The 143225-nt window shown below is 48.0% G+C and overlaps 4 protein-coding genes across 9 annotated transcripts; 2 read left to right on the top strand and 2 right to left on the bottom strand.

Moving 5' to 3' along the window:
- Positions 1-24042: 24042 nt before the first annotated feature.
- On the bottom strand, positions 24043-62407 carry xirp2a (xin actin binding repeat containing 2a). Its single transcript, XM_084668756.1, is given in 11 exon segments — positions 24043-24181; positions 24502-24635; positions 25144-28965; positions 28968-34845; positions 35275-35381; positions 35712-35781; positions 36444-36536; positions 37636-37767; positions 39924-40087; positions 47840-47951; positions 61898-62407. Coding segments are annotated over 10 exon segments (10677 nt in total). The 5' UTR covers positions 62102-62407; the 3' UTR covers positions 24043-24181; positions 24502-24540.
- An 11461-nt stretch (positions 62408-73868) lies between these two features.
- LOC146260637 (cysteine/serine-rich nuclear protein 3-like) lies at positions 73869-78627 on the top strand. The gene is made up of 4 exons (XM_084668200.1): positions 73869-74019; positions 74188-74447; positions 75633-75944; positions 76568-78627. Exons 1-4 carry the CDS (start codon positions 73869-73871, stop codon positions 77648-77650), a joined length of 1806 nt encoding a protein of 601 aa, XP_084524326.1. The 3' UTR covers positions 77651-78627.
- A 3488-nt stretch (positions 78628-82115) lies between these two features.
- On the bottom strand, positions 82116-109594 carry scn1lab (sodium channel, voltage-gated, type I like, alpha b). Of its 6 annotated transcripts, XM_084667926.1 has the most exons (27): positions 109282-109594; positions 108369-108487; positions 108050-108139; positions 107307-107435; positions 106618-106709; positions 104163-104423; positions 101394-101457; positions 100960-101101; positions 100343-100549; positions 99399-99671; positions 98526-98867; positions 97734-97860; positions 97272-97510; positions 96733-96906; positions 96089-96445; positions 95225-95755; positions 90906-91038; positions 90034-90188; positions 89683-89856; positions 89236-89363; positions 88764-88797; positions 87996-88271; positions 87448-87501; positions 87147-87284; positions 86059-86163; positions 85312-85582; positions 82116-85130 (listed from the first exon to the last, which is right to left on the bottom strand). In XM_084667926.1, the coding sequence occupies exons 1-27, from the start codon at positions 109546-109548 to the stop codon at positions 83941-83943; spliced, it is 6072 nt and encodes a 2023-aa protein (XP_084524052.1). In that variant the 5' UTR covers positions 109549-109594; the 3' UTR covers positions 82116-83940. The 6 variants fall into 6 exon arrangements, with proteins under 6 accessions (XP_084524052.1, XP_084524051.1, XP_084524050.1 ...); XM_084667925.1 differs by lacking the exons at positions 88764-88797; positions 106618-106709 and adding an exon at positions 106933-107024 and having other exon boundaries at positions 89241-89363; XM_084667924.1 differs by lacking the exon at positions 88764-88797 and having other exon boundaries at positions 89241-89363; positions 90906-91026; positions 97734-97889; positions 98519-98867.
- Positions 109595-117322: 7728 nt separating this feature from the next.
- cobll1a (cordon-bleu WH2 repeat protein-like 1a) lies at positions 117323-124370 on the top strand. Its single transcript, XM_084668564.1, has 11 exons — positions 117323-117503; positions 117665-117866; positions 118290-118515; positions 118792-118833; positions 118926-119035; positions 119186-119389; positions 119580-119682; positions 122254-122586; positions 122715-122935; positions 123011-123307; positions 123880-124370. Exons 1-11 carry the CDS (start codon positions 117412-117414, stop codon positions 123931-123933), a joined length of 1884 nt encoding a protein of 627 aa, XP_084524690.1. The 5' UTR covers positions 117323-117411; the 3' UTR covers positions 123934-124370.
- The last annotated feature ends 18855 nt before the right edge of the window (positions 124371-143225 follow it).

Here is a 143225-nt window from a genome sequence, read left to right as displayed (position 1 = left end):
AAACACCTATTTATACATTATTGGGCTTTTAATTAGCTTGAGCAAGAACAATAGTCATTTTATTGGTGCTTAAAATTGGATATTCTTTGCTGTGTGACTTAAGACCTCAACCCTCTGTTTAACCTGAAAAAAACAATCTTTACTTTCAGAGAAACGGTACGCTCAATTAATCATTGTTCCCTTTGCTTATTGCTCATATGAATATGCAAAAGATTCATTATCCGTGCCGGGTGTAGTGAACAGAGAAGATAGAGGTTGACCAGAACGTGAGAGTTGATTGGATTACAGCTGCCGCACCAGGCTGGAGGGCATGCTTGTTAGGATAATAAGGAAAGGACAAACATTGGGGAAGTTAGTTCAGCGCTCGTCAAAGCAAGGGGTGCAGAGGTGCATTATGGGTGATGGGAAAACGGCACGTTGCTGTAATGAAGCGTCAACAATGACACACATTTACATAAGGCCACCCAGAAGGGGCACTAATCAGATAAAACATGGGAAGAAATTACAAGACAGGCGTATTTGTAATTATCAATAATAATAGGTAAGATAAAAAATAAATAAAAATCCTTTAATGAAACCAAAACATTGCCTTATTTCAAATATTGAATACCCATCCCTCAAGTCCTAATGACAGTTATGTTTTCTCCAGGTACACAAGAGGTACAAACAACACACAATTACGCTTCAAACAGAGACACATAATGGCAGCACTGGAGGGGGTACAAAATCTCAAATTTCTTTAAACGCAATATACTCTCGCTGTTTCACCAAGGCTGTGCAAAGCTGGTCTCCCTGTTTCACCAAGGCTGTGCAAAGCTGGTCTCCCTGTTTCACCAAGGCTGTGCAAAGCTGGTCTCCCTGTTTCACCAAGGCTGTGCAAAGCTGGTCTCCCTGTTTCACCAAGGCTGTGCAAAGCTGGTCTCCCTGTTTCACCAAGGCTGTGCAAAGCTGGTCTCCCTGTTTCACCAAGGCTGTGCAAAGCTGGTCTCCCTGTTTCACCAAGGCTGTGCAAAGCTGGTCTCCCTGTTTCACCAAGGCTGTGCAAAGCTGGTCTCCCTGTTTACATTTACATGTAGTCATTTAGCAGATGCTCTCATCCAGAGAGACTCACAGTAAGTACAGGGACATTCCCCCCGAGACAAGTAGGGTGAAGGGTGTGAAGTAGGGGTCTTCATTTCATGCAGCTGTGCATTCCAGAAATCTCTGGGAAACTTACGCTAACTCTGACACCATAAGTCCCCTGACAGAACTGTTAAAAAAAGCAAAGACAAACTAATCAACAAAAAGGCGAGGTTGAATGTTTTAATAGAGGCTAATTGATGTTTTTCCGTGGGAAACTCTTGCTTTTCTCCCCCCTGAAGTTACTTAACTTAACGAAACCAAAAAAGACAGTCGATAGTGATTTGACAAAACCTTGAATGTTTTATTAACTCAGAGAGAGTTGGCTGGAAGGCTGGACTTACAGGAAACTGGGAAAGAGCGTGAGAGAGAAAAGGAAAGAGAAAAAGCTGAGTGAGAGAAAAATGTGTAAAGAGAAAAGATCTGGTAAGAAGATCCTGTCTTCAACCTGGGTGTGCATCTAGAAGGGCCCTTGAGAGAGAAGGAAGCAGAATTCACACCTGAGGTTGGAGTCTTGCGATACTTAAAGGTGAATATCCACCAAAGAGAAGACTGAACCCCTGCTAGTTCTACAGGAGCTCCTAACCCAGGACTGCAACCCAAGCAGAAAAAAACGGTATTTCAAAACAAAACACATAAAGTTACTGTGGGAACACCAGAAAGTGCTCGATAGCTTGCGGTTGCAACAAATCATTTAGCAGGAAATGACATCTACCCTTCGTCCTGCTGAGAAATTGTCAACATTAGACATTTGTCAAAAGCACTCGACCGGAGGCGGTTGGGAATGCAGCTCATCCCCGCTTGCCTGCCTCCTCTTCATCGACAGACACCGTCCGTATTAGCGCTAGTGAATCTGCTGCCATGCTAGTGAATCTGCTGGTGAATCTGCTACCATGCTAGTGAATCTGCTGCCATACTAGTGAATCTGCTGCCATGCTAGTGAATCTGCTAGTGAATCTGCTACCATGCTAGTGAATCTGCTGCCATGCTAGTGAATCTGCTAGTGAATCTGCTACCATGCTAGTGAATCTGCTGCCATACTAGTGAATCTGCTACCATGCTAGTGAATCTGCTGCCATGCTAGTGAATCTGCTAGTGAATCTGCTGCCTTGCTAGTGAATCTGCTAGTGAATCTGCTGCCATGGTAGTGAATTTGCTAGTGAATCTTCTGCCATGCTAGTGAATCTGCTAGTGAATCTGCTGCCATGCTAGTGAATCTGCTCCCATGCTAGTGAATCTTCTAGTAAATCTTATAGTAAATCTGCTGCCACAGACCTGCCCTGCCACAGTCAAACAGGACGGGGGGAGGGAGAGATGGTAGAGAGAGAGAGAGATCATAAAGTTTAGCTGCAGAAGACAAAAGATGGAAAGTTCTGTGGAGTGCAACGACTGCAGGTGTGTGACAAAGGAACGAGGGATGAGGAAGAGAGAAGAACAGGAGCGTGGTGAAGAAGAAGAAGAAGAGAGTGACTCATTAGGGCGGTTGTGTCCCAGCACTTGCAACACCTCCAGCAGTTTAGCTCTTTGTCTGAGAGTCACAACCAGCTTAGCGATGGAGCTGTGGCTCTGCATTCCATCTTCCTAATGTTTCTAAAACAGGCCACTCAGTGAGCAATCAGACACGCGCCACAACAACCGACGTGGCGAGGAATAAATAAATCGTTTTCCCACCAAAATCCACCTGTGCTGAAGTATTGACGTGTACACTCACCGCCCCCCCACTTTCCCTCCCATTCAACCACTGATTTTCCTACAATGGGATTACAGAGAAGGTTCAGTCGTTGTCGATCAATAGGATTATTCCAGCTTTTAACCCCTTTGTTGAGACTTAATCATGGGCCAGGCAGGGTGGGTGCTTGGGGATACAATGGAAGGCAACGAGTTGAGCTTTAAGCACCGCTCTCACCCCACCTTCAGATCTACCAGCCTCAGACAGCAGCTCTCTACCAGCCTCAGAGAGCAGCTCTCTACCAGCCTCAGAGAGCAGCTTTTCTACCAGCCTCAGAGAGCAGCTCTCTACCAGCTTCAGAGAGCAGCTTTTCGACCAGCCTCAGAGAGCAGCTCTCTACCAGCCTCAGAGAGCAGCTTTTCGACCAGCCTCAGACAGCAGCTCTCTACCAGCCTCAGAGAGCAGCTTTTCGACCAGCCTCAGAGAGCAGCTCTCTACCAGCCTCAGAGAGCAGCTTTTCGACCAGCCTCAGAGAGCAGCTCTCTACCAGCCTCAGAGAGCAGCTTTTCGACCAGCCTCAGAGAGCAGCTCTCTACCAGCCTCAGAGAGCAGCTCTCTACAAGCCTCAGAGAGCAGCTTTCTACCAGACTCAGAGAGCAGCTCTCTACCAGCCTCAGAGAGCAGCTCTCTACCAGCCTCAGAGAGCAGCTTTTCGACCAGCCTCAGAGAGCAGCTCTCTACCAGCCTCAGAGAGCAGCTTTTCGACCAGCCTCAGAGAGCAGCTCTCTACCAGCCTCAGAGAGCAGCTTTTCGACCAGCCTCAGAGAGCAGCTCTCTACCAGCCTCAGAGAGCAGCTTTTCTACCAGCCTCAGAGAGCAGCTCTCTACCAGCCTCAGAGAGCAGCTTTTCTACCAGCCTCAGAGAGCAGCTCTCTACCAGCCTCAGAGAGCAGCTCTCGACCAGCCTCAGAGAGCAGCTCTCTACCAGCCTCAGAGAGCAGCTTTCTACCAGCCTCAGAGAGCAGCTCTCTACCAGCCTCAGAGAGCAGCTCTCTACCAGCCTCAGAGAGCAGCTTTTTCTACCAGCCTCAGAGAGCAGCTCTCTACCAGCCTCAGAGAGCAGCTTTTCGACCAGCCTCTTCCTGCTCAGAGATACACACAGATGCCTCGGGCTATATACCAACAGCAAACACACAGTCCTTCGACAAGCTAAATGAAACATGAACATGATGGAAAGACGTTTCCTTGAACAGGGGTGCTTGTTGTGTCTGTGGAGTCCAGACAGATCTGGTCACATTACCACTGGATTCAAAACACAGAAATGTTGCTCTGGGCTACTGGAATCCACGGAGTGTGAGGCTTTGCCAAAACATTGTCTGAGTGAGTATATATCCCCAAGCTAAAAACCTGCATGCACATGCACACACACACTATTGAAAAGCAGTTAAGGTTTTTACATTAATATGAAAAACAGAGCCAGTTGTTTACAGAGACAGGTCAGCTGTCTTCTTACCCGGTTGTGTTCAGAACTGCAGAACTGAGTCTCATGGCCAAGTGCCTTGAAATAAGGTAGCTATTACCACTCCCTTCAAAGTAAAAAATAACCGAAAGGATGACAGTAAAGTGGGAAGGAAGGGAGGAAGCCTATATATAGTTCATCATTCCTCATCACTCCCGTCCCATGGGTCAGACAGCCCCTGACAGCACAGCAGATGGAGAGAAGCAGAAACAAAACAAAACAGAAAAAAATAAAATAATAACAGCTGTCAAACAGATGACAGAAAATAAAATGAACCATGGAACACCCATCACACTGGACAAACCTGGAATGGATTATTAGCCAGTCTCTGTTGTGAAGTGATTAGCTAAAACCTGTCCAAGGCTAACAGCGTGTCGGAAGGTCATCTCTCTTCCGAGAGCTCTCAGTCCAGGTGGGCCTTGGTGAGTCAGCGTGAAACACAAACACTGTGTTCAGGAGACTGACGGCTGGGGAGGGAATACATCATGACTGGAGCACAGGTGGAGCCGAAACACACACTTCAATAAGCATCTCACTCACACTCATACACACACTCACTCTCACTCACTCCCTCACTCCCTCACTCCCTCACTCCCTCCCTCCCTCACTCACTCACTCACTCACTCACTCACTCACTCACTCACTCACTTACTCACTCCCTCACTCACTCTCACAAACACTGCAACTTAAGCACACAACATTTGGGTGAATTCAGGAGCACACTCACTAACACACACACACTCACAGTGTGTGGGCAGCACTGTGGATAGAGGAGGATGATGCGTACAGTAACCTGTATGCATCATCCTTGAGGGTTTAGCTTGGTTGAGGGGCAGTTCTATGGGCGTATCTGAAGCCCCTCTGTGACATGCTTGCGTATAAAAAGGGCTACACAAATAAATTTGATTTGATTTGATTAACCAATGTAAAAGCCCTCATAAAAGATTTCACTTGGACTGGGAAATTGAGTGTTTATGGCCGTCTGGATCTGCTGGTACACAACGTGCTTTAAAAGTGGTTGGCCGGAATCACCAAATGGACAGAAGCCAACAAACTACCTGTATTCAAGTACACACAGGTGGTAAATATGAACAAAGGGGAAGAAAAAAAACGATGAATTAAAACAAATTCATGTGGCCGAGAAAAAAAGAGACAGAAAAGAAGCAATAATAATAAAAGTGTTTGGATGAAATACACCCGGCCCTGCACTGTCTTATCACACTGGCTCATTCTGGAGAGTGTGAGTTCACTGATTACAAATATCAGCCATGTGTCTAGATAGTTCTAAGCAGTACAGCTTTCAACAAGCTATTTATATTCATTTATGCATAGGCCCGAGATGGCAGTGAACTGAGCAGAATATTTTCCTTGATACCGTCTCTCTGCCTGCCTCTCTCTCTCTGTCTGTATCTCTCTCTCTTTTCCTCTCTCTCCCCCCCCCCTCTCTCTCGCCTCACAATTCATACCTCTTTCAACAGTCAGACCATACTGTGTGAGTATACACAGCCATCCTGCATGGGATGCACTGTGGCTCACAGCTGTGAGACACACCTTTCTACCGCCTGGATTCATCCCTCTTCCCTCAGAACAGGAGATAGTCCGGCCTGTCAAACATAGAGGGCTTCAGAAGAACCAGCACCAGAAAAACCACAATCAGCAGAACCAAAACCAGCAAAAACAGCAGAACCACAATAAGCAGAACCAGAAGAACCCACAACAGCAGAACCAGAACCAGCTAAATCAGTTCCATCAGAACCTGTTAGACAAGAACCAGCAGAACCAGCCCCACCAGAACTAGAACCAGCAGAACCAACCCCACCAGAACTAGAACCAGCAGAACCAGCCCCACCAGAACTAGAACCAGCAGAACCATCCCCAGCAGAACTAGAACAAGCAGAACCATCCCCACCAGAACTAGAACAAGCAGGACCATCCCCAGCAGAACTAGAACTAGCAGGACCATCCCCAGCAGAACTAGAACTAGCAGGACCAGCCCCAGCAGAACTAGAACTAGTAGGACCATCCCCAGCAGAACTAGAACTAGCAGGACCAGCCCCAGCAGAACTAGAACTAGCAGGACCAGCCCCAGCAGATGATCCCCTGAGCTCCAGACAAGAGGTGGAGGAGAGCGAGCCCTGAGTGTTTGAGATCGGAGGGGGAGCTGGAGGCAAGCTAGCTACAGGACTACTCCAGGTACAGCAGTCATCTGGTCACATTACAGTGAATTATCAAAGTGCGCCCACCTGCTGACTCACATCCTGACGTCCCTCGCTCGTCACTTCCTTCTTCACCTCCACTCTCCTCCCCCTCCTGTGCTACACTAACCCTGCCTGGTACTACACTGTGTGAACCCTGCCAGGCGTGGCAACGCTGATTCATCTCAGGTCACTGATCAAAAGAACAGAAGCACCACCAAGAGCTACAGGCGCCCAACATCAAACCCAGACGGGACCATACGACACAAGAACACACTGTGGGGGGATCTGCACCATCCTCCCTCCTCCAGTCTCATGACGTGGTTCATCGTGGAGAGGGAGGCGGAGAGGGAGAGGGAGGCGGAGAGGGAGGCGGAGAGGGAGAGTCGGGGGGAGGGAGAGGGAGGCGGAGAGGGAGGCGGAGAGGGAGAGGGAGGCGGAGAGGGAGGCGGAGAGGGAGAGGGAGGCGGAGAGGGAGAGTCGGGGGGAGGGAGAGTCGGGGGGAGGGAGAGGGAGAGGAGAGGAGAGGAGAGGGGGAGGTAGAGGAGAGGAGAGGAGAGGAGAGGAGAGGAGAGGGGAGGGAGAGGGAGAGGGAGAGGGAGAGGGAGGGAGAGGGAGAGGGAGGGAGAGGGAGGGAGAGGGAGGCGGAGAGGGAGGCGGAGAGGGAGGCGGAGAGGGAGGCGGAGAGGGAGGCGGAGAGGGAGGCGGAGAGGGAGGCGGAGAGGGAGAGGGAGAGTCGGGGAGAGGGAGAGTCGGGGGGAGGGAGAGTCGGGGGGAGGGAGAGGAGAGGAGAGGGGAGGGGGAGGGAGAGGTAGAGGAGAGGAGAGGGGAGGGAGAGGAGAGGGAGGCAAAGAGGGAGGCGGAGAGGGAGGCGGAGAGTCGGGGGGAGGGAGAAGGAGAGGAGAGGAGAGGGGAGGGAGAGGTAGAGGAGAGGGAGAGGGAGGGAGAGGGAGAGGGAGAGGGAGAGGGAGAGGGAGGGAGAGGGAGAGGGAGAGGGAGGGGGAGGGGGAGAGGGAGGGGGAGGGGGAGGGGGAGGGGGAGGGGGAGGGGGAGGGGGAGGGGGAGGGGGAGGGGGAGGGAGAGAGAGTCGGGGGGAGCAGAGGCAGGGGGATGCTCCCCTTCTCCCTGGGGACACCTTGCAATAAAATGAACTGCCTGGTTGTTTTTTCAGGAATCTGTACAAATTGCTTCATGAAAGGCCGCAACGTTCCCTCCTGCTATTAATCAAACAAGGAGGGAGAGAAAAGGAGAGAGAGCGAGAGTGAAGAGAGAGAGAGGGAGGATGAGAAATGGTGGGAGAGAGAGAAAGAAGCTGGCAAAGAGGGAGAGAGAGAATCGGGAAGGAGAGAGAGTGGGAGAAAGGGAGGGGAGGAGAGAGAGAGAACATGAAGAGAGTGAGCTAGGCTAACTGAGGAGTGTGTTAGTGACTGACAGGGATGGCTGTTCAAACCAGAGAACACAGAGTATCACAAGATGAAACAGCTTGTGGCTCCCAGAATGGGTGGAAACGTTCATATATGAATCATGGGAACGTTTCACATTTGTTTGTTGATATTATTGCAAATAATTGTTTGATCAATGTGGCCATTGCAGTGTTTCCCACGTAATTTGATTATATTTGTGGTAGTAGGCAGGGGCGGAGCCAGACTTTGTAAACATTTTGGGCTCAGCCCAATCCTATGTCCTCGTATTGGTTAGATGTGAGTGTAGACAGGGACTTGCAAGTGCGTCTTGCGTGCGAGAAATTTATTTGCGTTAATTTGAGCGCTAAATAGTTTTTAGAACAAATTTGTCTTAACATTTTCTGTCTCAAATTTTCTAATATCAACATTTTTGACAAATGTATTCTGATTGCAACATCCGGGACACCATAGTACTCCTCCTCAGACCGGACCTCTAATAAATTTGTCAAAAACATTTCCGTCTCAAATTTTTTTGTCTCAAATATTTCATCTTGAAAATTCTGGTTCAAATTTTTCCGGCTCAAATTTTTCACAATGCATTTTTTCCCACTCAAATCTTTTTTAATTTCACCATTCAAATTTGAGCAGCTTGCATTTAGTTCTATTTGAATTTCTGAAGCTTAACATTTTTTCAAGAAGGGGTTGAGCAAATCAATGAGTTGCGGCAGCTCTACAATCAAAAGTTTATTTCCCCATGTTAAACAGTGAAAAAACTAAACAATGGGTTTGGTTTAAAATACATTTGTGGCGGTCAATTGTTTGTTGTGGCGGGCCGCCACAAATAAATCAATGTATGGGAAACACTGCATTTTCTCTGTGGTATCCTGACTAAACTAGCCAGAGTTTCAGCGGGTAATGTAGGTGGTAGGATACTGTAGCTTCCAGTGACTTTTAACACAGAAACTCCACTCATCAGCCTTCACCTTGAACATGGCATGGAGCCATAAACGAATTACAGCACTTTGGGAATAAATTACAGCACCTCCTTCCTGAATTCTAATGTCCATTTTGACCTTTGATATGGAGTGTTCTTTTGGCATTCGTTTTTTTTTTTCCCCCTGTAATTTGCCTTCCGCTTCCACTCAGCGTTTCATCACCTTCATCACCCTCGTTTGCCCGGCTTGGCCAACCTAACTGGGGAGAAGGCATCTGGAGAACGAGGTGATTGAATATCAGATAAAAGAAGAAGGATGGAACTCATATCACAGAGCCTCAGTGTCACCCCCAAGGCTGGGGAGGGAGAAAGACAAGCCAGCTGGAACTCTAATTGTGTGTGTGGGTCTAATTTAGGTGAGTGTGTGTGCGAGAGTGTGTGTGTGTGTGTGTGGGGGGGTCTAATTTAGGTGAGTGTGTGTGTGTGTGAGAGAGAGGCAGACGGAGAGAGACAGTGTGTGCGCGTCACAGTCAGTGATAATACGAAGAAGACAGTCGATAATACCCCAAAGAATCTCCACATTAAAGCGGTGGTTCGTGATTCAACTTACAAGCAACTGGATCAAAGTGTTACCAGCAGTTCTAACACAACTAGCATGTTTATACTAGACTGTCCGTATAGCCATGTAGTTACATTGTAGTTGATCTAAACCTTCATGTAAAGCAGGGGTGTCAAACTCCGGTCCTCGAGGGCCGCTGTCCTGCATGTTTTAGATGTTTCCCTGATCCAGCTCACCTGATTCTTATGAATGGTTGTTATAACAACCCATTTAATTGAATCAGGTGTGTTTGAGCAGGGAAACATCTAAAACATGCAGGACAGCGGCCCTCGAGGACCGGAGTTTGACACATGTGATGTAAAGTGTTTACCGTTTTAACAGTAGCGTAGCCATAAGCAGACCAGAGGAAAGCCTTTGCTGGGTAAACTACAGGAGAGTTAACAAAAGAGAGAGATCCACTGAAGACTCAAAGTGTGGAGGACTCTGACAAGCCAGACGCCATGATGCTATCGGCAGATTGACAACCAAGTCAGCATGGCTGAGAAACACTGATGAATATGAAACTGTCATTGGCGAGGCAGGTTCAGGGTTGAGGACACATTTTTCCCAGTGAGGTTCGGTAGACCAACACAAATAGAAATCCCATGAATCCTAGACATTCATGCACTACAGTAAGGGGAAGTCAGATGGCTGAGCGGTGATCAGATTTATTGCAACTGCCCCTATGTGTCGCAGTTCCTGTGTGTGAGCCCAAACCCAGGATTTGGCTCACTTATCCTTTATCTGGGGGGAAAAGAACAAGCAATTTGAGGATGAGGAAATGGACAGGGGGGAGTGCATGCTGTGGCTGTCTCTCTGTCTCAGGGTAGGAGCTTATCTGTTCTTAGATAAGAGAAAAACAAGTGAGGTATCTCCCCCGAGGAGATGGACTGTGTGGGGTGGTTGACCCCCACGGCAGAGCGTGCCAACCACACCAGATGACGACTACAGATGACGACTGAGATCTGGCTTGAACACCAACCAGGGCTACTAATCTTGCCTTTCACACTTGTACACCACAAACGGCTATTTCATAACACCACGGGGTACTGAAGAAATAATGTGACAGAAAATGTGTTACTTCAATTCCAAGAGCACAAGATGAACAGCATGTTTATTTTGTACGCTGGTACAGCATTCTAGTTGAATCCCTACTGCAGTTTTCCACATGCGGTAAGAGTGGATGGTTAACCATAGACGATAGAGTCAGGTACGTAGAGAAAACTGTCTGGTCAGAAGAGAAGATCAAAGCAGCTTCAACAAAAGATCTTCTGTGAGAAAGAACAGCAGAAAATGTCTAGCGTTGTTTTCTTTTCCTGTCCTCTGAACAGGATATGTGAGATTTCTTATCAGAACTGGGGAGGAAATAGAGTTACCTAAAAATATGCTTTTATGAATTCCACTCGATGAGCTACAAAATAAATGTGTGAAACGGTGTTCACTTTAACACAAACCATTAAAACAAAAACCTCAGATCAAAACCTCTGGTGTTAAATCCTGCCAGCCAGTCAACCAGCCAGTCAACCAGCCAGCCAGCCCACACTCCTCCGTTCTTTGGGGGATATTTACATAAGAGAGCTGTTTATTTCACACCCCGCTAAACATGAACTGCTATACATGCATCCATCTTCTGAGAAGCATGGTTTGATGTACCTCCTCTGCTTGCTCCGCGCTCATCATTACCCTGTTGAAGGCCCCCCTGCTCCCCCGGCCTGCGAGGAGCCAAGACCAGCCCTCTGTCCACACCAGAGACATGACATCAGTTAACCAGCAAAACAGGCCAATCACAGCCCCAACGCCACACCAACTCCTGTCCCCACCAATTAGAGACGCGTGGAGATCAATTCTTCTTCCTGCTTTGATGGCAGCTGCTTAGCTCCAGCATGGGCACTGTGATGTGGGTGATGCCGGAGGAACAGAGCTGGTCTCTGTGTGTAGGAGGGTTCCTGGTCCTCACTCTCTGCCCACCTTATCAGTCACAGTTACATCTGTGTTGAGAAAAGATGCCATCATCTCCGCAGTCGTGTAATCAAACTGCAACGAAGCAGAACGTCTGTGCTAATAAATTATTCACAATACCAGGGGAGAGTCTGGCCCATTAGGGACTCCGACATGACTTGGAGCTAGCGGTTGTTTTGACTTTTGTATTTAAGCATACTAGAAGGATTACAAGACTCAATTAAGTCATAACAGGATCATCACTAAGTAGGAAGGCATCAATACCATCCTTCTGGGTCTTAGATCACACATGACATCTTACGATGCAACCTTGTAAATTATAAAAACTTGCATACTTGTGAAATGGAAACAGATAATAACGCTCTGCCAAAAAAGACCTATTAGTCTTTCACGTCTGTAAACCTCAGAAGTTAATGTGCCCTGCTTTCATTCAACTTGTATGAGACAGCTGTATTTATATCACAAATACAATTTGTCACCGTGAGATCTTTCCTCCAAATCTCGTCTTAGCGCTTGACAAAGTGGTGACCTGTGTTTGACTGTTCATACATTTCCAGAAGATTACAGTAACCCCAAATGATTCAACCATGAGAACACAACAGAAAGCGAAACCCTCAATCTGTGTTTTGTTATCAGCTCCTCCATGACACAGAAGTAAATCCCAGCTCACCGGAATGCTTGTTTCTGTCTGTATACAAAGCACCCCGTATACAAAGCAAGGGTTTGGAAAAAACCCCACACAACATAAACACGAAACCCACTGAGTGGAAAGGCTTTTCTCCTGGTGCACAACGAGGACTGGAACACCACACAGAGAGAAAGCGAGATCTCAAGACGCTTTATGTGAGATATTTCTGCCGTTTCAATTTCACCCGGGCTCGTGTGGGGGTAATGAAACAGTCCCTCTTTCATGGCCACGGAGGGCGATGACACTTTGTGTCTCTTACCGAAGGCCAGCCAATCCCCTGAGGTGCTGTGTATTCATCTAGCTCGTGTCCTTCCCTGCCGTTATCTGAGGTCACCGTCACCAACGAGGAGAGGACTCATACGTTCAGACATCAGCCGCACCCCCAGCCAGGGAATCCAAATGAAACGTGTCAAATCCAAGTCAGTCTAAAAGGGAACAGTTATCATCAGTAGAGACAGAGCCCTCGCTGGCTGTCTCTCTCCTCTCCAGAGGGCGTATGACTCCTCCGCATCTGTTTCAAGTTTATTTGTAATTTGCACCAAGTACAGGTAGAGGTACACTAGGAGTCTTTGGTGCTGTTCAGTCCAGGTTAACAGAGCCACCTGTTATTACAGGCTGGTGGATGCTCATCAGCATTCACCATGAACAGCTGCCGGGGGAAGGATTCTCCGGCGTTATTGGATCTGTAATCCGTTCCTGTGAGGCCTTTCAACCGGGCGATCGAGGGAGGAAGAGGTAATAAGCCATCTACAGCGACTGGTAATGATAAACTTGAGCACTGAGTAAGAGAGAAAAGGAGAGAGAGCGACAGAGAGAGGAGAGAAACAGAGAAAAGGGGAGAGAGAGAGAGAGAGAGAGAGAGGGGAAAGAAAGATAAAGAGAGTAAGGCTGAGAGAAAGAGAGGAGGCAGAAAGAGGAGAGAAACAGAGAGAGGGAGGAAGAAAAGAGAGTTTTGGTGTACCGGATGTGGGCCTTGCCTGTCCTGCTTCGTAGCAGCTAAAAAGAATTACTGCTTTTATTTGAAGACCTGCCCAGCTTTCTATCCCAATAAATTGCAGCAGTCAATAAAGTGGCGGCGCTGTGAGGAGCCAAACTCAGCCTGCCATCTGGACCGCGGGACCTCCACACTACGCTGGTCCTCAGTAGCATTGATTGCACTCTTAATGGTGATGAATTCACAGTAAATAGCAGACCCATAGCTACACAAATCAGACTTCAACCCCGATACACAGGGTTCTGATTACAGCTCATCAGTCGTGTATATGTTTGTGTGTGTGTGTGTGTGCCCACAAGTCACTTTGTTCATAACTCGCTTGGATTTCAAAAAAATGAAAACGCTAGTATATTTATGAGACCACCGAGCACTTTGAAAAGCACGGCCGCGGGCTTCTGTCTATAAGTCCTCTTTGTCTCAACCAAACTAGATAAGCAGTAAATATATTGCATTTTGCAAAATAATGATCCTACAGGATAGAGAGTATTGAGTTGAGATGGAAACGAGAGAAACATTATTCAAGATTTTGTATTAAAGCTTCGGGAGGAGAGATAAAACCAGAGCCTTTATGGAGTTGTAACGAGTCGTGTTGTTGCTCCCTAAGGTATCTCTGTCATACTGTAGTTAACAGTCGAATGTAGGGATACCTCTAACTCTCTGGCATCTATCTCTGTGGCTACCTGCTCGCTAGGTCTAAAACTGTACCAGTGTTAAGCTCACTATAGGTGCTGTTTGTATGTCGATTTGAGATTTTTTTTAAACCTCGGCTAAATGAAGTAAAATTACAAAGAAGTAGCTGGGGATGACTTTCAAATCTGTTTTTCCAACATCTAATGAGGGAGCAGAGCAGAACAGAAGCCATATAACAGACGTTATGGACACACCTTGATATCGAGTTTCAGAATACACAACACTGCTCTTGGATATAGAATACACTCATTAAAAAAGACACAAAACTCTAACTAGATCACCCTCACTGCACCACAGTTTGATTTTTTTTTTAAGTGTCAAGACAAGGTCAGAATACTGTGTGAATGGATTTCTTGTCGAATCATGATTGATGATAATATGCCTTAGTTAATGAAAGATTGCCATTTCAAGACACACACGTGGAAAAAAATGGAACCAGCTGTAATAAATGTCCTTAATTCAAGTGTCAACCGGTTCTAGTCTTCACTACAAATGTGAGTTGATGAATAAAGGCATGTGATTACATCTGAGACGTTTTGATGTTGGTAATAATATAGGAATGCAGTTAAAGCCAGCCAGGATCTTAGCTCGGTCGGGCTTCTTCTCCATCAGGTGCGGTTATCAGATCACTCATCATTATCAGTCCATCTCTTCACAATTTTCTGGGTCGCTGGCAGACACTCCTTTACACAATGAGATTAAATCTGTATTATATTAAGATAAAGGAGTTTGCCATCTGAGATTTAATCAAAAGTTGGGCTGCAGGCGACCAACATCACAGTGTTGGCAGAATCTGTTGCTATGATGCAGAGACTGAATTCCAGATCAACTGGAATGAGGACAACAGGAGAAATTGTATTTATGGTACTGAACACACGCCAAGTTCCCCTGAGCTCACTGTCTCTTACCTCCTAACATGAGTGAATTTGCGCTTGCGTCAAGGTAATTGATAGCAGATGTAATTTACATCAACGCAAAGAAGCAACAGAATTACAGAATCGCTGTAATTACGATCTTAAATATGCACTCTTTTCTCTGATATGCTTTGCTGTACAGGCACATTCCCTTTGTGTCAAGATGTTCTGTGCTTATTAAATATGAACATAAATCTAGAAAATGTAATCAACTGGATCATGAAATATGCATGGGCCCTACAAATGAAGGATGACACCATGAACACAACGCATCAGAGAGTGGTATTATCATAAATCTGTATCGTTTTTGCATGTGGTGGGGAGGCAGAGGGTATGCTAGTGCTGTTAATCAACGTAACTACATGGTGGTTAGAGCATAGGTCAGGTCTCAATCGTTCCCTTGAAACACAACGGGTCACTGCCTCAACTTCTCCAAACCGTCCATTTTACTAACTCTGTATGATGTAGATTCAGTGACAAAAATCTGCTATCCATTTTGGGAGGGACAATAATATGACATTTTGTCAAGAGCAATTCCTGAGGGGGACACCAACATTACTGCTGTAACACACAACCTACATAGTAATATGTTAAATGTATATTATTCATATTATTGAAATGTCCTTATGCTTACAGTGATTTATAGGGGGGGACAGATCATATTTTCCCCAGGATGGGGGGGTCGTGTTCCCCCTGTCCTCCCCAGGTGTGTAGATGACATGACTACGCTTTCATGCCAACAAAGAATGTGGGTGTAGTGGGTAACAAAGTGTATATCTTTGTATCATGGGCGTCGCCGCAATGTAACTTGGGGGGGGGGGTCACGTCCCCCTCACTTAAAAAAAAAGAAGTCGTTTGGACCCCTCTACATTAATTTTGTGTCAATAGTCCGTGGTTATGTCATTAGAATGTTCGTTGTCCAGCCCTTCGATTATTCAGCAAAATGGAATTTATTGGCTAAAGGGTATCACACACGTGGCTGGTTAGACTGCCGTTGGTCTATGAATGCGAAGCCTGACATTATCAACATTCATTCAACATTCAACACCCATTCAAAAGTATAAACTATTGACTGTAAAAACAAGGTACATACACACAGGGACATCATGAACATTCAGTGGTCTGATTAGATTCAGTTATCCTGGCAAAATGTAATGTTCTTCATTTAATTTTAGGACATGGCCTCAGTAGCACTATAAACATTTGTCTCATTTTTTATTTTTTTCATGAGAAGCTTCTCAATAGTACCACAAATTGAATATGGTCAGAAGAGTTCACAACTGATTTCCAACAGCCCTCAGGTACAGTGACTAAACAAAGTTTTCAGCTTTTAATGTAACAAGCCTCTCATTCAACTCCCAGGGCAACCGAACAGAATGTTTTCTGGAGCAATTCAGGAGAGCTAAAAATATTAACTTGGTCACCTTGCCTCCTACCCCCTGCCTGTCCTGCTAACCCAGGCTTCCTTTTAGTGTTTCTGGGCTGAAAGCCTGGGAGTCTTATACTGTTCCAATGACCCACTCTGGAACAACGACATCACGCTGTGCTCACAGGACCAGCTGTGGAACTTCAGCAGCTTATTCATTGAAAACACAACAGAGAACAGACGGTTCAGCACAAAGAGAGACATTTGAGAACTGCATCTGCAGTATCTTCTTCTCGACTAATTTATCTGGGTCGTAGGACACACCAGTTTGGTGGTGAGGACGAGATAATGCCTTTTTTTTTTCAAGAATGGTTTTCAATCGGCTTAATTCATAGGGTTTTGAAAGAGTGCTTCTGATTCACTGTGTCAAAAGCCCTGAGTATAGGCGGGTAATGAACAACTGGATCCGATTGCTCTACATTAAATCAGCCAGCCTTCAAAATCAATTTCCGAGAGATAATGTTGAGAGGCAAATGTCACGTCTGCATTCACACCTCTAAAGGGCGGTGAGGCTCAAAACAAGCTTCATCAACAGTCTAATGGACATGAGCAGACTCCACAAAGGGATATTATGTTTTAGCATCACTACGTGAGAGGTTTTTACTCAGTCTGACATACAGCAACAGGGGGAGATCTGAACCTGTGACCTTTTGATCTGCAAACGCTCAAGCCACTGAGCTATATAGCCACCTATCCTCAGCATTACAGAAGTACAGTAATCACCAGCTGGGTCCAAATCTGAACTGGGCTGCCCTTTGACATGCCTGGATATGGTGCTCTTCAGAGCATGAGTGGAGGAACTGTGCTTCAGAAGAACAGCGTTTTTGAAAACACCACTATCCCCAACCTCTTCATCCTGTGTCCCCTATCGTACATCTTTACGACTTCCCAACCATGGATGAAGAGGTTTACGAAGAGCCTCCGTAACAGTTACAATAGAGTGTCTTTCCCAGACGGGTGATATCTGGCTCAACGGCTCAGACAAACTCAAACTTGTCACCGGATCGTGTGTGTGTGTCTCCAAAGGAGTCCCACATTGTGTTGACACAAGGCCACAAGAGAAGGCTGCTTTATGCTTGTTGTTTGCCGACTGCTGAACCAATCCAATCATCTATTTGACCAGGGGAGCTGGGAGGCATCCATCGCCACAGTGGCCTGCTTGGCAGAGCGCAGGAGCCGACGGCACAACCCAATTATACCCACAGACCCGGGAGACTGAGTTCATCCAGAGCCGACGCCGGTGGTTTTTTGAGAGCTCAGTGCCTGGGACTTGGCTCCTCTCAAGCTGTATATCCACTCACCGTAGGCTCCCTGGACCGTAGACTCCCTGGACCGTAGGCTCCCTGGACCGTAAGTAACATGGACCGTAGGCAGCAGCTGGAGGTAGAGGCAGAGATAACACACAGCTTGTGTGCGCTGAGGAAGGGGGATGGGGTGATGGACAGCAGCCGTTCCCTGAGCTGAGACCACAGCTCTGTGGTGGTGTTTACGCTCACCTTGTCCCTCCAGGGGAATATGCCATCCTGAGCATTCAGGGACAGAGTCTGCAACTCTGCACTTCTGGCGGCCATACATAATCAGCCAATCATAATCAGCCGTGTGATCCAATAGGGACACTTTAACGGGCTGCGTCTAGTTCCTGCATCTCACACGGTCATCAGTCCTTATCAGCCTCGCGTTATGGGGCCGGTTGACTGTTTTGCATGAGCCCTATCATTTCACGCATATTCTACCTGATCTTGTGCAAATGAATATGATTGGACCATCTGTCGGCCAAACACTCAGCGTAATAGCTTATCTCGATCTATCTGGCATTCAATCGTTCATTGTTGTTTGCTATTATTGTCAACAAATACCGGGGACCAAATGTCAACACATGTTGCTTGTTTTGTTTCCAGCTCAGCTTCTCTGCTACGATGAGCAATGTTTTCAAACAATGTTCACAACTGAAAAATTATTAACGTGTAAATTGTGTAAACTCACTGTTATTGTATTGGTACAGGGTGAAGTCCCAAACGTGAGGGATATCTGTGTGTTCGCAGAGGTTCTGGTGTGACTGCTCTGGGTGGCTCATGTCAGACACAAGCCTTGGAAAAGAGAGCATCAGACTTGGACCAAATCTGACTCATGACTAACAGGATTATCGGGTGATCCAATTCAACTTTGGCTGGTGATGACAAGAGATGATGGAAGCCATGTTATTCACGAGCGAGATGGATGAAGCCCAATGTATTTGCTCCCAGCCCTGTCTCTGAATAGGCATCCAGGACTGAGGTCTTGTAGCAGGGATTTTAATCCTGTGGTAGGGTCTCTGCTGAAAGACAGACCCACCTTTGGCACCCACCTCTGGAACTGAAGTGTGCACTTTCTGTCCATGGTTGTCTGCTGCTCTTACTATGCACCAATGGAACGTCTCGTTTGGTGCTGCTCTTACTATGCACCAATGGAACGTCTCGTTTGGTGCTGCTCTTACTATGCGCCAATGGAATGTCTCGTTTGGATTAGAGAATCTGTTTAGTAACTCGATGTGTATGTGAAGAAGTTAAAGATTTGACATGTTATTCTACAGCTGTGTCTGTGTGAACAGAGGGATGTGAATCGGTTTTAAACGTTTGTTCCAAACCTCCTTTATAATTGTGTACTTGTGTACAAGTGTACTTGTATGTTGTTCAAAAATACAGACACTTCACTGAAGAGTACACAGTGAAATGACGTCCTTCAATAAGAACAAATCCAGGCTTTTCATTCTCAAAGGTAAAAGACAGACACAAACACTTTAGTCCAACCCTACCTCCCGAGGCTGAAAAACAAACCGCACAAAAAACAAACATCTAGTATTTTTCTCTAAAGATGCAGCTGCTGAAATGAATTCAGTTTGGCCAACAACAAAACGAAAAGAAAAAAAAACGTTTTTGACATTTTGACAAGCTCATGTGTGTCAAGACTTGTTAAAAATTGACATATTTCCTGAGGGGAAAAACAGACATTTACTACAGTCTTTACTACACACAAGCCGGTACTTAAGGTGATGGATTTTCAAATAGTATTACAAGAATAATGATAGACGCTAGGGAACATGTGAACACAGAACAGCCCTAATAAGATGGTTTGAAAACACCTCTGTTCTGCAACCGGGCCATTTATCAATGTCACATTCAGCTTATCGGATGAAGGAAACGTACATCCATACGGATCAAAACTAATGTCCACACACATCTATACAAATAATGTAATTAGGAACACAGCCCCCAGCTACATAACCTGTGCTCTTAGTTTTAGTTCTGAAGAAGAAAACAAGTACAAATTCAATATTCCGTTCCATTTAAACACAATCTCAGGGCAGTTAAGTGTTGTTCTGTGAGATCGATTTTTACTGTCAAACACAGCCAATGACTGGGGCATCCAGATTCTCTGTGTGAAAGGGCCAGTGCATGAAAGTAACCTAGAGTGGAAGACTAGCCCCAGATAGACAGGGGACAGTAGTAGCGTTGAATATTTAATGGTTGTTTCATGATTGTCAAGGTTGTCAAAGGACCTGATATCACTGTGTTTAAAACCATAATTCATTAAGTGAAGGTGCTTTGGAAACAGATAGGGAAGAGGGGGACGTAATTACTCATGTCCAGTACACACTGTAATATACACAACCTCTGTAATTAAATGCTCTGAATTGTATGTTGCCTGAAAAGATGATGCTGTAACCCACTTCACAAGACGGTCTATCTTAGGTGTCTCTCAGAAACAGACCTTTTGATGGGTTGTATTGTTTAATTGAGATTAAACCGCCATGTGTTTTGACAGGCCACCAGATGAATAGAGGCCTCCCGGACATTTAGAAATTAAATGGATTTTTTTTTCTACTCATAAAATATCAGTTACTGGTGGAGTGCCAACTCTAGGCTTCAGCTAAGTAATTTGGCAGGACTGATGGTATTAACAACCTTGCTCTTTAAAGATGAACGACACTGTTTAGATACCATATAACTCGAATAACTCTAGCATCTAGAAAGTATTGATGTAGCGACTTCAAACAGCAGTGCAAGTCCAAAAAGAGGATCAGCCACACAGAGCAACAGCCTTTGAGATCCGTCACGTTCACGTTACAAAGACCCTGTCAAAATAAATCTGATTTCCTGACGTTTGCACATAGTGTTCACAGCATGGCAAAACGATGTGAGGGAATGGTCGTTGTGACTTCTTGTCGACAATCCACAGTTCTGAGGAGGTATGGGATCTTTAAAGCACTTTTATTCTCTTTTTCTGTGTTTGCCTACAGTTTTTCTTCACTGTGGTCGTATTCTAAAACGATGTTCCTTGAACATAAATACATTTTGGTACGGTCATTTTGTGACCGTAATCAGAAGTAGGCTCGTTAAATACCATATTAGCCTTTGAGGAACTTTGCATGGATTAAACAGGATGCAGCGGCATTATCTGGACTGGAATTGGCAAGGTCATAAACAAGCGGCTTGCATTGACTGTTCTCTCTCTGATATCAATAACAGCATCTTTCTTTATCATCTTTCTCACTTGATATCGTGACCTCACATCCATCACTCGGCCACATAAAGTTTTAACACACTATATTTCAAGAGGCCAGCGTCTCAACCCTGGCAACCTACTACATTTGAACACAACAGACTTTGTGATGGGTGCTATAACAAAAATGTTATCTGACAAGACAGCAGTCAAAATAACTGAAGCTGACATGGTGCACTGAAATAGCACGTGAATAGCATTCCGCGGATGGAGTTGAGGACGCGTAACATTGAAGGCAAAGAATACGAAGATAAAAAAAAAACGCGGTGGCACAGATTCAATCGTGTTCATACAAAGGTAGAGTCTACAACATTGACTAAAGCCTCGTTTACAAAGGAACAGTTCAAAACATACCACGTAATTTTTTTTGTTCTGAGCAACGGCATGACTGAAAACACGTTCACAAGAGAGAAAAGGTTGCACCAAACAGAAATCAGCGGTACCCTTGTAAAGAGAGAGTGGGAGATGCTGCAATATGAAGAAAACTATTTGAACCTACCGGTTTTGTCCTCTACATCTCACAGATCCAACCGGAGATGATACGGGTCCGTCCTGCACCGTCCTCCGCATCTCACAGCGAGAACGTGCACCAGACGGTGAGAAGTGAGAGTGATCGCGGGTCACGGCTGACAAGGGAGCCGTCCAATCACCACCGTTTGCGAAAGGAGAATCGTAGCCAATCAGTCTTGAAGTAGCGGATGCTGAATTGTTTAGGAAGGATGTGGAACTAACAGCTCTTGTCATGCATCGCCGATGGGACGAGGAAATTATCTTTCCAAAATAGTACAGGAGAAAAGAAATGTGAAACAGTCATGTTCAGTTTAATGCTTTTGGGGCTGTAAATGTATTGGAGTTTAAAAATATAACAATAGGTTAAAGGACTGTTTACCCTTATTCCTGTTATTTCATGTTTTTGTTTGTGATTTCATTCTGCACATACCTCCCCCTGCAATGGTAGGCTCAGCATTTAACCTGACCTCTCTAGGAACTGCAGGGATCTTGTGGAAAAGAATTAAGGCTCATATTGATTTCTTTGTGATAATTGGCCTATAGGCAGTATTTTCAACTTTGTGTCATCCATTCTTAATAATGTTATTCAGATAAGTTGTCAAGGGACAAAAAGTGACACCCTGGAGTATTCAGGCAGATCACTGCACAGCTCTTGTTCAGCTGAATAACCTTGAAATAAATTCAGACTGTATGGACATTGTCCTGGGATAATTATCCAGGATGTCACACCTTCCTTTGTCGGTAACTTCAATGGAAAACGGTACGTTGATCACAACTCTGCTTGGCCCCTTCAGTGGAAATCAATAGCTCTAACCTAAGAGTTTCAGGCCATCAGGCAGTCTTATCTAGGTAGGTCATGTATCACACAACACAACAAAGCAATAAGCTACAAAGAGATGCCATTACTTACCAGTCACCTGACTCTTTCTTCTCACAGAGATTAAAAAGTCATGCTGCCGAGACAGATAGATATTTTATTATTAGCTACTACGAATCAATTCATACAACAAAACATTTGTAATCACAAATTAAACCTGACAGCCGTCAACAAAAAAGTAAGCAGTTTTCAAACTTTAATAGCAGGAATATAGTCAATGTACTGTATTGCAAAATGTGGACTGTTTTGATATTTCTAAAGTGTGATTAATGAGATGATATACGAGTAACATACAGAAATCTAAAACTAGTCAAAGCATCATTTATCATTCTAAATTGCACACCAGGTGCATCCAAAAACAAGATTAGATAAAAGTATTAAAGAGTAACAATATAATTCTTGAACACAGTACAAAAAAAAAAGCTGAAAGAAGAAAATACATTTTGCTCAATTCATTTCATCTCTCCATGGACAGAAATAGGATTTTGCATGAGAACAAAAGCTGATTTATTGATAGGTTGGATTCTGATTAAATGTCTTCGTCGTCGTAATATCTGTTCCTCTTGATCTGTTCCTCCACGGTCAGGTGATCGTCTGCCCAGGAAGGGCCTGTGGCCCCATGTGCACAGACGTCAGAGGCTAACCAGGCAGTCCGTCCGTCCCCCTCCTTATCAGCACCGATGCTTGACTCCATGCCAAAATCCAAAAGGTTGTCCAGCATCGACACAAGAGGCTTCTCACTGGCAGGCGCACTAAGGATATCAGCCTGGAAATCCGCTAGCAGGCAGGAGCTGTTATCAAACCCAGCAAATATGTCATCCAGTAAACTCGGGCTTGCAATCGCTGGTTCCGATTGAAAAGCGAACGCGCTCTGATCTGCCCCTCCGAAGAAATCAGTAACTGTAAGGTCGTCTATGGCCTCTGTACATTTGGCACCCGTCAGCACAAAAGCATCTTTCTCCTGTGGCAGTAGTAGAACATTGGTTGGCGTCCAGCTGGTTCCTACCTCCCCGGCGCCCAAGTCTCCCCTGGCAGGGGGTCCTCTGAAGGGCAGTGCCAGATCTTTCTCCTCAGGTTTTTCATCAGAGAATCCTTTCAAAAGGGTTTCATGATCAGATAGCAGATGGCTGTTGCTGTTGTTGTTGTTTGTGTTATTACGTGTGTTTGTATTCACTGCCTGCTTGACTGCGGTTTCTTCATCTATTACCGTGACCTTCACAGTCTCTCCGCCTTCTCCATTATTTCCCTCGCTCTTCTCCTTCTTCTCTTCTCCTCCCCCTGCACTTTCCCTCTCTCCTTCATGCCCATTTAATATCACGTTCTCTGGCATGCGCTCACCTTGCTTTTCAACCTTCTCTGTCACATTGACGCTTTCCACAACTACTTCCTCCGCAACCTCACTTATCTCTTTCAATTCCTGTTCCTGATTTAGCGGTGTTGCAGCCTCTGTACCGCTACCTGACCCTTTGATATCTTCTGTGGGAGTGACAGCCTCTGTTTCAGGTTCTGTGGGCTTGGCCCCTGTCTCCTGAGGTGGCTGTTCATCTGCCTTCTCAGTTACATCCCCACTGTCTAGGAAAGTGACACGTTCTTGACGGCCATTTTGGGCGTTGTCTGTCGGGGCGTCTGTGTGTTGTGATGAGTGATCTGGAGGCGGTTGTTGTTGCTCCTCTGCTTCTGCCTGTTCGGGCGTGTCCTGAGGGGGCGTGTCCTGGGGGGGCGTGTCCTGAGGGGGCGTGTCCTGAGGGGGCGTGTCCTGAGGGGGCCATGAAGGCTTGGCCAGCTTCACCTCCTCCTCCGCGATGACGGGTTTCTTCTGAGTGTCGGTTTGAGGGGGCCAGACGACAGAGATCTTACTGCCAGGCTTTCTGTTTTCCTCCCCTGATTTGTTGGTTTGTGTGTCCTGTGGGACTGTTGCCTCTATCTTGGTCGAAGCAGCGCTGCTCCTGGCAGTGGAATACACCTTCTCAGGGGACGAGGATCTTAATTTAGTGTTTTCTACTGAATTCAGTTGGTTCTTATCACTCCAGAGGTCTTTGTGTGGTTTCTGTCCAAATCCCTCGTCATAATTTCCTTTGGACTTGAACAGCTGTTTGAAATGTGGCTTGCAGTACATGCGTCCATGGAGAGAGGCATAGGTGCCAAGGCTATGAAAGATGAAAGGATTACAAATAATAAATATTTACCAAGTACATGATGTAAAGGCAGTAAAGCCAAACATTTTTTTCCATACTGTTTTCGTAACATGTAGATCTATGCTGTTTATATAACATGTAGATCTATACTGTATACTGTTTATATGACATGTAGATCTACACTGTTTATATGACATGTAGATCTATACTGTTTATATAACATGTAGATCTATACTGTTTATATAACATGTAGATCTATACTGTATACTGTTTATATGACATGTAGATCTATACTGTTTAAATATGAGTTGTTAATAAAGTTAAAGTTTCACCTTAGTTTACCACTGCAGTGCTCACAGCGAAAGCAGTTTTTATGGAAGTTTTGTTTGTCTGCGATCAGTGACTCCATGGGATACACCCTCTTCCTGCACGCTGTGCACAGTTCGGACTCTGGAACTCGTGTTTTCTGCAAAAACAATAACGTCCTTTTTTGAGAAAACCACTCAAGAAAACAGTGGTGGAGCAATTACGAAACCCAGGCATTTCATAAACGGTGTTTCTCAATGAAATATATTAAAACTCATAACTGATTTAGTTATAGAAAAAAACACACACCCAAACCATTTTTTTTCACTTTCAGTCATTAATCCATGTTAAAACCCATTTTTGCACAGTGCTCTCAATAATGTTTGTGTGAAAACATAAAACACAGCCCCTGTAGGCTCACTGTATATTAGGATGCATTCATGCTGTTTGCACGGGTGCTTGACTGTCAGCACCCATGAGATAAGTCCCCTAAGAGGTTTTTAGTGTCTGTTAGGGAAAATAAAAGAACAAAGGAAATGCAGAGAGAGAAAAGTGGAAAAACAGAGATGTTAATGCACGAATCTGAAGAGCTTTTAGCATTTTCAACACAAACGTTTCACACACCATCACTCTGTATTAGAGTCCTCATGCCACGCATCCTGGTTTACCCGTCACCACCATCTCCTGCTGCCGTGTGACGACCTGCGACAACCTCTGCTCGGAGGAGCTGAAGCCCAGGTTCTGGAACACGTTCTGGCTCTCGGCCCAAGACTGATGGAAGGTCTTCAGCATGTCTTCGGTGGAGTCTTCGGGCGGAGCCGGCAGATCGGAAGCGTTCCCCCTCACCACGTCAGCGTAGGACGGGGGGCTGAGACGAGCCGTGGTGCTCTCGCCATGCTCCGCCTCCGCGCTCTGAGCTCCGCCTCTCGCCACGCCGGAGAACTGCCCGCTCGCCGACTTTGCCTCGGAGTAGCCGGTCTGCTCTGAGCACTCTGACTCTCTCCTCTCCTGTCTGCTGCGCAACTCCCTGGCAGCCTGGGAAGTGAGGTCGCCCGTCTCGAAGACGTCCTTGATCGCCTTGATGTTGAAAGTGGGCATTTCCTCTGTTTTGGGTGTTTTGAGTTCGGCATCCGCGTCCTCCACGTCGCTCCCCAGTCTCTCCGTGATCACGATGGGGTCTTTCCTCGCGTAGATTTTCGGTTGCGGGGATTCAAATTTATTGACCAGCTTTGACAGATGGACCCTGGGGAGCTCCACCTTCAGCATGTCCACGTTCACCCCGCCAGCACACTCCTCCGTGTCTGGACCCAGGCGCTCAGGGATTTCGATGGGGTCCTTCCGCAGGTACATCTTGTTTACCTCCGCCTTCTGCGCCTCCTCAAAGAACTCTTTCTTGTCCCGCACGGTCAGCATGGAGTCCACCATCTGGGTCACGTCCATGGTTGTCTCCTCCAGTGTCTCTGTCCAGATCTCTCTCTCCTCCAGCCCTTCTCGCTCGCTTGCCAGCTCAGAGAAGAACTCTGGAGGGGGCATGGGGGGGCGCGGGGCCACGGGAGGAGGAGGGGTCATGTGAGGAGGCGGGGCCAAGGGAGGAGGAGGGGTCATGTGAGGAGGAGGGGTCATGTGAGGAGGAGGGGTCATGCCCTGGGAGAGCCTGGCGTTGGTGTCCTTCATCTTGGCCAGCTTGGCGGAGCGTCCGAGGGTGGGGGAGGGGGAGGCCCCGCTGAAGCGGGAGGTGGGGGTGTCCGTCCTGCGAATGGGGGGAGGCGGGGTTGCGGCCGACTTCAACGACAGCGGAGGTGACGGCGTCACCCTGAGGGGGGAGTCTGTGCGTCTGGTTGATTCGATGCTGATGAAGGTGGGTGACGGGGTTCGGGTCCGGACGGACGGGGAGGGGACTCTGGGGTCAACGCTCTCCACCAGCTCTTGCTGTTTGATCTGAGTTGTGGTCCTCTCGCTGACTGCTTTCTTCTGGGTTTCCACTTTAGACGAGCCGATGCTTAACTTAGAGATCTTTGTGACCGGGAAAACTTTCTTCTCGGGCGTGGTCTCAGTTTGGTGCTTATTCTCAGCTGCTATGTGTCCTTCCAGAGATGTGAGCTTTGCTTGGGCGATGTTTCTCACACTGATAATGATCTCTTTAAGCTTTTTCTTGTTGTGCTCACTAGCAGACTGGGCCATTTTCTGTCTGTCGACAGATCCCATCAGCCAGTCTGGGACTTGTCCTAGGAGTGCCTTGACGGAGTGTGACTCGATTTTGCCAGGTGCTCCTTGAATCTCCTTTAATTGAAATAACAGCTTCTGCACTATTTGACATCTCTCTGCATCCGTGAGTTCCACAGAAGCTGCAGCATTCTGATTCAGATTGACTTCGACTGAAACGGCCTTTGACTCTCCCATAACCCTCTCTTGAATCTGCTGTTTTCTGATTGATTCTGCTCTTTGCTGATGAGAAGATTTGGCCTGCTGCTTGCCTATGAGGACTGCCTCTTGTTTCAATGTGCTCTGATGAACCACTTTTTCAGTGATTATTGTCTCCTGGTGCACTTGGCTGTGTTCTGAATGTGTCTGCTGGTGCACTTGGCTGTGTTCTGAATGTGTCTGCTGGTGCACTTGGCTGTGTTCTGAATGTGTCTGCTGGTGCACTTGGCTGTGTTCTGAATGTGTCCCCTGGTGAGTGTGCAAGACAGGCGTCTGTCCCTGTGCTTGGGGTTGTTCCACATAAGGGTGTTTTTTGTCTTTAGGCAGAGGGGCAACTTTAATGGATGGCTGCCTTGTGGCTTGCTCTTTCTTTGAAATCTGTTTGGCTTTTTTCATTTGAACCTCCAGTTTAGTTTCCTTTACTGCCGGAGATGTTTCGATATCTGCAGTTTTCTCGTGTTTTACATTAGTTTCTTCCTTCACATCAGTTCTCTCTGAACCACCGCTTGTTGCTTTGCTTTCCTGAAACAGCCTGGTCTCGCTCTTACTCTCCATATCTGTTTTCTGCAAGTGTATTTCACTCTTGACTACATGGAGATCTTTGTGCCCTCCTTCAGCTTTCTCCTCTTTCATCTCTGCGGGCATTTTAAATGTTTTCACCTTGAAACTAGGTGTAACTTTAGGTATTTTGGTGGGCTGTGAGGGTGTATTTTTCCCCTCCTGCTTGAGGGAGACATTAGCATGCTTTGCCTCCTCAGCTTTCGGTGGGAGAGCAGATTGGCTTTGAATATTTCCATTTTCCTGGGCAGTGCTCAGTGTGGAGGTAACAAAGTGTGAACTGGCTTTCATCGAACTCTGCTGTTCAACTACAGACGTCGTAATCCGATTCGAGCCAGACTGGACTTTTATGTTGGATTCAGGAGGAGGCTGGGCTGGTGCAACTGACACAGCTCCCTGCTTGACAGAAGAGACCTCCTGACTCTTTTTAGAGGCTTCAAACGAGGCAAGTTGTTTTTCTGAAAAGGTCATAGAAGAGTTAGCAGCAACGTGCTTTTTATCAGAGGCAATATTTGTAGATTCGGCTGTTGATTTCTTTCTCGGCCCAGAAATCAAGGGCTTGTTCATGGGGATGTTGGAGGGGGGTCTCTTAATCGGGGCCTCCTGTGAAGCTTTGCTCGCGCTGGCCGCAGTTTTAACTTCCTCTTGCTTCTCTTGTGTTGATGCCACGATCACCTCTGTCCTCTCCGCTTGCTGCGCTGAGGAGACTCCAGCTCCACCGGAGGTCACGGTCGACGCCTGCATCTGGACATTAGTCGGTGGGGAAGTTGGAGTTGTGACTTTGTTAGCCTCCAACTCCTCTCTTTGCTGGCGGAATCGCTCTTCCGCAAGCATGAGGGGAGTTTTGAACTTGCGGGCGTAGGGCCGAGGTTTAGCCGCAGGGCCGGGCTCAGGTGAGGGGGGGATTTTGAGGCGGGGGACAAAAACTTTTTTCGGAGGCCGCGGCAAATCCTCTTGTGTCGGTTTTGCCACAGGGGTCACCGAGGGCACCTGAGCTGAGGACACAGCTGTGGTGTCAGACTGAACCTGCGTGTTTACGGCTTCTGCCTGCTGGGACGTTTCCGTCTTGGCCTCCTGGGTTTTAGTTACCTCCTTGTGCTCAGTCTCAGTTACAACTGGCTGTGCAGGTGGAGGAGGAGGTGGAGGTGGAGGAGGAGGTGGTGACGCTGTAGGTTGCTTTTTCTGCCATTTAGATTTGACCTGTATAGGCTGTTTGGGAGGCTCAGGCTTGGGGATTTTGAATAAAGGCCTCCCTGTGGTCTTCCCTGCCTTGCCAAGGGGAAGCGGGGGTGGAGCGGTCTTGGGCATGGCGTTAAGCTCCTGCTGTGAGGGTGGTGGAGGGAGGAAGTCTTGGCCTCCCATTAGGGTGGTGGGCGGAGGTGGGGGAGGAGGGAAGAATTCAGGCTCCGACTTGAGGCATTCCTCTGGGGGTGGAGGGGGCGGGGGAGGGAGGTCGCTGTCCTGTCTGGCGAGCAGGGGGGAGACGTGGGAGAAAGCAGGCTTCCGGATTCTGGGGATGGAGGTGGAGGTAGAGAGAGCTCTGATTCGGAGGGTGGTGGGGGAGAAGTGGGAGGAGGGGGGAAGTGAATCTCTGGCTTTGCTTTTTTACTAAAACCTTTTCCCTTAGTTTCAAGACTGCGATAATCTGTCTTTGGAGTTTTGACTTCTGTTTTCAGGTTTTTGACACTTTGCTTTTGTGAGATGTTCTTATGCTCTTGTGTGATGTTCTTATGCTCTTGTGAGATGTTCTTATGCTCTTGTGTGATGTTCTTGTGCTCTTGTGAGATGTTCTTATGCTCTTGTGAGATGTTCTTGTGCTCTTGTGAGATGTTCTTATGCTCTTGTGTGATGGTCTTGTGCTCTTGTGTGATGGTCTGGTGCTCTTGTGTGATGTTCTTGTGCTCTATCACCATGGCCTGGGTTTCCCTGACAGACTTGGTTTCCTGTGTCTGTTTCTCAACCACATTTGTCTTTGATGTGCTTTGCACCCCCTCCGCTACGTTAATTTCTATCACAGACTTGTTTTCAGACATCTTTTTTTCATCCATGTTTTTCTTCTTTATGATCATAGGCTTAGGAGGAGGAGGAGGAGGTATTTTCTGTTTCGCAGGCTGTTGCTCTTTAACATTCATATGTTGTGAGGCCTCAGTTGTGTTGACTGTTTTGACTGCAGTCGTAGAACAATCATCCTGGGTTACAGTCTTGCTTTTCGTTGATTTGCTCTCCACATGCTTGTGTGCGGAGCTCTGAGATTCACTGCTCTGAGACAGGTTCTTCACAGCAGGTGCTGGATTGACTGCTTCCCCCTCAGTCTTCTGAGCCGCATGCAAGTATTTATGCTCTGCTGGCTGTGCGGGTAATGGATTTCTTGCCGTCGCTTTGCCCTTCTTGGAAGGATACATGCGTTTAGGATTCGAATACTGCTTTCTTTGCATCAGACACTTGATCGCCCCCTGGACGTCTCCTTTCACCACCTCCTCTCTCTCTGCCTGGGCTTGCTCCTGCCCTTCGTACAAGGATTTTATGGAGGTCTTCACGTCTCCTTCGCTGCTGCCCCTGCGCTGCATGCGCGGGGAGGTCGAGGGCTCGAGCAACAGCTGAATTGTCCCTCTCACGTCCCCCTGTTCACTCACTTGGTGTTGGAAAACCTTTTTGTCATTCGAGGCCTCTTGCAAACTCTGCAGCGCGGTGTGAATGTCCCCTCTGACTACCTCCTCCCTCTCCACCTCTTTCACAGATTGTTTGGCCTCCTCCAGGGACTTAAGGGTGCCCTTGATGTCGCCCGGCACTAAATCTTCCACTGTGACTTCTGTTTTGGTCGTGACAGACTTCTCCAGCGACTGAAGTGCCCCTCTGATGTCACCACGTACGATCTCTGGCTTCTCCATGTCCTTGGCCTGGTGTTGGGCCTCCTCCAGAGACCGCAGAGTGGTTGGGATGTCTCCCTTCACCACCTCCTCCTTCTCCACCTCCACTCTCTGGTTGACAGCTTGAGTGAGTGAGTCCAGGGCTGCTCTCAGGTCCCCCTTCACAATCTCCTCTCTCTGCTCTCGGTTGGTGAGAGAAAGAGCTGATTGGGTCATGAACACCTTCACGGTGCTGTGGACGTCCCCGGGGACAATGTCGTCCTCGGCCACGGTGCGTCCAATCTGCTGTTGGTTTCTTGTCAGTGTGAGTTTGGTTTCGAAAACGTCCCCTCCAAGGATCCTTTCCTTCTCTCTCTTTTCCGGGGTCTCGTTGGGTTCTAACTGAAGCTGTTTGAGGTAATCTAAAGCCCCTGACTCAATACAGGTGGAATAAAAGCTGACGTTCCCCCTCTCTGTGTCTCCTACTTTGATCTTTTTGGAGTCCTCTGACCCCGGGTTGGACAGAAGCCTGTGGAGCGTCCCTCTTACGTTTCCCTGAACAACATCCTCCCTCTCAAGGCCTGCCCCATCTTCTTTATTGAGGAGGGAGTAGATGGTCATCCTCACGTCCCCCTTTTCATCTTCCTGAATGAGAATCCCTCGTTTGGACGAGCCCTCTTCACGGAGGAGGTTGTTTATGGCCTCTTGAATATCCCCACGTATGATTTCCTCCTTCTCCGCGGAGACTCCCTTCTCCTGGGTGAACAGCTGCTTCACCGCAGAGTTGATGTTTCCTCTTTCCTCCTTGTCGACAACGATGCCCTTCTCAGTGCTCTCCCGTCGGTTTAGGAGATTCATCATGATGTTGTTCAGATCCCCCCTGATGATCTCTTCTCTTTGGATCTCAGGGGCATCCTGGTTCATGAGCTTAAACTTCGCCATCCTCACGTCCCCTATCTCGTCAGCCTCAATGAGGATCCCCTGGGAATCCACCATCTTCTGACAATACAGCTCCTCCAGAGTGCCTTTGATGCTCTTCCCCATTATTTGAGTCTTCTCCACGCTACTGTTGTTGAACTCGTGGAACGGAGTGCTTTCAAAAAGCCATGTTGTGGTTTTAACGTCAGCCGCTGGGATCTCCTCACGCGTGGAAACCGTTTCTGTCCCGTCTGACTCTTTGATTCTGTCAAGGGGCTCCTTTTCAAACAGCCACACGGACTGCTTCACGTCTCCTTTCATCACTTCCTCCTTTGTCACCTTCTCCATTTCTTCATACTCGGATCCCTCTGCGTGGATCTTGTCGATTGTGCGCGTTTCGAACATCCATGTGGCGCTCCTGACGTCGCCTTTCTGGATCTCGCTCACGCTGACGGTCCTCACGTATTTCTGGGACGCGTCGTCACATTCGAAGCGTTGTTTGTTCGTTCTCACATCGCCTCCCTGAATGTCCTCGACGGTCTTAGTCTGCACTTTCATGTCCTCGGATATTTCATCCAGAGGTTGCGTTTCAAACCTCCAACGCGCGGAGCTGACGTCACCCTTGTTGATGCCCTCCTCCGTCACAGCTTTGATCACATACACCTGTTCTGTGTCACGTATCGAGTCCAGAGGTTTGGTCTCAAACAGCCAGCGAGCCCCCACAACATCTCCCCTCATGATTTCTTCTTTGGTGACAGTGGTCACCTCATGATAGTGTCCTTCCTTGTCACAAATGGCATAAAGTGGCTGGGTTTCAAACAGCATGGTGTAGTTTTTCACATCCCCTCGCTCGATTTCATCTCTGATGATGCTGGTGAGGTTGGAAATCTCCGTCTCAGTGGTTTCCTCCTGAATTTTATCCAGGGAGTAGGTTTCGAAAATGAAGCGACCTTTGTCGACATTCCCACCCTGGACGTCGGTGACCGTGCGGGTGTCCTTGCCCTCCTCTGGGTTCTCCCGGATGGCGTCAATCGGTTGGTTCTCAAACATCCACGTGCAGTTCACCACATTTCCTTTCTGGATGTCGTCAGCCTTAAGAGTCTTTAGCTTCTGCATGGTCTCTTCCGAGGTGGAGGTCATGATGTCGGACGAACGGTTTTCAAAGACGTACTTCATCCTGGAGACGTCCCCGGACTCGATGTCGATCTTGGTCAATCTCCTGAAAGAGCTGGCGTCCTCGCCTGTGATGCTGGCCAGGTTCTCCGTCTCGAACAGGAAGCGCGCGAGGCGCACGTCCTTCCCGTGGATGTCTTCCTGGTTCACCGTGCACGTTTTCAGCATTGTCTGGGACTCCGACTCTGTGTGGTCACGGATATTGTCGAGCGTCTGGGTCTCGAAAAGCCACGTGCACGTTTTGACGTCTCCTTTCTGGACCTCCTGAACCTCGCTTTCGTTCTTCACTTCCGCCTTTTCGTACAAAACATCCATGGGCTGAGTCTCAAACAGCCACCGGCAGGTCTTCACGTCGCCTTTCTCGATTTTCACACCCTCCTTAGTCTCCTTGTGTTCTTCCCCTTCAGTGTGACTGAAAGATTTGATGGCGTCAAGAGATTGCGTTTCAAACAACCACTTAGCTGTTTTGACGTCACCGGATTCGATTTCCTCTTTTGATATACCTTTTATGATCTGGAATTTGTTGATGCTCTCATCAAATTCATCGATGGGACGAGTTTCAAACATCCACCTGCAGCTTCTGACGTCTCCTTTCACGATTTCTTCACGTCGCACGGTTTTAACTTCGTGGTAGTGACCCGAGCTATCTTGCATTGCGTACGTGGGAGTGGATTCAAACAGAACCTTGTTGGTTTTCACAGACCCACTTGTAACACCTTCAACTTGTATTCTCTGAGTCCCCTCACATTTGCTCAAATCCAGAGTCTCGAACCTTTCCTTGTAATTTGAAACGTCACCTTTGTCGAGAGCTTCGATGTTCACAGTCCGTGTGATCTCTTTCCTCTCCTCCCTTATATTCTCCAGGGGCTGGCTTTCGAAAACCCACTTCTGGTGTCTGACGTCGCCTCTCTCATCCTCTGCTGCCACAGTCTTTTGGAGTTTGCCCACTTCAGGCAGATCCTTCAGGTTCTCCATCGGCACTGTCTCAAACAGATGTTTTGCTGAACGCACATCCCCTCCCACAATCTCCTCAGAGGGCAAAGGCCTGGCATTGGCGTCGTCCTTCAGAGAGTCCATCGGCTGCGTCTCGAACACGAGACAGTGTTTCCTCACGTCCGCCCCGATGATGTTCTCCCTCTGGGTCCTGGACATCTCCCACTCCTCATCTTTAATGGAGTCCAGGGTCTTGGTCTCGAACAGCCACCTGCCTCTGTTCACCCCCCCCTGAGGGTTGTCCTCCATAGAGACGCCGCAGATGAGCTTGACCATGGCAGGGTCCTTGTTGATCATGTCCAGGGGCTGGGTCTCAAACAGCCAGCGTGAGGTCTTCACGTCGCCCTTTGCCGTCTCCTCCCTGCGGATGGTGGTGATCTCCAGCATCTGGCCGGAGTCTCCCCGGATGACACACATTGGGTATGTCTCAAACATCCTCGTGGTCGTTTTCACCTCTCCTTTGATCTCCTCCAGTTCCGACTTCAGGTTGAGGAAGCGGCTCTCGTCGATGGTCTCGGTCTGGCTCAGTGAGTCCAGGTGCTGCGTTTCAAACAGGTACCTGGCGGTTTTCACGTCCCCTCCCGTGATGTCCTTGGTGAACACAACCTCCATGGTCTGTTCATCCTCCTGGTAGATCTTGTTCATGCTGTCCAGCGGCTGGGTCTCAAACAGCCAGGTGGCGGTCCGGACGTCTCCCCTGGCCAGCTCTGCCTGCTTCCCAGTCAGGTCCGTGGGGTCAGGGGTCTCTGTTCCTAGGGCGTCCATGGGCTGGGTCTCAAACATCCACGTGGCGTACCTGACATCCTTCCCGGCAATGATCTCATGCTGGCCGATGTTCTTCGTGTCGTTTTCATCCGGGGTGTCGTCCTTGATGGCGTCCAGCGGTTTGTTCTCGAACATCCATCGCATGGACTGCACCTCGCCTTTCAGGATCTCGTCCCACTCCAGGTACTCCCGCTCGGGGCTCATGCATTTACCGGGGCTGCTCCCGTTGTTCTCGAACACGTAGCAGGCCTGCTGGAAGTCCCCGCCCACCTCCTCCTCGCTGTCCAGGTGAGAGATGTCTCTCTCCGTGACCTCGCTGAAGAAGTCTCTCTCCAGGTTGTCGCGGACCTCCGGGTGCACGTGCTTGCAGAGACGCTTCAGCTCCTTGTAGCTCTTCTGCTTGTTCAGCTGCTCCTTGGTCATGGCATTCTTCTGCTGGGAGGCCTGGAGGTGGGATTGCAGGGAGGAGGAGTGCTCGAGGATATCTTCCGGCACCTGCTCTAGGTCTGGGGGAGGAGCCGGGAAGTGTTCCATGCTCTCGTAAGCTACGGATGAGGCAGAGGCTGAGGCAGAGGCTGAGGCAGTGAAGGATGAAGAGGCAGCAGCTGTCCTTGTAGCGGACGAGTTTTCATAGCTGGATTCCTGGGAGGACTGGGCGACTGGTGCCCACTGAAACTGGTTGAAGTCCAGATCAATCTGTGTGTGTGTTGTTGTTGATATTAATGTGGCAGAAATGGAAAGCAGGGACAGAAGAAGACAGTGAGGAAAGAGAGAAAGTGTCGACCAAAAGTAATCAGAATTGAAGTGCCAAGAGGTGCATACTTTATAAGCCTCTTTTAAAATGCTGAAAAACTAATTTGGAAGACAGAACTGAGGGAAAAATAGTGTGGTTGCAGTAAAGCAGAGCAAATAGGAAAAAGAAGAGGATTAAAAAGAATAATTGTTCTCTGAACTCAGATTCAGAATGACTGCTAATGTGACACTTTTTGATCCAATCCCACTTAACGACTAATGATTTAATGACCAAACCTGCGTCACAGTGTTGATTGTGACCTTGGAGAATGCCACAGATGAATGCTAATGTTTTTAAAATCTTCCAAACCACCAAACATCAAGCATCATTACCTTAATTTGCTTGCTTGGTGCAGCGTCCTCAATCGTCTTTTCATACTGCTGCTTCAAAGCTTGAGTGGAAACCTTTGGCAAATCCTGCCCTCCGATGACCCTGACTGCTGCAGAGGGGAAACGTTGGTCTCGTTACACACGCTTGGAAGCACGAACAAATGAAAATAAATCGTATTGTTTCGTTAACAAACTGTGTTTTTTAAATATATTTGAAACTGAAGTAACAATATATCAGCTCTCTGGGTGCCAACATTAGATTTGGCGGCTCTGAAAGCCCAACCATCTGCAGGTTCCTTTAGTTCCACACTCCGTCTCTAATCAAGACCAGTGGGAGGGTATGTGTGGATATCCAGCGATTATCAATGCACAATACACATGGAGGAGGGTGTTACAAATTGCAATATGAAAGAACTAGATGAAATGGTTTTATACTCAACCTGTTTCATCGTAATGGTCTTCATAACCGGAGGCCACGTTCATGTGCTGGACTCTTTGATCATGAGTCATCTGTTTAGAGAGAAAGGGGAACTATTTTCACCATGGATGCATCCTGGAGACGTCCTCGGACCAGCAGTGACCACTGACTGTTCTCTCATCAGAGTTACTTGAAAATGTCCAGAACTATGTTGTTCATTCGCCACAGTAAAAGCGTCTACTAAATAAGTAAATGTAATGTCAACATGAGGTTAGTGTACTTTGAATTCCTTAATTCTTTACAAAATAAAATTGAGATATTTAGTATGTTGGATGTAACATATGGACAATAAATCTGCAATATACAGACATGCTAGCTATATTGTATGCTATGATTCTGGAGTTAATAAGATGCTGTTTCTCTTAGGCTACAGTAGAAATTATGTTATTAGGATTTGCTTTGGTACAGCCTTGTGGATACACTGTGAAGAATTGACTACATACAAGCCTGTTGGTAAGGCTTCAAACTTCCCTTGGGAAGAGACACAAAGACTAATATAATTAAAGTGTGGTGTGTTCAAAAACGATTAGCTATTATTATTCTGTATTTCATTGGTTTTGTAACTGTACTCTGCACCATGACAACACAGTTGGATGTAATCCAACCTAATCCATGTCTAGGAAACTGAGCCTTAGAGTCAAGAGTTGAAGCAGCATTGTTGATTCTTACAAATAAAGTTTGATTTGATTCTTACCTGCTGATCATGATGGGCGGTCACCTGCTGGTTGCCAGGGACGACCTCTCTGGTGCTGGTCCTCACCACGACCTCTGATGAGCTAGACATTTCCTGAAGAGGAGAACACACGGTGGTCATGACAACTACACATCAATCTAGCAGATGCTTTCCCTCAGGGGGGATTCGAACCTGTGACCTTTTGAATTGCGGTCAAATGCTGTGACCACTGAGCTATAGCCATCTCCTCAGGCACACAGACAGACAGGCAGATATACTTGACTCATTTACATTGTTTGCTTGTTTTGGAATAAGGCTTGAACGATACAAGCATTGGCAGGGTATCTGCATTTTAAACCATCTCCCCAGATCTGCACCACATCAACAAAGCCGTTTCACTCACTGTGCAGTTTGTCTTACAGCAAACGTTAAACAGGCGTAATCCGCTTCCCTACAATGTGTAAGACACTCCCAGATAGAGTCCTTAAGTTTCACCTCAGGAACAGCACACAACCAAATCCCCTCCTACATCTCCCCTCCCTGTCTCTAGCAATAATTCAGTATTCCCCTGGGTAGGGCTGCCCTGGATGACTGTAACTTGTTTTCTTGCTTGGCTGAGCAGATCAGCCAGTGAGCTCAGGTGACATTCCTACACGCATCTTGCATGCTGACTCATTTCACACCTTCAGCCTACTGACTCCCACAGTCTCTCGCCCACGAAGGAAGCTGACTGTTGCAAAGATGCACTCCTTAACTTCTGTTTCCACTCAACAGAAAGGCTTCAAAGGAAGTAAAAGTTTGTCATCCGATTAAACTAAACGAGGGGGAGAAAAAAACGCTCATCAGAGGCGTGTCCAGCTGTGTCTGTTTTCCAACAGCATCGTTAGAGGAAACCAGTTTAGCAGATCTGCACCTTTTTTTCTTATGGGTGGGATGTTATGATGTGTGTGTGAGTGTGTATATGCATCTGTCTGTGGGGGTGTACCTGTCTATATGTGTGTGTCTGCTAACAGGGTGTGTGTCTGCTAGCAGGGTGTGTGTGTGTCTGTGAGCAGGGTGTGTGTGTGTGTCTGTGTGTGTCTGTGAGCAGGGTGTGTGTGTGTGTGTGTCTGTGTGTGTCTGTGAGCAGGGTGTGTGTGTGTCTGTTAGCAGGGTGTGTGTGTGTGTCTGTGAGCAGGGTGTGTGTGTGTGTGAGCAGGGTGTGTGTCCGTACCTGGACGGTTCTCTGCTGGTAGTGGACATGTGTGGCGGTGCTCTGAGAGGAAGAGGAGACCTCGTGAGTCTCAAACTGCTTCTTCACGCTGGCCAGCCCCCCGGGCAGCGAACATGCCTCCTCCTCCATCACCTGCGTCCAGGACAAGACGGATCAGTTAAACCCTTAGGTGCTGCACACGCACACTCCACCCACCCACACCTCCACCCACACCTCCACCCACACCTCCACCCACACCTCCACCCACACCTCCACCCACCCACACCTCCACCCACACCTCCACCCACCCACACCTCCACCCACACCTCCACCCACCGCAGCTCCGCCCACACGCACGCTGAAAGCAGGATGGTCTGTATTTTGGGGGGTTGTTGAGGGAGACGTTTATCTGTCGTGGAGTCATCTGCACACTGGATCAGATCCTGTGAGGCTGTGCGTGCTGAGGGGTGGGTCTCCTCCTGTGTTAGGGTCTGTGAGGCTGTGCGTGCTGAGGGGTGGGTCTCCTCCTGTGTTAGGGTCTGTGAGGCTGTGTGTGCTGAGGGGTGGGTCTCCTCCTGTGTTAGGGTCTGTGAGGATGTGTGTGCTGAGGGGTGGGTCTCCTCCTGGAGGACGGCTTGTGACAGTGATGTCATTATGGCTCTACCCCATCTGGTTGTGTTCTGGCTGTCTTGTTTTCCTAATATGGGGTTGGATTTTTCCAGAAATGGTCTTGTAGGTATAAAGCTGTCTCTCTCTTCTAAGCTGTATGACTCCTGTCTTGCACGACCCGGAAGTCTAAACAGCATTTGAGAGTAACATGATGGAAACCTCTAAATGTTTTGACTTCTGAATGACTTCTGACTGAATACGAATCCCTAAGCTTAACCAAACCAAACAAACTGTGTGATCATAGATTCTCAGCCACTGGCTGTTACACACCCCGTCGTCACGAGCAACAGCCGGACAGTTTCTGCTGAAACATTCCCCGTCCAGATTTCGTCTGGCACCCAGACTGTCTGCTTGTCGCATCCCTGGGACCTGGAAGCCCCTCCCCCTCAGCTGTCACCAGGCACCACACAAGGGTCAACTGAGGTCACGACCTCTGGCCTGCGTTAGTGACCTTTAGCCTGCGCTAATGACCGACCAGGCAGCTGAGGAACAGCGCAGTGCTGCAATCAGCTCGTTCTCTTAAACGATCTATTGCCAGGCTGAATAGCTTTTCACAAAATAAAGGACCCTGACCCATAAATTCACAGTTGGAAGTTGGCAGATATGGGAAGTAACAAATTAAAAATAATTTGTAACTGTATTTTTGAGTATTTTTGAAGTTGACAAAATATTTTTGAAAATAAAGTTTTAAAAAAAATAATGGGGGGAGGAGGGGTTAAAAAATATTTGCAAAAAAAAAAGTTCTGAAAAAAGGTTTGAAAGGTTGAGTCGCAACTCAACCAATGAACACAATTTCGAAAAGCTTTCCGTAATGTTAATTGAACATTAAACGCAGGGATTTTCTAACAAAATATTCTAAATCAATCCTGCGACAGAGGCACAGCATCTGCATCTAAATGCCCAGAAAACAAAAATCTGCAAATTGACGTTTTAATTTGCATCTAATGGTGAGGAAGCGTCAGTGCAACAGAGCAGATCCCAGAACCGAGAGACAAGCACCTGAGAGCCTGAAGCACTTTCAGCATCAACATCTTAATGCACAAACCTGCATTAGCAGCCATCCCTCTGCACCCAGTAATGACGGACAGCAGAGGCTGCTTCTACAATTGCTTTTCTCTGTTTAGTTTGTCTCAAATAGCTGTTTAGATTCTCTCAAATAGCGACTGGGGACAACATTGTCCTCCTATGTGTTGTAAATTTTAACCGCAGTAACTGAAACCTCCTCACTGTTTTACTACAGTGACTTACACGTCAGTGTATCAGTCTGTTTTCCTCTACTGGATGGAGGGTCGTTCTCCCTCACCTGAGACCATGGCCTCACTGTGTGTCCACTTTGTTACTCCTCACATCCCTGTGGAGGTGCCCCCCCCACCCAGCCCCCCAACACCCCCTTACCTCCAGCCCCCCAATCCAGCCCCCCAACACCCCCTTACCTCCAGCCCCCCAATCCAGCCCCCCAACACCCCCTTACCTCCGGGCCCCCAATCCAGCCCCCCAACACCCCCTTACCTCCAGGCCCAAGCTTCAGTCCCCCTCAAGCCTCCCCAGCCCCTCCCTCCTTAACAGCCTCCTCCCTCCTCACCCCCCTCCTCACCCCCCTCCTCACCCCCTCCTCACCCCCCTCCCCACCCCTTCCTCACCCCTGTAGCTGAGCTGGGCTCTCTCTTGGTTGCTGCAGCCTGGTATAGGGCCATGCGCTCCTTCAGGGAGATGAGCTCTGCCTCTTCTCTATGGTCAGCTTGGCTCCTGGGGCTCTGCCCCTCCTCTGGACGATCTGACCGCCGACCACCTGGGCTGCCCGCAGCTACTCACACACACACACACACACACACACACAAACGTACACACAAACAAATGTCAGGATACTGTTCTGTTTTTTGTTCATGTGTGTGTCAGTGAGTGTGTGTGTCAGTGTGTGTGTGTGTCAGTGAGTGTGTGTGTCAGTGAGTGTGTGTGTCAGTGAGTGTGTGAGCTCTGTGCTCATAGTCCTTCATAACTTATGTATGATGTTAAATGCAGGATTTATATGAAAGAAGCCAACCTATCTCTGCTGGAATTTTGATATTACAGTGTTCTCATTATACACTAAACTGAGTCTTATGGCACCATAAAAGCTGGCACGTGTTTTCAAGAAAATAATTGGTCTTCAGAGACGCTTTCAAAATATCCTACGTATCAATCATTCCTGGAAACAAATGCATGGTCACGTGGAAGGAACATGTGGTCTATGTTTAGACATAGACAAGAAATACATCTAGTTGAGTAGAGCATTTGTATCCCTTATAGTTCACTGAAGACAGACACACGATTCAATTTGATAAACTGCATGTACTGCAACGTACGGAACTGTATCAAGCGACCTCCTTCCACAAAGAACAAAGTAAAATATTTTTCCTCAAACTGAAAAGCTAAATCACATCAACCCTACAGTGTGTAGCAATAAAAGTAGCGATTATCTAACAGGGGCTTGACCACAGTAAAAATACCATCAGCCACTGAGAGCTTGCCGTATATCTGTGGACCGTTCTGAAAGATGTCCATCTATCCTCTAGACAGACTCACTGTGGGCGCTGAGGGAAGAGATCACTCACGCCAAATTAGAGCCTCTCACCGATTGGTCAGCTCTTGCCCGGTGGACGTCAAATTAGAGATGCCTATTGATTTCTATCTGACGATAGGATCATTAAGGCAGAAAGAGCCTCATCTACCAAGGCCTGGACAACCCCCCACCGTGACCCTTCTGGCGTCGAAGCGCCAACAACAAACAGGGCTCTAAGGGGGGCGGAAATTCAAACTGACTTTCTCTCATTACCAGCTTTCGCCATCACCTTTTGGCTTTTATAAAGTCAGACGATCCTCAAATAGCTTGGTCGATGTTTATTTGTTCTTGGGTCACGTAAACGTAAAACATGATCTGGTGTCTTTAAGCACCTCTGCTACATCGACATCAACAGATGATCGGCGTGTGTCACATAGGTCACGACTGACCTTTGTGATGTTTCGTACGTAGCATCACACTTCATCCTTTTTCTAGTATTGTTGAGGTAGTGTCTGAAACAATGTGCTGGACTAGTTCACTGTTCAGGGGACGTGAATGTTCCTGGAAATGTTCTCCACGCTTGACATTTCTCATACCAGAAATATCCAGCTCTCTTGTTTTAGAACATCTACAAATACAGAACTCGTCCTATTCCTGGAATCGGAAGGTTGTCCAAGTGGACTGTCGGTTCAGGACCACAGACGCTGGGCCGAAGCTTATCTTTGTCTGGCCAACCATGTGACGAAATCGCGTTGTCATGAATCCGACACTATTTTAGTTTCTACTCTGCAGTCGGCATATCGGGGTAAACCAATCGCCTCGCAGAAGCAGGAGAAGGCGGTACGACGGACCAGCACAGCAACGACCGAAAATAAACAGGGTTTTACCCGACATCCCATAAACCCAGACACCCGACACCACGGGTCTCGTGTAACGCAACGGCCGTTCGACACAGGGATGTAAAGATAATGTCCTCATTCATCACCGAGGGGGAGAAGGCCTCCCGTCATGGGCTGAGTCTGTCAATGGGGCAGGATCACTGTAATGTCACCCAACAGTGACAACAGTCCTGGGGAATGTTAGGAGGCCGTGGAATGGGGAATTCGGAGCTTGCGAAGCACTGAGGTGAGCCTCAGCAAAGGAGCTCTCGCAACATCAAATCCCTCCTTTTAATAACCCAGCCTTTCTGACGACTCCTGTTTCCCTGAGAAGGAGATGAAAGGTGTGTGTGTGTGTGTGTCAGTCTGTATGTTTTGCCGTGTACGTGTGTGTGTTTGTGTGTACACTTGCATGTTGTCTAAAGAGAAGAAAGGTCAAGCACAAGGACTCCTCATAAGACTGCGTATCTCTGCAGGCTATAAAAGGCCTCTTCTCTCGAGAACAGCTACTCACCGTTGTTTAATTAGTGATTTAAACGGCTTTCAGAGATGATAACGCACTCAAATGGTTTACCGGTTAGGACGCTGTAATCTATAAGCAGCTTAGAGCTTGTTTGCATTTCGATATTGCCATCAGAGAAGCACGGAGGGCTATTCGCTGGAGGGCATGTGTGTTCTTGCTTAGCGTCCCTTCGCCTGTGTGTGGCAGAGTGTGTTTAAACCCTCCAGACCCAGATCTCCTCCAGGGATTACCTCTTCATCTCTGACCTGAGGGACCGCCATGCCTTCAGCCGCCTGTGGCCAGGCAGGGACGGGGAGGTCAGGAGAGGGAGATGGAGGGATGGAGAGGGATGGAGGGAGACAGGGAGGGATGGAGAGGGATGGAGGGAGACAGGGAGGGGTGGAGAGGGTGGTGGGAGACAGCGAGGCGTGGAGAGGGTGGTGGGAGACAGGGAGAGGTGGAGGGGGGGGGAGGGAGACAGGGAGACGTGGAGAGGGGGGGAGGGAGACAGGGAGAGGTGGAGAGGGGGGAGGGAGAGATGGAGGGGTGAAGGGAGACAGGGAGGGGTGGAGAGGGGTGTAGGGAGAGAAGGAGGGAGAGAAAGACATGAGTGGGAGACAGCAGGGCACAGGGGGGGGGGGGAATAAGGGGAAATGCACGGCTCTGCGGCGATGGCAAACCAAGCCCGCGGGCGCCAGTGACCCCACTGTCACATCCTGCTACATCGCTTCCTGTAAATATCTGTAGGGGTTCGCCGTGTCGCTATCTAGCTAGCCTCTGTGGAACAACCTGGTCCTGAGGTGAACTTTGGAGCAAAACACCGGTGTCTGGTGACGGCTTCTGCCTAGACACACGTCTGTGTTTTCCCCTCAGCCTGCCCTCTGGCTGCGGAGTAGGACTAGTACATCAACTTATTCTATATTCTAGTCCAGGGTGGCCTGGACTTTTGGCTGACAAGGGCTGAAAAGCAGCCAAAAAGTCTAACGCAGCTAATTGAAATGTCAGTTCCGAAGGGGGATTTTTTTTCCTCAAAGCGGCAAAAAGGAAAAACAGAGGATTATTAGGCTGTCTGACGGATCAAGAGAAGCCAGAGGACGACCCTGGCGTGTCTCTCTGTGTATCACCCTGACTGCACACACACACACACACACACACAAAACACTGCAAATGTTTTAAAAAGTCAGGGGCTATAGCTGTGGAGGTGCGGGCACCTCTTCTGCATGCTAAACACATCGTCCACACAGACACACGACACATGGAACCCAGACCTTCTGACTTCAAACCCTCTGTGGATCTGTCCTTTACAAACCACACTCCAAACATGAAACACACCACCAACACCCGACACGCTGTCGATCTGAAGCCGCTGCTCACTCAGGGACTGGCCACACTCAGAGACCTTGATCTTGGTTTTGCCGAGTCATTCAACATCATCAGTCGACCCACACTCACAGCTCACTGGGCCCCTCTGTCACCACAGCCACAGCGACCGTCTTACCTTACGTCCTCGCTCTACGCCTCAGTCCACTGCCGTGAATATGTATTACAGTTCAGTACGTAAAGGGTTGTATCAGAAGACGATAGAATCCCAGGAAAAGGAAAGGTCTTGGCTTAGGCGTAGGAGTGGGTTGGTCACCAGGTCTGAACCCAGGGAGAGAAGTAAGAGTTGGGGAAGAGAGACAGACGGTTGGAGACCAGCTCCAGGAGTGAAGGCTAGCACTGCTATGGGCTCTAGCAGACAGTGACAGCTGATTTTATTTTAGATCCCCCCCCCCTCTCGATCCCCCCAAAGACGGAGCTGAGGTGGAGGGCGTAGGGGGTGAGAGGGGGGGGGGGGGGCAGAGGGGGTGAGAGGGGGGGGGGGCTTTTTTTAGACAAGGTACCCCACATGCTCTTAACCTTATGTCACAGGAACCTAAGAGTCTGTGACGCCTGCCTCTCACCAGAGGTCAGAGCAGACCTCTCACATCCACGTGTTTAGAGATATTTCGCATATTTGTATACCGTCAGGGAAAACATTGCGTTCCGCTCTGCTAGTGCTGAAAAGTAAAAGTCAAGTCTCGTGGGGGCTAGTCGATTGAATCGGAAGCAAACTGGAACCTCTCGATAATGAAGGGTGGTGGTTTGAACAAGAGCGAGGCGAGGAAATTGGGGGAGATTGGACTGAGGGCACCTGCGTTCTAGGGACCTCTGTGGTGGACATCATCCCAGATGGAGGGATTCTGTCGCCAGATGGACAGGAGTGTGCTAAACACAGCCAGGCTGCCTCTCACATCTGGAGCCCTGCTAACACAACACTGTGATGTGTGTGTGTGCGAACATCATGTGTGTGTGTGTGCGTACATCATGTGTGTGTGTGTGCGTACATCATGTGTGTGTGTGTACGTATGACTGTGATATGTGTGTGTTTCTTTGTGTGTTCCGTGTGTGTTTGTGCATGTGTGTGGTGTGTGCGTGTGTCAGTGTGTGTGTGTGTTACCTATGTTTCAATCTAAACATGAAGTTGCTCAATAAATCCACTCTGCAGTTATTTCTGAGTGGGTTACTGAATGAGTGATCATACACTGAACGCACTCAGGCATGGATGAATAAACCCGACATACTGACAGCTGTAGCAGCAGGAGGACCACTAGATGGCCGGTACGTCCAGCAGCCTTCAGTCACACTGTTGCTGGTTCACGTCAGGTGACTCAGGTCAGGTGACTCAGGTCAGGTAACACAGCCAGCTCTCTCCAGTCACTCACACCAATGTTTCCTCAAAACTGAAAACTGTTTCTCTGTTTCTAAATTGATCGAGCTCTCGCCCCGCTCTCCCCCTCCCCCTCTCTCTCTCTCTCTCTCTCTCTCTCTCTCTCTCTCTCTCTCTCTCTCTCTCTCTTCACCTGGAGGGAGAGAGAGAGAGCCTTCACCAGCCTTGGCCTTGTCTCTGTTACACCACTACAGTGAGTCAGGGAATCAGTCAGGGAGTCAGTCAGGGAGTTAGTCAGGGAGTCAGTCAGGGAGTCAGTCAGGAAGTTAGTCAGGGAGTCAGTCAGGAAGTTAGTCAGGGAGTCACTCAGTTAATGAGTCAAGGAGTCAGTCAATGAGTAGGTGAGTCAGCCAGTCAACCACCAAAGCCATACACAACACAAATCCTGATAGAAGTGAGAGCTAGCTTATATTCTGTTTTTGTAACCCCTGCCTCTAACAGCCTGCCTTCCAGCCCTGCTGCCTGACTCTAACCCTGCCTCTAACAGCCTGCCTTCCAGCCCTGCTGTCTGACTCTAACCCTGCCTCTAACAGCCTGCCTTCCAGCCCTGCTGTCTGACTCTAACCCTACCTCTAACAGCCTGCCTCCCAGCCCTGCTGCCTGACTCTAACCCTGCCTCTAACAGCCTGCCTCCAAGCCCTGCTGCCTGACTCTAACCCTGCCTCTAACAGCCTTCCTCCAAGCCCTGCTGCCTGACTCTAACCCTGCCTCTAACAGCCTGCCTCTCAGCCCTGCTGCCTGACTCTAACTCTGCCTCTAACAGCCTGCCTCTAACAGCCTGCCTTCCAGACCCCCCCCCCCCACTCAGACAAACAGAGAGCAAGCATTATTGTTTCCTGGCCGTGATGAGAGTGCTCCCTGGAGCAGCGGTGCGGCGAGCAGAGCAGGGTCATCTGGCTGCTGGGAAACATGCACTCAGCCTGGTCATCTGGATGTCCTGTTCTGTGTGTGTGAAGTAAACCAACAGCCCTGGCATATCTGGTGTGAAACAGCAGATGACGTCCAGCTCAGGTGCGAGGCTAGGGTCTTCACCCGGAGGGTCAGGAAACAATTAAAACTCACAGATTTAAGATGTTTCCTTCCTCATGTATCTATCTGCGCCTGCTGAATCGATTTGCTAGCATTTAATGTTGAGGATTTAAGATTGCTGCAGATGGTTGCTAGGAGCACAGGCCTGGTTCGTGTGTGAATGCTTCTTGACTCCAAATGGGATTATTCCACCCTGAAAAATCAGTACTCCTCTTTGATCAAAGTCGAGATGGCTCAATACACCTTAATTAAGAATCACTTGATTATCGATTTACATTGCAAACAAACTTATTATTTTTGATCCGCAAAATATTTGGGGGAAATCTGAAAGGGAAAATCAGTACAAAAATATTTAGTAAAAAAAACACTAACAATTCTAAACACAACAAAATGTGTAAAAAAAAAAAAAAAAAGTTCGGTTCAGTTTCTGCTAAGAACATTTCAGCCACAATAATAGTTCTATTGTTCTGTTGGAGATTTTTCAACCCAACAGTCGTAACTATAGTGTGAAACCAAATGTGTCTCTGTGAAACAGAGGCTCTGTGAAGAGAGGTGGCTGCCTGTTTATACCCCAGGGAGTCATCCGCATCACTTTATTTAACTCTGGCTGGCTTGGCTCTGAGATGTCCCCTCTGTCACTCACTCTGCCCGCTAAATCACACAGTGCCATCCCAGACACTCCACTGTCAGCCTGTCAGCGAAGACAAAGGCCATCGTTTACACCAGTCCTCTGGGCTATAAAGTGTCCTCCACTTTTAGCCAGGACTGTGATTTAGAAGTGGAGAATGGTCAGGTAAGCCTTAAGGTCAAAGGTCAAGGAGAAGTCTTCACATGATGACCTGGTGACTTTTCAGATTTTCCCACTTCAGTCGTGTTGACTGAACCATCTGTAAAGAGTGTTTCTTTGCATGTGTTTGGGTCTTTGTGTGTGTGTGTGTGTGAGTGTGTGTCTTGTTTGTGTGCGTGGGTGGAGGGGTAGTCACACTCTCCTTCCCAGGCGGAGAGCTGTCAACATGTCAACATGTCCATCTGTCTGTGTCTCAGCTTGCTCCCAATCCATCCTTCACTCTCTCCTCTGACTCTCTCTCTCTCTCTTTTTCTCTTTTTCTCTCTCTCTCTCTCTCTCTCTCTCTCTCTCTCTCTCTCTCTCTCTCTCTCTCTCTCTCTCTCCCTCCCTCCCTCCCTCCCTCCCTCCCTCCCTCCCTCTCTCTCTCTCTCTCTCTCTCTCTCTCTCTCTCTCTCTCTCTCTCTCTCTCTCCCTCTACCCCTCCCTCCCTCTCCCTCTCCCTCTCCCTCTCCCTCTCCCTCTCCCTCTCCCTCTCCCTCTCCCTCTCCCTCTCCCTCTCCCTCTCCCTCTCCCTCTCTCTCTCTCTCTCTCTCTCTCTCTCTCCTTTCTGTCTGTCTGTCTGTCTGTCTGTCTGAGAAGCAGACAGTGATGTAGCTGTTGACAGACAGATTGACAGACAGACTGACAGACAGACAAGGTCACACAGTGTTGAAATATGAACCCTAAAACAACACTTTGGACATGACACTTTTCAGAAACCCAGAAAACCACAGAGCCACCACGCCCTCAGTTTCAGTGTAAAACAAATAAGCCTCTTTACAATGTCCGCACAGGTCCTGTGAGAGTACCAGAGATAAAACAATCCTTTCATTGAAAGTGTGAAACCCGGGTCCAACTCCGGGCCCTTTCCTGCATGTCCTCCCCTCTCTCTCCCTACATTTCCTGTCACTCTTCATAATCTGTCCGGTCAAAGCAGAAATGCCCTAAAACAACACCTTTAAAGTATAAAACCTAACATAAAACTCCCCAGAATGTCAGCTATTACAATACAGAAATGTAGTCTGGTACTTACAAGCACTGTGAGGTGAGGCCATTCTGTCTTTGTGTGGCGGTTCAGTCCTCTTGTCAAGCTGAGAAACACGAGGGTTTCTTCTGGATGTTGATGAGTGTATGACTCTTACTTCCTGGTTAGAGAGAGAGAGAGAGAGAGAGATAGAGACAGAGGGAGGGAGGGAGAGAAAGAGATCGTATCAGAGGAAACAGCTGTAGCTTCCCAGAGCTTGGTTGGAGAGTTGGTTGGACAGGCCACAGCCGCGCCCGAGCTGAAAAATGAACCGAGTGAAGTGACTTATAGGTGACATTGAACTCCTGTGTGCCAGCGGAACATTGTTGCTGATAGTCAGACTGTGTGCCGTGCAGCCAGCGTAAACACAGTGTGCAGTCAGAGCAGCAAACACAGACGACCTTGACAGGAACATGTAAAAAAGGTATCGACTGGAACGCTGACACAAACAATACCTGTGGGTGAATTCTAATGTGCGAGCTAACTTTCTGCCTTCCACTGAAGTCATCCCAGAGAGCCACAACAGCTAATGCTGGATAAAACGGATTATTGCGATGAGAACTGTGCCTCGGAATGGAAGGTGGGACATCCTTGAAGTGTGAAATATGCTTTCTCTGTGAGCGTTTTGTTGAACGTAGAAACCTTTTCTCGTGCTGGAAAGTCTTTTGAATCCTGTCTGTGGGGAACAAACAACACACAGGATTTTATTTTCTCCCTCAAACATTTGCAAATCAAATGTCTGCCCTGTGGCTTCCCTCCAAAAAGACCAGCAGCAATAGGCACAGTGTCAACAAACATACACCCACACACACCCACACACACACACACACATGCACACACACAAAAGCAAACACGCACGTGGACATTCTGTTTTGCAAACCCAAAACAATGCTTGATCCTTCCAACCCACTGCAGTCCCAGTCTCTGAGCACCAGGGGGTCTCTGTGGTAGCTGCCTCTCAGTTCCAACACCCTCGCTCAGACACACAACCCACCTGGAAAAAGACCTCCCTCTGGGGCATATTAGCAGCTGACTTCAACCACCCAGGTCTCTCTCTTCATAGCCCCAGAGCTACAGGCGATGAATAAACCTCAAAGCAACAAGCAACCTCCGCCCGGGGGTCCTGACCACTGACAGTCAGCGCTTCTGTGCTCGACGGCGGACCTGTGTTTGTCAGGTTATTTAATAACTCCATCTGAGCGCTGTGCTGACTCTGTGCTGTGTGGCACCGCGGCGAGGAAGTGTGACAGGCCCCGTGTGGATGGGACCCTCCTCTGTAGCGATGAGCAGAGGTGTGCCAGTCAGGAGCGAACGGACGCTCAGACCGGCCTCGTGTGGTCCTGGGCTGGAACACTCAGACCTGAGTCTGGACAGGAGAGTCTGACAGACTCCTGCCACACTGGGAACACCAGAGAGCACACGCACTGACACATGCTGGCAAACACACACAGAAACACACGCACACACAGAAACACACGCACACACAGAGACACACGCACACACAGAAACACACACACAGAAACACAGAGAGACACACACACACAGAAACACACACAAAGAATCACACCCACACACAATTACACACACACACACCTATTACCTTTGACAGCACCTCCATGGCAGGCTGTGAGGATTATACACACACACACCTGAGGTGACATGAAACATACTGGATGTCCGGAGCATTAGGCAGTAGCCTGCTGTCTGAGCCAGTAGCAGGAGCAGGGGTGCATCCCTAATGGCCTCTCTGTTCAGCGCTCAACAAGCAAACAGTCCTTCATGTGCTGTAGAGATCAGCCCTGACAGGGAACACTACCCCAGCATTGGGGAGGACTTCACAGCTTGATGCTGCAGAAAGCACCGGGAGAGGAAACAGCACTTGGCAAGTGGGAGGATTTTCAGATGTGAACTTCACCCTGAGAAATGTGTCTTCAGGCCCCGGGCGAAGGCACGGCCTTGTTAGTGAGAGGGATGTGGTGCATTGTGGGATATCAGGCTGTGACTTGCAGAGCAGGAGCTGGTCTCAGCTGGGGCTGGGGAGGAGAAGGGCTGGCAGCCTCCCTCCTCCTGTCAGCCTCACTCCTCCTGTCAGCCTCCCTCCTCCTGTCAGCCTCACTCCTCCTGTCAGCCTCCCTCCTCCTGTCAGCCTCGTTCCTCCTGTCAGCCTCCCTCCTCCTGTCAGCCTCCCTCCTCCTGTCAGCCTCGCTCCTCCTGTCAGCCTCCCTCCTCCTGTCAGCCTCGCTCCTCCTGTCAGCCTCCCTCCTCCTGTCAGCCTCACTCCTCCTGTCAGCCTCACTCCTCCTGTCAGCCTCACTCCTCCTGTCAGCCTCCCTCCTCCTGTCAGCCTCGTTCCTCCTGTCAGCCTCCCTCCTCCTGTCAGCCTCCCTCCTCCTGTCAGCCTCGCTCCTCCTGTCAGCCTCCCTCCTCCTGTCAGCCTCACTCCTCCTGTCAGCCTCACTCCTCCTGTCAGCCTCCCTCCTCCTGTCAGCCTCGCTCCTCCTGTCAGCCTCCCTCCTCCTGTCAGCCTCACTCCTCCTGTCAGCCTCGCTCCTCCTGTCAGCCTCGCTCCTCCTGTCAGCCTCGCTCCTCCTGTCAGCCTTGCTCCTCCTGTCAGCCTCACTCCTCCATTCAGCCTCCCTCCTCCTGTCAGCCTCACTCCTCCTGTCAGCCTCACTCCTCCTGTCAGCCTCCCTCCTCCTGTCAGCCTCACTCCTCCTGTCAGCCTCACTCCTCCTGTCAGCCTCCCTCCTCCTGTCAGCCTCACTCCTCCTGTCAGCCTCACTCCTCCTGTCAGCCTCACTCCTCCTGTCAGCCTCGTTCCTCCTGTCAGCCTCCCTCCTCCTGTCAGCCTCCCTCCTCCTGTCAGCCTCGCTCCTCCTGTCAGCCTCACTCCTCCTGTCAGCCTCCCTCCTCCTGTCAGCCTCCCTCCTCCTGTCAGCCTCCCTCCTCCTGTCAGCCTCCCTCCTCCTGTCAGCCTCACTCCTCCTGTCAGCCTCCCTCCTCCTGTCAGCCTCACTCCTCCTGTCAGCCTCACTCCTCCTGTCAGCCTCCCTCCTCCTGTCAGCCTCACTCCTCCTGTCAGCCTCACTCCTCCTGTCAGCCTCCCTCCTCCTGTCAGCCTCGCTCCTCCTGTCAGAGCTCTGGCTCCCTGGCCTCAGCTAGCCTCCGTACATTTCGCTGTGCTCCTAACTGAACACTTCCTCCTGCTCCGAGGGGACACCCATCCCTGCCTGTGACAGACTGACATATTTAATAAGCTACATGCTGCAGGAAATCTGTCTAAACACCGCCAGCCGGCCAGTTTAATCCGCCTTGCCAAAAAAAAAAAAACTCCTGATCCTCTTAAGAGTGGCTCACTAATGAAATCAATGCCACCAGCTACGGCCATTTCATGTGTGACATTAATGGTGACAGCACGTTCGGCGAGGCCGGCCGGGGAAGTGTCGGGGGAGCTGTGACAACGACTGGCTGTAATACGGAGGGGGGTGAGATTAGTGGGCGACATCTTGACCTGTCGTCTGCCCCCCCTCCACTAACACAGCTGATGTGCAGCTATTAAAGATGGATTCATCCAGGGTGGATCTCGGGGAGCTGTCGGTAGCTGGGCTCTGTGATGTGTGCAGTTTCTCCTGCCACAGTGCGGAGCAGGGGTGCTCATGGTTACCTGGGAGGATGACACTGCAGTTAACCTCTTTCTGTTTCCTGTCTGTTGTTATTGGCCTCTGGTTCCCTGTCCACGCTGGTGCAGGGTGACTGGCTGTGCTTCAGGGGGGATTGGATTCTCTCTCTCTCGCTTTCTCCATCTGCCTTACTTTCTCTCTCTCTATCTCTGCCACTTTCCCTATCCTCTCTCTCTTTCTCTTCCTTTCCCTCTCTCCCTCCACCTCCATCTACCCCATCCCCATTCTCTTTCTCCCTTCCTCTCAGTCTCAGTCTCAGTCTCCCTCCCTCCCTCCCTCCCTCCCTCCCTCCCTCCCTCCCTCCCTCCCTCCCTCCCTCCCTCCCTCCCTCCCTCCCTCCCTCCCTCCCTCCCTCCCTCCCTCCCTCCCTCCCTCCCTCCCTCCCTCCCTCCCTCCCTCCCTCCCTCCCTCTCTCCCTCTCTCTCTCTCTATTGGTATGTGTAGGACTCAGGCAGGTACACCATGTGACTACACTAAAGAGCGTAGCCAGGAACAGTGGCATATGACCGTTCTCTACAGAGATACAGCGCTTGATTTCAAATGACATGCTGCCTCACACCCACACACACACAGACACACACACACACACTAAATCACACACACACACCATTGGATAGGGTGAGATCATGTTGTGAAAGCTGCCTTATTGCTTGTCTGCCTCAACATGAAGAGAGCATATTCACACATGACTCACAGGCATCCAAACAAATCAACAAGGCAGGAGACAGAGAGGAGCAGCTGGCTTGCCAGGGAACACCCCCTCTCCCAGTGCTGCCCAGTCATCTGTATCCAACAACCCCCATCTCCAGCGCTTGATTAATGCTCAAGGGCAGCCCTCATGAGAAGATAATGGCAATGATTAGGTTTAATCCATCCTGAATCAAACAGGGTTATTCTACTGCTACTGTGACAGTATGTCTGTTAATTTAGTTTCGAGTGTATGCTATATTGGTCATTACTATTAAATGTGTGCATGTCCTTATCAGTGCTCTTCATGATGGTGTCGTTGCTGCTGGTTGTGATTGAGACTCCTTTATGATGATCATCTTGTTGTCTGCACCATGGGGCTGTTGTGTCACTTCCACACACACTGTGACTGCATGCCCTGGTTTTAGGGAATTTAAGGGGATTTTTTAATAGAGAATTAGGATTAAAACACTCCTTGTCAAGTTGCCAGTGCTAAAAGATAAATACTGTACTAATTTAACAGACGACTTTCCATCCAAAGCAACATAGGCTACTGTCCAGGGGGATTTGAACCTAACACCTCTTGAAGTACTCTAAACCTGAGTAAATCCCTCTCTAGCTATACCTGTCTGCTTGTTTTATTTTTCTCGTTTTTTTGTCTGTCAGTTTGAGTGATGGTGTTTGTGAATGTGGATAAGGCTCCCAGACTGCAAAGCAACTATGACATCATCTTGGTTCAGCTCAGTTGTCTATTGACTGTCCTCATTATTCCTCCAGGCAGGCCCGATGAGGCACAGACACATCAGACTCTCCTGAGCCAACACAGGCCTAGAAGAGAGGGTGAGGAGAGAGAGGACAGAGAAGGACCAGAGGACAGAGAGAAGGACCAGAGGACAGAGAGAAGGACCAGAGGACAGAGAGAAGGACCAGAGGACAGAGAAGGACCAGAGGACAGAGAGAAGGACCAGAGGACAGAGAGAAGGACCAGAGGACAGAGAGAAGGACCAGAGGACAGAGAGAAGGACCAGAGGACAGAGAGAAGGACCAGAGGACAGAGAATCAGAAAGGGATTTATTTGCCATTAAAGTTTGCACAATGTAAAAGGTAGAATTGTGTAGATGTAATGTGAAAGAAAGAGAGAGTCTGACAAGACTGGGGGGAAAAAGGAACAAGAGAGGGGGGGAGAGGGGGGATAGGGTTAGAGAGAAGAGACAGAGAGAGAGAGAGAGAGAGAGAGAGAGGAGAGAGAGAGAGAGAGAGAGAGAGAGAGAGAGAGAGAGAGAGAGAGAGAGAGAGAGAGAGAGAGAGAGAGAGAGAGAGAGAGAGAGAGAGAGAGAGAGAGAGAGAGAGAGAGAGAGAGAGAGAGAGAGAGAGAGAGAGAGAGAGAGAGAGAGAGAGAGAGAGAGAGAGAGAGAGAGAGAGAGAGAGAGAGAGAGAGAGAGGAGAGAGAGAGAGAGAGAGAGAGAGAGAGAGAGAGAGAGAGAGAGAGAGAGAGAGAGAGAGAGAGAGAGAGAGGAGGAGAGAGAGAGAGGAGAGAGAGAGGAGGGAGAGGGTGAGAGAGTGGAGAGGGAGAAGAGGGAGAGGAGGGAGAGGGTGAGAGAGAGGAAAGAGAGGGGGGAGGGAGTGGGTGAGGGTGAGAGAGAGGAGAGAGAGAAGAGGGAGAGGGTGAGAGAGAGGAGAGAGAGGGGGGAGGGAGAGGGTGAGGGAGAAGAGATGGTGAGAGAGAGGAGGAAGAAGACAGAAGGTTGGTGTAGAGACCGAACGAGCCCAGCTTGGCTGTGAAGTGACCAGGCAGGTTTGAGATGGTGATTAGAGGTTTTTCACTCTAGGCCAGCTGAGCCACATAGGAGCTTTGCAAAGTGTGTGTGTGCCAATCTGTCAGGCCGACACACAGACAGAAAAATAGACAAATAGATAGACAGAGAGGCATACAGGCAGGCATGCTGACAGGCAGACAGGCACGCAGGCATAACCACACATAGGTATTTGGAAAGGCCAAGGTTAGGGCCGAAATGGAGTGGAGCAGAGAGACAGACTGTCTGGCAGTGTTGGCTAGGCTGTACTTTGCTTTCTGGCCCTGCAGACACTTCCAGCACAGGGCGGACAGCCTCTTCACAGCAGGGAGAGGCAGGACCAAATGAGTGGGGAGAGGAGAAGCCTTGTAGCTATAGGAGGGAGGGGGAGGAGGGGAGAGGAGGGAGGGGGAGGAGGGGAGAGGAGGGAGGGGGAGGGAGGGAGGGGGAGGAGGGGAGAGGAGAAGCCTTGTAGCTATAGGAGGGAGGGGGAGGAGGGGAGAGGAGGGAGGGGGAGGAGGGGGGGGGAGGAGGGGAGAGGAGGGAGGGGGAGGGAGAGGAGAAGCCTTGTAGCTATAGGAGGGAGGGGGGAGGAGGAGGGGGGAGCGAGGGGGGAGGCAGAAAGAGAATTTCAAAATGTATTTTCTCTGAAAGACTATCTGTTTTCGCTGGCCTCAGTCGTTGTGTTTCATCATATATCTGTTTACAAAGCACTGTGGGTGTCCTGCTTGTTAAAACTCTGTCTTTCTGTCTCCTCTTTGTGTCTCTCCTCTCTTGAATTATTTCTCTTCGTCTTTCAATCTATCTACAGTATCTTTGTCTCTCTCTTTCGCAGTGGGTGACTCCAACGTGTTACGGATGAAAACATGTCTTAGTCACTGTGATGTTAGCTGTACTGTACACTGCAACTGTTCAGGCCCAACAACACTATTCTTGGGTCACTATTTATATGTCTAAACTGGGACGTCTCCAAACGCATAAAGCATGGAGAATAAGTGAATGTTTGATTTGTGAAAACCTGTGATTTCCAGAGAGAGAGAGAGAGATAGAGGGGAGAGAGATATAGATAGGGGAAGAGAGAGATAGAGGAGGAGAGAGAGATAGAGAGGGGAACAGAGATAGAAAGAGGGGGAGTGAGAAAGATAGAGAGGGGAAGAGAGATAGAGAGAGATAGAGAGGGGAAGAGAAATAGAGAGAGGGGCAGAGAGATAGAGAGAGATAGAGAGGGGAAGAGAAATAGAGAGAGGGGGAGAGAGAGGGGAAGACATGCAACAAACGGCCTAAGCTACCAGGGTGCCCCAGAAGTTGTTTGAGTGAAGCCTTTTCCACATATCTACAGTTCTGCCACGGTTCTGTCAATGATTAACCGTACTGACTTTAGACAGATACCATTGTTGGTTTATTGAGCAACACTCTAAACCTTAGCTCCTGTTGGCTGAAATTAATATCACTTCCTCCTCCAGATCGAATACTGTAGTTTCACCATGGCAACCGCCAGTGGGCAGGAGTTCATCATTCTCAGTCTTTGTCTTCAAAGCAATATCTACTTGACGGATTCAATCTTAAGCCTGGAGGTGTTCCATTAATCCTCAAGCACACGCGTGCGCCTGGCAGACTGGGTTTTGCAGAGTGGCAGAGGAAGTGACTCAGTAAAACACACCTGTCCTCAGAGGAAACCCACGCTGTCGAACATCTCCTGTCCCTGGGCAGAGAACCAATATGGCCGACCAAGTAGAAGGAAACCACCTTTAACTAACTTGAAAAAGTCCTCTTCTGAAAACCATGGTTCATCAGGAGTTATATCTGGTGTCTTGGTTTGCAAAGCCATCGATATGAGGGACATGTAGTCAAATGAGAGGCTGATTTGAATGATGGGCGCACAGCCAGTATTAGGATCCCACGTAACAGTGCTTGTATGGTCAGGAAAACCGAGGTTTCAACACAACCCTACCATCAGGATGCATGAAGCCTGCATCATGACACAGTCACAGCTCCATTAAAAGATTTGAATCTGTAGAGCAGAACTGAGAGAGGATTCTGCCAGAACTAATGGGATTTTCACAAGGATGTATTGTAGCAAAAGTGGCCCAATAAAAAGGGGAGATGATGAGGGGTATTGGCCTATTGAGGGGTGAATAGTTTAGCTTGTGCTGTATTCTTGTAGTGTAACATTTGTGTTTATATTCTGCATTTGACTACATTGTTATTTTTCTTTTAACTCTTTTGGTTAATTTACAGGTTGTGCAACATGTCAAGCTAAATGTCTCAGATGTTGTCTTAGAGATGTCTTCTGAAATCCAGTTGTGTCAACATCCTGTGAAATATTTATATTTTCATTATAAATGTTACATTCAGGCTGTCAAATGTGAGGAAGAAATGTTGTCATGGAAATGTCAGTAACCACAAGTGAAGTGGACTGACCTTATTATCAACCTAGAAATGTGTAACGGACGTAATCACGGAAGCAGAATTCGTTGATGCGACAGGGAACTAACCTACAAATAGGCCTACGCGTCTGCAGTATGAGTCGCTAAGTATGACAGACTGACGGAAAGCACTAGAGAAAGCTAGCTAGATCCAGAAGCAGCCAAAGTTATGAAAATAAACTTGGCTAAATTCCATACCTCCCATGCCACCGTCCAAATGTGTACAGACACCTCACTCGGTCACCATCTACACAGACAGCACGCAAACCGGTAGGTGTCCTGTAACGCAGGACATTTGTCATATTTGAAGCCTTCTAACATGACGTAAACACACATAAGTCAAACATCGGTCGTATATTTAGAGTCGGAAGGTCCGGTAAAGACAGGACGGACGGTGGCCTAGCTCAGAGAATGAGCACGCGAGATCAAATAAAAAAATAAACTGACAAAAATAAACCCTCGCAGTGAAAAAAAATAAACCAACAATAAAAGAGCGCATGATTTAATGACGAGTCATATTGTGGGGTGTTTATAGCAGTAGGCTATAAGCAGAGCAGAAATATATGTATTTATTTACCCAGTCTGGACTAGCATCAATTATACATGGCGTAGGATGCTCATGACGCTTAGCCTATCAACAATTCATAACAGGCCTTTGAAATCTGATTTCAGATTGAATAATTTATTAATTGAAACCTTTAGATATTGTGAAAACACTTTTTATAAAATGTCTTCTCTAACAAGTGTTCTCAGTACTTTCAATTGGCTTTCACTTCATCAGTATATTAATGAATCAATAAAACAATAAATGTACTTTCAAACTTGATCAGAAAGCACCTGGTGGCCTAAACCCCCCAAAACATGTTTAGTTCAATGTATTTTAAGCTTATTCTTATTACAAAAAGCTTAAACATTATTGTATGTTAGGCTACAATAAACACCCTAACCCTATCAGGGAGACAAATAACTTCCACAAAAAAAATAAAAATACTTTCCTTGAACATGCCTGTGAACAATTTAGAAATGATTTAACAAAAAAAAGCTTTCCTCGCTCTTGCTGACCCCTAAAGCTGTTGAGGGCCAGTGGGTATAAGGAAATACAAACCAACAGCCAACACCGTGTTACTGTAACGATGTTACACTGCCCCCTACTGCATGGCATCAGCAACTAAAACCCACACACAGCACAGGGCCATGTGCATTGATGGTTGTGGTGCACGTGTGTGTGTGATGTTCCTCAGAGGGTCGGGTCACAGTGATTGCACAAGCATAACCTCATCTGCCTGGACCAAGGGGTTTGTTCACTCAGGCAGATAAATAAGTAGTTTACACTGGAAATGAACCATTGCATCACATTCCCCACAGAGCTAACCCTAACTCTACGGAGGGCTTGCTGCCCTTCTGCCAGAGAGCTCTGGCTACAGGCCTGGAGAGCACCCGGGAATCATCCCGTACCGTCTCAGTGACGTCTCAACCATGTCACCAGATAAATAATGAAACATGCCACAGAGAAGAAATACTGGAGTTCATCAAACATTTACAGCGAGTCTTGAAATGAGGCGGGAGACAGGGTGGTGTTTTACAACGAGAAGAGGACTCTCTCCTGCTGGAACCCAGGACCACTTTCAGTGCGCCACTAAGACAGGCATTTTAAAGGGACGCCTAAATGACAGATAACTGCCTCCTGCTAAGGACCCCACCTGTCGTTAAGTGGTGCGCTGCTCCACTGGAGACCTTGGGAGGTGTTATGCTGTGTAGAGAGAGTGACAGAGCCTGGAGACTGTCCCGTTGTGAAGCATCCATGGATGACCAAGCCAGCAAATCCTCATATCTGGAGCTGCGAGTCAGACTTCAGGAGGGATTATTTGTAGATTGCTTAGCGGTGGGGCTATGTCGGCTTTTATGTTTGCTGTTCTGGAAGTTTGACAGATTTATTTTTTGTGAAGAACCGCTGGTACACATCCCAGTTAGTCTATTTCTCATTCAATGTTATTGTGTGTCAAGGTCTGTGTGTGTGTGGGGGGGGGGGGGCATTGCCAAGCACATATGTCTTAATGACTCAGCTCTCAAGGCTACATTCAGACATCTAATTTGGAAGGTTACATCATAACAGTCCAATAATAAATAATGAGGAGAACTAATCAACGTTTAGTTAAATAAGTTGCACTTGATTTCTGATACCTTATGTGTCACTTTGTAATCAAACACATTTTAATTTAGGAAAAAAAACACCACACAACAGGCTATAAAAGAAGAATATATATTCTGGAGATTACAATTTAAAAATGGCAACAAAAAAATAGGAATTTACCCTGCTAATGAGAACAGTAAATGTCAGACAATTTGAAATCTTTCAAACGAAACATTTAACAATATGCCAAGAATAAATCCTGCTGTGTCCAGACATAGTCAAAAATAAAAAGCGACGGGATTGGATGTGTGGAATCATTTCTTATCAGTGTTTGTACAGACTGATAAGATTTTCCAAACTTGCCTCCAAGAACAACAGCATGAACTCAGTGCTTAAGGAAACTGCCCACTAAGGAACCCAATCACCACATGGACTGATGCGTTCTTCGTTCCTCCAGTCAGACTCAGCTCAGTGATGTCTATCAGACAGGGCCTCTGCTGGGTCATCAGCTTCAACCCAAATACTATCATCTCAAAAGCATGTCTTTATCGATGATCAATGTTTTCATAGTGTGTATGAGTTCACAGCGACGTCTCAGTCTGGTCTATGTCGTGGTTTGCGCTGGGTCCAAAAGTCTGTCTCCAGCAGGGTTACAGGTCTACTGGGGGTCCTGTCTCCTGCAGGGTTACAGGTCTACTGGGGGTCCTGTCTCCTGCAGGGTTACAGGTCTACTGGGGGTCCTGTCTCCTGCAGGGTTACAGGTCTACTGGGGGTCCTGGGCTGCTCTGGTTCCTTCCCCGGGGATCAGGTCTGGCCCAGCCCAGCCCAGCCTCGCCTCACCGCCACACCCCCCTCTGCTCTGCCCTCTGTCCTTGACAGAACCTCTCAGCCCTGGGCCCTGGCCCCTGCTCCTGCCCCAGCTGAGCCCACAAGACAATTACAGGGTTTGTCTTTTTAAAACCTAGCTTAACCATGAAGCCCCCCCAAAATAGGCCTTAAATAACATGGTGTCAGGTTCTGCTAGCTGCAGGACACGGCCGTGCACAGCCACACGCTACACTGGCAGCCGGAGGAATCCAGGCCTGTGCTGCCTACAAATCCCACAATGCAGCAGCGCAGCAGCCTCCGAGAACTACAGTTTGAGACGAGAGCTGGCATTTATGAGGTCTAGAGCTTTGAGAATGTGTTTTATAAATAAGTGAGTGGGTACTGGAGAACCCAGACACAATCTTAATTACTTGTCTTACACGGTGATGTGGCTGAAACACATTCACTGCATTCAACACAAATAAACAGCTGTTCAAAAAATACAATCATTTGAGTTCTGCACCGAAAAATGCCCTAATCACAATCAACATGTTTAGGGATTTAATTAAACTGACCAAACCTAATTTAAGAGCGTAAAGTAGAATTTAGTAGAATATTGGAGTTATAGTATGTTAGAATAGAGTCTAGTATAGTATTATATTATGTATTTTCTTTTTTATATAGTATCCGTACACTAAAACATCTACTGTATTAGAACTTACTACGGTCTTTGTGCTATTTTTGGAGCTTTCGAAATTTGACCTTGACCTTAGAATTTTATCTGAATTTGGATGAAAATCTTACACAATAAGCAGAGAAGAGAATGTTAGAGTAAAATGAAGTTGAGTGGAGTTCAGTTGCACGTAGTAGAAAACAGTACAGTGTGTTAAGGTACATCTGTCACATCTGATTTAGTAGACCAGGTCAACAGTAAACAGTAATGGTCTGTAAATGGATCCACAGGGAGCGACCATGACAGCTTTCAAACCACAACAACAACTGGGTCAACTGCATCATTTGTCCTCCGTCTAGTTAACGGGAGGCTTTCCCCTAAACGACCCAGTTCTCCTCCAACAGAGTCACATTTTACTGTAAATCTCAGCCTGCTGTTACACAAGGTCAAACTGCAGGCTGAGTCAGTGGCCTCCACCCTAGCCTCCACCCCAGCCTCCACCTTAACCTCCACCCCAGCCCCCACCCTAACCTCCACCCCAGCCCCCACCCCAGCTTCCACCCTAACCTCCCCAGCCTCCACCCCAGCCCCCACCCCAGCTTCCACCCTAATCTCCACCCCAGCCTCCACCCCAGCCCCCACCCTAACCTCCACCCCAGCCCCCACCCCAGCCTCCACCCTAACTTCCACCCCAGCCTCCACCCCAGCCCCCACCCCAGCCTCTACCCTAGCCTCCACCCTAACCTCCACCCCACCCCGGCCTCCACCCTAACCTCCATCCCAGCCTCCACCCCAGCCCCCACCCCAGCCTCTACCCTAACCTCCACCCCAGCCTCCACCCCTGCCCCCACCCCAGCCTCTACCCTAACCTCCACCCCAGCCTCCATCCCTGCCCCCACCCCAGCCTCTACCCTAACCTCCACCCCAGCCTCCACCCCTGCCCCCACCCCAGCCTCTACCCTAACCTCCACCCTAGCCTCCACACTAACCTCCACCCCAGCCTCTACCCTAACCTCCATCCTAACCTCCACCCCAGCCTCTACCCTAACCTCCACCCCAGCCCCCACCCCAGCCCCCACCCCAGCCCCCACCCCAGCCCCCACCCCAGCCGTGGAAGAGACGTAAGCACTTCTGACCAGAACCAACCAGCTGTGGAAAACCCCTGTGCCAAAAGCCAAATCCCATTTCTGTGGTATTTTCTAGCAACGTTTGAGATACCTTCAGAAAATCCTGTTTGTCAGACAGGAGATGCTGCTTTAAGGCCTGCTGGACTTTGGCTCATGACTACAGCCAGCAAACCACCAAACGTCTCTCAGGTCCGGAGTGCTTTGACCATTCTTGTCTGTTCACTCATGCTTTCCACAACTTTTCAACTGTGTTGGGAACAACACAGGACAGCAACATTGATCAAACATTAAAGAGATTACAAAAAGTCAGACAGTGGCAACTGTTGTTTTGGTTGTAAAATTGGAGCTACTTTGAGTTAGATATTAACTCACGCAGGTTTTTTGTGTCGGTGAAGTTTAGTGATGTGAGGAGTCTGAAGCGTCGCAGTCATTCATCTAGCGAGTTAGGAGACACACTTTCCTCTCAGCTGGTAGTGACGGGATTAGTTTCCCCTGGCACAGTCTCTGACAGCTCACCACTGATCAGAAACCAGAGACGCGTTCATTGTAGTCACTCGCTAAAGTTACTCAGAAAAACTGTTGAAGTTTTTCATCACACTGATCCCAGATGAATAAGCATTGTCAGAAGTCCTGAATCTCCCTCAACAGACACAGCTTGTCAACACACCAGACATCACCCTCAAAGTCGGATCAAACGACAGACCACCAACATCAGATAAACCAAACAGATCTGTCGTACTCACGGTGCTGTCAGCAGGGGCCTTCTCAAACATCCTCTTCAGGCTGTCCAGAGGAATGTGGAACTTCTCGATGGTCTTGGCAGCCCGTGGCTCCTCTCGCAGCGCCTGATCGCCCCCCACGTCCAGCCTCGTCCCCGAGACAGGCGGGGAAACAGAGCCGGGCGCAGCGGCCACCGGTCCGTCTCCATTTCCTGATTGAATTTCCATTGTTGTGGAAACCGAATCCCCCTCTTCCCTTTAGGCCGTCGCTCGTGAGGGGAGGTCTTTTGTGCGAGGTGAAAAGGGAAGAGAGGAAAGGAGAGCTGGAAGTTGTGGAATGAGGGGGGAGAGAGGGGGAGAAGAGGGGGAGAGATGGAGAGAGACGGGTGCGGAGCTGATGGGGATCTCTGTTCGTCACGGTTGTTGTGACCCAGTGACTGCGTCCAGACACAGCAAGCATACACTGCAGGCAGACCCAGGCTGCTGCCCTTGGAGGGGAAGTCTGGAGGAGGGCGGAGAGAGAGAAAGTTCACACAGACAGGAAAACACACACAAGCCTTGGAAGCCTACCACAGAAACGTCAGCTACATTACTATTTGGTGGAAAGAAGGGAGGGTGGGAGGTGGAAAGTAAAATAGATGGCGTGGCTGGGGGAGGGAGAGCTAAGGAAAAAGGAGAGTGAGAAATACATAGATATATTTTAAACTACAGAAAGACATAAGGACAAAGAAAGAGAGAGGTCTCAATTTAACCATGAGATCCCCAGAACCAAACAACAACAGAAACTGTCTTTGATTACCCCTCGTCCAATCACAGCAGGTTGTCACAGGAAGCAGTCCGGGCTAGTTCTCGTCAGCTTGTCTTCCTCCAGCGCCCAGCAGCCCTCCACACTGGTGGAAACTCCATTATTCTCGAACAAATCATGGAAGCTCAGCAACTATTAACCCCCCTGCCCTCGCCAGCCCCAGCGATGGGTCCTTTATTGTCCACTTCCCCAACGCTGAGAGCCCTTCCTGGGGCGGGCTCCTCAGCATCCTGCCCTCTGGGCTGGAAGAGGGACCAGACCCACGGCCACACCCTGCCCTCACACCACCACTTGAGTGTCCCATCGAGGGGTCCCAGCTCTCATATCTATCTTGCATCACGTTCCCTCTCTCACACGTTACAGGAAGCAGCAGTGTAGTCACGTACATCTGAGCAGTGCCAGTCATGTTACAGGAAGCAGCAGTGTAGTCACGTACATCTGAGCAGTGCCAGTCATGTTACAGCCTGAGGACCAGCCGTGGTTTATAAACACAATGCTAAAAACATAGGCCTGTTTGTTTTTCTTAAACAGTTGTTCTCATTCATTCTATGCTCTCATTCCAATAAAGCATATGGGTGAATAATATGGTAAAATAAAATAAAAAGCTGGTAGATGCATCTGAATTTGGCTGAAAGAGGAGTCTAGCTGAAGAAAGCAGAGGTAAAACGCGAGCCTGCTTGTAGTTACTGTTACAGGTCAATTAGTGAGTCTGGTTCATGAGTACATTCAAGACAGTGATGCAGTCATTCAGAGAAGCTATCACCTGACCTTAATGAATGAACAGCCACGATAGATCCATCAGATAGTACTTAGGAGACATAGTATAGCTCCTTTGTAGTCTTGTGGCAAATATATAATTCAGTGCAGCCAAAGATCTGGGACCCACTTTCAGCTGGATCCTTCATCTACCTGGGTACTCTCATCTTACTGGTTTTATCTCTCTCTCTCTCTCTCTCTGTCTCTGTCTCTGTCTCTGTCTCTCTCTCTCTGTCTCTCTCTCTGTCTCTCTCTGTCTCTCTCTCTCTCTGTCTCTCTCTCTGTCTCTCTCTCTCTGTCTCTCTCTCTCTCTGTCTCTCTCTCTCTCACACACACACACACACACAATTACAAGGCAATACTTGTACAACTAATATCTTTCTAGACTGTATCACAAGACAGGATATGTATGCTTACTGGAGTGTTCATTGCATCGTATCCAAAACTAATGTTGCCATCTGTCTAGAGTGGTATAGGCCTCCTAATTCTCATGGAAAAAGACTTAAAATACCAAGCTGTAAATCAAGATATCTTGACAGCATTCCAGTCCTAGTGGCCTGGGGCCATCTCACACACAGGCTTGGACAGTCATTTGTAATCAAGGCACATCCAAACTACGGTGGGAATTCAGAACTCCACTTGGAAGATAAATGAATCATCGCTTGTTGACAAATCAAATGAATGCTGTTTCCTGCGATGTTTCATGAGAAAGAGAAGTGTAATTTCTGGCTTAAACATTCAGGATGGGTGTATATATGCTTTACTTTTGACCTGGCAGGGAATAAGGACGGGCCCTGATTTGAACCATAGTTCTTATTGAGCCCATATATATATATATATATATATATATATATATATATATATATATATATATATATATATATATATATATATATATATATATATATTACATATGTATTTTGGGTGCGTGTGCATGTAGCATGTGTGGTCGATGCAACATACGAAAGTGGATATATTTTCCATAACTGAGAGGAGAACGACTATTTAAAAGTGGAGACCACAGATAAGGAGCGCGTCGACCAGCTGTTGGATGTTAGACTTTGTAGAGCTTCTACATCGTGTGTCTTCATCAGTGCTGAACAGCATCACCAAAACCTTATTTAAATCCTTAAAGTAGTGGTTTGGCACGCAGATCTTCGCAGAATCTTCTTTATACACAACGCCAGATGGCTTCTGCCAAACCACCTCGCTACTCCTGGAAAAAGTGACTCTGAAACGTTTTGCTCACATTAATCACAAATGACATCACGCCGAGTTTTAAAGTGATAGCGCCCATGTGGTAACAGCGAGATAAATCCATTAGATCGATTCAGATGTTTTATTTGTAAAACACAAAGTTCTCATGATACAGTTGTAACAACCGGAACTATAACAATTTGTCTTTTAAAAGTCAGATTGCAAAACTAGGCAAAGGAAAAGTTGGGGTTACTCGTTTGTTTTACTGCTGTTTGAGTATTCAGTGGTACGTTTGCGCCATCTACTGTTGAAATGAAATGTTATACATTTCAGCCTCTGCCCCCCTCCCCTCACACTATCTCTCTCTCTCTCTTATTCTCTCTCTCTCTCTCTCTCTCTCTCTCTCTCTCTCTCTCTCTCTCTCTCTCTCACACACACACACACACACACACACACACACACACACACACACACACACACACACACACACACACACACAAACACTCCTCGTCCTCTCTCTTTCTCTAACTTCTAACATTGTTCTCTGAATGACCAGTATTTTCAGCAATGTAGTGGACTCCACAGACCGTTAGGCTACGTATCCTACATTTAATTTGTATAGCCTATACTGACATATAAAAACGGCATCAATTCCGTTAGCCTTGATAGATTTTTGCGGAAATCAATGAAATTCCATACGATTTTCATCGCCCGCATATGAGTTAATTCATCTGAAAGGGATTGGCTAACCGTAGTCACGTTCTCCAGTTTTCTCATCTCCAGCGTCAGTTCGCGCAACCGATACACCGGCTCCGTTTCATGGGAGTGTGCTGCATCCACCGCGGCATTTGAAGCGTTCCCCATTCATGTGCAACATTCGCAGTTGTATGTAAAACCGCAGTGTATAATTAGTCTAGCAATTTTGGATCATAAACGTGCACCGAACCTTGCAGACATTTACTGTGTCGATTTATTGATCCAACAATTTACCAGGGTAGGCTGCGATCGCTAATGACGGACACACATCTGCAAGCTACAGTCATGGTTTGAAAAGATGATTGGTAAGTGATGTTAATAACGGTAAGACTTTCTCTGCCTCAACGGCCATTCTGCAAGCATAAAAGAAAACTAGATTACAATCGTCTTGTTAAAAGCTAATGGGACGACCAGACAAATACACACAAAGCAAAGTTCATCTTGAATTAGATGATGAAATGCTAAATTTAGCCTACCTTTATAAATGTACACGATTTGTGTGTTTTGAAGTTGAAGTTGCTCAACTGTATTTTTTTGTTGTTTTTATTCTTTACTACAATTATAATTAATACAAAACTGACACACGCACACACATACGCACACACAAGCACACGGAAGAAGGATATGGGTCAGAGAGCATTATCCTACAGCAGAATATATGGAACCCTCTTGTAAATCCCTTGGGAACCAATTATCTCTCACCAGAGGGATGGTGAAGTCCCTCTCTCGCTCTCAGTTTACCCCAAACAGCGTTGCTGTGTTTCCCTCATCTACATGTCTCATTCTACCAGTGATCGACATCATCTGTTACCTAGGTGTGCAGTCAATACTTAACAGGTACTTTTTTATTTATTTTTATTTAGGCCAGAGACCTTTTAAAGCCTACACACTTATTGGATCCTCCAGCATTTAAGGTAGGTATCAATCTATCTTTCAAGTTGTGTGTGTGTGTGTGTGTGTGTGTGTGTGGTGGATATCTAGTGAATGTCCAAGGCTTAGCTTCTAATGAGAACTAACACACCTGCAGCACCCAACCCATCATTACACTCCTCCAAGTGTTTTCATACACACACACACGCACACACACACACACTCGCAGGCACACACTAACACGCGCGCACACAACAAGTAGAAGCCGGCGTGTTGGTGCTCTGCCAACACCAAAGCTCTCTCCACGCTGGAGATGAAGCCTCACGACTCCCATCATGTCAGTCTGTCCTGCTAGCCGCTCCCCGGCACGCGAGCCAGCGCAGGGAGCTACTGAGGAGGCTGTGGAAGGAGAGGATCCCTCCTCAGAGCTGAGGAACCAGCGCACACTGCTACAATAACACAGGGGACATTTAGCAGAGGGTTTTTATCAACAGTGATGTGCATAGGGGGGATTCGAACCTCCAGTACCCACCCAGATACACACATTCTCACATGGGATGAAATTCAACACCTGGTTAGAAATCTGGTGGGCTGTGCACAAGCTTTGGGTGGTATATCCCGATGTGGAAAATTATATTTTTTAATGTATTTATATTTACATTAATGATTTAGTAATTCAGCACATGTCTGTATATCTCAATGATTATATGCGCATTTTTGAGTTGCGCGCACACACACACACACACACACACACACAGCTTGATTTGCAATCTGTCAGCATTCTCAACAGTCAGTGGCTATCACACACACGTCTAGTCTGATGACATAGCTAATACTGTCCACAATACTGTCCACAATCCATGTGGATTATGCAAATTATAGTAGGGTTTTAATCATGATAATATCCCTGGGATTATTCTGTATGAAGCGATTATCAATGAATGCTTAATGCTTAATCCTTTCATGATAAATGCAGTACCACAGTCTAAAGCGGTTAGTAATAGAATATGGATTGGCTTGTCTTAGTGTTCAGATGCTCTAGTAAGGAAATTTATGAATGCGTTGCCAAAACGCTAAGACAAAATGTGTATGGTAAATAAACTGTATTACTGTATTACTATATTACTATATCCCACATGCGTATCGACTAGCGTTCATGTTATTCTCAGTGTCCTGTGTGTCTGATGTCACTAGCCGATTGTAAACCATGTTATCCTCGCCGACCGTGCAGGCCTGCATTTACATCCTCATTCAGTTTTGTGAGTGGTGCTCATTACCCATGGTCCATTTGCAGTTTCCATGAACCAGCACAATGATGTTCCTTTGTGAGGATGTAGATCTCATCCCTCCAGCCAAGTACCTTATGTTTCAGCTTTAGTACTAGCAGAGCCCCCGACCACCCCAACCCCCCCTCCCCCCTACCTCCCTCCCTCCCTCCCTCCCTCCCCCCTGCCTCCCTCCCTCCCCAACCCCCCTCCGCGCTCCCCCCCCCTTCCGTGGCAGGTTGCCATGGCAGCTGATTGGAATGTTCTTTCCGTCTCCAGAATAGTGCTCTTCAGACCAAGCTAGGAACACAGCAGCGTCTAAACACTACCTCACCACCCAGACCAGGGTCTCTGGATGATGCACCAGGATACGTACAGGGAGTCAATACACTGGTTATATACAGTACTAGTTAACCACGCACATATATACACTGGTTATATACAGTACTAGTTAACCACGCACATATATACACTGGTTATATACATTACTAGCTAATGTGTGTGTATATATGAATATACGTTATGTACAGTACTAGTTAATCATACATTGGCATCCTGTGTGCAGGAGTTTTTAAGGACAGCTTCCTGCCTTTACCTGAGTCACAGAGCTAGCAGGTTAATACAGAGATACACAAGCCCTCTCCTTCCCTTCGGCATCAAGTTCAGTCATCCGTTTATCTCTCAGGGAGAGGAGGGAGATGAGGAAAGAGAGGGAAGGAGGGAAAGTCAGGGAGTTAGTGAGGGAGAAATGTAGAAAAAGACAGAGAGAATGCTTCCACCTTGATATAAAATGTGTTGCTGGAAGGTGAATGTCTCCAAGCAGAATGTGGAGCTGTGTCACTCAGGGAAACGCTTCAGGTGGCCCTCCAGCTGGTCCCTTTCCTATGTCTCTATTTCACAAGTTGTCATTTACAACAGCCAAAGATTTTACTTTTTCCTGTATGAATATTGTCAGAACGCGTTATTTGGGCTCACCCAAACGCAACGCTTTGTAGTTTTTTATTTTTTACAGTTTTTTCCTGATACCACAACCTATAATACACTCAGTTTAATGATGTGCAGTGGTAGCCTACAGTGTCTCAAAGTTAAAGGTGTTCCTGGTTCAGGTACAGTGTTTGTGGTGTGTCATGTTAGACAGACGAGGGTTCTAAACCTGGCATCGCCATAGCAACAGTCTTCGGACAAAGAGGCTGTAGTCGCTAGCTAGCTAACAACCACGTTGAAATAAAGAGAGTGAAAGTGGTGCCTGTTCGCCTTCCAAGGACTCATTTTTCTCTAAAGATTATTACATTTCCTGGTTGGAGGGGATAACTGAAGGTCAACTGCACAGTGTCTCTCTCTCTCTCTCTCTCTCTCTCTCTCTCTCTCTCTCTCTCTCTCTCTCTCTCTCTCTCTCTCTCTCTCTCTCTCTCTCTCTCTCTCTCTCTCTCTCTCTCTCTGTCTTTGTCTCTGTCTCTCTCTCTCTCTGTCTTTCTCTCTCTCTCTCTCTCTGCCTCTCTCTCTCTCTCTCTCTCTCTCTCTCTCTCTCTCTCTCTCTCTCTCTCTCTCTCTCTCTGTCTCTCTCTCTGTCTCTCTCCTCTCTCTTTCTGTCCCTTGCTCTCTATCTCTCTCTCTGTGTCCCTTGCTCTCTCTCTCTCTCCTATGTGCTCAGGTTGTGTGACCGACAGCACATCTGAATGGCTGCATTCTCCCCCTGGTCCTTTCTGGTCCCCCTGGTCCCCCTGGTCCCCTGGTCCCCTGGTCCCCTGGTCCCCCTGGTCCCCTGGTCCTTTCTGGTCCCCCTGGTCCCCCTGGTCCCCTGGTTCTCTGGTCCCCCTGGTCCCCCTGGTCCCCTGGTCCCCCTGGTCCCCTGGTTCTCTGGTCCCCCTGGTCCCCTGGTCCCCCTGGTCCCCTGGTTCCCTGGTCCCCCTGGTCCCCTGGTTCTCTGGTCCCCCTGGTCCCCCTGGTCCCCCTGGTCCCCCTGGTCCCCCTGGTCCCCTGGTCCCCCTGGTCCCCCTGGTCCCCCTGGTCCCCCTGGTCCCCTGGTTCCCTGGTCCCCCTGGTCCCCTGGTCCCCTGGTCCCCCTGGTCCCCCTGGTCCCCCTGGTCCCCTGGTCCCCTGGTCCCCCTGGTCCCCCTGGTCCCCCTGGTCCCCCTGGTCCCCTGGTTCCCTGGTCCCCTGGTTCCCTGGTCCCCCTGGTCCCCTGGTTCCCTGGTCCCCTGAGATGTTCTAGACTTCTCTCAGGCTGGTTTCGCTTACCTCCATCATGGCCGCCAAGCCGTTTCAGGGAGAAACCATGTGTGTACGCCCCGCCTCACCCCCTTCCCAGCCTGGGTACTGTAACCCTGCCCCCCTCCTCTCATCCTCCCAGCCCGGGTACTGTAACCCTGCCCCCCTCCTCTCATCCTCTCAGCCCTGGTAGAGTACTGTAGCTCTGCTGTACCTGTATGCCTCCCATCCCCCCTGCCCCGCCCCCCCTCAGGTATTGTACCCCCTCCCCCCACAGGACCAGTTCAATAACCCCTGTACCTGCTCTCCACTCGCTGCAGGCTGCTGTGTGTGTGTTTGTCCGTGTCACTAGATTAGGTATCCCTGGCCTCGAGCTGAATGGAGGCTAGCCAGCTAGCACGACAGCTAATTCATCCCAGAGAGGTGTGATGTCTGTAGAGAAGCTGCAGTAGTGGATCATACTATAACCACATCCATCCAGGAGCACAGCAAGGACACAGGGGAGGCAGAAAGGAGGATGAGAGGAGAAGAGAGAAGCAGAGAGGAGGAGAGGAGCGGAGAGGAGGAAGAAGAGAGAAGTGGAGAAGAGAGAAGCGGAGAGGAGGACAGGAGAGGAGGAGAGGAGAAGAGAGAAACAGAGAGGCGGAGAGGAGGAGAAGCAGAGGAGGAGAGAAGAGAGAAGCGAAGAGGAGGACAGGAGAGGAGAACAGAGAAACAGAGAGGAGGAGAGGAGCGGAGAGGAGGAGAGGAGGAGAGGAGGAGGCGTTAGGGCCTTCTAGAAAGAGGATGTATCAAAGATCAAAGCGGAACCGATGCTCATCCTGGATTTCCATCCTGGATTTCCATCTCTCTTTATGTGTCTAGCTGACAGCTAGCTGACAGTGGGCCTAATGCTCAGCAGTCATTGTGTTTGGTGCTAGCATGTAGCATGCTAATCTCCTGCTCACTCATGTCCATGCTACCAAGTGCAGGCCTCATGGACAGATGATCCTCAGTGTTGCCTCTGCAGCATGTAGGAGAGGAAGAGCTTTTGTTATGCTGTGTCCCTCTCCTCCGTCTCCTCTCTCTCTCTCTCTATGTCTCTCTCTTTCTCTCTCTCTCTGTCTCTCTATGTCTCTCTCTCTGTCTCTCTCTTTCTGTCTCTCTATGTCTCTCTCTCTGTCTTTCCTCTCTATCTTTCTGTTCAGCTCGCTGTTTTTTCCCCCTCTCTTTCTTTCTTTCTGTCTCCCTTTTCTCTCTCTCTGTCTGTCTCTCTTTCCCCTCTCTCTCTGTATGTCGGTCTGTCTCCCTCTCTCTCTCTTTCTGTCTCTCTATGTCTCTCTCTCTCTGTCTCTCTCTGTCTCTCTCTCTGTGTCTCTCTCTCTATGTCTCTCTCTCTCTCTCTCTCTCTCTCTCTCTCTCTCTCTCTCTGTGTGATCTCCAAGGACTTCCTCCACCCCAGTCAGGCTCCAGCGCCTCAGCCGGCAGCAGCTAACGAGTCTGGTGGTGAGAGAGAGAGAGAGAGAGAGAGAGAGAGAGAAGAGAGAGAGAGGGGGGGAGAAGGAGGGGGCGAGAGAGGGGGAGAGGGAGAGAGGAAAGAAAGAGGAAAAGAGAGAGGGAGGGAGTGGACTGCAAAAACGCCAGATAAAAAGGCAGTGAGAGGAGGGGGAAGGGGGAGTAGGGAGGGAGTGTGAGAGAGAGGGAGGTGGTGAGTGTGTGTGTGTGTGTGTGTGCTTGTCTGTGTAAGGGAGAGCGAGCGAGGGAGAGAGAAGCTCTCAGTGCTAAACAATAGAGCAGGACTAGACAGCAGTGAGAGCAGGCTGGATCCACATCTCTGCTGAGCCCAGAGAGAGGCAGGCTGGATCCACATCTCTGCTGAGCCCAGAGAGAGGCAGGCTGGATCCACATCTCTGCTGAGCCCAGAGAGAGGCAGGCTGGATCCACATCTCTGCTGAGCCCAGAGAGAGGCAGGCTGGATCCACATCTCTGCTGAGCCCAGAGAGAGGCAGGCTGGATCCACATCTCTGCTGAGCCCAGAGAGAGGCAGGCTGGATCCACATCTCTGCTGAGCCCAGAGAGAGGCAGGCTGGATCCACATCTCTGCTAAGCCCAGAGAGAGGCAGGCTCCCCAGGCAGGCCTCCCTAGCTCTTAACCCCACACATCAGAGGCTCTCCTCTCAGAGATCGCTCACACCACAACTGACAGACTGAGGTACTTCCTGTTTCAACCCAGAGGAGCAGAACGGCTGCAGGTCAGTGGTGGTTGTGTGACTGGGGGCGGTTCTATGTGTGGCAGGGTTATTAAGTTAACTGGACTCCTTTCGAATTTACCATTGATGATTAAATGATCCTATAGCCTTATGTCAGCTATGGGCTTGTTGTATTACAGTATAGGGTGATGTTAGGGCAATATATTTTGTATGTATGTATGTGTGTGTGTGTGTGTGTGTGTATACAGTATACGTGTGTGTTGGGGGGGATCTCAGCGAGAACTAGGCGTGTGTGCTGTAGACAGGGTAAACCTCTGATTGGATCTATGCCTGGTGTTAACTCTGTGTTTCCTCTGCTCTGGAGGATAATGCTGCAGGCCGGGGCCCCGGTACAGAATATCCTGCATCTCTCTGTTTCTACAGGAGAGGAGAGAGATAGAGAGATGGCAGAGAGAGGGAGGAGGGAGGGAGAGACAGCAGAGACACGGCAGAGAGGAGGGAGACAATGATTTTGCTGGGACAGGAAGTCACAGAGGATAAGACATGAAAAATTAAGCAAGGAAAACAGAGAGAGAGAGAAAGGGAGAGAGGGAGAGAGAGAGAGAGAGAGAGAGAGAGAGAGAGAGGGACAGAGGGAAAGAGAGACAGATATATGGGTAATGTAAAGAGAGGAACAAGGTAGACAGAGGGGAGAGAGAGAGACAGAGGGGAGAGAGAGACAGAGAAAGAGAGTGAGAGAGAGAGGGGAGAGAGACATAGGGGAGGAAAAAGAGAGAGAGACAGAGGGGCTGTTCTGCTGCATGATGTCATTTTGTTTCATACAGTCTCAGTTCACATCAGGACAAGCCTCCTGCTTCGGATGGTGTTAAAGGGCAGTTACAGTTTACACTTGATTCATTCACCAGACTGATTTATCCAATCCCTAAAGCTCCCCACAGACAGACCGCTGGTCACTGCTCCTCAGCACTAGGGAGCCTCAGGCCCCTGGTCAAGCCAGCGTCCTTCTGATAAACCTCAACCACACTGTTTCCGTTTGGCCTTCGATGACCTTCCAGTCAGTATTTTTGGATCTGTAATATCAGGTTTACTGAACATTTCAGATTTTCTGCTTTTGCCAAACGCATCTCCATAGCAACCGTACCAAGGACACCTGGTATCAGAGGAAGCAGAGCAGTGCATTGTGGGTGTTGTAGGAATATACATGTGCAGCGCTCCAACGACGAGTGCAGGAGAATGGTACACAGGGTTGTCAGGCCAGTGTTAGGAGGGATGAGCAAGCTGCTAACGAAGGACACTTTGTCAGGGATTGTTTTGTCTTGTTGTTGACCCTCTCCCTAAATGGTTTGGGGAAGTATATCTCTGAAGAGAATCTGGCCACGACCTCAAAGTCATGGTTAAACTGGACGTATCCAATTCTCAATATTCTGTTGACGAGCACAGTTTAAGTTTGTAAACTAGCATTAGCATTCAAGGTACCATGTAAAAGACCTTCAAAATTCATTGTGACGGTTAGCTTACCATCTGTCTGTCTGTCGTCTCTCACACACACACACACACACGCAAAGCAAATATACTGTGAAAACAAGTCCTTTTTTTCGTCCTTGCTTTTCTAGAGGTTCTTTTGATGCAGCCAAATGCCCAAACATATGAGTGTGCGTGTAGGTGTTGATTAAATATCTGTTCTTCTCATTAAATCAAACTCTCTACAAATGTGGACACACTCAATTTAATAATGAAATACTGTATGTGCATCGGTGTGTTGGTGTAATGTTATTTTACAGCCATAACCTATCATACTTTCTACTGTTCATATAACATATATAGGATTATATAAATTCTCAGCTCATGGGCCTGTGCACTACCCCAGCCAGAGGCTTCCGTCTCCCTGACGTCTGTGTCGTCTGTGTCGTCTGTGTCGTCGCAGGGCTGACGGTGGGTGCAGCTTGGAGATGACTGGCATACTGAAGAGGAAGTTTGAGGCGGTGGAGGGCTCCTCCCCCTGCCTCTCTCTGTCGGGGGTTGATGACGAGGTGTCAGGGGGCAGTGACAGCGGAAACAGCAGCGACAGCGTGAACCCAGGACCCTCTGGCCTCCTCTCAGGTGAGTGAGACTAGACAGTCTGTCTGTGTCTCTCTCTTTATCCATCTCTCACTCTGTTCTTCTCCTTCTCTGTTTTAGGTGACTTTCCCCATCCTCTTCCCTCCCCTTCCTCCTGCCCTCATTTCCCCCCTAACACTAACCCTCTCCACCTCCCCCTTCCCTCCCCAGCCTCCCCCTCTCTGAGGAGGGAGAAGCGGATGCGCGGGCGCTGCGTGCGTTTCGAGGGGGTGACGGTGTTCTACTTCCTGCGGCGCCAGGGCTTCACCAGCGTGCCCACGCAGGGGGGCAGCACGCTGGGCATGTCCACGCGGCACAGCTGTGTCAGGCGATACACGCTGGGGGAGTTTGCCCTGGAGCAGGAGAGGAGCCACAGGGACCTGCTGAGGGAACACCTCAAGCAGGAGAAACTCAACTCCATCAGGCTGAAGGTGAGCTGTGGAGGGACCCTGTGTGGTGCCTGGTGCGTGTGTGTGTGTGGTGTATTTCAATATGTGTGTGTGTGTGTGAGGTGTGTGTGCCGGGGTAGAGCTGGAGTCCTGCACTGTTCATTCACGTCGGGGTCATGACCTTTCCTTTCTCATACCCTTCTGTAAGAAGAAAGAAAAAAATGAAATTCTTGAAATTGATGAATGACAAATTAATACAATTTAAAAATATATATATTAAATACTTTATTTTTAAAGACGAGCCACCAAACCCCTCTCCAGTTCTGTGAAGGTTATCAGACGAGCTACCAAACCTCTCTCCAGTTCTGTGAAGGTTAACAGACGAGCCACCAAACCTCTCTCCAGTTCTGTGAAGGTTAACAGACGAGCCACCAAACCTCTCTCCAGTTCTGTGAAGGTTAACAGACGAGCCACCAAACCTCTCTCCAGTTCTGTGAAGGTTAACAGACGAGCCACCAAACCTCTCTCCAGTTCTGTGAAGGTTAACAGCAGTTAGGGATCCACTGTAGCTGCAGTGTTATACTATGCGTTTTATGAATAATTTATACAAGTCCTATTAAGAGGCTTCAATTTAGCTGCCTGTCCTTCCCCTGCTGCCCAAATTGCAGAAGAAGGTAGCCCGTGGCAACCCAGCCATATTTCAGACAGCTACCAGACTTCAGCCAGAAGTCACACTTATGTGGAACGGTTCAACATCATCATCATCCACTTCACACACAGTGAAAGGAGAAGAGAGAGGAGAACGGACCAGAGTACAGCAGAGCCGAGTACCTCAGAGTACAGTAGAGTACAGTAGAGTACAGTAGAGTACAGCAGAGTACAGTAGAGTACCTCAGAGTACAGTAGAGTACAGTAGAGTACAGTAGAGTACAGCAGAGTACAGTAGAGTACAGTAGAGTACCTCAGAGTACCTCAGAGTACAGCAGAGTACAGTAGAGTACAGTAGAGTCCTTATCAAGTACTCAGCAATAATGCCACAGTTTTTTTACCTTTCAAAACCTTTTTTCAAAACCTTTTGAAAAATATATTTGTTCAACCTTTCAGAACTTATTTTCAAAAACCTTTTGAAAAATATTTTTTCAACCAAGTCCCAAATGCCCCTGCTGATCAGCACCTAACCCGATAACGCTCTGCTCTGACCCTTGACCTTTCACCCCTGACCCCCAGCTCACCAAGAACAACACAGTCTCCTCGGAGCAGGCCGAGTCCCTCACGCTGGACGACATCTCGGAGGAGGACATCGACCTGGACAACACGGAGGTGGATGATTACTTCTTCCTGCAGCCTCTGACCACCAGGAGGCGCCGCGCACTGCTGAGGGCGTCAGGGGTGCGCCGCATCGACGTGGAGGAGAAGCAGGACCTCCGAGCCCTCCGCGTCTCCAGGGAGGAGTGCGGCTGTGACTGCAGGGGGCGCTGTGACCCCCGCACCTGTGCTTGCAGCCTGGCCGGCATCAAGTGCCAGGTAAATGGAGCAGTGGTGAGAGCAGTCCAGTACTTCCATATACCTGTGTGTGTGTGTGTGTGTGGGTGGGTGTGTCTGGTGTGTAGTGTGTGTGTGTAGTGTGTGTTCTGTGTGTGTGTGCAGAAGTGTTCTAACATAAGTTAGGCATGCAGTGTCTAGCTGTGTCTGTGTTATAACATGTAAAACATTGTTATGCCTGATGTCTGGCTAGTTATAATGTGTATTATAACACGTTTTAGTGTTATAACATGTTAAGGATGTATAGCTGTGTTATAACATGTGCTAGTGATGTATAGCTGTGTTATAACATGTGTTAGGGATGTATAGCTGTGTTATAACGTGCTAGTGATGTATAGCTGTGTTATAACATGTGCTACTGGTGTATAGCTGTGTTATAACATGTGCTAGTGATGTATAGCTGTGTTATAACATGTGTTAAGGATGTATAGCTCTGTTATAACATGTGCTAGTGATGTATAGCTGTGTTATAATATGCGCTAATGATGTGTAGCTCTGTTATAACATGTGCTAGTGATGTATAGCTCTGTTATAACATGTGCTAGTGATGTATAGCTGTGTTATAACATGTGTTAAAGATGTATAGCTGTGTTATAACATGTGGTGTTTGGCATGTGCAGGTGGACCGCATGTCGTTCCCCTGCGGCTGCAGTAAGGAGGGCTGCGGCAACGCCACGGGCAGGGTGGAGTTCAACCCTGTCCGCGTGCGCACGCACTTCTTGCACACCATCATGAAGCTGCAGCTGGAGAGCACCATCGAGCTGCAGCACCAGCCGGTCGCGGCACAGCCGGCTCACGCCAACGGCAACGGTTACCACGGAGACCCCGCCTCCGCCCAGCGCAGCCTGCAGTACCATCTGACGGACGCGGCTCCGCGGAATTCCACAATGCACCTCCAGACTGCCAACGAGACAGACCAGCACATGGAGGAGGAGGAGGAAGAGGATGAAGAAGATAATGACGAGGAGGATGATGAAGAGGAGTATGAGGATGATGATGATGATGATGATGAGGACGGCAGCAGTTTATGCAGCGGTCTTTCAGACTGCAGCACCCACAGCCTTGAAACAAGCGAGGAAGAGGAGGGAGATGAGGAAGAGGAGGAGAACTGGGAGGGTTCAGATGAAGGTTCCACTGTTCCCCCGGTCTCTCACACCGAAGTGGTTCCTCTCTCCTCTGTGTTGGGGTTCTCTAGAAACACACCCCCCAGCTACACCACCACTGTCAAGTCTTACTACCACCCAAGTACAGAGTATTATCACCTGGCAAGTTCTATAGGGTCCCCACCCCCCACAACCCCACTTAGTGAACCCCTGTCCCTCCCCAGCCTAGAGAGAGACACACTCACAACAGTTGAGGAGCAGCCCCTCCTCTCCGCCAAGCCACCGCACACAGACCTCCACCCTCAGCCTGGTGGACAAAATGGCTGCCACTACAGAGGACATGACTCAGTAGAGCCCACAGACACCTCAAGCTCCTCCACCACCTGGGAGGTCAACACTGCCCCCTGTGGTGAGACTGTGGAACTGCATCAACAGACACGCCCTCAGAACCACTGGAGCAGGAAGGAGCTTCCTGGATGCTCGGCTGCTGAGAGTGAAGCAGAGGGGTCCTTAACCAGTAAGGCAGGGGTGTCCACCCTGCCTGACCAAAATAGCTGCAGTGTATTAGGTAAAGATACTACAGAAAACACACTTGGGTAGGAGAGAAGATTTCGGATTATCAGTTAAATTGTCGATTCAGTAAGTCAAGATATCAGGAATTTATGAGCATGTCAGCTAAAATACTTTAGTTACAGATTGACTGGCACCCTATACACAAACTTGAGGATGATCTTTCAAAGATCATCCTCAAAGATCATCCTAATGGTGGAAGATGTACGTGAAGAAACTACTGTAATTTAGGTTTGTTAAATTGCTACTGTAATTAGTTTTCTGATGTGACGGTTGTCTCTCTGCACAAACAGCTCCCTTGTTTTAGCCGGGTAAGTAGTATGAAACGTGGCTGTGAGTATGCCGATGTTAGACAACTTATTGTCTCAAAGAATTATTCTATTTTATTCAAAATGAGTAAAATTGATGGGTAACTTTTATAATGGACATTTCTAAACCATATATTGCTGCAAATGTTTCTATGTGATTCTAAATAGTTTAATATTGGCAGCATGTTGAATTTGGCAGTGGCATGAATGACAAATCTAGGTGATTTTGAGGTCCAGTCCAATCTTTTGTGTTGTATTTTGTGGTTTTTCTTGTGTTGTCTGATAATAATGTTGAATAACTTGGTATATTACAGTGAATAGCATGTTGTTTGTAAAAAAAAAAAGAAAGAAAAAAACAAATCACCATATTTGTTAACAGTAAGATTGTCTTGAGGAATCATAAGTCCATTTATACTTATTTATACTTATTAGACAATCCTCAATTCACTAATTTATTAATGGCAAACATTATGATAATTAGCAGTTGTTATATCTAGGCTAGCTATGGAAAGACTTGAAGTACATATCATTTTTCATTTAACAGTTAAACATTTTGAAGACACCTATCTCCGATACATGATGCAGTGCTGCTAGGATACTGCTAGCACAAACAATGGGATGGCACACCCAAGTAGCATTATTTTTTTTTTGTCTGATGTAAAGCCCTATACAGTACCATCAGACTTTCTATTATTTTTCTCTCCCCCTCTTGTTCAATACTTTAATACTTCCATCCCTCCATCCATCCCTCCATCCATCCCTCCATCCATCCCTCCATCCATCCTTCCATCCATCCATCCATCCATCCATCCATCCATCCTCTGCTTTCCTCCTCTCCTCATGCCGTACATCGTGGACATGCCCCCCCCCCCCCCCACACACACACACGCTTCATTTAGTGACATCACCTACTCATCTCAGCCAATGAGAACACGTGTTGCGTTTGCGTGCCAAAGCGTTCAGCCTATGAGAAGAGAGCTAGTTCTGAATGTTAAGACCCATGTTGCACCAATGTTTTTTGTAGATTTACAGCTTGTCAATGTAAAACAAAGTGCTTGATGTGTTTTCACACGTAAATTGCTTTGTTGGGGGCACACAACCCAAGATGTGCAGGTTGTAATTCGTTAGGTTTATTTAAGATTCTTTCAGTTAAAATTGACTGATTGTTGACCTTCATCTGTATGCGTTTTTTTCTCCTAATATTTTCCCAAAATTATCAGCCTTTGAAAATAAAAATATATATGGACAACAGTTTTATTTAATATTTTAATGCATTATGGAATTAACAACTTAATTATTCCATATATCCAACATTATATGGACTTTTTTGTCTTGAGTCCACATTAATCTTTCTGATTATTCTTTTGTTCCCTGCAGTTCCTTACTCTACCTCTAGGTGGCCTTCAAGTCTCAATAATCAACCTCATTCATGCTTGGAACCAAGAACATATTTACAAGTGTACAGGTGCAATTAATTTCACCTACTTCCAGGTGGATGTAGAGGGTGTATAGGTACTGTACGTTTTAAATAGGTCCTCATTGTAACCAGATAAACTCAATGTAAAACATGTACCCCACTCTCTTGAAATGAAAGGGTTTTTCACCATAAAAAAGGGACTACAATAATATATTAATTTAGCACACACTTGTTTCCAAAGTGACACACAGAAGAATGGTCCAACCTGTGACTTTCAGCTCTCCAATCAAAAGCTCTAACCGCTAAGCTACAGTCACTGAGCGTAAACCCCCACGTATGACAGGAAGGTATGAGAGCGAGGGGCCGTTGGAGTAAACATGTCGTGTCCATGCGGTTGCCAAGGGATCATCCAACCCACTGCAGGTCTGATTAATCCCGTAATAACATTTACATTCAGTCATTTAGCAGACGCTCTTATCCAGAGCGACTTACAGTAAGTACAGGGACATTTCCCCTGAGCAACGGCCAGTGATCGAACCGGCAACCTTCTGATTAATAGTCTGATTCTCTAACCGCTCAGCCATCTGACTCCCTAATCAGCAATCCTGTGAAGGTCAGACAGGGTTCTCCTGGCAGGGTTCTCAGGGTTCTCCTGGTGTACGTGCTACGTGGACACACACATTCTAAATAGCCCCTCCTCAAGAGCCAATTATTCCAACTGACATCCAGAGGCAAGGACCCTCCTGTCTGCTACCAGAGGGAGAGACCCTCCTCTCTGCTACCAGAGGCAGAGACCCTCCTGTCTGCTACCAGAGGCAGAGACCCTCCTGTCTGCTACCAGAGGCAGAGACCCTCCTCTCTGCTACCAGAGGCAGAGACCCTCCTCTCTGCTACCAGAGGCAGAGACCCTCCTGTCTGCTACCAGAGGCAGAGACCCTCCTCTCTGCTACCAGAGGCAGAGACCCTCCTCTCTGCTACCAGAGGCAGAGACCCTCCTGTCTGCTACCAATGTTTCTTATCCAAGGGGGGGAGGGGTTGTTTTTCCAAAGGTTAGACGTTGTCGTTGCCATGGAGACGCCCCCCCCTCCTTCATGTCTCCCAGCCACCAGAGGGAGCCAGTGAGACACCTGTGCCTACAGATCAGTCGTGATGAACTCCAACACCCGACTGCCATCCTTGAAGAAACTGGGATCAAATCCCTGCTCTTTTCCACATTCACAGTTCCCTTGTCTTCTACTGACAATCTCTTATTTTTTTAAGTAAAGGAGGAAGGGATGGGGGGTGGGAGGAGGGATGGGTGTGGCTGCGTTGCAGCAAGGTATTCTGGGTAGGCGGCTGGGGGACACGACTGATCAATCACAAGCTGGGGAGCTGTGATGTCAGGTTGCCAGGCAACAGGAAAGGAGAGCAGCAAAGCATTTGGTGACTGTGAGGGGTAGTCTCTCTCTCTCTCTCTCTCTCTCTCTCTCTCTCTCTCTCTTTCGTGCCTCCTCTCTCTTACCCTCTCACTGTCTCTCTCTCACCCCTCTCTCTCTCTCTCTCTCTCTTTCGTGCCTCCTCTCTCTTACCCTCTCACTGTCTCTCTCTCACCCCTCTCTCTCTCTCTCCTCTCTCTTGTGCCTCCTCTCTCTCTCTCTCTCTCTCTCTCTCTCTCCTCTCTTTTGTGCCTCCTCTCTCTCTCTCTCTGTCACTCTCTCTCTCTCCTCCCCCAGGCAGCCATGGTTGCTATTTCCTTCCACACCATTAAACTGGGGGTTATCACCACAGTGCTTCAGGTTAGCATTGCCAGTATGTTGTCAGCGATGTCCAAGAACAGCCAAACAGTTGGAATTAGTTCAATTGGACACAATTTAAATAGAAATAAAAAGATGTACAAAATAATTGTATATTTATACTTCATTAATATATTAAGTCTGTTCAAGTAAAACTATTGCACACAAATCGGGTCAGCCTTGTGTTATCAAGCTTGGAGTAATTGTCAAGGTATTTTTCCAAACAGCTTTTCAATGTTTCTAATTGAACAAAAAGATGATTGGCCTGGGCAAGAACTGAAGTACAGGATGTAGCCAATCGAATCCTTCCCCCACTCTGCATATTCCAATGTCAGCACCACTGTGGTGCATTAATGCTGTTCAACCCCATATTGCTGTGAAGGAGACACTTCTGTCACAGTGCCCTTGAGAAATCCACCATGATTATGTCCTTGACGGGAAGCAACCAGGGCACTACCGTCCTTGAAGGTTTGGTATTTACTCCCCAGTTATCCCAGACTGCTCCTTACCTGTCCTAACGTGTGCATTGCTGCCGTCTGTTATCAGTTTCAGCAACACTTCTCTGTGTCTGTGTACCAAGATCAGATCATCAGCTGTCCTGAGACTGCTGAAGCTGTGTCTGATGAACTCTGATATGAGCTGTGTGTGTGAGAGAGCTGTGTGTGTGTCAGGCGCTGGTGAAGTCTGTGAAGTCTCTTCAAATCAAAGGGAGGGGGGGTTTGGGTCTGGGGCAGACAAACCTGGAGGCCAAAGGTTATTTCTGGACCAGCCTCGCCCACCGTCCCCCACCCACCCATCATCTCCCCCACCCTCCTATCATCTCCTCCAGCCTTTATCTGGCAAGACATTGCACAGTTACCCTTAGATAAGACGATCATTTTCTCAATGACTACATCTTTTAACGAGATAAATTATGGAATGAATATAATCTATGTACAAAATATGCTTCCCAAAATATGTTTTATTTTGGAAATCTAGATTTTGTGTTTTGTTGTCACATCTTTGGTTATAACAAAAATGTCACATTTTGGAAATTGATACATTTTTTGTGTAACACGTACTTGAATCACATGAATGATCCCTTCAACCAATATTCAGTTATAATATGCAATCATACTTTCTGACAGATTGGAGATTGAAAACCCAGTGCCATATACAGCATTATCATTGAACCACAGAACAAAACAAATGTGGTAAATTAAATAGAGAAATTTTACAAGTATGTACAAAAAATATGTTCTTTATTCTTTTGGCTTTTTAAAATCATATCACCATGTGTGCGGATATTTGTGGCGGACTGCATGCAGTTCACTAGGACACTATAAGCTTCTATGAAAGATGGCTACCGATGTGATATTATGATTCATATCTACAGACTGTGGACCAAACATGTGCTGGATCTGAGGCAGAGCAGAATGAACAACAGCCATTAGAAAAACGAAGAACCAAACCTGAATTGTTAAAAAGCACAAATATCTACAGTAAAAACGCTATTTATAACAATCATAACTGAAGTAAACCTGTAGAGCCCAGTTCAGACAAGCACACACTCCACATGCACAGACATTCAAACAGTATACGTTTGCAGACATACACAGACACGTACAAGCGTACAGTACACACACACACACACTCACACACACTCTGGCGTGTGTATTATCCACACATGGTATTACACAGGGGTGGGAATAAAAAGTGCTCTTACATCAAATGTAAGTGTTATGCATACTGTGGGCCTAGAAACCATACTATTTACACGCAACCACAATGTTGACAGAACTCGCGTTTCGGTTTAAATAATTGAAGAATGTGTGCGCACTACAGACATTCGTGATATTTAACCTCTAAATGGCTTGTGTCATAGTCTCATACTCTAGCAAGTCAGCTTTGATAAAGATGAACATTTTCCTTTTGGAATTTTTTAAAATCATTTTGACATACATGTATTTTACAATAGTTTTTACATAGAGGGATCAGAGAGAAGGATAGAGAGGGGGAGGTGCTGGGAGGAGGGGGGAGGAGTGAGTGATGCTGAACTGCCAGAAAGGAGACACCAGTGTTGTTTTATATCAGCGAATGTTAATGAATATGGGAAGAACGGCATGTCTTCTTGAATATCTCCCCTTTTCTGTCGACACACATTCAGGATCAAGCACTAGGGTCCTTGGAACATCAAGGCAATTCGATTAGAAGTGCAGTTTTGCCACTGCGAGGCATTTTCGCTTTTGATTTGATATTGGACTTGTGTCTATCTGTCCTTGGTCGCAGGGATGTGAGATCTCAACCTGTCTGAGCTGGAAGCATCGTGGGGCAGGAGGAATCCAGGGCTAATCTGCTTTACAAAACATACATTTATTTTGTCGCTGCACTCGGTCGCTGTGTGAATTTGTGGACACAAACATGTGGAACACATTCTCTCTGTTCCACGACGGGTAACAACATTCGTTTTCATTTAAAAAAGGAAATAAAGAAAATAAAAAACGAACGCGAAACCACCGAGAGTCATACAGTGACTCAACTCAAGACACTGGATGTAGAACGGCAGCAGCACTAGCTACACACAACTTAGCTGACGGTTTACACTCTGTGTCAGGAAGGAACCACACCAAATAGGAAAATCACAAGCGTTTCTCAAACGGCCTTTACGGAGTCGTCGTGTTCCATCATGGCAGTGTTTGGCTGTATATCTAACAGGAGATCACCCACGGTCTTGTGACCGAATGACCACTTGAAAACAGTCTTTAATATCAAAGCTCCTTTGTGTCACCTAAACCAGATTCCCTTCGTCGCAAACCTCCACAAAGCCCTACTTTCTTGACGTCTTTATTTCTTCTTCTCCTTCAAGTCTTTCTCCTTGTCTTCCTTCTCCCTCTTGTCCTTCTCGTATTTGTCTTTTTCAGACTTGGTCACGCTGTTGTAGGAGGGCGGTGAGGCCGTGGAGGGGGTCATGTCCATTTTGTCTGAGGTGGAGTTCTCGTTGAACTTGCCGACCACCAGCACCTCCTTCTCCAGGTCCCTCAGGCCGTCACGCTGCTCGCGGTGCAGCATGGAGGCTCTCTTGATGGTGCGACGGAGCAGGTAGCTCCGGAAGTTCCTCTGGATGACGATGGCTGACATGTCCTCTTGCTTGCGTCGCAGCGTGGTGGTGATGGGCTCGTAGGAAACCTTGGAGGGGTTGGACGCCATGAAGCGCTCCTCCATCTGCCCGCGGAGCACGTCCATCTCTCCGCCCTCGCCCAGGACGCGCTTGGTGAAGGCGAACAGGATGTCCAGGCAGTGGATCCTCTCGCCGCTCACCATGGGCAGGTCCATGGAGATCAGCTGGATCTTGTTGGGCTTGGCCATGCGCAGCGGAGGGTCCAGGGCGTCGGCGAAGTCCGACAGCTTGCCGTACTCCATGAACTGTGTGGCGTCGGGGTCGAAGCGCTCCCACACCTCGTAGAACATCTCAAAGTCGTCCTCGCTAAGGGGCTCTGCGCTCTCCTCCGTCGCCACGCTGAAGTTCTCCAGGATGACGGCGATGTACATGTTGACCACGATGAGGAAGCAGATGATGATGTAGCTGACGAAGAAGAAGATGGCTACTGAGGGGTTTCCGCAGTTCCCCTTGTACAGGTTGCCAGGGTGCTCCATCTGACTGTCACAGTCAGGCTCCCGCTTGTTCAGGATGGGAGCCAGCAGGCCGTCCCAGCCTCCGGAGGTGGTGATCTGGAACAGGCAGATCATGCTGTTGCCGAACGTCTCAAAGTTGAACATGTCGTCGATGCCCGCCTCCTGCTTGACGTAGGCGAAGTTGGACATGCCAAAGATGGCGTAGATGAACATGACCAGGAAAAGCAGGAGGCCAATGTTGAACAAGGCGGGAAGTGACATCATCAAGGCAAATAGAAGCGTTCGGATGCCCTTGGCTCCTTTGATGAGACGGAGGATGCGACCTATCCGAGCCAGACGGATGACTCGGAACAATGTTGGCGACACAAAGTACTTCTCTATCAGTTCTGACAAAAACATGCCTGAAAAGACAAACAAAAACATAAATCAGCCACATATAGTGTAACATGACATATTCATTTTGACATAGAGGGGGAATATGAACCTGGGACCACTGCATCGGTAGTCAAGTGTTAATAAAAAAAAAAAATATATATAGGGAAATGACATTGTTTCAAATGTAATTGTTGTTTATGTTCTTACCTACAATGGATAGAATTATAACCACAAAGTCGAATACATTCCAGCCAATAGTGAAGTAGTAATGACGTAGAGAGATCATTTTGAGCACACATTCGCCAGTGAACAGAACTATGAAGACCAGGTTTATCCAGTACAGAATATCGTCCATTTCCTCAGTCTGGTCATCAGTCTCCACCATCATGGTGACCATGTTAAGGCAGATGAGGATCATGATGACAATATCAAAGGCTTGCTTGGTGATGAAGTCAAAAACACAGCCTTGAAACGCGTTCTGGAGGAGGACAAACAGGGACAGAATCAACATGTTGTCATGAGTCATAAGAGACATGAAAGGAAGGAAAACCCATCTTGAATCTTTGTAGGTCTTTATAATCGAGTCTATGGAGATGTGGCAACAGACCTAGGTTGTATACAATCTGGAAATACAGACAAAAGCTTCCTGTAGTTTATGTAGAAGAAGAGAACTAACAGAGCAGGCCCAGACACGCTAATGCATCAAATAAATTCACAATATATGCTTTGCGATGCTATCGACATACAGGCCCCAGAATAGAAAACTATATTAGGGTATTTTCAAGCTATAGATTGCCATAGACCCTCTGGGTTTTCCCACGTGGAGTAGGTCAAGCACTAGACCTAAACCTTATCATTGGAGATGATCTAGGACGATGACTGGCTAGCCCTCGGCTAGACTCCCAGTGTCTGGGAAACTGGATTTGAGTTGTTTAAAAAGGAAGGTCCTCATACCGTGGGTCTGGGGATGGGCTTCTGCGGCTTCTTAGAGCCCAGCTTCTTCATGGCGTTGTAGTACTTCTTCTGTTCCTCCGTCATGAAGATATCCTGACCGCCAAAGTGAAGGGAGGAACAGAAACCTTGGTTACAATCACCGACGGTAACGGTAAGTCAAATGCCCTGATGACATAACCATCCAGGAAGGGTTAATATGGTGTGATTACTCATCTTGGTTTGGACCAGATACTTAGTCCTGGCCGTTAGAATTTTGTCTACACGATCGCTGTGAAACACATACTGCACTTCCACAGTTGGTGTCCTGGAGTCTATGAAATGTGTGTGTGTGTGAGTGTGTGTGTGTGTGCCTGGTGGATATATAATACATCGCTAGATGGATAAGTAGACATGACACACATCTGTGACCAGCTCGAGGCTGAACACACACAGACCTGCTAACACACATTCATGTACAGGAGCTTGTGGCTCCAAGCTTCTCTCTCCTTCTCTCCTTCCTTCCCTCACTCCCCTCCTCCTCCTCCCTAAGCTGCCTCTTCTTCCTGCTCTCTCTGCCTGCCCCTTCCTCTAGAGGCAGAGGGGATCAGTGGAACTGCCTCGCATACAGTTTAGCTCCTGCTTGAATTAAAGGCACACTTCCAGAACACATTAACTGAGTTAGCTGTGTGTGTGTGTGGGGGGGAGGGGGGGAGAGAGAGATAGAGAGAGAGAGAGAGAGAGAGAGAGAGAGAGAGAGAGAGCTGGAGTGTGTGTATGTGTGTGTGTGTGTGTGCAGGGTGTTGCTTGGTGACTCATGTGTCTGCTGTATTCAGTATAATCTGTGTCAGCAGCAGGTTTTCTAAACACACTGCCAGCTGATGACTGTTCCGTGTCTCAGTCCATCCGTCTGGAAAGGCCCGCAGACAGGAACAGCAGCGCCTTCTGCAAGCAGGCACATTCTACCCTACGGGTTTCATTTCAATGAGCTAACCACACTGGTCTTCTAAGAGCCGTGGTCCCTCTGCCACACAGCGAAGAGCTCGTGGGAGCTCCACAGGAAATCCCGATGTGGGATCGAGGCGTGCGAGAAGCGCGGAATCCTGACTTATCTTTTTCTTCTGCTGGTTGAAGTTGTCGATGATGACGCCGATGAAGAGGTTGAGGGTGAAGAAGGAGCCGAAGATGATGAAGATCACAAAGTAGAGATACATGTAGAGGTTCACTTCATACTCAGGCTGATCCTCTACCTGAAACAGCACAACCAACACAAAGCCGTCAAACCTGCAGCAGTCGGGCTCCAACTACACGCACACTGAGAAGAAATAGCATTCCAAAAGCTACATATTACAAAAGCTTTGTCCTGTGTACAATGTGTCCTTTTCCACCTCCAAGCCAAAGAAAGGTCCTTACATTGCGGGAGTCCACAGCTGCGTACATAATGTCCATCCAGCCTTTAAACGTGGCCTGAGGCAGAGAAAGAGAAGCAGTTCAGGGGGGGTTTCTCTCAAGTGATTAGATGTCAACTGCCTCCTCTGCCCCTCCTGCTGAAGGAGGCTTATTTTGGTAGAAGGTTGACAGCCTTTTCTTCAATCACACCACAGCCATCGTTTCCCCGCAGCATCTGGGCTGTTTCTAAGGCAGCGATACGTGTTCCAACGCTAACGTTACAGCCCTGTCAACACAGTTCCTAATTAAGAATGTAATGACATGTTAACAAAACCTACACCCCTGTGTAATTCCTCTAACCAGCACTATCCTTCCAAAGCTGGCATCTGTCTTTACTAACTGAAGATACGACTGTTCATTTTGTCATTTATTTTTTTAATCGGGGGAAGGAGAGATTTGCCTCGTTTGGACTCCCATATGTAATGACACCTGCCCTCCTGCTTTAATCCTTCAAACACTGCTGCCTTCCTTTGCCCAGCGCTGTTCCTCCCCAGGTACAGAACCCCTCTCACCACTTGCAGCAGGGCCAGGTACCCCGCCCCCACGTTGTCAAAGTTGATCTTGACGTTCTTCCAGCGGGCGCTGTCGTTGACCAGAGCCAGACACTCGGTCTTGTTGTTGACCACGCTGACAGGAAGGATCTCGTCGCTGGTGGTGTTCACGCAGTAGTAGTACTTCCCAGCAAACAGGTTGACCCCCATGATGCTGAAGATGAGCCAGAAGATGAGACACACCAGCAGCACGTTCATGATGGAGGGGATGGCCCCCAGCAGGGCGTTCACCACCACCTGCGACCAATCACACGACACCACACGGGTCAGGGCTCTGACAGGCGCATGCTGGTTACCGGGGGAATGCAGGACTGGTGGAAGACGGTTTGGGGTTCAGAGGGGGAACACAGGAAGGGGTTTGCTCTGCGTGAGAGGGGAATCACGTCTAGACTGAACAGAACTCTTGTTGCTTGATCTAATGAATGTTCAAAACCACATATGCTTTGGGAAGCCTTATAGATCACTGAATTACTAACACTGAGACTGAGAGATAGAGTATGTCGAACTGACACAGGGTTATTCTCTTTGGGCAAGGTTTGAAAAACACAATACAAATAGCAAACTATTATTGGCTTAACATGAAAAATATTAAAGGGATCTTCAGTCCATTAGAAACTACAGACTCAAATCTTCCAGGTTAAGGAAGCACTACTTTCTAGAAGAGGGATGGAAGGTGAGGCTGTGCAACAGATCATTTCTGACAGGTAAAAAAGGAAAACAGAAAAAAACCTTAGAGAGGCAGGATGATGACAACATTTGATTACTGCAAATGAAAAAAGACACAAAACAAAGAAAATTACAAAGGCGTCACCACAAGCAAGATCCACAAACACATCAGAGAAACACGTTTAGAGTCCAAGTGTGGAACAGGTCATGCAGAGAAGTTAAGATCTACCACAGAAACATCAAGACATTTCTAGAAATCTAGCTCTACTGTGGCACAAGGAAGCGTTCCATAAAGTGAAAACATCACTACTTATTGTTGATGCCCTTGGTTAGACAACAGCAAAATGTCAAACATTAAACATGACCTACAAATCCTCCACCGACTTACACAATAGGAATAACGTTCAGTTGTGGCATTTCGTTATCTTACCTATGACAAACCGCACCTGACAAGAAACTATAAATATGCATCGTGCTACTTTGAGTTTCCCTCTCCGCAACAATATGGCAGCAAGTTGCTCAGTCCGCCAGCGACCTTACCCTCATCCCCTCGAACCGTGACAGGGCTCTTAGTGGCCGCAGGGCGCGCAGCGTACGAAGGGACTTGATGGCAGTCAGCTCAGAGTAGCCCAGGGCGTTAGCTACCAGACTCACCAGAGACACCTGAGATAGAGAGACAAGCCAGGTCAGAGGAGACCGTCACAGAGAGAGAGAGAGAGAGAGAGAAAGAGAGAGAGAGGGAGAGAGAGAGAGGACGGAAACACAACAGTCTTTTGCAATCCACACACTCGTTTAATACGGTTTACCAGTATGTGGTACTAAAAGAAAACATCCTCAGTAGCTTCATCGTTTGGTCTAGTCTGCTTAGGAGTGTCAGGTGGGCGGGGTAGGCTTGTTTGGAAACGGCTCATTGGTTCCATTGCGACAGACAAGAACAATCATGCCCAGAAAGGTCAATGACAGTTCCCGTTAATATACATACGTCTACGATGAGGAAGTCAAGCCAGCACCAGGCGTTAGTGAAGTATTTGACAAATCCGTAGGCCACCCATTTCAGTAGCATCTCCAAGATGAAGACGTAGGTGAAGACTTTATCAGCGTATTCCAGAACAGTCTTAATGTTCTTCCTCTGTTCGATGTAGATGTCTTCAAACGCCTAGAGACAGGAAAAAGGAAATATTTTCAAGTTGCGAGGGGGTGTGATTATATAAACTCGCTCACACACACATACACTTAATATGCCCTCGTCCATACCTAGATATGTAAAAAGAACAAACTGATACATATATAAACACACACTTAGACCACCCTCTCACACACACAGTCAACTCACCAGGGCTCCACTGCTGAGCAGAATCATGAAGATGATGAATGTTTCAAACCAGTTGTGTTCCACGATGATGAAGCAGGTCTTTCTTAGATTCCACCACATCTTCCACCTGCCCTCCTCTATATTCACCTGACAGCACTGGAACCTGCTCACACACCCTGGGAGAGAGAAGAGACAGAGAGAGAGAGGGGAGACACCAAAAGAGAGAGGGAGAGAGAGCAAAGAATGAAAGAAAGAAAATTAAGTGGACAGTGTTGTTTTTTGTCTGACTTTGAGTGCCCTCTACACCAAGTTCAAAGTGTTGAAGATTGCTAATGTCTTGCGATTCACACACTTCTCTCTCTCTGTCGGTCTGACTGTCTCTCTCTCTCTCTGACTGTCTTTCTCTCTCTCTGACTGTCTTTCTCTCTCTCTGACTGTCTCTCTCTCTCTTTGACTGTCTCTCTCTCTCTCTGACTGTCTCTCTCTCTCTTTGACTGTCTCTCTCTCTCTGTCTGACTGTCTCTCACCCTTCCACCGTTCCTCTGACACCTCACTTCTCCTCTTTCTCTGTCATTTTCCTTTCAAGCCTCTCACCTCGGGCCAAAACCTCTATACTCACCACCCTGACTCAAACTCACACACACAAACCTAACCCTAACCTTCCTTCTTTTTCACCCGCCATCATATTTCCCTGAACGTCTCCTTCTCGACCACCTCCCTCCCTCCCTCCCTCCCTCCCTCCCTCCCTCCCTCCCTCCCTCCCTCCCTCCCTCCCTCCCTCCCTCCCTCCCTCCCTCCCTCCCTCCCTCCCTCCCTCCCTCCCTCCCTCCCTCCCTCCCTCCCTCCCTCCCTCCCTCCCTCCCTCCCTCCCTCCCTCCCTCCCTCCCTCTCACCCTCGGTGAAGCAGGCCTCTGGATCCAGGGACTCTTCTGGCTCCAGCTCGATGGACTCCCCTCCATCTCCTGGAGGCCGGATGTCCACCGTGCTCCCCTCAGAGGAGCTGAGGTGAGTGGGCTCCGCTAGCTTCTGCAAGTGGGGGTGGAGAGGAACGGGGAGACAGGGAGGTGGGTTACCAGGTCACCTCCGTATCTAACCACACAGAGCCCCGCCCTCCTCTTCATCTGAGAGCAGGAGCCTTCTGAGCCCAGGGTGAACACGGCCATCCTCCATCACCCTGAGGTGGCTTAGTGTCACCTCAGTCTGGAGATCTGACCTTCACTGGGCCAGACAGAAGCTTGTAGAGAGGGACTCTCAAGATCACGTTCACCGTCATCGTCATCATTACATGCAGCTTTGATCAAAAGTACCTACAGGCTTTGTTGTGAGTTTGAGCTCCAATCAGACGATGTGGCTTCAAAAGGCAACACATGTCACAAGGGAGAGGTTGGTGCTGCCCAAATGCACTGTGGGTACGTTTGATGAGCCTCAGCTCGAGGGGGCATGCAGTATTCCAGTGCATTTTCAATTCAAGCCTGAGTTCGGACCAAGCAGAGGGTGTGCCGGAGTATTTTCATGTCTACTGAAAAATGACCCAGGATTGCTCCAAAGCATTGACTTAATTATTTCCCCATTTCCAAAAAGTATTCATCAAATACATAACCCCACCCTCACCCCCAGCCCTACCTCACAAAACACTGAACATTTTCCTCAATGACATGAAAACACATACTTCCATGTGTTTAAAAGCTTCTTCTTGTTTAGCTTGTTTTGGTTGATGTTGAAATAGACGGCTAACCACATTAGCTTACCAGCAAAACCCAGTACTGTGCACTGTTTTTAAGACAGCATGTGGTCAGAATACGGAGAGAGCTCATGCTTCCACAAAGAACAAACATGGCCGTCCAAGCCAGATCAAGTTCTCCAACACTGGGAACACTTTGCTGGAGGCTGGACAGGTCAAGATTCTCAGTTTGAATTTTGAGTGAAGATCACTTTGGTTTGAGATTCGAGATCTCATATGCCGGTACAGTGTCCCTATCGACGAAAAATGCAATGCAGACCATAATCTATGTAAAAATCAACATAGAAACAAATGTATTTGATAAATTCTCAATTTCTCTGCAGCGCATATTAAGACTTGATCTGCATAGAAGTGCGTTCTTGTAGTGGGGGACATTGTACTTGGGCATCTCAGCCTGTGTGTGTTTGTCTGGGCTCTGAGAAAGGTCCAGAAACATGTCCCCCTAACAGTGCATCAGAGCTGGTCGCCGTGGGACTGGTCGCCGTGGGACTGGTCGCCGTGGGACTGGTTGCCGTGGGACCCAGCTAACACAGTATGGGAAGAATGAAAGCATGCTGCTCACAAGATACACACTGTTCCAGGATGCAGTCTTCTCCTCCACATCTATCTCCCTCTGACACTGATCTCACACTCATTGTCTCTCTCTCTCTCTCTCTCTCTCTCTCTCTCTCTCTCTCTCTCTCTCTCTCTGTCTCTCTCTCTCTGTCTCTCTCTCTCTGTCTCTCTCTCTCTCTATCCCTCTCTCTCTCTCTCTCTCTCTCTCTCTATCCCTCTCTCTCTCTCTCTCTCTCTCTCTATGTCTCTCTCTCTATGTCTCTCTCTCTCTGTCTCTCTCTCTCTGTCTCTCTCTCTCTGTCTCTCTCTCTCTGTCTCTCTCTCTCTGTCTCTCTCTCTATGTCTCTCTCTCTATGTCTCTCTCTCTATGTCTCTCTCTCTATGTCTCTCTCTCTGTCTCTCTCTCTGTCTCTCTCTCTGTCTCTCTCTGTCTCTCTCTGTCTCTCTCTCTCTCTCTCTGTCTCTCTCTGTCTGTCTCTGTCTCCAGCCCTCCTCCCTACGCTCAGGGTAAACACCGTATAGAAAAAGGGAAAACCAGTCTCTACTGGACTGTACAGTATATTGTATATAACAAGAGTGTTATCACAAACCAATTGAGATAACATGTCAACTATGCTTTATCTTATGTGTTATAGAAAACTTTTGACACCCAGAAAATCCAAAGCTTGTTCTATAAATTAAATCTACTTGAACAGATTTAGTAAAATCCCTGTCATCCTGCTACTATCGATCATATCCACAGGAAAGGCATGTGTCATGTGTATGCATGGATTATGGACCGGTCCAATGAATTTTGAGCAGCTACAGCAAAATTCATCTCTCCATCTCCCCTCGTCTCTCCTCCTCATGTCCTCCTTCAGACTCAAGCTCCTCGGTGTCGTGAAGCCAATCAAGTCTCAAACCAATCAAAACCAAGCAAAGAAATCAAATGCAAAAAAACATGTCAGATGAGTTTTCATTTATCAATGAAGAGGGTGGTGTTGCTCATTCCTAATGGGTTTGAACTGCAAAACAGCCTAATGTTTTGAGAAAAATCATGATGGGTAGGGGCAGGGGAAAGGGACTACTGTTCTGAGTTGTTGTAGTGTGAGGCGGGCTGGGGGGGGGGGGGGTACAGAGAGCAGGTCAGGCAAGAGAACGGAGTGGTAAAAAAAGGCAATCCATAATGAAGAAAATAAGTGTTGTAGTCTGTAAATAGCACAGGCAGTCCTCATGGTTAGTGCTATGGTACAATAAAGTGGTCTTACAAGTTTCCTCTCTCACTGAAAACCTTGAGAACGTCTGAGACAAGGCTGCAACAACAAACGAGGAGTTAGACAAGGTCAGTGGTGCTCAGAATCACACACGCTCTCGTCTGCTTTCATTTTTCAGCCTTAAGGCAAAGAGGGGCAACAGGTTAGTCACAGATGGGGGGAAAAAAACAAAGAAAAAAAAAAAAACATTTTCTTTTCAGATTTACACTTCAAGACAGTTCTGTGGCATCTCTAGGTGGGGTTTGGAATTTGAGATGAGTACATAATGCAGAAATATAAACAAACAGTCAGGCATACACGCACACACACACACACACACACAACAGATCTCCCCAAACTCTTGCCTCAGGGTAGGAACGTGTTCAGCTGTGATGTTACACTTCCGTGTCTGACTCAGATCCATATTTGGTACCAAGACCACAAATAGCTGCAGCTGGGTTCTACAAGTCATCTGGCTCCACGCCTGCTCTGCCAGGTTGGCATCACAAGGGGTGGCCCAGAACGTTCTCTCACAGCCCTTGCAAGCATGCCAAATTCAAGGTTGCCAATGGAGCTAATGTTTCAAAGGTGGGCGATATCGCTGTCATTATCACCAGCCGGAGGGGAAAGGATGCTTCATTACTGAGTGATGGTAACGGTTAAAGTGTATTCATTCTCTCACACTGAAATTATCAGATGTATACACATAGAAGAATATTATTAATACCAAGAAAGGGGTATAGTTTAGAGTATAGTTTGAGTATAGTTTGAGTATAGTTTGAGTATAGTTTGAGCATAGTTTAGAGTATAGTTTGAGTATAGTCTGAGTATAGTTTAGAGTATAGTTTGAGTATAGTTTGAGTATAGTTTAGAGTATAGTTTGAGTATAGTTTGAGTATAGTTTGAGTATAGTTTGAGTATAGTTTGAGTATAGTCTGTTTTGGTTACTGGTCTGGGTGAAGAAATCCTAACTATAAAAGTTACCATTTCCAAACGTCTCTCGCTTTAGTGTGAGCTGTGAGAGTGTATAACACTCATTTTATAAGTCTCAAATAATATACTGGGCTTCTGGTTCACCAAGAAATTAAGAATATTTTAAATGTATAACATAATACTTGATATTTGCTAGTATGGTGTCTTGCTTAGGGACTAAATGTTTCCATGCAAACACACACAGACACACATTGACATACTCACACAGAATGGAAAAACACACAACATAAAGGAATCCAGAAATACACTCACTCAACAGTCTAGCATTTACCTAAGGCTATGACGCTAAACTGAGCAATTTTCTGCTGGCATATGTAATATCCAAGGTAATTTAGCAGATGCTACACACACACACACACTCTTTGGCCACATGAAATTCACACTTATTCTGACATTATTGCCCCTCACCATCTTGATGCCGGGGGCTTTGAACCACTATTTCTAACCTCAACAGAGTACAAAATACAATGACGCCATCTCCACACGAGTCAGCGTGATACCTAGCTGCACACAGTTAGCTGACACAGTTGTGCCGCAGCATTCCACACCCCACACCAGCACACTGCTCAGACAGGAAGCAAGGCTCAGGCAGGAAGCCAGGAAGGAGCTAAGGGTCTCAGGAGTATGCTGGTGCGGACGTGGAACCGCAGCAGAACGACAGAAGGATGCTTAGCGACAGAGGAGCCCTTACCTCTCTGCTGCCCTCCACGTCTGAAGAGTCGCTGCTGAACTCCTCCGTGTTCAGGTTCTCAAAGTCAGACTCGCCCACGGCGATGGGCACCGTCACCGTCAGGCTGGGGTTGTGGATGAACGACATGTAGTTGCACTCTTCCAGGGGGAACTTGACCATCCCTGAGTCGTCTCCCCCGACCACCGCCCCGACCTCCAGGCCCCCTCCAGGGCGCCCGTTGCCCTCCTTGAGGTAAGGGGCGGGCTCCTTGGTGATCTCCACCATGGTGTGGTTGGAGAGGCAGTTGCCCTTGCCATTGCTGTGGTGGAGCTCATCCAGGGGCTTGCTCTCCTCGGCGGAGCCCCCTTTCCCGGCGCCGCCCAAACACAGGCTCTGGAGGAAGTGGCGCAGCGTGGACTTGATGAAGGCGAAGCCACGGCCCATGCGGCCCACGGCGATCTGCAGGTTGTTCATCTCGCTGTCATCGTCGGTGGCAGCCAGGTTGTCAGCGCTAAAACTGCTGAGCAGCAACGCCAGGAACAGGTTGAGGACCTTAGGGAGAGAGGAGGAGGAGGAGAAGAGGGAGGAGGTGGAGGAGGTGGAGGAGGAGGAAGAACACAAGAGGGAGGAGGTGGAGGAGGGGGAAGAGGACAAGAGGGAGAAGGTGGAGGAAGAGAAAAAGAGGGAGGAGGAGGAAGAGGAGAAGAGGGAGGAGTTGGAGGAGGAGGAGAAGAGGGAGGAGGTGGAGGAGGAGGAGAAGAGGGAGGAGGTGGAGGAGGAAGAGGGAGGCGGTGGAGGAGGAGACGGGAGGCAGAGGAGAGGAGTTGAGCATAAACATTAAACTAACTAACACTTCTATCCAACCACAGCTCTACTCCTTCTCACCACCAGGTTGCCGATGACCATGACCATCATGAAGACGATGAGACACATGCCCTGGCCGGCCACCTCCATGCAGTCCCACATGGTCTCTATCCACTCCCCGCACAGCACCCGGAACACGATCAGGAACGAGTGGAAGAAGTCATGCATGTGCCAGCGAGGCAGCTTGCAGTTGTCGGCGATCTTACACACACAGTCCCTGTAGCTCTTCCCAAACAGCTGCATGCCCACCACGGCGAAGATGAAGACGATGATAGCCAGGACCAGGGTCAGGTTGCCCAGGGCGCCCACCGAGTTCCCGATGATCTTGATGAGCATGTTGAGGGTGGGCCACGACTTGGCCAGCTTGAACACTCTCAGCTGAGGAGAAAACAAGACACAGAGAGAGAGAGACAGAGCGAGAGACAGAGAGAGAGACAGAGAGAGAGACAGAGCGAGAGACAGAGAGAGAGACCAGGGTTCAGATTTCCGGTTTTAGATTCCAATTATAATCCAACCGCCATGACACACACATGTACCAAACCTTTCGACCAATAGGCTTCTCCGGCCAATAGGCTTCTTCGGGCGTCATGTGGAAAACCTGATATCCATCATTAGACCCGAGGAGCCATTGGGAAGTGTAATGAGGTGCTGTTCCAGGCACTCACCAGCCGGAAGGACCTCAGCACCGACAGACCCTCCACGTTAGCGAGGCCCAGCTCCATCAGGCTCAAGCTGACGATGATGCCGTCAAATATGTTCCAGCCCTCTTGGAAGTAGTAGTAGGGATCCAGAGCGATGATCTTGAAGCACATTTCAGCCGTGAAAATGCCTGTGAACACCTGTGTGAACAGACACAGACACCTATGTGACCTGTGTGAACAGACACAGAGATTCGTTTCATCATCTCCATGGTGAGCCTCAGAATCGGCCCGTCAATTCCAGAAGAAGAAAAAGGATTCCAAGTACATTACATTTACATTTAGTCATTTAGCAGACACTCTTATCCAGAGCGACTTACAGTAAGTACAGGGACATTCCCCCCGAGGAAAGTAGGGTGAAGTGCCATGCCCAAGGACACAACGTCATTTGGCACGGCCGGGAATCGAACTGGCAACCTTCAGATTACTAGCCCGATTCCCTAACCGGCTCAGCCACCTGACTCCCCCAGTAGAAGAGGTGGAGTCCCAGAGTGTCTCCTGCTCACCAGGTTCCCCACGGACAGCACGTCGTTGAACTCCTTGGTCATGGGGTAGTGTTCCATGGCCATGAACAGGGTGTTGAGCACGATGCAGATGGTGATGGCCAGGTCCACAAACGGATCCATGACCACCATGTTCACGATCTCCTTGACCTTCAGCCACTGAGGGCAGCAGTCCCAAATCAGGTACGTGTTGGCAAACTTGTACCAGCAAGGAGGACACTTCTGTCTGGACTCCTCCAGCTCTGATCAGGAGACATGCATTCACACACACACACACACACACACACACACACACACACACACACACACACACACACACACACACACACAGTAAGAGGAAAGTAATGAAACGTTGTCATGGTGATATAAAAACAGACGATAGAAAGAACAGTGATGTTTTCCTTTTAGGAGAAACAGATAGAAAGTAAGAAAGCGAAGAGGGAGAGAGAGCTTGTTGAGGCGTACCCTCCATGGTGTTGGTGAGGATGCTGGCCACGCTCATGGCTCTCTGACGCACTCCTGGCTCCTCCAGGTAGTCCATGGAAGGCTGACGAGATCGCCGTCTCTTCAGGTCTGTGTCTGTGGTCGTCCCCTGAGAAACAGGACCACAGGCCTGAAGTACTACAAACACAGTCCTGAAGTACTACAAACACAGTCCTGAAGTACTACAAACACAGTCCTGAAGTACTACAAACACAGTCCTGAAGTACTACAAACACAGGCCTGAAGTACTACAAACACAGGCCTGAAGTACTACAAACACAGGCCTGAAGTACTACAAACACAGGCCTGAAGTACTACAAACACAGGCTTGAAGTACTACAAACACAGGCCTGAAGTACTACAAACCCAGGCCTGAAGTACTACAAACCCAGGCCTGAAGTACTACAAACACAGGCCTGAAGTACTACAAACACAGGCCTGAAGTACTACAAACACAGTCCTGAAGTACTACAAACACAGGCCTGAAGTACTACAAACACAGGCCTGAAGTACTACAAACACAGGCTTGAAGTACTACAAACACAGGCCTGAAGTACTACAAACCCAGGCCTGAAGTACTACAAACACAGGCCTGAAGTACTACAAACCCAGTCCTGAAGTACTACAAACCCAGGCCTGAAGTACTACAAACCCAGTCCTGAAGTACTACAAACCCAGGCCTGAAGTACTACAAACCCAGGCCTGAAGTACTACAAACCCAGGCCGTTCCTTGACAGTATAGAAGGCGTGATGGAGCAGGCCAGAGCGGCTCACCTCAGGCAGCAGCAGGCCGACAGGCGAGGTGGGCACGGAGGTGCCCCCCACCAGGGACACCACCCCGTTACAGTCCACAGCACAGTGCATCTTCCCGTTGGCAGGGAGCAGTATCCTGGGAGCGGCCAGGCTGGTCTGGCTCACCGCGCTGCAGCGCCGCTCCGAGCGCCGCGGCACAAACAGAGACCCCCGCCGGCTGTCGCTATCCTCGAAGGTGCTGTGCTCGTCGTCGGCAAAGTCGTTCTCGGAGCCCACGTCGCGGGCGCGGCCCCGGAAGCTGAAGAGGCTGGCACGGCTGCTCCTCCGAGGAGAGAAGAGAGAGCCTCGGATACTGAGGAGAGACTGGGGGAGAGAGAGGAGAGGGACGGGAGAGAGGGGAGAGGAGAGGGGAGAGAGAGAAAGAGAGGAGAGAGGGGAGAGGGAGGGGGGAGAGGGGAAAGGGAGAGGGGAGAGAGAGATAGGAGAGAGGGGAGAGGGAGGGGAGAGAGGGGAAAGGGAGAGAGGAGAGAGAGGAGAGAGAGGAGAGGGAGGGGAGGGAGGGGAAAGGGAGAGGGGAGAGAAAGAGGAGAGAGGGGAGAGAGGGAGAGAGGGGAGAGATGGGAGAGGGAAGAAAGGGGAGAGAGAGGGAGGAGACAGGAGAGAGAGGAAGAGTTAAGAGGAGGGGTGGAGAATTAATGGGGAAAGGGGGGAGGTGTATCATAATGATTATGATGATGTGTAAAGATGATGGGGATAATGGTGTTGATCAATAAGAGCTAACCGTCTACAGGAGGGTATCTCTCTGGGAGCAGGGTTAGATTATATTCCTACAGGAGGGTATCTCTCCAGGAGCAGGGCTGGTCGATCATGACACCTCACCATGAAACTTCTCACCTGGTTGGGAGAGGAGCACCTCTTCTCGTACGACAACCGGTTGGCGTCGATAGAGAAGCGGAAGGATCTCTTGATACTGTCCTCAGACTCTGACTTGTGGAACTTGTCTCGTCCGGCCCTCTCCTCCTCCTCCTCCCTCTGCTTCCTCTTCCTGCGCCGGTTGCGTCTCTCTTTGGCGCTTTTAGAGCTGAGCTTCGAAGTCCCGGAGGACGATTCTGATTGGCCCCCTCTCCCACTGTACTCTCCGCTCTCCGTGGCTGCTGCCGCGGCAACCTGTCGGCCAACCAGAGCATAGACACGGTTGTCAAGGCAAATAGCGGCAGTCTTGGGCAGTGGGAGGGGTGGTTAGTTAGACAGAGCAGAGCCTGGTCTAGCAACACTTACAGAATCATTTTCAAACAAAATGCTGAGGGGGGGTATTGTTTTGACTGACGTTTAATGCACATTGACAGACATGAAAGACATTTCTAAAGGTAGCAAGATGCCTTACTATTGGACATGCAGTACTGCTGCAGGATGAGCATGCAGGATCAGATCTGCTCTCTGGCAGGGAAGCCATTATCTCTCTGCTTACCCTTCCTACTCTCTCTCCCTCTCTCTCCTCTCTCTCCTGCACCTCCTGTTTCCATAGTAATGGACGGCACCCTTTCTCCCTGTACCCTTGTCTGTTTTAAATCAGGAGAGGAGCCAGGCTAGGGTAACACAGGGGGGGGAACAGAGAAGGAGAACCAGGGGAGGAGAACCAGGGGAGGAGATCCAAGGGGGGTGAACCAGGGGAGGAGAATCCCTCACTTCCTCTCTCTCTCTCTCCTCTCTCCGTACAGATGAGGTCAAAGCTGCCACACCTTACCGTACGTATATACCATCATGTACTGAGGGCAGGAAAGGCACAGTACACATACCCGTAAGAAGAAGAATAACACCAAGTGTTGTGATGATCCTACCTGGGCTTCTTCCTGCTGTCGTTTCAGCTGCTCCAGCATGGCCTGGAACTCCTCCTCCTTCTGCAGGGCCTCCTCAATGGTAGCCTGGTTCTGCTCGTCGTACGCCATGGCAACCACGGCCAGGATCAGATTGACCAGGTAGAAGGAGCCCAGGAAGATCACCAGCACAAAGAACATCATGTAGGGCTTCCCCGCCGCCCGGAGAGTCTGCCAGGGGGAGGAGCTAGTGAACCAACATGCCTATCTGTCTGCCAGGGGGGAGGAGCTAGTGAACCAACATTTACATTTACATTTAGTCATTTAGCAGACGCTCTTATCCAGAGCGACTTACAGTGAGTACAGGGACATTCTACCAGAGGCAAGTAGGGTGAAGTGCCTTGCCCAAGGACACAACGTCATTTGGCACGGCCGAGTATCGAACCGACAACCTTCTGATTAATAACCTGACGCCCTAACCGCTCAGCCATCTGACCCCCCTCCTGCCAGGGGGAGGAGCTAGTGAGCCAACATGCCTGTCAGCTATTAACATACAGGAAGCATTTGATCTAAGGACCTCACCTGTATCGGTGACACACAGCACACACAGGAAGTCTATGGCAGGTCCAGAGAGGTCCTACCTGCTGGTAGAGGCCTTCCCAGAAGTCCTGAGTCATCAGCCGGAACAGGGACAGGAATGCCCAGCTGAACGTGTCGAAGCTGGTGTAGCCGTAGTCAGGGTTACGGCCCGCTTTGATGCAGGTGAATCCCTCAGGACAATCCCTGCACACACACACACATGTACCCAAACACACACATACAGACATATCCACATACACATATTAACAAACACACTCATAAACATATATACATGTGCACACACACCCAGACGCACATAAACAACATCAGAATCATGTGAAACCACCATTTTGGGTCTGGCACAAGCAGGAAGACTTCCATTGTTGTTTGGAGGGCTGGCAGGCTGTGCAGACAGAGGCAGACACTGCTGCTAACTGCTCGCTAAGTGCCAGTTCTAATTGGCTTCAGTATATAAATAAAACGCGTCCAGCCTTACCCAGAGCCACTGCCGTTCCCACAGAGGAGGGCATCCCTGCGGGACGGAAGGTAATAGTAATTACCTAGAGAGAGGGAGAGAGAGGGGCGAGAGAGGGGAAGAGAGAGGGGCGAGAGGGGGAGAGAGAGAGGAAGAGAGAGGGGAGAGAGAGGGAGAGAAAGGGGAGAGAGAGGGAGAGAGAGGAAGAGAGAGGGGGGAGAGAGAGGGAGAGAGAGGGGTGAGAGAGGGGAGAGAGAGAAGAGAGAGGAGAGAGAGAGGGGGAGAGAGGGAGAGAGAGAGGAGAGAGAGGAGAGAGGGGAAGAGAGGGAGAGAGAGGGAGAGAGAGGGGAGAGAGAGGGGAGAGAGAGAGGGGAGAGAGAGGGAGAGGGAGAGAGAGGGAGAGAGAGGGGAGAGAGAGGGAGAGAGAGGGGAGAGAGAGGGAGAGAGAGGGAGAGAGAGGAAGAGAGGGGGAGAGAGAGGGGAGAGAGAGGGAGAGAGAGGGAGAGAGAGGGGAGAGAGAGGGAGAGAGAGGGAGGGAGAGAGAGGGAGAGAGAGGGGAGAGAGAGGGAGAGAGGGGGGAGAGAGAGGGAGGACAAGGTTGAAAAGGGGAGGGAGAGAGACATGCTCATGAGTCAAGAAAGTAAGTTAACTTGGTCCTGGCTTTAAAACTGTACTGGTAGCTTAACATCTGGTATCATCAAGCTAGCACAACTCTTCAAATTGTTCTGGTTCCACAGTAAGACACATTGAAAAGAAAGACAAGTAAACCAACGGGTATGTTAGGCATTACCATAGATGGACTAGGCTTCACATGGATGAAATTAACACATTGCACACACAGGTTCACACACTGACACACACACTGACACACACACTGTTACACACACTGACACACACACAGGTTCACACACTGACACACACACTGTTACACACACAGGTTCACACACTGACACACACACTGACACACACACTGTTCTATAGTACTCCCAACAGCCCAGAGGAGAAAAAGCAGCCAAGCTTGAAGCCATGAAAACTTTCACAACATAGCTTGGAGCAAAGATACAGAGGGAGGGAGAGAAAGACAAATAGAGAGAGAGAGATCCAGAGAGAGGGAGATAGAGAGAGAGAGAGAGATCCAGAGAGAGGGAGATAGAGAGAGAGAGAGAGATCCAGAGAGAGGGAGATAGAGAGAGAGAGAGAGAGAGAGAGAGAGAGAGAGAGAGAGAGAGAGAGAGAGAGAGAGAGATCCAGAGAGAGGGAGATAGAGATAGAATAGAGATAAGATATAGATAAGATAGAGATAGATATATAGAGAGGGAGGTAGATTTATAGAGAGGGAGATGAAAAGAGAGTGTGAGATACTGTGACAGAGAAAGAGAGAATGATATACAGGGAGAAAGATCAAGAGAGAGGAAGATCTATTAAGAAAGAAATATATTAGATACAGAGAGAGCTAGAGAGAGAGAGATAATGAGAGTGAGCTAGAGAGAGAGAGAGCTAGAGAGAGAGATTGTCAGCTATGAATCACCCTCCTCTATTCTAATTCAGATGTGTATCATTTGCATGATAAGTATGAGAGATGCATCATGCTAGGCTAATGGCAGTAACTACACAGCAGAATTTAACAATAAGCAATCGTGATCGTTCTCTATTCTACACCTTCTTATCTTTCCTCTTTCTCGGTCCATCTCCATCCTCCTTTCTCTCATCCTGACTCTTCCTGTTTCTTTTTCCCTCCCTCCCTCCCTCCCTCCCTCCCTCCCTCCCTCCCTCCCTCCCTCCCTCCCTCCCTCCCTCCCTCCCTCCCTCCCTCCCTCCCTCCTCCCCCACCCCTCTCTGTATCCCTCCCCCTCCCGCTCTCTCTCTAGGGGGACCCCCTCTCTCTCCGTCTCTGAGGAGACGGTGTCGTTCTGCTGGACAGTCTCAGCACACCACTAGCAGGCAGAGTGACTCAATCTCCGTCTGTGTCCCACTCATGGCTGGATGGATGAGAGAGGGGTGAGAGAGGAGGAGGAGGAGACAGGGAGAGGAGGAGAGAGGGAGAGGAGGAGGAAGAGAGAGGAGGAGGAAGAGAGAGGAGAGAGGGAGAGGAGGAGGAAGAGAGAGGGGAGAGAGGGTGCGGAGGAAGAGACAGGAGGAGAGAGGGAGAGGGGGGGGAAGGGAGGGAGGAAGGAAGGAAGGAAGGAAGGAAGGAAGGAAGGAAGGAAGGAAGGAAGGAAGGAAGGAAGGGAGGAAGGGAGGGAGGAAGGGTGGGAGGGAGGGAGGGAGGGTGCAATTGTTGTGGCTCAGTTATCCCACCAGGCCTTGTCTAAGCGTGCCACCCCCCCTCCCCTCCCCCGGCCATCGCTGTCACTCTCTATTGCTGCTGCGTGGCGACAGGGAGGGCCTGTGTGCCCCCCAACCCCCCTCCACATATCCAGCAGGATCATGTGACTCAGCACGTCCGCATCTTAGAAGTGAACCCCTACTTAACCTCTCGCACGGCAGGCAGACAAGAGAAGCCTTGGGGGAGGAGCTTACTCTGGTCGCTGAGGTCATCGTCCAGTAGAAGGTGGAGAGGGCGAAACAGGGAAAGAGGGAGAGACAGGAAGTGAAAGAGGGAGAGACAGGAAGTGAAAGAGGGAGAGACAGGAAGTGAAAGAGGGACAGACAGGAAGTGAAAGAGGGACAGACAGGAAGTGAAAGAGGGACAGACAGGAAGTGAAAGAGGGACAGACAGGAAGTGAAAGAGGGAGAGGAAGTGAAAGAGGGAGAGAAAGGAAGTGAAAGAAGGAGTGCTAGTGTTCTTACTCTCGTCGCTGATGTACTCGGTCCAGTTGAAAGGGTTGGTGAAGTTAAGGTCTGTCCCGTTGAGGTCCGGCATGCTGCTGTTGAGGTACGGGTCCTCACTGGTGTCGTTACGCGGCATGCGGACGCACTTGTGCCTCAGGTTCCCCATGAAGAGCTGCAGGCCAATCAGAGCGAAGACGCTGAGGCAGAACACTGTGAGGATCATGACGTCAGACAGCTTCTTCACTGACTGGATCAGAGCTCCCACGATGGTCTTCAGGCCTGGAGGGGGGGGGGGGGGGGGAGGGAGGGGCACGCGTCAGACAGACAGCAGTCTACCGCTTCTACATGTGAGACGTGTGACTGTGTAAACGCTGAGCTGCTATGGAGAGCTGGACAAGCAGAAAACACATGAACGTGGTTCTTGGATGTTTGCTGAGTCACATACAGGAACATGAACGTGGTTCCTGGATGTTTGCTGAGTCACATCCAGGAACCGAGGTGGGATGGTTTGTGTCTTCTACTGGACTGCAACACTGACTACATGTGGTTTGAGTCTCTTTTCACCACACCCACGCAGAGAGACAGCGTGATGTGGTCTGTGGACAGAGAGTCAGCATGAGGATGTCGTCTGTGGACAGAGAGACAGCATGATGTCGTCTGTGGACAGAGAGTCAGCATGATGTCGTCTGTGGACAGAGAGACAGCATGATGTCGTCTGTGGACAGAGAGACAGCATGATGTCGTCTGTGGACAGAGAGACAGCATGATGTCGTCTGCGGACAGAGAGACAGCGTGATGTGGTCTGTGGACAGAGAGACAGCGTGATGTCGTCTGTGGACAGAGAGACAGCGTGATGTCGTCTGTGGACAGAGAGACAGCGTGATGTCGTCTGTGGACAGAGAGACAGCGTGATGTCGCCTGCGGACAGAGAGACAGCGTGATGTCGTCTGCGGACAGAGAGACAGCGTGATGTCGCCTGCGGACAGAGAGACAGCGTGATGTCGTCTGCGGACAGAGAGACAGCGTGATGTCGTCTGCGGACAGAGAGACAGCGTGATGTCGTCTGTGGACAGAGAGACAGCGTGATGTCGTCTGTGGACAGTCGTGTTCTTTTCATTCCTGGTTTGAGGCACTCAACGAGTGCCTTTTTTTTCTACATCTCAACGAGGCCAGGACTGAAAACATTCAATCATCGATCGCTTTACTCCAAATCATACGCAAATTGCTCGAATGTAGAATGATGTTGCTTGCGGTACTGCATCTGCACGAAACATCAACTGAACTTCCTCAGTTTGTCAGAGTAAAAGTGTGGTTGGAGGTGATGTTATGAGTGGACGAGGGCAGTGTGACAGATCTCTAATAAGCATAGCTGCCGATGGATGATTGTTGATGAAACCTAGATGGTTAAACAGTGTTTTGTTAAAAGTGTTTCATGGCATTGTCAGAACCATATCTTGCCACGTTACAATCCCCAGTAACAACACGGTTTAACAAGACATGCACACACACACACACACCAGGGAGAGGAGGAACCCTAGCCACCACACTAATGCTCACCCACACACCAAGAAAAACGGGCTTTTGCAATGTCTCATGCAAAAGAAGAAAAACAAATGATTAAAGAAAATTGACCAAAAAATTCCCAAGGCAAGGAATGGTGCATTCCATTAAGGAAAATGCAACTGAAGAATGAGTCTAAAAGCCAAGAATCCTTTCCATCTCTGTGGATTGGCCCAGATTCCCGCTTTTACCGGCCTTGGGAAAGGGCAGGATGAGAGAGAGAGCGAGAGAGAGAGAGAGACAGTGAGCAAGTGAGAGGGAGAGCGAGGGAGAGAGAGGCAGTGAGCAGGTGAGAGGGAGAGCGAGAGAGACAGACAGTGAGCAGGTGAGAGAGAGAGCGAGAGAGAGAGACAGTGAGCAGGTGAGAGGGAGAGCGAGAGACAGTGAGCAGGTGAGAGAGAGAGCGAGAGAGAGAGACAGTGAGCAGGTGAGAGGGAGAGAGAGAGAGAGAGAGACAGACAGTGAGCAGGTGAGAGAGAGAGCGAGAGAGAGACAGTGAGCAGGTGAGAGGGAGAGCGAGAGAGAGAGAGACAGTGAGCAGGTGAGAGCGAGAGAGAGACAGTGAGCAGGTGAGAGGGAGAGCGAGAGAGAGAGGCAGTGAGCAGGTGAGAGGGAGAGAGAGAGGCAGTGAGCAGGTGAGAGGGAGAGAGAGAGAGACAGTGAGCAGGTGAGAGGGAGACAGCAAGAGAAAGAGATATAGAAAATAGGAAAAGGGGATAAAGAGAGAGAGGAAGACAGAAAAAGGAGGTGATCATCCTATTGTTACTACGGTGACATGTGGGCAGTGGAGGAGCTCAGATGGAGCGCAGAAAAAAAAAAAAAGGCCTTTTCTTTTTTTTTTTTTTTTTTGCCTTAAGCGTTTTTTTGTTGTTGCTTTTAGCCTTTGACCTCCAAGCTTGGCCGGCCCTCTCACCTGGGATGACTGATATAGTTTTCAGAGCCCGCAGAACCCTGAAGGTTCTCAATGCTGAGACATTGCCCAGGTCCACAAACTCTGTCACATATCTGTAAGGGAAGGGAAGGGGGGCAGGGGGGGTTGTTTGGAAGAAGGGGGGAGGGATTTACACACACACACGCACACACACACACACCACAGAGACAAGACAAGGGAGTGTAGGGAAAGGGAGGGAAAGGGAGGGAAAGGGAGGGAAAGGGAGGGAAGGGCGACAAACTGTCACACACAGAGACAACAGGGCCGACACTGCGGCCAGGTCACAGCTGCTCTTACCTGGAATAACTGAGATCGTTTTCAAAGCTCTCAACACTCTGAACGTGCGCAGAGCTGAAACATTGCCTAGGTTTACAAACTCTGTTATATACCTGCAGGATCAAACGCACAGTTACCAGTCAATAATGCACCAGGACATGCGCAGATGACACCCTTGCATCTCACACACACACTTACACAAACAGTTATTGTGAATTGCAGTGAGTTACTGTTAGCATCAAAGTAATTTGCGATAAAAACAAATCTCACAATTCTTCGATTTCTGAAACAAAAAAGTTAATAAAACAAAACAAATGTTATCTTCTCAGTAATGCTATCGTCATGAATCACACAAACCACCGAGTGATTTAGGAGCCGTCAGAGGACTAACTTACGCCATGGAGATGACACTGAAGTCCAGCCAGTTCCATGGATCCCGCAGGAAGGTGAACTTCCCCACACAGAAGCCTCGTGCCAGTATCTTGATGAGGGACTCAAACGTGTAAATCCCTGTGAATGTGTACCTGGTAGAGGAGAGGAGGGATGGAGGAGAGGAGAGATGGAGGAGAGGAGAGATGGAGGAAAGATGGAGGAGAGATGGAGGAGAGGAGAGATGGAGGAGAGGAGGGATGGAGGAGAGGAGAGATGGAGGAGAGGAGAGATGGAGGAGAGGAGGGATGGAGGAGAGGAGAGATGGAGGAGAGGAGAGATGGAGGAGAGGAGGGATGGAGGAGAGGAGAGATGGAGGAGAGATGGAGGAGAGATGGAGGAGAGGAGAGATGGAGGAGAGATGGAGGAGAGGAGAGATGGAGGAGAGGAGAGATGGAGGAGAGATGGAGGAGAAGAGAGATGGAGGAGAGGAGAGATGGAGGAGAGGAGAGATGGAGGAGAGATGGAGGATAGGAGAGATGGAAGAGAGATGGAGGATAGGAGAGATGGAAGAGAGATGGAGGATAGGAGAGATGGAAGAGAGATGGAGGATAGGAGAGATGGAAGAGAGATGGAGGATAGGAGAGATGGAAGAGAGTAATATAGGAAATGAGAAAGAAAACAGGAGTGGTATAAAGTTGCCTCTACCTCTACGGCCTCAGTTTTCGAAAAAAAGAAAAAAGTAAGAAAGGATAAATGAATGACTTACTCTACATTCTTCGCCCAGTCTGGCGGGTGACTCAGAGTCATGAAAGCACAGTTGGTCAAGATGGTGAACATAATCAACATGCTGAACATCGTACACACTGCAGGTTAAGGAACTCAAAGGCTCAACTGTAAATAAACCAGACAATGTCAGCTTCAAGCCTGAAGGTTTTGGAGTTATACTTTAAAACTTGCACTGTTAAGAAAACCCACCAGTGAACCTTTGATAAAAGTGTGTACATTATGTGCCCCCCCCCCCCCCACACACACACACACACACACACACACACACACACACATGTTCATTTGTTAAGAAAGGATATGAGTGAACTAGAACTTTAATAGATATTCTCCTCAGGGGGTTGAAGGGACTTAAGATGTACAAGGCAGGGGTGGCGTTGAAACGGAAGATGGCCTTCCCACGATTCAATACTATAAAGGTCTGATAACGAGACAGTCGAAAGATGGGGAGAGAGGGGGGGGGGGAGAGAGAGATAGAAAGAGAGAGAGGGAGAGAGAGAGGGGGGAGGAGTAAGTGAAAGAGAGAGAGTAAGTGAGAAAGAGAGAGAGGGAGAGAGAGAGGGGGGGAGAGTAAGTGAAAGAAAGAGAGAGATAGAGAGAGAGGGAGGGAGAGAGAGGGGGGGAGAGTAAGTGAAAGAAAGAGAGAGATAGAGAGAGAGGGAGGGAGAGAGAGTAAGTGAGAGAGATCAAAAATAAAGAGAAACAGAGAGAGAACAGCACAGTGATTGACATTAGTACTGTAAGAGAGGGTTAGACATGACATAACGTTCTCCTCCTAACTCCTCCAGGCCTCCTGCTCAGATGCTTCCAGCACAGGACCAGAGATAACCTTGTTGCTGCTGTGTTCTCTCTGTCTGCCACACTCCACACCCAGGGGACGAGCACATGAGTGTGTGTGTGTGTGTGTGTGTGTGTACGTAAGTGTGTCTGTACATGTGCCTGTGTGTATTCAGTATGTGTTTGTGTGTACTGTATGTGTGCATGTGCGCTGTTGATACAGTGCGTGTATGGGCGTGCATGCTTGACTGCCTTCTTGTGTGTGTGTGTGTGTGTGTGTGGGTGTGAGCGTGTGTGTGTGTGTGTGTGTGCCCTGTCGGTCTGTCTCTCTTCAGCATCTTCAGTCGGATTTATTGGTAGGCTGTGAGTCTTGGTCTTGGTGTGTGTGTGTTGATGTGTGTGTGTATGTTGTTTGACGTGTGAGTGTCTCTAACTGACTTTCTGGTTGCAGTAGAAGGTGTCCAGGTCCTCCAGGGGTGTGGAGCCCATCCCTGGGGGGACGTCTCCGTAGATGAAGGGGAGCGACTTCCCCGCCTCCAGGTCGCTGTTGGGCTTGGGCCCGTTCTCGTCATCGCTGTCGCTGCGGCGCTCCCCCCGTGGTCTCCGGCCCTCCTCCTCGGCGATGCGCCTCTCGATAGCGGCCAGCGACTCAGGGCTGAAGAAACGGAAGCTGTCTGGTCCGGGCGGTGCAAGCAGCTGGGCCATGTTGTCATCCTGCTCGTTCAGAGGGAGGCATGGGGCTCCACCAGGAGACGAGGCTGGGGACGAGAGGGGCAGAGGGAGGCTGTGAGGGGGCAGGATGAACACAGGTCCTGGGGCACGGGGATGTCAGAGGTTCTCAGGCCTGGTCCTCAGGGATCCTCTGTCCTGCATGCTGGGGATGTTTCCCTGCTCTGACACACTTGATTCAAATGGATGGTCCTTGTCAGGCTTCTTCTGAGCTACATCACATGAAGCGGCCATATCCAAGACCAACCAAGGTAACACAGGAGAGGAGGAACCCAGACAGCCTCACATCACAGGACCAGCCACACTGCCTCACATCACACTGCCTCACATCACAGGACCAGCCACACTGCCTCACATCACACTGCCTCACATCACAGGACCAGCCACACTGCCTCACATCACACTGCCTCACATCACAGGACCAGCCACACTGCCTCACATCACACTGCCTCACATCACAGGACCAGCCACACTGCCTCACATCACACTGCCTCACATCACACTGCCTCACATCACAGGACCAGCCACACTGCCTCACATCACACTGCCTCACATCACACTGCCTCACATCACACTGCCTCACATCACACTGCCTCACATCACAGGACCAGCCACACTGCCTCACATCACACTGCCTCACATCACAGGACCAGCCACACTGCCTCACATCACACTGCCTCACATCACAGGACCAGCCACACTGCCTCACATCACACTGCCTCACATCACAGGACCAGCCACACTGCCTCACATCACACTGCCTCGCATCACACTGCCTCACATCACAGGACCAGCCACACTGCCTCGCATCACACTGCCTCACATCACAGGACCAGCCACACTGCCTCGCATCACACTGCCTCGCATCACACTGCCTCACATCACAGGACCAGCCACACTGCCTCACAACGATGAAAGAGACTTCCTCTCTCCTTCACTCTGAAGCATCTTACTCTGTCAGGAAGTACTCGTACAGGAAGACGTTGTGACAGTGCAGTGGGAAAGACACTCACATTGGCTGATCTCAAATCCTTAAATGATGGCCTGTTCCAAAATGCACATTGTGGTTAAAGACAGGAGGATCCAGTAGGTGTAACATTAATATATTCTTGTGCACAAATCATCCCCCATCAAACCTGATCCCTCTCCATCTTCCCAAAGCACCCAAGACCCACCCTGTCCTTCTCCAGGGACAACAGCCAAGGTACAAACAGTAACTGCTCAGAAACCCTGGTGGGCCATTACACACAGACCACTTGTGCCAACCAAGCCCTGCCTCTACAGACAGGGGAGGTGTCCCTCCTGGGGCACCGTATCTGCCCTCAAGGCAACAAAGGGGGGCTTCCCATGTCAACTGAGACTATAGACCCACCTAATCTCTGAGGGGTCTTTCTAGACCCAATTCATTGATGTGTGGTCTCCTCAGTCAAATGACCTTATCTGAAGACATCTCTTTCATGGAAATCATCCATCTTTCTGAAAAGACCTCGCAGTCGTAGGGCCATGGTCTGAGAAACACGTTTAGTTTACTGTCCAAGCAGGCCTCGTTCACTCAACATATTAATAGACAGTCACATTGGCTGTGGGTTTTTTCTATACAGGATTGATGTATATAGTGTCAATCACGTCTCCCCGATGAGGAACCTCACAAGCATATCTGTCGTGTGTCGGCCCGGGGACGTACCGCCCTGACGTGCTAGTTGACAGCATGACAGGCGAAAGGGAGTGTTGTTTATGAACGACCTTCGGCCATCCAAACACCCATATCCATCCAGACGAGCGCCAGGAAGAACGCACAACAAACTCAATTTGAACAGATTTGATTTTGGTACTCGGAAAGGAAGTAAAGACCGGACATGATTTTCTAGACAGAATTTTAAGGATCAAAATTAGCATGGTTCGATAACCAACGGCCAGATGGGTTGACGAAATGTCTTAACGGATTGTGACATAACTATCAATCTTTTTTAAGACACTAATCATGACGTCTAAAGCCGTGCCAACATTTTTTTATAGCGTCAGAAATGTCTGGTCATCTTTCTATCATGTGTTGGGTCTTACCGGATCACAACATTGGGTTCCGTCAAAACAAACGTGTTATATTCATACTCTATGGCCTAAAACAGACATGATAATCGAATCATTTCTTTCGGACCGGTACTTATCGGCCTTTTAGCCAATTTTCCGTCTGACATTTTGTGATTTTGTAAGCGACGTCTGCTGTCCATGGTGCTGAAACATCAATGCTGGTAACACCTACATGAATTTGTAACCGTTGCAAGCAGACAGAACACAATTGATTGACACGATATCAACAAACCAATACTTATATTAAAACATGTTGTTATAACCTACCATAATCTTGAAATACTAAATAGGCTAGGTGTCAAATAAGTTCCTACGTATCAACCGATCGTTTGAAACCCAATATAGCTTTATAGATCTCGGCCGCTTGTAACTAGCTATATCTCTGTTTCACTTAAATCACCGTGGGTCTCGATGCATACCTTAGTAGACGTGGATGTAAAAATAACAGACGAGGTAACAGATGTCGCCATATTGATGTCTCCGTGCATTTTCAGGACTCGGGTAACATCTCCACCCAGACGACTCGGAGGCGCTCGAGCTTCGGTAATCGTATGACTGAGATTACACTTGACGTGAAAAAGAACCGAACTACACAAACATGGCCATGTCACTCTCGATCATTTCCAGAGACATAGCCTACTGACTACGGACACCTAGGCTGAATCAGTTTACAAACGCGTCAGTCTCCCATCCCTGTGGTCCATGGCTGAATGATGCGGGTGTCCCTGGGCGTGTCCTCACCAGATGTGGAGCCTATTCCTTATCATCGACTGAGGAGGACAGCAAATGTCCTCTAAAGCAAGGGACCGTCATTTTTATTGGACACTGTGTTTTAGAACTAAAAGTTATATTTCTGATTCTGATCATATCAATGTCGTGACACCTGAAAGGTTTTTCATCTAGGCCTATTACATCTTATAGCGTCGACCTTTTCTCACATTTGACACTGATTTAACGAACGCGCATTGATCTATCGGGGATTGGGCCTGTTGGAAATTAAAATCTCACCTGTACATTTGTCAAAATATATTGGCCTAAGTCTGTATTTATGAATCGTGTTTTGAGACAAAAAAGAATTACATCATAAAGGTGTAGCCTACGCCCCTCAATGTCGTATTGGTCTCCAAAACGAAAGGTAGGCTATGCCTGTCAAACAATTAACTGTCCCTTAAATACGTTCTGAATCATTGATCGACGTTAATAACGAATAGTTAAACCAACCACTTTCAACAAATGAACATAGACATCATAAGCAAAATGTCTGGTAGCCTAGCCAACAGCAATGATTCCCGCAGGCCCTTTACTGGTTATTACTTAAATGAACGTACGTGGAATTCTAAATTGTTTTACGTGGGGAAAAAATACATATAGATGTTAGACTTGTGATCGTATATTATTAATAGCCGTACGATTACACTAAACATGTTTGACGACTAACGTATACATCGCGTCTTTAAACGCTCCAGTCAGATCTGACAGAACGGTCCCACTCACCATTATAAACCCGGCCAGGTGGGGATCAGCACAAAGGTACATCCCATTTACCCGAATAAAAATCCTTCACCAACAGAAAAGATTACTGATCAGAAGAGGTTACGAGTCCTTTTTCTTTAGTTATACATCCGCTTCGGGTATTGATATATTAGCATGGAAAAGGACAGGCATGAGATTGTAGCACGCTCTTGATATGTAAAAATCAATAAACGCTTCCGGTTTGACGGGGTAAGGCAGAGGAGGAATAGAATGTCCCAGAATCTTAGTCACCTAGAGGCATAGGCAAGTGGTTTTAATGAGTTAATATTATGCATAAAAAATAGCAATACAAAAAAAAACATTTCCCCCGTAAAATATCACAATATCTGTCACTTCTTCAGCCGCTACAACACTATAATTTAAATAACCCCATTTAGGCTACTGTACTTTGTTTGCCTTTTTATGTTATGGTGCGGCAATGTGCTTTTTATTGGCCGTTTTTGCGTTTTAAGTGTTCTACTTTTCTAAGAGTAGGCACATATTGAATCTTGTTCTTATCTCTATATTATCAGCACTAAACTTAAAATACTAGATTTGCCCAGAGTAGATCAAAGCGTTTTTATTTTGCTTTCAACTTATCTTAGAGGAGACCAGGAGAGGGAATGTAATAGTTAGTGTGTGTGTATATATGGTATGTGTGATTGTGTGTGTGTACATGTATATAACCTTGGCCCTGGAGTTTAATTCCAGAGACTGACAGTGTCTACAGTAAACAGTGGCAGGCCAACTGTGTCTTGGGTGACCCACAATATTTTTGAAACAACGCTCCCTGCTGGTAGTATCTTGTAATTACAGAAATCAGAATGACATATTCCAACTGTATTTTTATCCATTCAGGACTGATGAAATGGCATATTTTAAATACATGTAAACAAATATGTCAGTTATGGTTACCTGTGCTATATGTACTTCCATGAGTATGAATACTTTCATTACAGAGCAAGGGTAAAAATTACAACTGTAACAATTTGTTGTTAAGAATCTCAACCTACAACAGAACCATAGCCAACTGCTTCATATTACTCCCAAGATTTGTAGACACTTACTCTGTAATAACTTAACTGTCTGACCTGGCATTTTGAGAGGCCGGGCAAACCAACCCTGCAGCCAGAACAATGAGAGTTGTGGCTCGAAGGCTGAGTTCACGGCTGCTTTTCCCTCTTAGCACCAACCTGTGAGGCACCAGCAGAGTTCATTAGAGGAACCATGATGAATTTGGGGTGGCAGTTCAAGCCTTCCAAACCTGCAGCTTGTAGGTTCAAGCCTTCCAAACCTGCAGCTTGTAGGTTCAAGCCTTCCAAACCTGCAGCTTGTAGGTTCAAGCCTTCAAAACCTGCAGCTAGTTGGTGGGCAGACTGAGTTCTGAGATGTTTCTGAGATGGAAAGCTTCAGCACGCGCACACACACACATGCAAATATACACAGTCAGGCTAAAAGGCAGGCGAAAACACACACACACACACGTACCATCAGCAAACACACATTTGGAGAAAGACTTCCTGAGTTGGCGTGATAGACTACCAGTGTAAACACAGCAGTAATAACAACAGTTTTGGGGGGAGGAAACAGATGATTTCATACCATAACCATCATTTCCAGCCCTAAAAATGTATTTAAAAAAAACCTTAAACAATAAACCAACATAGTCAACATAGTTTCAAGCAAGATGGAAGGGTTTGTGAGAAAAATGAGAACAGTCCCCAGCCTGTACCAGGTCTTACACTGCTGCTACCAGCAGACAGACTCAGTCCCAGCCTGTACCAGGCCTTACACTGCTGCTACCAGCAGACAGACTCAGTCCCAGCCTGTACCAGGTCTTACACTGCTGCTACCAGCAGACAGACTCAGTCCCAGCCTGTACCAGGCCTTACACTGCTGCTACCAGCAGACAGACTCAGTCCAAGCCTGTACCAGGTCTTACACTGGTGCTACCAGCAGACAGACTCAGTCCCAGCCTGTACCAGGCCTTACACTGCTGCTACCAGCAGACAGACTCAGTCCCGGCCTGTACCAGGTCTTACACTGGTGCTACCAGCAGCAGAGGGACAAGCTTATGGTCATAATCGGTTTTCTTTTGGTCCCAAAGCGATCCAATATAGCTAATAAACAAGACTGAGTTCAGCCTCATCTGTCAACTGGATCTGTGCTTTGAGGTTACTCACCATTAGCCCCAAAATAAGATTACCAGATTACAGTCAATGTGACCATGTGCACTCAAGACTTAATTTGATTAAATTACCCCCCCCCCCCCCCCCCCCCACCGACAAGCTGACATTTTTTCTTCACAGCAGATTAATTGACAAGCACCTGCCCGCGCCAGTATATTCTCCCTGCTTCAACACCGACCTATGCAATGGCTTTCTGTTCAACCATAATATCCATTATCCTCTTTGTGTATCTCAATCCACTATCACAAGACAGAAGAGGCTCATAATCACTGAACTAGGATCAGATTACTTCTCTTTCCATGGAGACCTGTATCATTACGGTGGATTACTGAATATCTGACCCAGAATCAGCCTGCAGGTCAGGTCAAGCATTTATGTAATCCAACAGAGAAGCCGAGACTGTAGTTATTCCTCCCACTGTACCGGAGAGAGAGAGAAACCTCAAAGCCAGCCTGGGTCATCCTCACTGTTGACAGAACAGAATAAGCACAGGAAACACTGCATGTTAAATCGTTCTGGTATTAGCCATCCTGCAACAGGCAGAATGAGGGAGGTAAGAAGATTATGAACATATGCTTTTATAAATGGAAGAGACCGAAGGTAGGGCTTCAACTTTATTTACTTGTGGTAATAGCAGACCACAACTTTCAGTCTTTTGGCCACTTGCTCAGCCGGTTATATGTAGGCTACACAGGACACAATGATGTCACAGACCTGGGCTTGGCCAGAATGTCGCAGACAAGGATTAACAGAACAGGACCTCTCTCCTTCCCTCCCTCCCTCCATTCCGTCCACCCCCTCTCGTTCAGTCAGTTGAACTCATAGAGAAACACTAACCGTCATGTAGGAGAGGAACACCACGGTCACGGGAGAGGTGAGTAAACACAACCGGCTCGTCTAAATGTCAAAACTCAAGTGTTTTCATTGTGTATCTAGCTTGTTGGATATAGCCTCACTGTACACTAATCCTCCTTTACTCAGGGGGAAAAGTAAGCTTATTGAACTCCTCATTATCTGAGTGAACCACCCAGACTTAAAGCAACATGGCCTCTGTTGGTATTGTGTGGATCTACTGTGTGAACAGGTGGAAATACGATATTGTTGAGTGGCGCACTTACCCACACCACAGCTACATGCCAACCCAGACATTGGGGCTGAAATTAGATCGTTGTATGGGCTGAATATCTGCGTTTGTATACATAGCAGTGGTCTGGACACCCTGGAACCCACAGGAATAAAGTGGATCCGTATAAAACATAGAAACGGTGTAGGATTAATTCATCATACATGAATACATATAAACACAAGTCTTCACTCTGCTACATTGACAGAATAAAAGAAGAAAAAGTGTGACTCCCTGTGACAGGATCTGTAAGATCTATCTGGAATGCTAAATGCGGTCGACAGGTTGGATTTACCAATAATATCAAACCATATAATAAACTTGATTAACATGTTATATATTGATTCACGTGTTGCCAAGTAAAATGATTGTTTGTGACAGTCACCGAGGGACAGTTGTCAAGTTTGGGCGCTGTGCCTGACATGCCTTCATTGAATCCTCGAGAGACTAGCGGCATTGAGCGGAACACACACACACGCACAACCGCACACACGCACACACACACACAGCTGTCGCAAGGGCATGTCTCGTGCACGCAATTCCAAAAATACACAGGGCGTTGTCTTAATGTCGATACGAACCGGTGAGTTTGTAAACCTTTATAAAGACACTTCTGGCCCATTAATTCATTACATCAACACTTGCAGCTTCCCTCAAGAGTTTATTTCAAATTGAAATTATTTTGACGCGTTCCTTTTTAAATGTAGGTATTTAAAAGTTATCGTGTGTTGACACAGCCACACTACGTTCAACTACTCACCTTCAACTTTAAATTTAAGAGAGAAAACTAACAAACTTCTACGTTTCCTTCTTTCACGTATTCTAGAGTATAGTTGATTTGGTAAAATCTCTGGGGGTTCCAGAATAGTCGCTCCTACCTGAAATCCAGGTGAGAACCGCAAAGGTTCCGCCTCCCAGCGAAGCCTGATGGAGGACAAAGAGAACCAGCTGGATAGGGACCACACTCTGGTTGTGGTTCTGCCAGGGGGGGTGGAGAAGACAACGACAGTACATGGAAGGTGAAATATATGAATACGATTAATCATATTTAATTAATTCAAATGTACGGCACGTAACTACGTCCACGTAATTATGTGTACCGGACGACATGGGCAGTGATGTACGCTGAATTCCACAATATTGATTATGTTTGTTTGCTTGTTTTTTTTATTGTTGTCAGCAAGCCTGTGATGGACTTGCTTGTCACACTGTGCGCCAGATATCACCTGAATCCCTCAGAGCATCACGTGGATCTCCTCTCGCCCAATAGCAACCAGATCACGTTCAAACCGAACTCTCCCATTGGGAGCCTGGAGGCTGAGAGAATAGTCCTGAAGCCCAAGGAAAGCGAGGAGAAGGTCAAGAAGACCTATATTCCAGAGGTACAGACCCTCAAAGAGCACATGCACAGGATGACATGTGCAGGCTTGTGTGTACTGACTGTCTTTTAGCATAATAGTGATAGAATGTGTAATGAACTGACCTCCCTCACCTTCAATGCTGGGAGTTCCTGAATGCCTTCCCGTGTAGAACTACATATCACTCGAGGGTGGAAGTTTGGTTTCAACATAGGTGTGAACAAACATGTTTGATCCCCCTGTATGCTAACACTACCTGCTCTGCTGCTCAGTATTGGTAGTATGTGGATGAGAGGGGCCTGAGGAGAGAGGTCTGCATTTGGACCCTTCTCAGAGAAGTGAGATGGTTAGATTGCATTTAGGCTTGATTGCCTGCCCCCTTGCCTACCGGAACAAATCTAATCTCATTCTGTGGGAAACACTGTCACCAATGATGTCCCTCAACAGGCCACCGTACGCCTGTTGATCAACTACAGGAAGTCTCACAAGACAGTGGTGCGGGTCAATCCCAGAGTACCCCTGGAGGATCTGCTGCCGGCCATATGCCAGAAGTGTGAGCTTGATATGGAGTCCACCATTTTACTGAGAGACTCCAGTTCCCAAGAGCCCTTGGACCTGTCCAAGTCCTTGAACGGCCATGGCGTGAGGGAGGTGTTTGCCCAGGACGCAGCAGGTGAGAGTCCTTGTCACCTTAGATCAGCGATTCCCAACCTGTGGACCAGTGAGGGTAACAGATGGCCCCCCAAACCAATGAAAACGAAAGTAGGAAAAATGTGTATATAGCCTATAAAGTAAAGTAAGGTCAATTCACTTTTCAATTCTTACTCATTTAAAAATTGCAGTTTGCCTTTAATTCATCATGACCGAAACACCAAGAATTGCTTGCACGTTGAAACAAGCTTTGATAACTATTTGAATTGACTGACAGTCTCTTGTATTTCTTAAACAGCAGTCAGTCTCACAGATGTTGCCCCATCACCAACACAAGAAGGTAGGATAACCTAGTTAACTCAGAAAACAACAACGTAATCGTAATACCACCGATCATAATCAGCTTCCTTAATATCCTTCATGTGTTAGCAGATGTGGAAGACACAGACCTGCCAAAGAAAAAAGACAAGACCCCTAAGAAACAGAAGGAGAACAAGGGCTTCTTCAGCTTATTCAAGAGAAGGAAGAACAAAAGTGAAAAGGTATGAGAAAGAACCTGAGCTCTGATCCACGTTCAGATCATACCTGCCTTGGAAATGGAACATACACATGAATAATGAAATATTATTATTTTTGTCTGATTCAAAGACGACACAACAGCCTTACCTGTGTTGTTTTTATCCTGCCAACAGGGGGCGTCGGTGAGCGCCCCAGTCTCGCCCGGTTTGAGCCAGAGGGCGGTGAACACGTTGGGCAACCACACCTCCAACACGCTGCCCCTGGACGCGCCCAAGAAGAGGAGAGCCCCCCTGCCGCCCATGGCCGCGTCCTGCAGCGTCCCCGCCAACCTCAACGAGCACCTGGGCTCTCGCTTGCCGGGCTCACCTCAGGGACAGGTGGGTGACGGGGGCTCCAGGGGGAGCCATGGTTTCACTTCCTAGCTGTCGTTCAAAGTCTGTTCTCTCGTACAGCTAAATGCCTCTTATGTTAGTGATGGTTGTCATTGGTGTGAGTGTTGACTTTGTGCGATGGAGGGTAAGTGATGGCTGCAGACTGAAGCTGATTGGCTGGCGGCTGTGTTGTCAGGCCGCAGGGCTGAGTCGTGTGTCCTCGACTGAGTCCTGCCTGAGGACCAAACGGAGGGCTCCCCCTCCCCCAGGAGCCACATCCCACCCCGCAGACGTCCCAGGTCAGTCTGCTCTCAAGACCGTTTTCACTTGTGAACTTAGCAGCTCCGCAGTAGTCGTGGTGGAGATACGGTTTGGGTTAGAAACACTGAGGAATGCTAGAGGAATGTAGAGATTCAGATTCACCTGGAGATGACTGAGTCGAGTGCCTTACCTGTGGTCATGTTTGTGCAATTAAAGGTCATCATCTGACCATGCCTGTCCTGTAGAGCTAGACTGGGTTATTTAAAGCTGTTTGATCATGCAAGGAAAGCTTGACCTGCATGTACTTTAAGTGTTTGCTTGAGATGACACCACCCCCTAGTGGTCGCTGAGAAGAACTTTTCAGTGGTTCCTGTAATCCCTGCTGACATTATAGCAGAGATCAGTGGCTTTGAATATTCCTCAGTCTTACATCCACACAATCCCTGCAGCTTTAGTCAAAGTCTTGTTAGGTCAAGATGGATTCTCATCCCTTGAAGTGTCAACGTCAGATCTATCCACCCAGTAGAGGATTCACGGCTGTTAAACCCCCACCTCTGTCAGCCCTGCCAAAACAGTTGAACCATATCCAGTGTGGTTTTTGACTCCACCAACTCAAATGAAACATTTCCATTTTGACATACTTGACCCCTGGCTGTCTTGCTGGCTTTCATAGTCACCAGTCTGCTGTCACAGACCATGTTCTCCAAAAGAGGTTAATTGCTAAACTTTGTATAATGTCTGGGTAAGTACTGTGAAGGATGAAGGTGACTGTGACAGTAGATTTGTGTTCTGTAGTTCTCCATCCTGGTTCTTGAGTATAAACATGATATACAAGCGTAGTGTTCAGTATCAAAAAGTAGCCCTCTTGGTTCAACCAAGCTCTCAGGCCCAGTGTCCCAGACATGGTAACGCGAGAATAAAACCATTTTCAATTGAGATCTTGGTTGTGTTTTTCTCTTACTTTAGGACGAGGCTTGATCCATGTGTGGGAAACAGGGCCTTGGTGTTTGTGTCAGTAGTCTAATCAGGCTTGCTGGGACAGTGCTGAAGCCTGCCCTGAGGTTAGGGCGCTGGGGCAGTACTGAAGCCAGGCCTGAGGTTAGGGCGCTGGGGCAGTACTGAAGCCAGGCCTGAGGTTAGGGCGCTGGGGCAGTACTGAAGCCAGGCCTGAGGTTAGGGCGCTGGGGTCCAGTGTGTTCTCATCACCAGGTTGGAGAGAGCTTGCCTTGTTCTAAAGCATCGCTTTGTTTCCTACCTGCAGATTCTGTGTCACCTGAAGAAGGCAAATAAGAGCTGTGTCCTCCTCCTCTCCTTCCTCCTCTCCCTCCTCCTCTCCCTCCTCCTCTCCTCCTCCTCCCCCTCACCCCCTCTCCTCCTCTCCCTCCTCTGCCCCTCGCCTCCTCCTCCCCCTCTCCCTCCTCTCCCTCTTCTCCTCCTCCCCCTCTCCCTCCTCTTCTCTTCTCCCCCTCCTCCTCTCCTCCTCCTTCTCCTCTCCTCCTCTGCCCCTCTCCTCCTCCTCTCCTCCTCCTCCCCCTCTCCCTCCTCTCCTCTTCTCCCCCTCCTCCTCTCCTCCTTCTCCTCCTCCTCGCTCTGTGTTGCTCCTGTCTTCTGCTCGTCTCCTGGTCCTCCTGCTGCTGTGGTGGCCTCCTCCTCCTCCTGCTCCTGCTCCTCCTGTTCCTTAGCTGGCAGACTGTCAGGTTTTTGTGTGTAGTGGTGATAAAGCTGTGATTCTTGTGTGTTGATTCATCGTTGTGGCTTCTCGTTGTTACTGCTGTTTGCTAGGCTCCCCTGTGTAATCCTAGATCCTGCGTGGCCTCTGAATGGTGCGGATCACTGGAGTCAAACAGCCTTTTGTTTCTTATACATACTAATTTCTGTGCCTGTAAAAGTCTTCTAGTTAGTCTGGCTGTTTCTGGATTTGGTCATGCTGGTTACTTTATGTTGCCAATTAAATGTTTAATATTAAAATATTGACCCTCGGTAGCGTGAACAATGTAACCCTTTTATAATCATGAAACTTCATCTGTCTAAATGTTGAAGTAGTTGTTTCTGTTTAGTTTTCTTCATGTTTTTTTTCCTGTTCTCTTTTGACATGTTTTCTACCACTTCACTTGTTCACATGTTTACTCACCTCATGCACAAAATGTTTTATAAACAACATCGTCTATACAATTATTTTGTTATCTAAAATGTATTAATACAATTTCAAATGACTTTAATAAACGTTTAAAAGTTAGATCTTGATTAGCGTTCTTTTATTTATTTAAACATTATTTGAATCTAAATGGGTGTTTTAGTGTTTATCTAATGGGTCCACCTGTTTTATTTATTTAGAAGAACCTGAGGCGTCCCTTTCCACAGCTGAGGAGCTGAGAGAACGTGAGGAGATCTCTCCAGCTCCTGCTCTCTCCCACCCCAGGGAGCACGGCAACCACCCAGCCCCAGATACTGACTCATCTGTGGGGGACGTGGAGCCCTCTGCCCCCTCTCCCTCTCCCTGGCTGAGATCCTGACCTCCTCCCTGGTCAACAGACCCTCCACCAGACCCTGTAGTCCTGCGGCTGGGTCCTCTAACGACGCCCTGCCGTCACAGCCTCATCACGGTGCAGGTTTCACCCCCGCTGTCGGCAGCCCCGTCATCCTCCGAGCGACGCCCGCAGGGGGGACCTGGAGGGGAGGCTTGACCACGTTCAGGGTGGTGCCTAGGGGCTCGTTTCTTAGGCAGAGGGCCCTGGAGCAGGAGTCTGAGACGGTGGCCTTATGCCAGGACCCCCCTTGCGCCCTCTCCGCTGGCCCTGCCAGGCCCCCAGACAGCCCTGCCTGGCCCCCAGACAGCCCTGCCAGGCCCCCAGACAGCCTGGCCTGGAGCCACGAGAGACTGGGTTCTCCCAAGCCTGAGAGACCCACGCCACAGTCCCATGCTAAGCTCAGTCCTTCCACCAGTGGGATAACTTCCTCTCCCCCCCACTCCCCCTACCCTCCCCCCACTCCCTCTACCCTCCCCCCCACTCCCCCTACCCTCCCCCCCACTCCCCCTACCCTCCCCCCCACTCCCCCTCCTCTCCCACAGGCCTGTGCGGTTCTGATACCCAGCCTGGTCCGGCCCGGGAATCAGAGCGAGCGCTGGAGAGAAGCCACATCACAGAGACCCCCGAGCCCCACACCCTGAGCCCGGGGTCACCCATCCTCACCCGTAACCACGGAGACACCGGCCACGACGTCTCCTCCACCTCAGAACAGGAGCCTGGCGACGGAACGTTCCGGAAGGCCTCCGAGGCGCCTCTGGACACGGCAGCACTCTGTCACCCACCAGAGGAGGACGAGGGGTTCTGCTTCCCTCCTCCCCCTCCCCCCGTGTTCTTGGAGATGGAGGGAGAGGGGGCCTGCTCCAGCCCTCCCTCTCCCTCAGCAGGGTCTTCCCTCCACAGAGCTGATGATGGACGTGGTGAGGAAGGTCTGGTCCCAGAGACGTCGCCCCGACCCAGGAGGCTCTGCATCGCCAAGCTGCTGAAGAGAACCGGGACAGTACCTTCCCGCTTCGCCCAGGCGGTGGCGCTAGCCGTGCAGAGATCCCAGCCGGGGCCCCGCGATCAAGGCCTGCACCTGGAGACGGAGCCCTGTGCCCCCTCCTGTGCCCCCTCCTCTGCCCCCTCCTCCAACATGGTGAGAGACAGTCTGCCTCTGACGTAGCTACGAGAGGAGTCAAGTCACGATTCATTTATCGCTTTTAACGCTTGTTCACATCCGTCTAATGAGGCTCTCCAAAAATGGTTTATTGTTTAGTTGGGTTTTGGCATGTTTTCAAGTGTAGAGCGAACGTTCCTCTTGTACTGATGAGATTCTCCATTCCAAGCACCGTGCTGCATCCTCGTTAGCATTAGGTAAGGGCGTACGACAACATCCTACTGTCAATGAACCCAATGGACCCCAGAGGAACTCTATACACAGGAAAGGGCGACACATTCTACAACTTCCTCTCATTCACCCTCAATGTATGGAGACATTTGTCTTCTTAGACAGCCTGGTCTGTCTGGGCAAAGCATGAAAACCCCTTCATGTTTGTCCCTTTGTCCGGCAAAGGGTTTGGGTGTGTGTGTGTGTGAAATGTGAATGTTCATGACAGTTTAAAACGGGATTTACAGTATGTGGGACATACACAGTCACACACACACACACACTATGAACTTTCAGAGGAAGTTCATGATGTAAATATATATTTGCCCTCTCTCCCTCAGGTGCCAGAACGACTGCCTTGCTCGTCCCTGAGTGGAAGTTCCTGTTTGGGATGAGTCCCTGCCGTCCGGACGGAGCTGCAGACAGGTCACATGACCACCAAACCACCCCACCTACAACTCAGCTGCCAAATTCCTCTGGAAGTTAACCAGACAATTATTATTTAGCAAACCAGAATCTTATGTTGCAAAAAAAAGAAAAGAAGATTGATTGATTTTTTTTATCCCCAAGGGTATGATCACAGTTACTGTGTTCAGGATGACTGTTGTCTCTGCTTCTGAGCACTTATTGACCAATTGGATGCAGTGGACTGTTATGTTGTGTTTGTGTTTGAAAGTATTGTTCTTGTATGAACAAAGACGCCAAAATCTGCTGGATAGACCATGTTCCTGATCCTAAGGTCCTGTTTGTGTTCCGTTTCCTACATTTTGTGCCAAGACTGATGATGTGATGCGACGAAATGACCAATTCTGTCAAGAATAAACATGGATGTGTTGGATCTAGTTTTCATTTTGTCTTTGTAGTCCGTGTTAGGTGAAGACCGAAGCTGCTGTTTGCTGCCAGCAGGGGGCAGCATGATGCTGGGGAAGGAACTGCAGGTCTTCAGGAAAACAGTTTGTGTTTTAAGGATCATTAAAAATGATTTATATGATCATACACACACATGCTATTTATAGAGATTGAAGAAGACTTGTTCTGAAACAAGAAAATACTTTTCTTTTATTCATTAACATCTTTTTTTTTTAAGGTTGTGGCCACAATTATATTTATTCCCCCCCCAAAAAATCATAGAACTATTGCCATTTGTTTTGTTTTTTATGAAAGTTGCACATTTTTGTGTTTAAGAGAACAATTTAAAGCCCTTGTCATTTTACCAAAACAAATGTCTATATCCTTCTGTTCATGTTAATTCTGTATTTTTAAACTGTGCAGACCCACACAGCACACACAGTTATATCTTTAACACCCGCAGCCTTAAAGCTGAACCGTGGAAATGTTTTGCCACGGATGAATCCACAGAGCTATCGATCTGGCACCAGCCTATGGAGAAACAACAGCCGGTCTTACGAGAGGAAGCAAGCCAAAACTGCTCGTGGCTAAACCTACAATCCTGTCCGTGAAACTGAGTGGGCTCGCTGGATACAGGCCGGCCTCCCTGCATCCCTCGCTCCACCAGGAGAGGAAGGGCCGGATGATGGGAGGCGACCTTTGACCCTGCCGTGTTTCCGCGGCGCTCTCTCCAGAGGGGCGTCCTGCTCCTCAAGGGCACGGCGGTGTCACACAGCCGTTGTCATGGAGAATGCCATTACCACCCCCGAGGGAGAGGGTGGGAAGGAGGAACACACACACACGTGCGCACTAAGGCTCTCTTACACACATACACTCAGACTAGTGCCTACCACCAACACACACACACGATCTCTCACACACATACATTATAGAACCTACCATCAATACACGCTCACACACACACACACACACACACACACACAGGGAGGCCTCCCCCCCCACTGTAGCCAGGAAAGATTTCCAGTGTAAGTGACAACTGTGGCATTATCCCTTTTAACGATAAAAGGTTAAATTTGAACCTGGGCTAAGATGTTATATTCAATACCATGAGATAAGTACCCAGACACACAAGATGCTGTGGAGCTCATCTGATGACACACACACACAGTAGCACACACACACACAGTAGCACACACACACACACAGTAGCACACACACACACACAGTAGCACACACACACACACAGTAGCACACACACACAGTAGCACACACAACCAAATGCAGAAGAGGCCCTCTCCTCCTGTCGTAGCCTGCTCTGGTGTTGTGTGTGGCTGGGTGTTGACAACCGACAACGACCATTACCATGGAGACGTGACGTTCTCTGATGAGGAGAAGAAGGCCTCTCAGGGGGAATAATCGAGAGCCGAGCAAACAGGCTGCATAATCAAACCCAGAGTAGTCTCTCCAGGTGAACCCAACCCTGCCCGGTCTGACTGAATTAGTCTAATCAGGGAGGCGTTGGTCTGGTGCTTGTGGCTCAACGGACCTCTCATTAATCAGAAAGTTGCCGGTTCGTTTCCCGGCCGTGAAAAATGACGTTGTGTCCTTAGGCAAGGCACTTCACCATACTTGCCTCGGGGGAAATGTCCCTGTACTAACTGTAAGTCGCTTTGGATAAGAGTGTCTGCTAAACGACTAAATGTAAATGTTGTCCATTTGTATCCATGTGTATAAATACACATGGATGCACGGAAAGAAAGTAGTATTGACAAACGTGTAAATGAGACTGTTGAACACACATCTGCTTAGGAATTCAGAGTTACATTGCACAGTTAAACCAATCAAACCTAATGCACACACAGTATGTAAATGATATATACCACGCACACGCATATCAACTACTGTTGCGTTCTCAAGGCAATGAGGATGATCAATAAATGTGCACCCCTAGGCAGTACCATTAATGGCTGTTGTGTATTTATTTATTCGCTGCTCTGTTCATTTAGTTGTATATATTTATCCATCATGTATGCTGTTCCAGGAAGCCTGAGGGGAAATACAGAATAGGTATGAATATGATAACTGTTAGTGAGCCAGAAGGCGGGTATCACTGGGAATAGGAAAAACCTCAAACCTGTGTGTGTGTGTGTGTGTGTGTGTGCACTCGTAAATGCATGCCTGTGAGCGTGTACGTGCGTGTGTGCGCCACTGAGCTTTCTTATGTGTGTGTTTACGAAGTGTCTTCACTGGGATTCAAATAATCAATGGATGAGTAACCCTAAGCGGTGTTTGGTCGGGCACACGGTGGGAGTGGTGTTCTTTCCTGCCAGGGGATACGCTTCCCCACAGAGAGCGGCTGCTGCCAAAAACGTTCCCAGCGCCAGAAGGGATTTTAGGAAACTGGTGCGGGGAGAACCACACAGACGACCTTTGATCACAATGCGCTCACTTCCCTCCTTGGAAAAACGGAAAATCACTTGGTTTTCTGTGATTGCTGCAGTCAGATCCTTGCAGCGTTTTTCTGTAGGAGAATGTGTGTGGTAACGTGGTTCAAATGTTTTGAGGATGACATTTATGTCGTCCTTTGATGTGCCAAATAGTCTGACGTTGCTTCTGTGACTGTAAAACAGGGTTGAGAAAAACATGGGGTATTTTTGCTCACTTAAATAGGAGGCAATACTGTACATTTCCCGTTTGTGTCATACAAAGTAAGTTTAACAAGGTAAACAAATAAATACATATTTTTTCTTTTCCTCTCTCCAACATTTCTTTTTTGTACACTGTGATGTACTTTACACGTGACAAATATAATATACGATATATGAAACAATTATTTGATCAAACTGTATTTTCCCATGTAAGCACGTGCAATCTTTTATGAAAAGGGTAAGAAGGGTATGACCCTCGACAAACAATTTCCGAGGCCTGAAGGACTGAAGCCTTTCACATCCCACCTGTCTCCCAGGCTTACAAAGGACCTGGGGGAGGAGAAATGACAACCCGTCCAAGCCGAGGGACTGGGAGGATGGGACCACGCTCCTGTGTCTAGCAACAAGAACAGTTCATGTTGATGGGTGAGCGGGGGGGTCTCCGTGAGAACGCTGATAGATTCAGATACCCCGTCTCTCCCCGCGCCATTTTTCTTCATTCCCCCAGATCTCTGTGATGCTGACTGAGTGAAAAGTGAAGCTTAACGAGAAATTCTTTGTGCCTCCGATTCAATCCAACGACAAGCTGACACAATTTTGCTGGTCTATGTTTCACCAATGACCTTTTGTTTCAGTCAGAGACACTCATCTTCCTCCTGTAAATAGGCTAATCTCTATGGGAATGAAGAAACAGTACTGAGCCTGTCAAAAGTTTGGAAACCCCTTGTCTTTGTTTGAGTGACACATTCATGGTCCTATTGTCAATATGCAACAAACTAGGTCATTTAAGTGTGAAGATTTAATTTGACCAAAATGAACAGCTATTGGTACAAAAAGCTTAATTTTCATCAAACTGCCATCTTAGGCAATATTTGGAGAACATGCTAACTCATTATATACATGTAGGTTGAATGGCCTATAGACCGTGGCTGAGTGACTGATTGAGTGACTGAAGTGATGCATTAAAAACATGTGGTGCATGTCTCTCTACACTTTTGACAGGCACTTTTTAATCATGTTGGTATTCCAAAATGTAATATTAATTCATATTATTGTTAAATGCATGTTTTGTTGCTTCAGGGGAGTTGACACGACAGAGTTCCTTGAGGATTTAGGTTGGTTGAGGGGCAGTTCTATGGGCTTATGTGAAGCCCTCAGTGATATTGCTTGTAAAAAGGGCTTTACAAATATATTTTGATTTGATTTCAGTTGACGACGTTCCTTGCTCCGGACACTGATATATGATAATGCACTACTATTTTATTATCAATAGGGGGCACAGTAATCACTATTTACCATAAATGTACTGTTAATATTACAGTAACTTAACACTTCTGAGATTGTTTTTTTTTTTATCATTCTCTGGTTCTGTATATTATTATACATTTTGTTCATGTTTAGCCAATCTAATCACTCATCAAAAATGTAGTTGATTAAAGTATTTGTTGAATTTGTTGAGTGGAAAAGGCTCCTCATAGGAAGTGGTTAGGGGCCTACAAATATTGTTGCTTATCCGTAGGCCAATCGCTTATACTTCACAAAAGTATTAAACTGACATACTTAACTGAACTGATGATAAGGTTGATCTGGTTTGAGCATATTTTGCTGCAACTGATGGTAATATGGCGCATGAATGGGTAGAATCTGAGGGGGGGAAATCCAACCCATATCTCTGTCGCGATTAATAATTCATTTCCTTTCCTCGATGCTAAAACAACAACAAACTGAACAACAGCAGAGATAATATATTCAGTCAAAAACTCGATGTCTGGCTGGAGAACGGAGAGGACAGTGAGATGTGCAGCGAAGTGAAACACGAGCGCACCCCGACAGGGAAAGGCTCAATGTCACTCTGCACGGCGGAAAGAAAGAAAAACAAACGCCAGAAAAGAAGAAGAAAACAAGCCGGCAAATAATAAAAAATAAAAGAATAAAGTCTTAACAGCTCAATTTGAGCTAGTAAAGTTTAACCAAGTTTTAAATAATAACTGAATATTTTGAGAAATTCAGAGCAACTCTCATGCTATAAGTCACGTGGACGAATATATTTATACAGGAACAATACTTTACAACTATACCTAAGGTCTACCTTAGTAGGACTGTTTGTGACTGTTTATCAAGGTCTCCATTCACCGTGGCCACTTAACGTGTAGAAGAACTGTAGACTTCGTGATGGCAACCAATTCCATGGCCTTCATTTGCTACCTGTGAGTACACAAGGCTTCAACCGATTCAGTGCAGCAGACGGTGTCTATTTGGCGCATAAACTGTATGTTACAACCTGTAAAATGACTGACATGAGTGTGCTCGTGTCATTGCCCGCTAATTAGTTAACTCATGCGATTAGCTTTTGTTGAGTTTTCGTGGATCAGAATTTCAAGTTTTCTGGTGTTCACAAACCATCGTCCCAATCAGTATCTTCACCCTTTATCACGGAAGTGGTAAACGAATGAAATGATTATCCCAAAACCTAGAAATATATTATCAACGCCGCCTCTTTCTTTTGTCAGTCGGCCACTTGTACATCTTAAATTACAATTCCCTCATAACCCCAAGACAATTCATACAATAGTCTATGTTTGAGATGTTCTGTCACAGACTGCTTTATGTCCTAGACCTAGACTGTTTCAAAGCTCATACGTGTTCTCTTCTTTGCTAGTCTCTCAGAGGTTTTCTCAAGGCCACTGCTTGTTTTTAACACACTATGAGCCCCAGTAGTGAAAACACATCTCTATGCTTCTTGCTGTTGTTATGAAACAAGATAATTGCAACTTCGAAGTACGACAAGTTTGACAGAAAAGTGTAATTATATTCCTGCAGAGATGATGTCTATGGCCCAGTCAGGAGGTGTAGAAAACGTTGTTCAGCCACACCAGGTTCTTCTGGACCAATCACACCTGGTGCTCCTGGACCAATCACACCAGGTTCTCCTGGACCAATCACACCAGGTTCTCCTGGACCAATCACACCAGGCTCTTCTGGACCAACTCACTGTGTTTGGATCCTTTTCCTGAAAGCGTGTTATCATGGCGTTGGCGTGGACACCGTGTACGGCAGTGAATAGACACTGGCAGGGCCCCAGTCAGCAGCAGATTGTTGTGTTGGCCCCATGAACGTCGGGACTTTGTGGAGAGGCGTTCCTAGGTCAGCTCCAGTGGCTTCCCCTGTACTCACCCTGACGGCCCGCTCTCCCACTCGGTTCAACAGTAAAGAAGTCCTTTACAAGAGTCAGTAGCCTGGTGGGAAGTCGCAGTGACCTGTCTGAGGGGTTTTAACACAGAGTACCTTATTGTGTTCCCCAACACACTCAATTTCATGTTGGCATTATTAGAATTATTTTGAGAAAATAACATTTTTAATTTGTCTGCCTGTGTTACACGGTGAGGCATGCATATAAATATATATCGAACAATGCCATATTTTCACGTTTGCACAGATTAATGGTGACGTTTTTCATAAGCGGTATTTTATCAGCAACATTACAGCATATTGACCCACAAGTTCTTCACAGCCTACCTCATTCGTCAATGCCTGTCTTCATATACGAGGTGAACGATTGACTCATGGCACCAGCTATCTATTACATTTGTTGATTTGTGTGTTTATATATATAATAAACATATATAATACAGACTTTACTTTCGAGTCTGTATGATCATAGAACAATGATTTTATTAATCTCTGGTATAGGAATAATCTCCCATTTTGATTTAGCTCAGTTGTTAGAACATTTGACTGCAGATTGTAAAAGGTTGCAGGTCCAAATCCTAGAATAGTATGTTGCTTTGGATAACAGTGCCTGCAAAATGAACATACTGTTACTATGACTACTCATAATATAGTCCTGATCGTTCATTGCCTTCATGTACATTTTCAGTTAAATTAGCAGATGCCTTTATCCACAGCAACATGCAGATAATACATAAAGAAATCAGATCCGAAGATCAAGGATCAAAAGTGCAGCGTTCTGATAGTATTTCATGTACTGGAGCAGTCTGTATTTACTATCCACATTGCTAAGTAATATCTTAGCTCCTAGACACAAACAAAAAATATCATTAGAATCTTATGAGTGAGACAGTTGTGTTTTCGTTTGTGACTAAAATGGCCGTTTCCATTCCTCTTTCAGAACTACTCTGTACACAAAGTTATTCATGTTCCTTTTTTCTCTTTTCTACTTTTAGTTTTTCAGGGTCTTGTCCATCTGACGTTGTCATGGCGATGTCAAGATACTTTTGTGTAGAAGCTGGTTCGACATTCCGAGGCGAGGAAAGGGTTTTAGATGGAGTTCATCCACTGCTGTGATGGAACAGAAAACATTGAACACACACATTTTTTTTTCAACGTGTCAGTGCTTCCTTTCCACGTCCACAACCACACATCCATCTGGGCATAGCTGGCTTTGTGAGTACGAGAACGGAATAAAATAAAATACCTTTTATGAATTCAGAACCGCAGAGGCAACTGAATAATGGAAATCAATGAAATTTTTACATGGACTAAAAGTCAAGAGTTCCTTGCTCATTAATTTTCAAGTCTCACTCAGGGCTAAGCTTAGCGCAGTTATAACTCCTCACACTTCCTGTCTAGATCCTCTTCACGTCTCCAGTAAAGTGATGTCTTTATGTTGCCCAAAACGCAGATGTTGTTGGAATTAAATACCGCACCCACTAAACAAGTTAATGCTGCACACCTAGGATTTTAATCAATATTAATAAATTGATTGCACATCAGACACACAATGTTTAAACGCATCGAGTGAAAGGATTTCAAAAGAGGCTTTTCTATTTCTCAATCAAATTGTGTGAATGTTTTGGGATGACCCCTTCATTTTTTTCATTAAAAGAAATTACCAAAATGTACATTTTGGTTGAATTTTCGACACACAATTGTTCCCTTTGCTTTATGATCGTTGCAACAGCAAGGTTATCAACCCAGTATTTTCTGACAGAAAAACTATGTTGCGATTTTAATTGAATGTTTGAATATGAATTCCATTGAAGGACTGACCACAATATTGTTCTAATCGAGATATTCCATTTGATGAATGGGACAGTTATTCCTTACAATTATTTCATTTAAAGTAGACATGATTGAATACAAGCGATGATGACACGAGGCGTAAAAGCAGTTACATAGAGATTGTGTCTGGCGTGGGATCTGTGAAGATGAACAAGCCAGGCCGTAAGGCCTTCTATCTATCTTCCTCTCTCTTACCTTCCTTTATCTCTTTATCTCCCTCAGTCTTCATCTTTATCTCTCACTTTTTCTTTGGCCTTCCCCCTCCATAAACTCTCATTTTCTCCCATCTTTCTCTGTCTTTTTTCTCTCTCCCTTCCTCTCTTTCTCTCTCCTTCCTTGCATCCCTCTCTCTTCCTCTCTCTTTCTCCCTCCCTCTCTCTCTCTCTCTCTCTCTCTCTCTCTCTCTCTCTCTCTCTCTCTCTCTCTCTCTCCCTCCCTCCTTCTCTCTCTCTCTCTCTCTTTCTCTCTCTCCCTCCTTGCATCCCTCTCTCTCCCCCTCACTCACTCTCTCTCCCCCTCACTCTCTTTCTCTCTCTCTCTCTCTCTCTCTCTCTTTCTCTCTCTCTTCCTCCTTGCATCCCTCTCTCTTTCTCTCTCTCTCTCTCTCTCTCTCTCTCTCTCTCTCTCTCTCTCTCTCTCTCTCTCTCTCTCTCTCTCTCTCTCTCTCTCTCTCTCTCTCTCTCTCTCTCTCTCTCTCTCTCTCAACACCCTAACCAGAGGAGAGATTAATGCCTCCCTGTAGTTTCCTCATCATCTTCACATCCTGTGGGTCATCCCTGCTTGGCCTTCTCAGGCACAGCCTCTGCTGGGCTCCACCCAGGGAGACAGTGGAGGCCCAGCGACCCCTGACCACTGACCCCTGGTGGACAATGGACCAGGACACCCTGACCCTCCTCCATCCCTCTGCTCTGGTACACTGTAACCACATGGTGTCTGTTCACATTCAGAGTTGCTCAATTCGATTTCAGGAAAAAAGAAATGTTTTCAGAAGGGATAATTACAGAATGGGTTCCTGTCTCTTACCCCCTTCCCTCCCTCACACACACACACACACACACACACACACATTAGTACACTGTACAGTCAGGAAGATTTGCACATCAACTGACACTTTACAAGCAAAATCTCTGCGCTCTTTAGCAATATGCTAAATTCCGCTTCGACTTGTTTTGAAGACTGTGAAGGCTTGTTTTCTCCGCCGTGTCACAACTGTCACGTGTGGTTGACACATCAACAAGGCAGAATGAGATCAGACACCTAGCACCTGTCCATCCACTCACAAAAACACAGCTCACATACCTTCATTTTACCTGCAAAACAAACAACAAATAAACAAACAAGAAACAAAGTCTTACAATCCCGCTTGGAGATCTTACACATTAAAATGTCAACCTTTAGCACCAAAGTGAGGATGCTTGCGCTCAAAATATTAAAGACACATTTTCTGGGTTGTCATGTTATGAAAGAAACCAACTATTCTCCGACACCGAATTCACTTTTATTCCGTTCATACAGCGTCGGAATTTCATTAGAATACTTGAGAACTGCTCGGGAGGAGTGTCCTGGTTTTTAATGTGTGGTATGACTATTTCATATCAGTAGGGATAGGGTTGTCTGCGGAGGTGATTGACACAAGCCCATATTAGGAGGTGCTTTTGGAAATAAGCCCGTGGAGACCCGGTGGACGAGGCCTGAAGAAGAGGCAGCGTCTCCGTCAGGAGCCCTGCCTTTTTAACCTCGCTCATTTGTATGCCGATGCACAGTTAGCGAGCATCGCTCCAAATGGCTGAGACTTCCAGACTGCCCCCCCCCCCACCACCACCACCACCTCTCCTCCGCTCCCCCCCCACCTCCCTTAACACTCAGCCACGCAAGCCTGATCCCGTCGAGGGTCCACGACGATATGCAGCGCCGAATACTGAATCAAAATGGACCCCCCCGCCCCCAATTAATAATCACGTAGTTCATCTTTTCGACACCGCGGCGTGCGCAGACTCTGGCGCAGCAGATCTCGTCTTGCCCGAAGTTGGTGAGAGTGGAAGTTTGGAGATGGGCTTTCATTTGTGCCAGAACACACCATGTCTCGTGTGTCATGTTTGAGCTTGGTGTGAGAATGCCTGTGTGACAATCATCTGTTCTGTTTCTCCCTTATGTGACAAAGAAACTCAGACAAATATGTTTAAATTTTGTTTTAGATCCCACTTCCAGACCCAGAATTAGAAAAATAACATGTCAAACCAGGGAGACATATTTGCTGTCACGTAAGAAGATAAAACATCGCTTTACCCTGTTGTGACTTTGAACTGTTTTAGACAGTAATAGACAGATTGTTTTTGTCATACATTGCAGTGACCTTGAACTCTGCCATCTCCTTTTCAAGATATTCCATGATACTTCTAAAAATATTCCCCTCCGAAACAGACTGATAGAATTTACAAGACCTTAATGTCATTTTTAAGAAATATCACCACAAACATACAGTACATTTTTTTTTGCCTTCATCATTCTGAGGTAGTTATCATTTAGCACGCTTCCAGGTCCAAGGTTATGAATGTTTGAACATACCTCATGAAAGGCACGAGAAAAGGTTCAACGTCTGTTGTTTCAAAATGATCTTGTTTTGTTTCTTGGCTATATTACACATGCTGGCACTAATTATACAAGCTAGGAAGTCTTCAGACAGTCAGAAATGAAAACTCGACCGTTTTTGACATATTCATTTAAAGTTGCTAATCAGATGTAAATATGCAAAGCGTGTCCCTGTGGGCTTTCTTTGATATGCAAATAGGGAGTGCAAACAAAGGTGGAAGAGAGGAATTTCTTTTTCAATATAAGACAATTTCCAAGGTGGTATTGTCGTGAAATCTTGTTAGAGAAAGAAAAAGAACTGCAGTTATTTCAGAGCATTTCTTACTGAACTCTCCAGTTTGCAGATATAAAATAATGTGTTGTACAGTATTCTGCAGTGACTTCAGCGGAGCAGTGGTCGCCCTGCTGGAACAGCCCTAACAGCTCTTTGTAGCTACAGCAGCTGTACCACACATGACACACTGAAGCCTCCTGTGGCCTCTTCACATGGAAACAGCTCCACAGTCTTCTCCTCTTTACTCCCTCCTCTCCTCCACTCCTCCTCTCCTCCTTTGAACTCCTTCCCTCCTCCCCTTCTCTCCTCCTCTTCTCTCCTCTCCTTCTCTCTTCTCTCCGACTATCATGACACTAGCTTTCTGGCCAGCAGTTATCAGTTTGATGGGATGTAAAAGGAAGGTCAGGGTTTCCATAATTCACTACCACCATAAATCACATTATATGATCCTGGTATACATAGACTATCATGGCTCACCTACGCATGCAGAATGACATATTTACTGCTGTATTTAGTTAAGGCATTTTGGTCTCCATGTGATAGAGGTCATTTAGGGGAAAAAACCCCATCACAATAAAAAACACTGCTATATTTGTAAGAAACGAACTGAACTGTACCAATACACCTGTCCCACGAACAAAACAAAATGTATTTTGTGTGTATTGTGCATATTATTCAATGACTGGTATATCATATCAAGATGTTTGAATTTTTTTATGTGATCATCCTTAAATCTTCTTTTATTTATGTACCATACTGGTCATTTTTGTTATTAGGCTTTACATTTTGATGGTATTTAGCTCCAACCTGGTCTGTGCTGATAGTTCTGGAACAGGAAAACAGCCTCAGTGGTTTGTGGAAGGAAGCACTGAAGGGAAACTGACTTTTATTGACATGAAGCTGTCAAAATGGAAACTGCAAGACTGTTCATTTCCAATTTCAGTCCGCAGATTGTAACCCCCGGTGGCAGTCCTCCCTGTCTCAAGCACCATTTCCCGACTCCGCGGTGTGGAAAACATGATTTAATTCCCGTTCAACGCTTTTCATCAGATGCTGCATCTCTCCAAATGGTCTTTGTCTACCATTGTATTGGAGGAGTAATTGTGCATTACTGTGTAGATTGTGTGGTGTAATGTGTTCCTGGTCTGTCTCCTGCAGCTGCAGAGGCAGTGGAACAGTAACCAGAGGATTGGAGGAATGTCATTCACTGTATGTACAGAACACTGCAGTAAATAACACATTTAATCCCAGATTTGAAAAGAAAACTAACATTTTGCCAGCCTCTTTTGAAACTATTTCACTGTGTGTGTGTGTGTGTGTATAGGACAATACTCAGTCAAATAAAAAAAGCCTGAATCAACAAATGGCTTGATGATCAACCGAACAATAAATGTTTGAGTGACGGTGTGTCTGAGAGAGCGATAGTGAATGAGAGAGGGAGAGAGAGAGAGAGAGAGAGAGAGAGGGGGCAATAGAGAGAGAGCAAGAAAGATCTTCATCCTAGCCCCAAACGCGTCTTGTGAATCCTGAAGAGAGGTCTGTCAGGTCCGGAAGCAGCATCACTATGGAGAACCACTTTTAGATCAGGACACATTTACACAGCTGTTGATAAAGACCACTCTGACAAGCTGAGCTAGGCTAGGTAACAAAGCGACACACTGCGGAGTAACATTTATTAACCCGGCATTAAAGTTCACCCTAAAAGAGCTTGCGTTTCACAGGAGCTGTCAGTGACCTTTACGACTGCCAAAAATGTCACTGAAGGTTTAAGGCAAAGAAATCCAGTCATACTTAAGCAAGCTTTCAGAATCCTTGACATTTTCTCTGATGTTGCTACAGCATAGCAGCTGGAAGAATCCACACTGGCCCTCCTAAACAGGCACACTGGATGCTGGGCTGGGACACTGACGGAGGGGAGGAAGGTAGGTCTGATTGGAGAAAGGAGGAGGAAGATGACAGGGCTTTGAACACTGTTGTCCTTCCTGAGCAGAGAAATGGCATTGGGACAGGCCACAGTGAGATTGCATTGAATTGACATGCTTTCACTGTGTTGTGTTGTGTGTGTGTTGTGGTGTGTTGTGTGTGTGTTGTGTGTGTGTTGTGTGTGTGTGGGAGGAGTGTGGGGGGGAGTCATTTTATTATGACTCATAATGTTTTCTTTTCTGTATTTATCTTTCTTTCCTTTCCATCTATGTTCCCTTCTTCACACACACACACACACACACACACACACACACACACACACACACACACACACACACACACACACACATACACCACTACTGGACCAGTGCTGTGTCAGACTGTCACTCAATAAAAGGGCAGAGAGAGCAGAGCTAAAGACAGGACATCCCAAATGGAAGAGAGGAGGAGATGGAGGAGGGGTAGAAGGAGGAGGAGGGGTAGAAGGAGGAGGAGGGGTAGAAGGAGGAGGAGGGGTGGAAGGAGGAGGAGGGGTAGAAGGAGGAGGAGGGGTAGAAGGAGGAGGAGGGGTAGAAGGAGGAGGAGGGGTAGAAGTGGACTGGGCTCTCCAGAAAAGATCTCTAGATAGCAAGGTAGTCCCACACTGATTCACGATCCCTTAATCCCAGCTGGCAACCTCTCTCACACACCCCTCCCCTTACCCCCCACACACATAAACTCTCTCACACACACACATACTCACACACACATCCTCACACACTGTCACACACACCCCACACTCACACACTCTCACACACACAATAGCCCCCCACTTCCCCTCCAGTGTTTCCAGAGCCGGGCTGAGAGGCAGGACCCTGCGGGCTCTGAGGGGGAGGGGCCACCAGGCTTGACACAAAGCCAGACACATGAAGACAGATTGCAACCTTCTCCACCTGCTGACTACTGTGTGTGCGTGTGTGACTACTGTGTGTGCGTGTGTGTGTGTACTCTCCCTAAAAGGTGTAAGCAATGAGCTCATGTTCTGTGTTGATGAATGTGCTCCATGTTTCTCCGAGCCACAGCTGTGTGATTAGGTTACCAACCTGCAGCTCTGACTGGAAACCTTAGCTCATCTCTCTCTCCCCCCTCACTCTCTCTCTCCCCCCTTTCTCTCCCTCTCAATCTCTCTCCTTCTCTCTCCTCTCTACATCCCTCTCCCTCTCTCCTCTCTATCCTTCTTTCACAAGCACACACACACAACAGTACAACTACTATCTGCCGACTGCAATTTTCCTCCACATACACACACACACACACACGCACACAAACACACACAAACACACACACACACACAAACACACAAACACACACACACACACACTGTGGGAATTGACCAGAGAGGCTCCTAGCTGGCAGAGTAGACAGGGAAACCAAGGCTAACCAACCTCAGGCTGAACCATCCTCTCTTACGTGGAACAAAAACCACACAAGCAGTTATTCACTCTTAACTCATTCTTGATGAAGGTTGACAATAACAAGTATTTTTTTAATGTTTTTTTTTTTTACCATCATATGTTTAAGTGTGTGTGTGTGTAGGTGTGTGGGTCTATGAACGTGTGTGTATGTATGTATGTGTGTGTGTGTGTGTGTGTGTGTGTGTGTGTGTGTGTGTGTGTGTGCTCCCATGTCCTTTCAGGAAAACAATCGTCTTTACATTCTGAGGCCAGGAACAGCCATTCGTTTAGAGAGTGAAAAGAGGAATTCCAAATGAATTAATTACAAATGATTCTAAATGTCAAGTATAGATAAAGCCTAACACCAATCTCCTCCTCTCTAAAACACAGGAGCTTTTAAATGGCTCTCCGCCCATCTCTGTCTGCCGAGCGACACCAAGGTTACTGGAAAAAGCTGAAATATTCATAATATATGCAAAACCAGCGCTGCCCATGGACAATGTTCATTGGAATTCAAGAGCTGGTCTCAAACCTTTGACAACTGCTTAAGTAATTAGTTTGGGGGGGAAATTGCAGCCGCCAAAAGCAGAGACTATTTGAGGTTTTATCTTGGCTTTGATAGCCTAATTGACTGTATTTAAGAAATCATTTTGGATACACAGCCCATGCAAAGAGGATAAAGAGTGGTTTTATTCACTTTTTATCTGTTGATAAACATTTAAAGCCGCTGTGAACTAATGTGTTGTAGTTTGGGTAGAATCACAGTTTTTTGCCATCCGACACAAGAAAAAAGTGTTTTGTCTCACATTGTCATGAATGATATATCTGGGAAGAATATGCTTCTTCCAGTATGGATACAAACTCTCCAGAAGGAACGACACAGGACACATCTTAAGTCTCTTGTTGCTGTACTTTTCCACAGAGTACTGGTACATCCAACCTCCAATTATGATCAAAAACCATGATTTCACTGTAGTCCAATAAATTATTAACGCAACAGACAAGCGATAACATGTTTTGTCTGTAAGCGATGTCGAAGAGCAGTGTGGGACAGGAGCAGTAGTGTAGTGATGCTGTCAGCATCCTGACCTGTCACACTGGTGTCTGTCCTGCTGTCTGTCCCGGTGTCTGTCCCAGTGTCTGTCCTGGTGTCTGTCCTGTCTGTCCTGGTGTCTGTCCTGTCTGTCCTGGTGTCTGTCCTGGTGTCTGTCCTGGTGTCTGTCCTGGTGTCTGTCCTGTCTGTCCTGGTGTCTGTCCTGGTGTCTGTCCTGTCTGTCCTGGTGTCTGTCCTGGTGTCTGTCCTGGTGTCTGTCCTGGTGTCTGTCCTGGTGTCTGTCCTGGTGTCTGTCCTGTCTGTCCTGGTGTCTGTCCTGGTGTCTGTCCTGGTGTCTGTCCTGTCTGTCCTGGTGTCTGTCCTGGTGTCTGTCCTGGTGTCTGTCCTGTCTGTCCTGGTGTCTGTCCTGGTGTCTGTCCTGTCTGTCCTGGTGTCTGTCCTGTCTGTCCTGGTGTCTGTCCTGTCTGTCCTGGTGTCTGTCCTGGTGTCTGTCCTGTCTGTCCTGGTGTCTGTCCTGTCTGTCCTGGTGTCTGTCCTGTCTGTCCTGGTGTCTGTCCTGTCTGTCCTGGTGTCTGTCCTGGTGTCTGTCCTGTCTGTCCTGGTGTCTGTCCTGGTGTCTGTCCTGTCTGTCCTGGTGTCTGTCCTGTCTGTCCTGTCTGTCCTGGTGTCTGTCCTGTCTGTCCTGGTGTCTGTCCTGGTGTCTGTCCTGGTGTCTGTCCTGTCTGTCCTGGTGTCTGTCCTGTCTGTCCTGGTGTCTGTCCTGGTGTCTGTCCTGTCTGTCCTGGTGTCTGTCCTGGTGTCTGTCCTGGTGTCTGTCCTGGTGTCTGTCCTGTCTGTCCTGGTGTCTGTCCTGGTGTCTGTCCTGGTGTCTGTCCTGGTATCTGGACGAGGTCTGTCATCGTCCTCGCAGGGGTGAAATTGACACACAATGAGACTCGTCTCTCTTGGAGGCCAAAGCTAAGCCCGTAGAAAAGCCATGGCTCTGCTCAGCGTGTTACCACAGCTGCCACAGCTACCACAGCTACCACAGCTGCCACAGCTACCACAGCTGCCACAGCTACCACAGCTACCACAGCTGCCACAGCTACCACAGCTGCCACAGCTTATTTATGAAGAGAGATTGAGTTTTGATCGAGCCAGGTTTTAATTCAGTTACGTAAAGCTACACAACTTTGCAGGAAGGCCAGAGTGGGTTTCCTACATGGAGTTAGACAAGGATGCTTATGTCACTAACAGGCTGAGGGGGAAGTATATGTGTGTGTGTTTATTTGTGTGTGTGTGTGTGTGTGTGTGTGTGTGTGTGTGTGAGGAGGGTAATGAGGCACCTCTCTGTTTACAGTAATGCTGTTGAAACTACAGGTGAAGCGCATCCTGTACTCCCCTCATCCTGATGCAGCAATTCATACAACAGCAGCGTGAGAGCAATTCAATTTGCTTTCATTTCATTGGCCGCCCAACCCCAGCTCTGCAACCCTGCGGCCTGCACTCCCTGCGTCTCCATCAATCTGAACACAAGCAAGCTTGAAACACGGACAGACCCAGCAGACCCAGCACCCATTCTGCGTCGCTCCTACAGCCACAGTTTGTAAACGTGTGTGTGTGATTGAACCAGCCCCTTTTTTTACGAGCTCAAGTGTCCTTGTCCTTGGATGGACCAAGGTCACAACTGCCCCCGCCCCCCCCCCCCCACACACACACACACGCTCTCTCCCCGAGCAGAGACCGGACATTCAGCGACCCTCACTCTTTCTAATAACGTCTCTGTCACATTAAACTGAACCGGGCCACGCGCATCCCTGCCTCGCGCCTTTTAAAATTGCTAATGTGTAATAACAAGAGCGCTTTAAAGCCCCCTCAGTCTGGTCTATGGAACAGGAGGATATTCATGAATGCCGCTCGGTAAAAAGGCTCTTAACACACTGGGTTTTCAAGTTGTGACAGTTCAAGGCAAGCGGAGCTGTTAACATATTCAGAATGGTCCAGAGCAAGGCCAGTACTCCACGCTCTCAGTCCACAGGGCTGACAAGGCAGAGCGGGGTTTGGTTCAGACAACAGAGGAAGAATATAAGAAAGAAGAACAACAGTTTATTCCATCTTTCCCCTGAGGATTTCTAAGTAGAGAGAGATGAAAGTAGACAAACGGTTTAATAGATAGATAAATAGATAAATAGATGGATATATAGATAGATGGATGGATAGATGGACGGATGGACAGACAGACCACCTAAACACACACACACCGCCACACACGCACAGACAGTGATTGAGCTGTGTTGTGACTACAGCCCTGCTCTCTCTCTCTCCCTCTCTCTCTCTGTCTCTCTCTCTCTCTGTCTCTCTCTCTCTCTCTCTCTCTCTCTCTCTCTCTCTCTCTCTCTCTCTCTCTCTCTCTCTCTCTCTCTCTCTCTCTCTCTCTCTCCCTCACACACCTGGGGCCGACGGCGAGGGATTGATAGGCCCCATTGGTTGGTAAAGATGTATACATCATGTCTGTCCAGGCTGCTGAGGCCAGATGGAGCATGGTCGTTCATTGTGTGTCAGGGACACAGCTGCAGGGGCAACAGACACCTCTCCCTCCAGCTTAGGTTACTAACCAGGCTTTCTGCTCCATAGCTGGAGCAGTGAGAGCCAAACAGAAGGATGACTAAATATCTGTGGTTTCTCACACAGGCTTCAGGCACTGTGTTCCACACAGTGCAGTGTGGTGTAGGGTGTGTGTGTGTTTTGGAAAGGGTGTGTTTCTCTCTACATGTTCAAATGCTTTCGTGTGGTCAGCTCGCAGGAGGTGGTGGAAAACACTAAGGAGCTGAGAGTGGACGCCCTGAGGAGGTGAAGGATGCTCAGTCATCAGTCGCCTGTTTGTCAATCTTCACTTCAGACCTTCAGAACCTTTTTGGAAGGACGTGTATTTTCCTGCTGTTTTTTTCTGGAACAGACAACGTCTGTACAAAGTTGACTTGATGTTTCCCTCAGCCTCTCCTAATCTTGTGTGCCGTACTTGTGTGAGGTGATGTGGGTTCTTCACAGAGCACCTGTGTGTGTGTGTGTGTGTGTGTGGGCTTTGATCTACCTGTCCCTGAAAATACTGACACATGCAGGTGAGCTGAGCTCGAAGGTCTGTATTCCCACCCCGGTCTCCCCTCAGCCCTCAACCTCCACAACTTACCCCGCTGGCGCCCACCCTCCTCCCCTCCCCTCCCCTCCGCCCTCCTCCCCTCCCCCCCTCCTTCCCTCCTCCCCTTCCTTCCCTCCACCCTCCCCTCCTCCCCTCCCCTCCTCCTCCCCTCCTCCCCTCCCCTCCCCTCCCCTCCCCTCCCCTCCCCTCCCCTCCCCTCCCCTCCCCTCCCCTCCCCTCCCCTCCCCTCCCCTCCCCTCCCCTCCCCTCCCCTCCCCTCCCCTCCCCTCCTCCCCTCCTCCCCTCCTCCCCTCCTCCTCCCCTCCTCCCCTCCTCCCCTCCTCCTCCCCTCCTCCCCTCCTCCTCCCCTCCTCCCCTCCCCTCCTCCTCCCCTCCTCCCCTCCCCTCCTCCTCCCCTCCCCTCCCCTCCCCTCCCCTCCCCTCCCCTCCCCTCCTTCCCTCCCCTCCTCCCCTCCTCCCCTCCTCCCCTCCTCCTCCCCTCCCCTCCTCCTCCCCTCCTCCCCTCCCCTCCTCCTCCCCTCCCTTCCCCTCCCCTCCCCTCCCCTCCCCTCCCCTCCCCTCCCCTCCCTTCCCCTCCTCCACCCCTCTTCCCCTCCCCTCCCCTCCCCTCCTACTCCCCTCCTCCTCCCCTCCCCTCCTCCTCCCCTCCTCCTCCCCTCCTCCCCTTCCCTCCACCCTCCCCTCCTCCTCCCCTCCTCCTCCCCTCCCCTATTCCCCTCCACAGGCCTCTCTCCCAGCTCTGAGGAGCTCAGCGTGGAG

Source organism: Hypomesus nipponensis, chromosome 12, assembly GCF_054491055.1.
Source record: "Hypomesus nipponensis isolate SF chromosome 12, ASM5449105v1, whole genome shotgun sequence".
NCBI classification, from domain to species: domain Eukaryota; kingdom Metazoa; phylum Chordata; class Actinopteri; order Osmeriformes; family Osmeridae; genus Hypomesus; species Hypomesus nipponensis.
The sequence above is the reverse complement of the archived record's forward strand: the minus strand, read 5'-3'. Positions and strand labels throughout refer to the sequence as shown.

What these genes read in the sequence shown, in the direction of transcription:
- LOC146260637 (XM_084668200.1), top strand. Translation starts at nt 73,869, where the DNA reads ATGACTGGCATACTGAAGAGGAAGTTTGAGGCGGTGGAGGGCTCCTCC. An exon ending in ACCCTCTGGCCTCCTCTCAG is followed by an intron (nt 74,020 to 74,187) that starts GTGAGTGAGACT and finishes TTCCCTCCCCAG; the next exon opens with CCTCCCCCTCTCTGAGGAGG. An exon ending in TCAACTCCATCAGGCTGAAG is followed by an intron (nt 74,448 to 75,632) that starts GTGAGCTGTGGA and finishes CCTGACCCCCAG; the next exon opens with CTCACCAAGAACAACACAGT.
- scn1lab (XM_084667926.1), bottom strand. Translation starts at nt 109,548, where the DNA reads ATGGCCCAGCTGCTTGCACCGCCCGGACCAGACAGCTTCCGTTTCTTC. An exon ending in AACTATATCAGTCATCCCAG is followed by an intron (nt 104,424 to 106,617) that starts GTGAGAGGGCCG and finishes CCCCCCCTCCAG; the next exon opens with GCCTGAAGACCATCGTGGGA. An exon ending in TTCGAGGGGATGAGGGTAAG is followed by an intron (nt 88,798 to 89,235) that starts GTCGCTGGCGGA and finishes TTTCATTTGCAG; the next exon opens with TAATCAAATGTTGTCATCAT.
- cobll1a (XM_084668564.1), top strand. Translation starts at nt 117,412, where the DNA reads ATGGAGGACAAAGAGAACCAGCTGGATAGGGACCACACTCTGGTTGTG. An exon ending in GTTTGCCCAGGACGCAGCAG is followed by an intron (nt 118,516 to 118,791) that starts GTGAGAGTCCTT and finishes TTTCTTAAACAG; the next exon opens with CAGTCAGTCTCACAGATGTT. An exon ending in CGGGCTCACCTCAGGGACAG is followed by an intron (nt 119,390 to 119,579) that starts GTGGGTGACGGG and finishes CTGTGTTGTCAG; the next exon opens with GCCGCAGGGCTGAGTCGTGT.